At 42.3% G+C, this 144,179-nt stretch overlaps 1 protein-coding gene across 1 annotated transcript; it reads left to right on the top strand.

Annotated features, from left to right (window-relative positions):
* The first annotated feature begins 78,418 nt into the window (after positions 1–78,418).
* Positions 78,419–143,621, top strand: LOC126335912 (esterase FE4-like). Its single transcript, XM_049999386.1, has 7 exons — positions 78,419–78,580; positions 92,997–93,197; positions 99,492–99,633; positions 107,329–107,514; positions 126,218–126,369; positions 139,086–139,260; positions 143,485–143,621. Exons 1-7 carry the CDS (start codon positions 78,419–78,421, stop codon positions 143,619–143,621), a joined length of 1,155 nt encoding a protein of 384 aa, XP_049855343.1.
* Positions 143,622–144,179: the final 558 nt, after the last annotated feature.

Below are 144,179 nucleotides of genomic sequence, written 5' to 3'. Positions count from 1 at the left end.
GCTTTGGCTAAATATTTTTGAACACTGATTCTGCCCTTTTGAACTTCGGGTGTTTCCGAGGGAACGTGTACGCCAACACGTCAAGCAGCAGTAGCAGCCAATCCTCACGTGTCCAGAAGGAGCGGGAGGGGCGGGCCCAGAAACCGGCGGCGACATTGCATCCAGCTCCCCCCCCCCCCCCTCCCCCCTCTCCTCCGAGCTGTCGCCACCTTGTCAGCTGCCCACAGAGTTCGATGACCTGCCGACATGGACCGCCAAGCATAGTCAGCTGTTGGTTCAGCGTAATTACCTGAGGGAACTAGTTTCGCAGAATTTACATGAGGCCACGCCAAGCGTGCTTTGGCTGTATTTCATGCATCTCATGTATGAGATGCACAGTCACCGACAACGCACGTGTCCGTAGTGTTTTCATCTTTGAAGAACAATAAAAGAACAAACATTTGGACTTTTCCACAACTTGTTTTTGTACGGTTATTTAATACCCATTCTCTAAACAAGAATGAGAATTTTATATAAGACAGTTGTATCCTGTGTGAAACTTTTGAACCTATTCATTCAGTGACAACTTAATAATGGTGAACTGTAAATTTTTTTTGTACACAGCTGCAAAAGGACAGGGACTAAACGTGAGTGTCATTAGTTTCATTATATAAAAAGTGTTGTTTCATCAGAGAACTTTAAAAAAATACTTTGCTAGATACCCTCTAGTTGAATACTTGGCATGTGTTTATGTGGACAAAATACAGCCAATTACTCAAGAGGGCGGTGAAGTATTAGTCATGTAAGGACAAGGAACGAAAATAGCCCCAAACTTAGTGGATAATCATTCAGCATGCATTTTCTGTGTAAGTAAATGTGTCAAAGGTGTGAAACTACATCCAAGCGAAAGATATAATTATATGTTAGCGATTCATCTGTGAAAAGCAGTGATATGTAATTATTTTTGCTCTCTATGGAACAAGAGAGCCCCCTTCCTTCTCTTGTCTGGAGTGAAAAGTTAATGGTACACTCTCTCTCTTATTTGCCGTCGTAGCAGATGCATCTCGTTAATATCGCTCGTGTTTTTTGTATTTTAATTGCATGATTACGGTGGATTCATGTTAAGTAACTGTGTAATTATTTCCATGCCTCTTCGTACTCCACCCGTGTCATATCGTATTTTTATTATGTGTTTTTTAAAGTAATGTCTCAGGTCTCATTGCAGAGAAGTTGCGGGAACGTTGTCGGGTGGCCACCAAAGAACATTGATAGTGTTCACTCGTCGCTTTTTCCATCGTTTCAGACCCATATGTCCCTGAGATCAGTGTACCGATCTTTTCTGTTCGCGATCCGGGCTATGTTTACATGCGTGAGGTACACTGTTTCAGGTCGGTCATTAGCCGCCTAGCAATGTCGCCATGCAGCAGTCTCATTGGTCTGCAGTCATACACTGGAGTGCAGAAATCATCACAGTTATACAAGGGAATAAAACAATTACGGAAAGTTATCTGTTTCAAGTTCTATTCTGAAAAAGTACAGCCTCCAGCTACGTATTACATTAAATATAGGCGTTTCACGTTCAATCTGTTCAAATCCATACAAATATTTTCAAAAGATATAAATTATATTAAATCCGTAAAAGAAACGTTATAAGCTGTCATCGAGGTGAACGGCGGCTCGAAACGTGTAGCGCGTGACTGATGCAGGCGGGCGGGAACAAATGTTCAAATGTGTGTGAATTCCTAAGGGACCAAACTGCTGAGGTCATCGGTCACTAGACTTACACACTACTTAAACGAACTTGAACTTATGCGAAGAACAACACACACACCGATGCTCGGGGGAGGACTCGAACCTCCGGCGGGAGGGAGCGCGCAATCCGTGACATGGCGGCTCAAACGGCGCGGCCACTCAGCTTTCGTGGGACCTATGGTAGTATTCGAAGATATCATTTCTGCTCCAGACCACCCAATCCCTTCATGTTTGACGTCTTTCCCGACGACGAGGTCAACTTTCAGCAGTATAACTGTCCGTGTCTCGGAGCCAGAACCGGGCTACCGTGTCTTGAGGAGCATTATAGTGAACTCACGTAGACGTCACCTTCTGTAAATCGTATGGGACCTATATGGGACGCTATCGGGCTCAATCACCGCTTACGCAAATCAGCGGCCCGTTATGTACGGGAATTACATGACGAGTGTGTAGACATCTTATGCCACATACCTTCACAAACCTGCCAGCAAGTTGTTGGGTCCCTGATACGCAGAATCAGTGATGTATTTCATTCCAATGGCGTACAAAGAACATATTAAGCAGGTGGTCATAATGTGTTGGCTCATCTGTGTATAGAAGAAAAACACTAGGTTAAAGACGTGGGCTGTCATAATTTTGAAAAGTATATGCGCAAACGCGGTCGGTGGTGAATCGCGTTATGCTGCATGGCTGATTAAATGTTGAACTTCGTTTCCGAGAGACTGCAGGTTCAGTGGTTCACAGATAAAAGAAAAAATCTGATAAATTAGCCTTTCATATTACGCCAAAGGCGGACAAGTCCTATGTGTGGAATTCGGCGTCTCATTTTACGTAATAGTTGTATATGAAAATCTGATAATTACGTCGCATTAATATATAACGATGTGGTCTGGCTTTGAAATAAACAGACCAGATAAATTTTAAACGAGTTCAGTACATTCATGGTTAACGAGAGACTTATCTATTGATGCTTACACGATGGTAGCTGGAACAAGAAAGACAGCATGAAACAGAAATGCTTCTTCTCGCTGCTTGCAGGAAAAAGCGAAGGCTGAACCCTCCTTTACGTATAAGCTATTTTATTACAGTAAATTAAACATCACTAACGGACTCTTTGGCCCTCTTTCTCACGATATACATATTAAATTTTAGATACAGAGGAGAGAATAAGAAAACTAGATGTTGGAATGTTATAGCATCTGTAAAGGATCGAGTGTACCGTTCCACGGTTACAGACCAACAGGAACTGAAGACACGTGTCCACTTGAACATGTCGCCCTAAAGCTTCTGGAGACTGAGGGGAACAGAATACCGACTGGACGTTGCCTGTAGCACTAGTATGCGTATTATCAAAGGAACGAAACTTTTTAAGTTTGTTGTCACTTGCTGAAAACCAGCTGCTATTATCTAGTATAGTTTTAAAAATATTAAACTTAAAACTGTAAAGATAACTTATTGACATCCCACATATGCTCTGACACGGGTTCTAATGCGCTTCTTCTGTGTCAAGCATCACGATCTCGTTTAAGGAGTCGCATCATGCAGATAACTGTAATATTAAATTCATTAGAGTTGATGCTACAAATGTACTCCAAAAAGGGATTTAGTATTACTTGCATGACATCAAGAGTTAACTTTCGTATCACAAACAAAATTTTGTGACTTGCTATTTTCCATAAAGGCATGTGTAGATTTTCTGAACATAGAATATCTGAATGGCAGTCGTATTGGACTCCATAATCAGATGCCCATAGTAGGAATTTACACAACTTTCGCACGGATCTTCCAAACGACTGGTAGGACGAAGAAGAGTAACTTCGATACCGGTGAAAGCGTATTCCAGGTTAGGAGCTTTGCGACATGGCAAGTTTGCGCAAACTGCCTGCTCTTTCAGAAGAGCTGCTCTGCGTTATCGGCCGGTCTTGCGCCAGATCAACTTTTCCTTTAGAATTGGATCTCCCGTTTTCAATGGCGGCTCTGTCAAGCGGAAACGTGAAGTACTGGGGTGTGGGGAGAGACTACAAAATGAAGCGAGAGAGTCTGTGCGGCACGGCAGGCGGCAAGCAGCTGTAAAGTCAGGATTCTGCGTATCGATTGTGCGAAGCAAAGTTCGGTTTCATAGTCCACTTGACGAAAAACTCATTGTCAGTGAAGCAGAAACTCGCGTATGAGAAGAATGGGGAGCAAAACTCGCTGTCTCCTTTTTAAAGAAAAGTTATTTCAGAAAATATTTCTGTTTTTTTTTCTGAGGTAATTGCACAGGCAGTTAACGTCGACAGAGGTCATTTACACTATTGTATATCGTCAATCCGCTGTGAGAACGTTTTCTTTATTTCAGGTTTATTTACCAGGACTGTAACGGAAATTATGCAGAAGTAACTTTTGTTTTAAGAAGTTCCTCGTCCTGTTTGAAAATTGTCTTGATACATCTCCCCATACTAGTATGTCGTGTGTAAACATCTTCAGCTCAAACCTTGGTCTCCATCTATAACTTTAACCGCCACTCTCTAACACACTTCCCTCAATTACCAAACTGACGAACACCTGATGCCTCCGGATGCGTCGTGTCAACCGATCCCTTTTAAGTCAATTTGATTCAATACCTCTCCAACAGTTACCAAATCTACCTATCTAACCATCGGCATTTCCCTCCAGCAACACATTTAAAAAGCATCTATTCAATTTTCTGCGTCAATTGTTTATCGTTCACGTTTCAATTCCTTGCAAGGCTACACTTCAAACAAAATGCCTTCAGAAAAGACTAACATTTAAATTTCTGTTTTTCAGAAACGCTTTCCTTGTCACTGGCAGCCTCAATTTTATATATCCCCATAGTTCAGCCATTCCCACTTATTTTGCTGTCCATATAGTCTGCCTCACGTACTATATTGAAGAATCATTTCCAAAGTTAATTCACTGATATTAACTTGATTTAAATCGTTTACATGCCATTACTTTTGTTTCAGTTTCATTGACGTAGTTCGTAAACTCTTTTTTAAGCCACTATTACTTCCGTTCAAAAGTTTTGTCAAGTCCTTCACCTTCTCAGACAGAATAACGATATCATTGGCAAACCACAAAATTATTATTACTTCTCTGTGAACTACACTGAGGTGACAAAAGGCATGAAATGCATCCTAATATCGTGCCGGACCTCCTTTTGAACTGCGTAGTCCAGAAACTCGACGTGGCATGAACTCAACAAGTCGTTGAAAGTCCCCTGCATAATATTAGCTATGTTGCCTCTATAGCCGTTCACAGTTGCGAAAATGTTGCCGGTGCAGGATTTTGTGCACGAACTGAACTCTCGATTATGTCTTGTAAATGTTGCTGGGATTCATGTCGGGCGATTTGGATAGTCAGACCACTGGCTTGAATTGTCCAAAATGTTCTTCAAACCAGTAGCAAACAAGTTTTTTCCGGTAACACTGGCGCATTGTCAACCAAAAAATTCCATCATTGAAACTTCCTGTCAGATTAAAACTGTGTGCTGATCCGAGACTCGAACTCGGGACCTTTGCCTTTCGCGGGCAAGTGCTCTACCAAGTGAGCAATCCAAACACGACTCACAACCCATCACCACCATGTCTCCGCAAAATCCTTTCTTCCAGGAGTGCTCGTTCTGCAAGTTTCTCAGAAGAGCTTCTGTGAAGTTTAGAATGTAGGAGACGAGGTACTGGTAGAGTGGAAGCTGTGATTATGGGTCGTGAGCCATGCTTGGATAGCTCAGTTGGTAGAGCAAAGGGCCCGAGTTCGAGTCTCGGTCCAGGACACAGTTTCAACCTGCCAGGAAGTTTCGTATCAGCGCACACTCCGCTGCAGAGTGAAAATTTTATTCTGGAATTCCATCGTTGTTTTTGAAGTTCAAGTCCAAGAATGGCTGCATTTGTTCTCCAGGTAGGCCAATATTCAGATGATCAAATCCATTGAATGTAAACACATCCCAAACCACTATGGAACCACCACCAGCTTGCACAGTGCCTTGTTGACAACTGTGGTCCATGGCTTTGTGGGGTCTGCGCAACACTTGATCCCTGTCTTCAGCTCCTACCAACTGAAATCGGGACTCATCTTACAAGGCCAAGACTTTCCTGTCGTCTAGGGTCGAATGGATATGGTCACGAGCGCATGAGAGGCGCCACAAGCGATGTCGTGTCGTTTAGCAAACACGTGGGTCGTCCGCTGTCACAGTCCACAGTCCATTAAATCAAATTTCGCCACACTGTCCTAACGAATACGTTCGTCGTGCGTCCCACACTGATTTCTGCGATTATTTCACGCAGTGTTTCTTCTCAGTTAGCTGACAATTCTACGCAAACGCCGCTTCTCTCAGTCGTTAAGTAAGGGCCGTAGGCCACTGCGTTGTCTGTAGTAAGAGGTAATGCCCGAAATTTGCTATTCTCGGTACACTCTTGACATTGTGCATGTCGGAATATTTAATTCCCTAACGGATTCCGAAAAGGAATGTCCTAAACGTCTAGCACTACCTAGTATGTTCAACGTCTGTCAATTCGCGTCGTCCAGCCGTAATCATGTCAGACACCTCTGATGTGTCAGTTCAGCATGCAATTCAACCTTTTACACAACGACACAAGCTCAGCCAAATGGGATGTGGGCTGGTAGGACTGGACCAAGTGACACATCAGGCAATCACCATCGTCAGTTGCACTGAACATTTATTTTCCACATTTAAACAACACAAATAACAAATAAAAACATCAACATATTTTTAAAATTACCATGTAGGTGAGAGCAAGTACCTTCAAAATTTAAATATCCATAAACAACTTGACTTATGGCCTATTACACATTTAGTGAAAAGAATTACAAATTATTTACTCAAAAAGTATGACCAATCTGAAGAACAAATTTACTAAAATTTAACGAGGAAATGTAGTCTTTCGTTATTACAGTGACTGGTATTGCCAAAATAATTCACAGTACTGGCAACAACAAATCAGAGACCATGGTAGACAACTACGTTACGTAAATGATAGGCACCCTACAATGTAGGATATAAAACATAAAATTTCATGCGACCAAGTAACCTCGTGGGATTCAACAAACCACGACCAGAAGCGGACGCCCGCCCGCTCAGCTGTTTCCAATACAGGCTCGGCATGGACTCCCAAACGGCAGCAGCACCGGTAGGAATAGGTACGAAAAATCCCAGGACTAGTGGCTATCTACAACAGACGGACATCTGCCTTAAGTAATTAGAGACACAATAATTCATTATAGCACATCATCTGTAGAATCTCTGCCCCCGGTAGCTGAGTGCTCAGCGCGACAGAGCGTCAATCCTCAGGGGCCGGGTTCGATTCCCGGCTGGGTCTGGAGTTACCTCCGCTCAGGGACTGGGTGTTGTGTTGTCCTAATCATCATCATCTCATCCCCATCGACGCGCAGATGGCCGAAGTGGCGTCAAATCGAAAGACTTGCACCCGGCGAACGTTCGAACTAGATACATGGAGAGCCGGCACGCGCGGGCAAAGGGGGCGGACAATACACAACAGCACAAGCAGGACGCAACCCAAAACCCCGCACCCGCTACCGAGAGAAACAGCAAAAGTCCGGACAAAACAAATCAAATGCAAGTAACTAGCGTGCAGGCTAACGGTAAATCAAGACTGCCTCCCGTCCAACGCAAAACGCAAGACGACTTACAGAAAATACCCAAACTTAAATTTGTGATTAAATCAGAATTAATTACCATATCCACATACTGTCACTGAAGGAATTATTGTACTTTCATTGATAGAATCAGTTTCAAACTATTTAAACACACGATAACAACTGGCCTCTCATTAAATTGTAAGAATTTATGAAACTACTCATTTAGAATTAGACACAAGTCTCACAGACACACTATCACTTCAGATAGAAACGTAATAGTAATGTTAAAAATGGTTCAAATGGCTCTGAGCACTACGGGACTTCACATCTGAGGTCATCAGTCTCCTAGAACTTAAAACTACTTAAACCTGACTAACCTAAGGACATCACACGCATCCATGCCCGAGGCAGGATTCGAACTTGCGACCGTAGCTATCGTGCGGTTCCAGACTGAAGCACCTAGAACCGCTACGTCACAACGGCCGGCAAGAGTAATGTTATTGCAACTCGCAGCAAAATATATCCAGGGAAAATTTTATCCATGTATGTCTATAGTAATTGGTAAGCTTAACTCCGTCGTGCGATATAAATACAATAACCAGGCGGCACTTAGACAAGGACCAATGAAGCTGTTTTCAATGGCGGTTAACAATGACAGTAGCAATCTACAGACAGAATGTATCAGCACTCCAGGCACTATTAAATGTTAATCGTCACAATACATACAGCTCTCACTAGAACATTGCCTATTAAGCAAGTTGAAATTAAACACATTCGAGGAGAGGCTCAGTAGGAGTAGCAACGGCCGGCCGAGAAAATTAAGTCAACAGCACTGAAACCAGTAGTCGATTCCCCTCTTGCTTGTTCGACGAAGCCAGCCGCCGCAGATCCCGGTGCCAGGAGATACGTAGGAAGCGAAATACATCAACGGCTTCCCAGTAACGTGACTGCTTCCACACCGGCGATATTTGCTACGGCGCCGTCGCCCGGGTAAACAGCCCCTTTTAGATGTGCTCTTCCTGCTGCCTCGCACGGCGCCTGTACTGTCCCCCAGACTTCCCAAACGACTGTAACACGCCCGGGGGTACAATGGGTGGGATGGTATCTGAAACAGACTTCTCGTTTCGTGACCGTGCGCCCTATCCACACCACGTACCTGATAATCCCGCGGCGGTCGTACTGTTCCGCTCCACACCGCTGTTGGCTTGCCTGAAATTATCTATCGAATTATGCTAGCGGGTTTAGGGGAGCCACTCAACGTTAAAACACAACACTGTTCGACGTCTGGTGTGAACATCTATATTCTCAGACTATATGGAAACTACAGGTTGCACTGTTTACACTATAAGTCGTGAATGTTTATCCCAACTGACAGTCTTGACAATTATCTGTCCACTTGGACGAGCGTATGCGTACCGAACACGGCGCGGCTGATTGTTGACGATGCGGAAGCCGAATGATCGAACGAAAGTTCTTACGCTCGTCACACATACAGATATCTCGTAATAGCCCTCCTTGACGCTAGAAATGATATCTTAACACTGTTCACAAAGTTAAATTCACAGTTCACCGTTCTCAGTTGTACGAGCGTGCGCGCAACCGTCGCGGCGCGGCTGATTGTTGATAATGCGGAAACGCGATGATCGAACGCACGTCCTCACACTCGCTACAAGACACTGGCATTTATTTGTACTCTTTTGTGGTAACTAATGTTTACTGATTCACATTAGTTCATTCTGAGAGACCGAACACGGCGCGGATGATTAATACAGTACGGTACGACACGGAACAAGGGACGTTATCAGCAGCACCGCACATTTTTTAAATTACTTCTTGACGCACTTTCCTCTGAACCATTTCCATATTTCATCACTTTATTATAATAGCATTTGCAGCAACACTTCAATTTCCGTAATAACAATGCTTCTCACATGCAGAGCTACACGCTACACAACGTATCAGTTCCGTGTCCCGCGCTCGACTCTCTAGACACGGCTGCCCACAGAGACACTCCACAACTAAACCAGCGATTTGACAGTACAGTTACACGTTAGTGCTAGGCGTGCCAAAGCAAAATCCCCGCTACTTCCTAGAGCTTACAGCTCGCTCCTCGATCGGACCGGTAGGTGGCGCCACCGCGCGCTCTGCGCACACCACCGGAAAGATGACCCCGTACCAGGGCGGGAATATCGCTGATCGAGCCACAGGGCTCAACCTTGTCACATGAATCACCTGAGGACAGGTGACAGCTCCGCCAATGAACTTTCTTTTTATATCTTGTGTACGCGATACTACCGACATCTGTATATACAGGGTGGAGAAAAATTGTGTCACGATATTTTGACCCTGGATGGCTGATGCCAGTGTAATATTTCTGGATTAGTCAGCCATCATATCAGGCTCCAAGAGGCTGTTCACAGTGCAGTGGAGATGCAAGAAGTATATAGGTGACGAAATGTGGTGTGAGGTACCTGTGACAGATGTTAGATTCGGTACAATTACCGCGAGAAAGGCCATCTGCATAATGCTACTGCTCTGTGATTGGCTGTTGTATTCGGAGCAAGGGCGCCAAAACGTTAAAGTATAGTTACTGTTATTAGTTAAACTACTCATTGGAATGACTTCACGTTTAATATAAATATCTCTCAATAGCTATCAATCAGTCATTCTAGAATTATTAAAAACAATTTAAATCAAAAACAAAAGACTGACGGAATTGCAGACGAAGCACTTAGGAAGTGTTCGGGTCACGCCTTTTCTGGTATGGCGCGCGAAGTGTTTCGGGCTGTTCGTCACTCTGGGTTAGGCAGTCGAGAAGAACGGACATGTTGTCTGTCGTAGGATGTGTTTCCAATATTTATTTAAGTTCCTGTTCGCCACTCTGGATTAGGCAGTCGAGATGTACAGTCATGTTTCCTGTGGCAGGATGTGTTTCCCAGTATTCAGTATTAAAAGATTCACTCCGGTAGTCATGAGGCACAGACACGTGCCACAAATAGTGTAAAGATACATTTTCGTAAACATTGTGTTTGGTCATGTACTTTGCTGTATCAGGAGGTGTTGTATTAAGATCGTGTAGTCTTCTCGTGTGGGTATATATACGCGAGTGGCATCCCAAAGAAGTGATACATTATTTCAGAACAGAACCTCGCTAAAAGTCAGTTTCAGCCTCAAGATACAGAACCTACGACCTACGTGCTGTTTTCTGCGATGAGGACATCGACTTGAAGACAGCAGGTTGGTGAACTATAACAGAACCTTCGTAATCCACACAGTGCAGTGGAAACAACTAGGCGCCTCATGTGTACTACATGCACAGAACAAATGTGCTCAGGGACACGTCATCTGTAGTAATGCAAAGGAGGTAAAGGAGGATGATCGTTATTAACACCAACAATCAATTCATTCTTTCTTTCTTGCCGTACCAGTAGGAACTAAAATTACCATTGTTGTGTAGGTCGACAACGCACTGATTTCAAATTACGGAAACTTGGCGCCACGTGCTCCGATTGGCCGCGGGATTGTCCTCTTGCCGGATGCTCTGCACAACGCATGGCTGCGAATGCCTTGGCTGCCGGAGATCGCGATGTACCAAAGGCGGCCCGCGCGCAGGTGACATGTGTGTGTGCGCTCCGAAGCGAAGCTTATGAATGACTGCCTCTGAGATGAGGTGGAGACAAACAGCAAGACCTATTCGACACGTGCGCGTAGGGGCAGTGAAGGGGCGAGGGACGTTTGTGTGTATAAACCGACAACCAAAGCGCTGCCCATCAACCGACGAACGGAAAGAGGGTAATCCAACGGCCAATCGGAGAGAACGGCGCCAAGTTTCCGTAGTTTTAAATTGGTGCGTTGTCGACTAGCACAATCTTGCTGAGTTTGGCTTCTATTGGCGTCAACCATCCAGGGTTAAAATTTCGTTACAAAATTTTTCTCCAACCTGTATGCATATACATCTCAGGGTATAACCCTCTTTTCAAACTGCTTTGCTATCGAGTACTGATGTTTTCTCCACCACGTTACTATTACATGCGCATCTACAGTTTCACCTGTACTCTTAAAACCATTGCAATGTGCGTGACAGACGGTGTGCCCCATTGTGCACATTGTCAGGCCTCTTTTCCCCGTTCCATCCGGGCATAGAACGCGGCATGAAGGATTGCTTCAACGCCCCTGTGCGCAGTGTAATCAGTAATCTTGTATTCACGATTCCTATCTGAGCAATTCGTAGGAAGTTATAACATATTCCTTCAGTCATCACTTAAAATTGATTCTAGAAATGTAGGATTTTACAGGACAGTTTGCATCTACCTTCAAACGTCTGCCAATTAAGTTCTTTCAGCATCTTCGTGGCAGTCTCTCATGGATCATCTTCGTTTCCTCCCCCCAGTTTAATCCAATTAGGTACGAATAACGCAAACTTGTGCAGTATTCTATGAAGGGTCACGCGATTATTTTCTATGCTACCTACTTTGTAGACTGATTGCGTTTACCTCACCCTCTACCAATGAACTGCTGTCTGACTGTGCTTTGCTTTACCTACGACTGAGGAGGAATGCTGACTCAGTTTTTCAGGATAGCATATGGGAAGTTGCGGTACAGAAAATGGCCCAGAGATCACCAGTGTGTGTGTGTGTGTGTGTGTGTGTGTGTGTGTGTGTGTACTGAGTGAAGTGACATGAAACAATGTGTGTATAGTGTGTGCAGTGACTGATAGTGAGATATGAGTGATTAATGTGGCACTAGATTACTTAATAAGTTATTTGTAAAAAAAGTATTGTATACCAGGATTAAATCTAATGATTGTCTCTAACTAGAAGCCTATAAATATATGTGTGTGTGTACGAATTAACTTATTTTAAATTTATCTAAATTTGCAAATACTTTCGCATGTCCTACATCCTTATAAAAAGAGATCTACGGATGAATAAAGCCACTGCTACTGCTACTTCTACTCAGCCTGTGTGGTCGTTCCATTTCATATTCCTACAAATTGTTACACAAAGATTTTGTATGAGTTGACCGATTTCAACTGAGACTCAGTGAATTATAGTCATAGGGCACTATAATCTTTTATTATGTCAAGTGCATTATTTTAAATACCTAGTTCAGAAAATATTTCTGCAGCTGTTTTCAGACAGTACATCATTACAGATAACTGCATTATATGTAGAAAATCTGAGGTACGTATTAATATTGTCAGGAACGTCATTAACATGTAACATAAATAGCTGAGCTCCCAACACCCTTCCTGGGGCATAACCGAAGGTACTTCTACCTCTGTCGTTCCAAGATAACATGCAGTGTTCTCCATACCAATAAACCTTCAGTCCAGTCACAAGTCTCGCCTGATACGCCATATTAACGTACAGTCTATAATAATCATGGTACTGAGTCAAATGCGTTTTGGAAGTCAAAAAACACTGCACCTACGTGTCTGCCTTAGTCCATGAGTTTCAGGTGTCATGTGAGATAAGTGCGAGTTAGTGTCACACGATCGATGTTTCCGCAATCCGTACTGATTCGCATGAAGGTTGTCATTCTATTCGAGATACCTCATTACATTTGAACACACAATATGTTCTAATATCAGATACCAATATATGTCAGCTATACTGGACAGTAGAGTTGAACATCACTTCTGCTGTCCTACTTGTAGACCTGTGCTTCCCTACTATCACTGGGCACAGAATTTTCTGCGAGAGATCTTCGGTATATTACGGATAAAACTCGCCGTAATATCAGTATAGAATCTGTCAGGAATTCCCTAAGTTCCTGGAGCTTTGTTCATTTTTAATTAATCTAGCTGTTTCTCAAGGGTACTGACGTTAGATATTTATTTCACTCAGTCCGCGGTGGAACGAGAATTAAATTTGTTGCATTGCCTTGTATTTTTATATATAAAGGAAAATTTGAACAAACAATTAAGCATTTCTGATTTTACATTGCTACCCTTCATTTCAGTTCCTTTAAGTTAACAAGTGTCACTAAGAGCCTTTGTTTACGATCAGAATTTCTCCTGGTTTTATGAGAAATCTTTCGATAATATTCTTCTACGGTAGTTACTGATTCACAATTTGCTGCCTTGAAAGTCAAAAGGCTTTCACTCAGCATCTCTCTATCTATAGCTGTATGTTTTGCTTTGCACTTGTCACACAGTAGTCTTTATTTCTTTAGAAGTTTCTTTCCAGTAGCTGTACACCATGGAGCGTCTTTCCCATGGTCAAATATTCTTTAAACTTGAGTCACAGTTTTTCTACATTCTTCTATCCTGAGCTAAAGTTTCAAGTTCCCATTAAGACGTGACACCACTGCTTCTTTATCTAGTTTAATGATCATTTAAATCTTGCTACTTGTTTTGGTTGATACTTCTGGGATCCTTTCTTGGTAATTTCATTTTTAATACACATACTACGTATTAAAGCTTCCATACTTTCGCAATAACGGCTCCCTCTTATAGACGTCCCTTAAAAACTGTTTTGTACATACTCTGAGGTGCAAAACGTCGTGCGATAGCAATATGCACACATAAATGTGGCAGTAATATCGCGCACACAAGGTATAAAAGGGCAGTGCATTGAAGAGGGCTTCAGATGTACAAAGGTGATTCATGTGGAAAGGCTGCAGACGTGATTATGGGCGCACGACGAGAAAAACACAGGATGTCTAATTAAACACCTTCCAGAGGTCTAGTTTCCCACCTTATTTTATTTGGCTACCAGTTTTAGCGTTTTACTACGCCATCTTCAGGCCCCTGACCGACGTGTAGGAATATTCTACCTCGGTTGTGATGAAAACAGGGACCAGCAATACTGGTATAGGTAGATTTTTGCTATAGCGATCACTTCATGCATCATCTGCCGACTGCTAGATAGTAGGGTTCGAGTGTGGCGTAGACCCAGTTCGTCAACAAGGCACTGCGCAAGCTGGTGGTGGCTGCATAATGGTGTGGACTGGGTTTACACGGAATGGACTGGGATCTGTTGTCCAACAGAACCTCTTACACACCATTTCTAGCCATTCATGGACTACACGTTTACAAACAACGATCGAATTTTTATGGTTGACAATGTGCCATTCTACTGAGCCACAACTGTTCACGAGTGGTTTGAAGAATATTCTGGACGATACGAGTGAATGATTTGACAACCCAGATAATGCAACATGAATCTCATCGAACATTTATGAGACGTAATTCATAGGTCCGTTCGTACATTAAATTCTGCACCAGGTACACTTTCACAATTATGGACGGTTGTAGAGGCAGCACGGCTCATTGTTTCTGCAGGGGACTTTCAGCGATTTGTTGAGTCCACGCCACGTCGATATGCCGAATTATGCCGGGTGAAAAGTGGTCCGACAAGGTCCAGGAGGTATCCGACGACTTTTTGTCACATCAGTGTGTCTAAGAAGGGGACCGCTCCTACTTGTCGTCACCGATTTCGTCTTAATGTATGCTATATGCAGGGCTTGGCCAAAAATGAAAGTGAGTGAAGTGGGAACTCTTGACGACCAAGAGTTTCGTGTACTGGCGCGGGTCGGGTGAGATGTGAAACACTTAGCTTAGCTTCGTTTCCACGTCACGATCTGGGTAACTGTAAGCCAACAGAACAATGATCGGAGGGACGTGGCATTGAGTCCCTCTGCGGAAATTTTTTAATTTCCAATTTTTACTTTACTTGCAGTGCAAATAAATCTAAATGCTTAATATACTGTATTTATTAAATTTTCATAGAAGACATGAAAAAGAAAGGCAAAGAAAAATTTGGAACTGAAAATAAATTTCGACGAAGAAATTGTAAGCATACAGGAAAACTTTGTGTACAAAAAAAGATATTTTACCAGTTTTCAGTTCACGATTTACACGTACAGGGGAAGCAATAACTTTTTCAGCATCTCGCACACGTTATAAGCGCCACATGTTTCGCAATTTTATAATTGTTTTGAATATTCCATAAAAAATGCAGCCGATCAAATAAAATTTCCTCCACTGATAATTTGGCCGCGTATCGTCCGGCCATCCTCAGAGTGAGTCACAAGACTGGCGACAAGATACCAAGCGCGGCCTTATATGCTGCACCGCGGCGGTACTGTGCATGCGGGTCACAGATGCTGGTCAGTGGCAGATAAATACGCTTACACATGCGCCACCTGCGGCGAAAGGCGTACAGACAATCGATTCGCTTATCGATGTTTAATCGGTGGCAGTGACACCATGACGACTTCTCTGCAGTTTAATTACCCCAAGAGCCGGATTCCATGGTTTGTCCAATTAATGCTTGGGATAATTAAACTGCAGAGAAGTCGTCATGGTGCCACTGCCTCTGATCATACATCGATAAGCGAATCGAATGTCTGTATGCCGTCGCCACATGCGGCGCATGTGTAAGCGTATGTCTCTGCGGCCGACCAGCATCTGTGACTCGCATGCGCAGTACCGCCGCGGTGGAGCATATAAGGCCGCGCTTGGCATCTTGACCTCAGTCGGATAGGGATCCTGCAATCTTGATCACCCTCGCCCACTTGTCTCTCCCATCCTCTCCCATCCCTTTCCGCTGCCAGGCCTGTACTCCCACATCCAACCCGCTCTCCATCTCTCCACACTTCATACCCTTGCTCAAGGTGGCTTCCGCCAACTCCCCCTCCCCGATGATGCCCACATCCCCTCCACCTACCCCTCCTACCAACTTTGATCCTCCCCTTCCTCCCCCTGTGTTTTTCCCCCAGGGCACCCTCTTTCCCTTCTCTCCCTCCTCTCTTCCCCATCCCTTCCCTCCCCCTGGACTTCCACATCACCCTCTATCCTCCCGCTCCCTTCTCTTCTCCCTATGGCATCAACACCCTCCTCCTCCCTCCTAACCGCACCTCTTCCCTTTGACGGGTCCCTAGCTTTGTGTGTGAACAGTGCATCTTCGTGCGTCAGAGGTTGTCGCCTGTGCTCGTGTGTGTCTTCGCGTCAGTGCTTCAGTGTCTCTACGTTTTTGCTCCCCCTTTCACGTGTGTAAACTCTTTCTTCCCCGTTGTGTACAGTGATGAATATTTTTTTATCCAATCAGTGCACCCGCGAGCGGATTCATTTATTTTTTACTATGTCTGTCTCCCTTTTTGGTCTACACCTACATCTACATTGATACTCTGCAAATCAGATTTAAGTGCCTGGCAGAGGGTTCATCAAACCACCTTCACAATTCTCTATCATTGCAATCTCGTATAGTGTGCGGAAAGAACGAACACCTATGTCTTTCCGCACGAGCTCTGATTTCCCTTATTTTATCGTGGTAATCGTTCCGCCCTATGTAGGGCAGTATCAACAAAATATTTTCGCATTCGGAGGAGGACGTTGGTGATAGGAATTTCGTGAGAAGATTCTGTTGCAACGAAAAACGCCTTTCTTTTAATTATTTCCAGCCCAAATCCTGTATAATTTCTTTGACACTCTCTCCCATGTTTCGAGAGAATAAAAAACATGCTGTCTTTCTTTGAACTTTTTCGTTGTACTCCGTCAGTTCTACCTGGTAAGGATCCCAAACCGATCAGCAGTATTCTAAAAGAGGACGGGCAAGCGTAGTGTAGGCAGTCTCCTTAGTAGGTCTGTTACATTTTCTATGTGTCCTTTGGTTAGCCTTTCCCAAAACATTTTCTATGTGTACTTTCCAATTTAAGTTGTTCATAATTGTAATGCCTAGGTATTTAGTTGAATTTACAGCTGTTAGATTAGACTGATTTATCGTATAACCGAAGTTTAACGAGTTCCTTTTAGTACTCGTCTGGATGACCTCCCACTTTTCGTTATTTAGGATCAACTGCAACTTTTCGCACCATTCAGATATTTTTTTCTAAATCGTTTTGCAGTTTGTTTTGATCTTCTGATGACTTTATTAGTCGATAAACGATAGATTCATCTGCAAACAACCGAAGACGGCTTTTCGGATTGTCTCCCAAATCGTTTATATAGGTAAGGAACAGCAAAGAACTTATAACACATGTTTGTTTGTTTTTCTGTCCTTCTGTTTCCTGTATGTGTTCTGTATGTGTTCACTGTGGCCGAAGAGCGGCGTAGATAGGCCGCTGCCGGCCTACCTTTATTGTAAAGCAATTAAAATAACACTAAAGGGAAAAAAACTTATCGTCAGTGTTGTGACTCACTCTGAGAACGGCCGGATGATACGCGGCCGAAATATCAGTGGAGGAAATTTTATTTGTGCAGCTGCATGCCCAAAATTTAATGGAATATACATTACCCCGCGAGAAGTTGAAAATGCGCAATTGTTTTGAAGTTTACGTTCATAAAAGCTTCCCTCTCATCGCACACTTTGACAACAAAACACGCATGACGTATCACTTGGTCAAATATTGCCGAGTTGATGTAGACTTCTCAGGACGTGATTTCTTTTTCTCTCCCGATGAGATAAGAACAGTCTTAAAGGTTTTTCATAAAATTCTTTACCTGATGATGAAGACAGACATCGCAGAATTGCACTAGCGGACTTCATTTGGACGGAATCACTTTATATGGCAACCTTCTCTATCTTGAAAAGCCTCATAGTATACCTGTTGTTCGGTTTGTCCTCGCCACGAAGCAATTAACGGAAGAAATTTGTTATACTGCAGGTAGGATTTCATAACACCAGTCACGAAGTTTTTTCATAAGGCTGTTGGAAGTTTTTAGCACCCTCTATCCAAAGACGCCAGTACTCTTATAGGAATACGTAGAATGCTGGCAGTAATTTTCCAGAAAGAAATGTAGCATACTTATAAATTCATAGGTGCTTGCATAATGTGTCCAGAGACCTGGCTGTAAACAAAACTAACAAGGTAGCGCAGGCCTCTCGGATCTCCCACATGCTGGCTGCACACACCCATGCCTTCTGCAGTGTTGGAATGTGGGACACTCTGATTCGGGGTGATCGAGGGGTCACAATAAAACACCTCGCTGCATAACTGGACCTCTCTGTTGATATTGCTGACATAATCGTCCACCAGGTTTGGTAGCCAAAGGTGTGTGGCAACTAGCTTCCTCGCCGCCTAACAGAAGACTATAGAGAGTAACGAAGACCGTCTGCGCGGAATTGCTTGCGCGTTACGAAGATGATCGTCACAGGCGACGAAACGCGGATTCATCACTTCGAACCATGTCTTCCCTCTTGGTGCAACGATTAACTCTCAAGTGTACTGTGCTACCCTCCGGAAACTGAAGAAACGACGTAGCGTATCCGTCGCCAGAAAAATGCAATCGAACTTCTCCTTCTCGATGCCAATACAGGGCGTCACACAAGTCCGTACACCCGGGAGGAGCTCACAAAACTTCATTGAGCTGTTTTTCCTCATCCACCCTACACCTCTCTGAGTGAAGTAGTACGTGGATGATGGGGAGGAGACTTTGGTTCCCAGTGGAGTCTTACCATGCGGTATTACAGGCCTTTCCAATAAGGTAGCGTAAGGCCGTCGCAATGAAGGAAATTAGGTTGGAAAATAGGGCTTTATAGAAAAAATAGTGGGGAATAACAAGATATATTGGAATACTGAATAACCACCTGCTTTCAGAAAAAAGGGGTTGCATTACTTACTGAACGTCCCTTGTGCATTTGCCCCTCGATGGTTCAGGGTTCGTTTGTAGGTCGATTGGTACTGACAAAATGGAAAGAGAACATACGATTGTAAATATTTTACTATACATGACCCTAAGAGGAGTATTCCGATTTAGCCTGCCAGAGTGGCCGAGCGGTCCTAGGCGCTACAGTCTGGAACCGCGCGACCGCTACGGTCGCAGGTTCGAATCCTGCCTCGGGCATGGATGTGTGTGATGTCCTTACGTTAGTTAGGTTTAACTAGTTCTAAGTTCTAGGGGACTGATGACCTCAGAAGTTAAGTCCCATAGTGCTCAGGGCCATTTGAACCGTTTTTTATTTCGATTTATGTTGGCGAATGAGAAATCTCGACTTACTGTTTTAGATGTGTTGATGACTAAATCCTTGCTACGATTGGGGTAAATGTCCCGGTCTGGACTCTAAACTCTGTCGCAGCAAGACTTTCCTCAATAGTGATAGTCTGTCTTTCAGACAAAAATTTCGTAATTTTCCTCCGACGAATGTTTCGGTTATATTTGAACTCTCTGACTCAAGTTTCCGACGCTTTCAACTGCAAACCTGGAAACCCACTCGTAGCAGCAACTGCTCATTGCTGCAAGTTTATCGTAGTAGAATTTTGATTACAGCTCTACGTTTCTATGTCCAGGTATCACCTTTGTCATATTTATCGTTCCGGGTTCCACCGTTTTAAATACGTTCTTCCCGAATTTTGAAATCTTGCATATACTTGAAGCCATATGCTCTTTTCGTTTGTAGGCTGTTCAATTTCCACTTTGGATGTGTTTCTAGAAAATTAACAACAATTAACTTGTAATCGAGTGGAACAAAACCTGAATCCTCTTTCATGAATTCTTCGTCTACTTCAAAGTCATCGCTTTGCGCAAAGTCACCCTGCAATTCTTCATATTCGCCTTGTCCTTCGACTTATTTACACTAAGTCAACTTATCGTCAGATACAAACATACACTGCTCTAAAACTTCCATTATTTTCTCCTGTATTTTATGTTGAATTTGAATGTATTCTTCGGTTATCACGGTGGAGCTTGTTGAAGTGATTAGGTCGTTTTCGGCCAAAAGATGTCAACAATATTCCAGCGCCATATCCAATTGTTGTTCGACGATTCGCTGTGGATGCCATCGACATGTGGGTCCTGCTCTTCTTCTGCTGATGCTCGAGGCACGTCAGTATTGTCACTTTTCCTATCAGACACTTTCAGACACTCGACATTTTTTTATAGTTTTCTTTCTGTTCTCACGTTTCTCGGTTGACAGCTAGCAAGCGAATGGGCTGCGTAGCCGTAGATAACGTTGTCTCCAACGGCCGATGAGCCGAATTTACCTGCACCGGGAACGTGCTACTCGCAAGTAGCTATAGTGAGCACTACTTCGAATTATTTATAGAGTAAATAACGTAAAAACTGAAAGTATTAAGAAAAAAATCTCCATCTACAAACTCGCCCCATGACCCCCAGATTACAATGCTGTCCTTTATCCCCCACGCCAGCGCCAGCTTCTATCTGCCCTCCGTCTGGGTTTCTAGTCACCAGCCAATCACTCTGCACCATACTTCCTCTCAACATGAGCACAGAGGCGCTCGGCAGCAATGCGTGTGCTTGGAGCGAGCTGTCTGGTGGAGCGCACCGTCAAAAATTCGTCAGACTCTCGACTCCGGCAGTAGAAAGTCCGAAAGTGCCATTTTCACGGCACGCTAATATTCCAGGGAAGCTTCATGTAGTTGTTAGGCAGTGGCAATTACTCAAACAACTAATTAAAGGGTTAGATAAGAGACTAGTTTCAGAAACTTTATGATACGATTTTGAATTTCTGTAACCCATTCATACCCGACTCTATCAAACCATCATAGCAGCGACTGAGATACTTGGTTTTCCAAGAAACATGTACTCCCTTTATGACAGGCAACATTTTTGGATAAATTAACTGGAGTTACCATTCTTGCTTAATTCTCGTGTCGTTACTGCTATTTAGACAAGTATGACTGAAGGAACGGTACACGACGCTTCAGTGTCTTCTTGTAACTCCCGCGTTCCCACAGGTAGAAATCGAGAAGTGTAGTTTATGGAAACCGTGTTGGGTATCCGGCAGCTCAAGTGAATTCTACCCATCGCCCAAGTGATTTCAGCGTCACTTCTAACTATTCCTTCTAAGCATTCGCAGTGCTATTAGCTTCGATCAGGATCGTTATCGCTCGTAGCGTGCAAGCGTTTTGGAACCTATACGTTCCACTTGACAGCCTCCAGGATTCACATGATACATGATCGGACTCTTAGACGTAGCCTAGTGTTACAAACAAGCGGCACAGATAGTCGGACTTGCTATTGTTTTCAGAATGAATTTTCGCTCTGCAGGCAATTACTGCTGTTCAGACAAGACTGACTGCCCGCCGTCACATATTTACTTCCGCCAGTACCTTATCCCAGCTTCTTACTGTTTGCCTGTGCACATTACGTACACTACTATTGGCTTCAAATTTATGTTGAATTCTGAGATTTCAATACTCATTATGTCACAGTCCTTGTGTCTCTACATTTTTTTTGTATCCAGTACGAACTCAAAAGTCTTGCGTTATTTCAGGCATTTTTGCTGCACTATCTGCTACTCGCCGTACTAATGTAGCTCATGTGTCGTTCACCATTATCGAGGTGTCGCCCTACGCCACCGCAAGAATAATAATTACCATTCAGTATTTTTATATACATTATTTGCTTCTACATTCTATTACTTTTTAAGTAATAGAATCCAGTACGTTTTCCTTAGTGCATCTGGGAAGTGTGGTACATAAATAATCGGACGGAGAGGGTGAGCAACAATCTGACGCTGTTAGCTGATGATGCTGCTGTGTAAAGAGAGATTCCACTCTTAAATGACTGTAGGCGCATACAAAATGGCTTAGACCAAATTTCTAGTTGGTGTGATGAACAGCATTGATGAAATTTAGATAGTCGGCATTCGAGGCTGACTGCAGTGCGATTCTACGACACCCAACGTACAATATGCGTAAGAACCACGAAGGTAAAATGACTGGTAGTGGTACAAGGTACCTCGAATAGTATGTATGAAGGTGTAGATGTAGATGTACTACTGGCCTATCCTCGCTTTGCTAAGTATCTACAGCCCGACGTGCAAACTTTCCTCGTGAATCAGTCTGTTAGTGGAAATCAAATCAAAATCCCTACAGTAGTTCCCGAGACAAGCCTTAACACACAGACAGGAAAACGTGGTAGGGAAGTTAATAATATGCACAGACATATGCGAGTTTATATGTGCTTCGACACAAAGGGAATGGCGAAAGAAAAAATAAATGTCATGAAACTAAATAAAATTAGTTTACTGTGAAAGAAAAACAAAAAATAATCAAAATACGGGCAATATGTTCGAAAGTACACAATCAGCGTAATCAGAATCTGTTTCTGGGGTACATTTAATAGAGATTTTCTGCTTACAACGCACTGTAACATGCTTCCGTCCTTGACCACGCTGACCACAAGGTGTTCGAGACGTTGCTGGCCAATTCCGTTCCACTATTCGTCGTTGACTTTCTTGAAGTCATATGATATGTGAGAAGGGATTATGCACTACGCACATGAAGTTTCAGCAGGTCCCATGTATGCTCAGTCGGGTTCATGTCAACAGATACCGCATGCCATCTCCAGTCGGCTGCTTCTTTTCTCCTGAACGAAGGTTTCTCTCAATGTCGAACAGTGTACTTCAGTATTACCAGCATGAAAAACGAACCATTCACTGAAATGTTTATTCTAGGATCAGACAATGGATTGGAGCATCCTGACCTGACACTGAACAGCACTCAAACTACTCTGAAGCGCCAAAGGAACCGTTACAGGCATGCGTATTCAAATACAGAGATATGTAAACAGGCACAATACGGCGCTGCAGTCGGCAGCACCTACAAAAGACAAGTGCCTGGTGCAGTTGTCCGATCGGTTACTGCAGCTACAATGGTAGGTTATCAAGATTTATGTGAGATTGAACGTGGTGTTATAGTCGGAATACGAGCGATGGGACACAGCATCTCCGAGGTCAAGTGAGGATTTTCTAGTATGACCATTTCACGAGTGACCGTGAATATCAGGAATCCGCTGCGGCCGGAAAAAGACCTTGCAAAAACGGGACCAACGACGAGTTAAGAGAATCGTTCAACATAACAGAGGTGCAACCGTTCCACAAACTACTGCAGATTTCAATGCTTAGCTATCAACAAGTGTCGGCGTGCAAACCATTCAACGAAACATCTTCGATATGGGCTTTCGGAGCCGACGCCTCATCCAGTACCCTTGATGACTGCATGACACAACGTTTTACGCCTTGTCTGGGCCCGTCAACACTGACAATGGACTGTTGATGACTGGAAACATGTTGCCTCTTGGACGAGTCTCGTTTCAAATTGCATCGAGAGGATGGACGTGTTCGGTATGGAGACACCCTCATGAATCCATGGACCCTCCATGTCAGCAGGGGACTCTTCAAACTGGTGGAGGCTCTGTAATGGTGTGGGGTGTGTGCAGTTGGAGTGATAGGGGACCCCTGATACGTCTAGATACGACTCAGACATGTGACACCCACATAAACATCCTACCTGATCACCTGCATCCACTCATGTCCGTTGTGCATTCCTACGGACTTGGCAATTCCAGCAGGACAATGCGACACCACACATATCCAGAATTGCTACAAAATGACTCCATGAATATTATTTTGCGTTTAAACACTTCCACTGGCCATCAAACTCACCAGACATGAACATTATTGAGCATATTTAGGATGCCTGGCAATGTGCTATTCAGAAGAGATCTCCACTTCCTCGTACTCTCACGGATTTATGGACAGTCCTGCACGATTCACGATGTCAGTCCCTCCAGCATTACTTCAGGAATTAATAGAGTCCATGCCACGACGTGCTGCGGCACATCTGCGTGCTCGCGGGAGCGCTACAAGTTAATAGGCAGGTATACCAGTTTCTTTGGATCTTCAGTCTTACCTTCGATACCTGTGAGAGGCATCCGACTCAAGTAAATGATGCCAGCCCAAGAATATGTTAGATACAAAAAAATGGTTCAAATGGCTCTAAGCACTATGGGACTTAATATCGGAGGTCATCAGTCACCTAGACTTAGAACTACTTAAACCTAACGAACCTAAGGACATAACACACTTGCATGCCCGAGGCGGGATTCGAACCTGCGACCGTAGCAGCAGCGCGGTTCCGAACTGAAGCGCCTAGAACCGCTTGGCCACAGCGGCAGGCCATGTTCGATCCGTCTCCCTGCTGAAACAGTAGGAGACGTCCATTGGTAGCTGGCCGCAACTGGACAGTTCTACAGCGATCATGCGGCATTAAACAAATCCTGCCCGTGTCGTTGATGAGAACCCAAGGCCACTGCTCCAGGCCCAATGTCGGGTGCTCAGTTACTCACCAACTCCACGCACCACTGTGGGCTTGCACTGTTGTTCGTAATGGATCCATGGAGATCGTGTTGATCGTGTGGAGACGGTTTGGCACGGACTAGGTCGTCACAGCCAGCCCTGTTGCCAGCAAAAGGGCATCACAACACAAAGTTCCGTTGTAGTCTGCTCTGGGACCCTATGAACCATAATTTCTAGGTAGTGTTCATCAGCTGGCGTTTCTGACCCCATATTACGCTGATTTCAGTGTTTTATACCCTATAATGCAGTATGATGTGTTCGAATAGCGTCACTGTGTGGTCTACCAACTCGGTGGGCAACTTCCTCTGCTGATAATACATCTGGCTACAAAATAGCGTAGAGGACTGCATCTAATGGTGCCCTGAAGTCAAATGAGTATTGAGGAAGATAAAAAAAAGAAGTAGGGAAATTCGAGGCAGAAAGATGCACCCAACGTTTAGCAAGTTTTGTAAAATAAAGGAACGCAAGGAAACTCTTATAGGTATAAAAAATCACCTTGTAGTATAAGCTAACGTATCGTACTTGAAAATCACTTAAAAATACGTATTATGATTTTCTTTACATTTTTCGAGGAAAGTCTTGTATGTTTCCCGTTTTGCCCCACTCACGGGACGGAAGGCGATAAGGCATTTTTTAAAAAAATGATTGTCTAAATGTTGTAATTACTAAGTAAATCATGTTAAAACGATTTAGATCAAGGAATATGAAATCATTAAAAAAAGGAATAATAAAATATTTTAGTGTCAGATTCAAAAATGTACAATTATTTTTAATGGTTAATACCAAGTTACTGACTATTTCTCGTAAACCAGAATTATTTTCTGGCACCAGAGTAGACAACATAGGACGCCTCATTACCCAGTCCTGCTCAGTTAAACAAGTTTCTTCATCAGATCTGTTCGGTAAACCGTTGCTCCTTTCTGCCAGCTGATAGGGTAATAATCTGACAGTAGGATGCTTTATCTTAGGACTAAACCATCTACACTACGTTGGCCTCAGGTATGCTATCAGCTCGTGTTTTTGTTGTGAAGTGAACATATTTTTAAGTTTCCGATCTGATTTTGCGTTTCCATTGATTTAATCCAATTTCTGTCTATCAGTCTTTGTATCACTATGTGGTAAAGCAAGGAAAGAAAACTGTGTGATTTCACCACTACTCACATCAAAAAATTAAGTTTCAGAACCACTCAGTTCTGTTCCGTCCCTTTCTGCCCCAAGAGTACATTTCAGTTTAACCTTTTATGGAACATAATGAGTGGTGGATTTAAATGTATTATGTAGCAACGTATAGCGAATGGTATGCACTTTAGGATTAGCTGTTATTTAATGGCGTACAATTAAGAATTAACGGCATATTTCGAGTTTAAATTTATTAAATTAACAAAAGCACAACTGAAAATGTGAATGATAACAGTTCATTTGTAAGTCTCACTCCAAACCAAGTCAAAATGGCTGTCGCATCTTTCCTTCCGCTGAGAGACATAATTAAATGTCACTCGAAAATGTTTCAGCGTTGTCCACACTAGAAAAAAGCAGAACCCCCTTTTGTGCCGCTATCCCAATCTACCCCAAGTTCCACTATAGAAGTGTGCAAAACGTTTGCGAGAAACTTATGATGTGCCTTCTATATCATATTCACTGTCTGCTCAAAAGTATCTGGCCACCTCTATGTAACGCGGACCTGACCTGTAGATGGCACAGAGGCGGGCCCGCCAGTATGAAAGGAGACGGAGATTATTGTGCTGTCAGCAGAGCAACAGTAACAGTAGAATGTGTCGATCAGGAGAGAACAGGTGATTTTGAATGTGGACTTGTCATTGGATGCTACGTGAGTAACAAATCAATGAGGGGTATTGCAATGTCTCCAAAGCTGGCCAAGCTTGGTGATACGATTGCAAATTGAAAACGCGACGGAGCAACCACAGCTAAATCAATACCAGGCGACCTCAAGTACTCACGGACAGGAACCGTCAAGTTTTGAAGAGGATGGTTGTAAGAAAACGTGTGAAAACAGTCACTCAGTGCTGCGATTAGTCCAGCTAGCACAGGAGTTGTACGTCAGGAGTTGACAAATGGTTCAAATGGCTCTGAGCACTATGGGACTTAACTTCTAAGGTCATTAGTCCCCTAGAACTTAGAACTACTTAAACCTAACTAATCTAAGGACATCACACACACCCATGCCCGAGGCAGGATTCAAACCTGCGACCGTAGCGGTTGCGCAGTTCCAGACTGTAGCGCCTAGAACCGCTTGCCACCCCGGCCGGTAGGACTTGAAAAGAATTGGGTTCAATGGTCGAATAATTCCTCGCAAACCACACATTTCGGCAGTCAATAATGAGCGATGCTGTCACCAGAGGAGAGTGGACGATGGAAATACCTTATTTGGAATGAAGAATGACGCTACACTTGGTGGCAATCCGATGAAAGGGATTCGGTTTGGCGTGTGCCTGGAAAACGTTACTTGCCTCAATGTGTAGTGCCAACAGTGAATTACGGAAGAAGTGGTGTTACGGTATCGGGATGTTTCGTGTGGTTAGGGTGTGGTCCTCTCGTAGCCGTTAAGAAAACTCTGGATGCGAAAGTATATAAACACGTTTCCCAATATTGTGCACTACGTATAGTAGGTGAACAATTCATAGTGACGATTGTTTAAGGGTGATAATGCGCCCTGTGACAAAACAGCATCTATGAGGGAAAGGGTTTGGACGTCCCCAAAATGGATCTGCGTACGTAGAGCGCAGACCTGAACCCAATGGAAGAGCGTAGGCACGAGTCAGCACGTCAACTACACTCCAGACTCTAGCGTCGAATGTCACTGCCTTCTCTGGTTTCGGTTCATGAGCAATACTGGGCTGCCATTCCCCACAGACACTCAGACACCTAACTGAAGGTGTCCCCAACAGAATTCAAGCCGTCACGAAGATGAAGGGTAGACACAGCCATATTAGTGTCCAGATACATTTGATTTGATAATGTATATCTGAGTCTATTATTTGGATGCTCCTGTGTTACATACATGTCTTCTGGGGGATGGTGCACGATAAGTCTGTCCGTCTTTTCACAGGAGCGAGTAGGGGTATCAATATGACATTTATGTCACATGCTAAGGTCTACGATTCCTTGGCAGTGTAAAACATTTAAGCTTCTAATTTAATGTATTTTTTTCTTTTTTTAACTATACAATAATTTTTGTGATACAACCACAAAGAAGTTTGGAAGAAATTAATGTGTGTTTGAATATGTGCCTCATCTTATTCCTAGAGTGAATCTTATGAGAAAAGTTCATTACGTTCTCATTTAACAGAGTGTACCCCTGCCCCAAGTTTTCTTTGACAAAATAACAATTACAGTGCTCCCCCTTTTTACCTGCACGACAAAGAGTGTGGTGTGGAGCCAGAGTAACAAGAGCCCCGGTACCCGATGGGTATGGGACGATGGCTACCGGACTGTAGGCTAGCACTAGCGCCGGCTGTTCGCCCACAGCGGAGCGCCGCCACGGTCTCTGTTCACGCGGGGCCTGAGGTGCGCTGCAACCGGTCGCTGCCTAACGAGAAACTTAAGCTGCCCGTATATCACGGCAGTACAATTGCAGCCGCTTTCACGCCCAGCGCGCTTTGTCTCCGGCCAATGAAAATTAATTCCAGGCACTGCTTTAATATTCGCTTAGCAGTAAATTTCAGGTGTCGGTAGGTGACCCCAGCACGCTGGAAATCGACCTGTGCCTCTCGCCAAAGGATAAAGCACAAAGCCAGCTGTTCCCGGCCCGGGCTATTGTTCTCTGCGACAAGCGGCCTCGCTGCAAAGACGGAGTAACACGGAAATGTGACATCGCGGAGGACATGAAAAGCTGGCCCTACGTGTTCGCCTGTTTCGTGCGACTCGAACGAACGCTATTTTCCGCCATCCACGACGGCGCAGGCACGAAACGCGTCCGCAGGCACGAAAGAACAAGCTGTATTATCTGCTTTGACAGACAGTTGCGCGGCCAACTTTCGCACCTGCTTTAGTGAGCTGCAGGGCAGGAATTCCATTCGACTTTCACTTTGATTCCCACAGTTCTCCCGTTTTTAGTATGAAGCTCGTTCTCATTCAAAGTTTTCAGTGTGACAGCATATTTGTGAAGCTACGAAACTTCACTGGAAATTTAAAATTTGATATCTCTGCAACTACCGACAGACAACTGAAAATAACTGTCTCAGAAAATGCGAGTTTTCGTGTTTCATTGCAATTCAACAATAAAGGAACCCGAATTAATTTCTAAAATTCTAGTAATCCCACTCGTGCATAGTGGGCTATCAGCTGTACGTGTAATGTAAGGTTCTATTTACTACTGGTATGTCTGTTGAGGAAACCTTCAGTGCACTTTATCGCTAATGAGAGTAAATTACGCAACATATTCCGAATGACGTAATGAATTAGCTCTATATGGAATACACCATACTTTGTTATTAAAATGTGCAGCACAAAATATGAGTCAATCTACTGAGCTTTCCGTCAATTTTCTTTGCTAGAAAAAGGCGAAATTAATCGACTGTCGCCGGCCGTAGTGGACGTGCGGTTCTAGGCGCTGCAGCCTGGAACCGAGCGACCGCGACGGTCGCAGGTTCGAATCCTGCCTCGGGCATGGATGTGTGTGATGTCCTTAGGTTAGTTAGGTTTAATTAGCTCTAAGTTCTAGGCGACTGATGACTCAGAAGTTAAGTCGCATAGTGCTCAGAGTCATTTTTAATCGACTGTCACGAAATGTAAGTTGATGGTGGCGCCATCAGGGAGTGTTAAATGGAACGTACGGGCACAAGGAAAATAGAGTAGTACATATCGTTGCCACTGCTACTAGTGTCCCACGCCCGGGTTCCCGGGTTCGATTCCAGGCAGCTCAGGGATTTTCTCTGCCTCATGATGAGCGGGTGTTGTGTGCTGCCCTTAGGTTAGGTTTAAGTAGTTCTAAGTTCTAGGGAACTGATGACCTAAAGGACTAAAATATGATTTCACAGTTAAATTTCAATGAAAGACCGTGGCTGATTTTAATAATCGACATCTGTGTACAGATTAACACTGGTATCCTCACGGTTGATAGCACCGTCGATATGCCTTGGAGAAAGTCACTCATTATTGTGATTCGTATTATTCAGCATATTGTTCTTGTTCTATTTCTTTCACTAAGGACTTGATCATTAATGTCCCCATAAGATCTAATTACACTGTTAATTATTTTAATGTTTAGATTGATAACATGATAACAACAGCTTAGTTCGTTTGTTAATACGCTAAGACTGTTACCCTTTAAAACCCACTTGTAGTTTTTTATTCCAGTTACGGAGCACATATTTTTGTAGTTTTTTATTCCAGTTACGGAGCACATATTTTTATTTATCAGGTTATTAAATGGTTCAAATGGCTCTGAGCACTATGGGACTTAACTTCTGAGGTCATCAGTCCCCTAGAACTTAGAACTACTTAAATCTAACCAACCTAAGGACAAAACACACATCCATGCCCCAGGCAGGATTCGAACCTGCGACCATAGCGGTCACGTGGTTCCAGACTGAAGCGCCTAGAACTGCTCGGTCACACCGGCCGGTGCTTTTCTTGTTTATTTACTTATTTTTTCTTCGAATACAGCAAAAACTTCCTTAATCTGCCCATCATATGCTCGCCGTCAGAATTAAGCCTTTCACATTACTCTGTCACCTAATCCATTCATATGTTTCCATGCCTGTAATAATATTTTCAGCTTACGTTTCTTCAATGCTTGCTGAGCAAGCCGCCTGTTTTAAATAATTTTCGCACTGAAAACGCATGTTTCACAGCTTTTATAAAAACTATTAACACACACCGATTGTAAACTTTCCTTTTCTGATATATCGGAAGTTTAGTTTTGGAAACTAATTAGTTTATCAAAAGCAGCCAGTGTACTTTCATTTTGTTTCTTTGTTCTCTTGCCCGGGACCAATGTTTTCAGGTGCCCTAAATAGAAGAAAAAAGGTCTAATTGATAGATTATTTCACTCCATTGTTAATCGATACACTGCTGTATTGAATTGATCATAATTATTTCAGTCTTATTAAAATTAAGTTTCAGGCCAACTTGCAAACTTGCTCTATTAAATTAGATTAACCCATATACTTTTTAGAATTTCTTAGGTTAAGGATGTGAAAACTTCCTCTAGAAATTTAGAGAATAGTTTGTTTTCCCTTCCGGTGTAAATTTGCCACTACCTTATGAAGCGTAGTAGAAACTGTAACATTAACGCATCTGTTCTGGTGGTTGTAGCATTAACGTATATGTTCTTCAGTATAGGCAGTAGTTTCAATTAATTTCACGGTCACAGGTTTTGTTGAAGACTCACGGACTACGTGGTATTCTTTGCTCTTTGCTCCATTTCATAATTTCGCTCAAATGGTGCTTTCTGCTAAACTAACTACAAAAGCTCGCTTCATAAAATCTAGTATTTCCTCTATACGGTTTCTAAAGATAGTAGTGAATATCTTCTACTTTATGTAGGTGCGTCTCATAGCTTCATAGTATTTTTATATTTTCGTTATTTATTTTCTTGTAAAAGAAAACAGTTGTAGCAGTATTCTGGTTTTGAAGAATTGCCTTCCTTCCCAGAAAATATTTACACTATATCTCTACACCTTGAATATACTTATTATCTGGCATTACCTACGGAATATCACTGTTTTATTTTTAATCACCCCTTTTTCCTGATTCAGTTCTAGAGCTATACAAATTTTTAAAGAAATTTTCGAAATACTGTACAGTTTTCGCTCTGTTGCTTGTTCCTGTGCCGTCTGTCATCTAAATTATACGAACTTGACGTCTGTCCAATATATGTTACCATTTTATTTTATGCATACTTTTTTTTTCTTTCTAGCATTTCTCTTAGAAAATTGTCATTTTATGTTTTCATACCTTTTCGAAGATATTTTCGGTTTTAAAGTCATTAATTATATACGAGGAGAACCAGCAAATTTTCTATCTTGAGTAACACCAGGAAATAATTTATTTCTTCTCTAGTACCATATGTATGATATTTTTGCCAAAATATTATATAAAGACAGAACAGTGAGTGAGCATCATATCATTTGACAGTCATGCGTCTGCTAAGTTATCTCTGTGTCTGCGGCAGGCTCTCCTATGTGGAATTGTTTAGTTGCTTTTTCATGAAGTGAAAACAATTCCAAATTTTTCAAGAAGTGTACTTAACAAGAGGTTGAACTAGCATCCTGAACTTTTTGTGAAAGGTTAGCCTATGCTTACTTTACCATCGAAGAAGGCGTGTTACAGATACACGACCCACTGTAGGCACAGCAGAGGCACTAGCAGGAAACCCGTAACATACATGAGACACATAATTTGAACCAAGCGCCGAACAAAGTATCCGTGCGACTCATTTACTGCTCTTCTCAAATGTGCGTTCAACGGCTGCGAACCAGATACGTACGATATAACGTGAAGTGTGCCGCACTAAGCAAGGCAGGCGTAACAGGGGGATCCAGTTTCTTCGATCTATCTTGTAGCAAAGGGTGCACGCTCACAATGTGTGTGTGTGTGTGTGTGTGTGTGTGTGTGTGTGTGTGTGTGTGTGTGTGGTGTGTTTGGAGCTTAATGACGTTCAACGTAATCAACGCCCTTACACATTTTAAAGGAAACGTATGTGGGTAAAACGAGTAAAACTGTTGTCACACAGTCCGGAAGAAACCTATAAAATGACACTCATTCACTCACTCTCAACACCAACACAAGTTGAGTGCAATGTGGATGCCTCTTCACAACACAACACAACACATGTCACAAATTAGAATGTTATTTACAAATACATTTTCAAAACAAACTATCATTATTTTACAGATTTCATGAAAATTAATTGTAGTTTCGACTGGATCGGATGTTCAGTAACTTACATATTTCACGAAAACACCAGACGCTTTTGGGTTTGGGGCCTACATGTTGAGAATACCTTACTCAACTAAGAGTGGCACCTCAGTGTACTCATTCGTTCTGCCAATGAACTTGTATTATCGTAAAGCTTTAATTGTGTATTTTCATTGTCCTTAACATTCTCTGGCACTTATTTTATGCATCTCTTGTCATTATTCCACAGAGCTGCTTTTACTAACAATATTTGTTTCATAAAAATTATTAAAGCCAAACTTAGAATTTTTTGAAGTCCCTTTTATCTCACATTGTCGCTTTTGTCGCATGGATGCAAAGGTAATCACAAGCGGTAGTATACTAGTTTCATTTGATCACAACCAAGAGAATTTTGGCGTTATTTTTATCGGTACTGTTCTAGGGACCAGCAATACACCACAATTAAATACTCCACAAAGGAACAATCCTGGAATATTTATTGAAGTACCGTCCTTTGTAAATCAATCACAAACCAAGTGCTTGCGGAAAAATTGTCTTCGATTTCCATTACTTACAAATAAATGTTTCTTAGCAGTGCAGTTACTGCTAGTTTATACATAGGGAGACCTACTGACGATTGCGGTATCTAGTTACATAAAATAAATGCATATATCTTCTGCCGTCGTTTATACACAATTACTGAAAAAAATGTCTCTCGACTGAAGACAGTTTAACTGTCGTAGAACAAAAGCGTGGGAATATTGGGTAATAAGTAATGAAACAATGAATCCGTAGAAACTGATTAAACCTACCCAGCTCTAGACATACCAGATGCGAGACTAGAGAGTATCTCACATACAGTGGGGGAGGGAGATCCAGTTACTACGATGAACTCTGAAGCCACCTCTTTTGACTCTTCAGCCTTCCAAGGGAGACATTTCACCAAATGTTCTCCCTCCAACACTCCTTCATGTTTCCTGTGGTGATTCCAGTGCACATAAGGAGAGGCACTACAAGCTTACCATTTGTAGGCATATTCTCCCCTAGATTAAAGACGGAAGAAGTGATGTCCTGTGAATAGTGTGAGTTTGGTACCGTTATTAGTCTGAATTTCGAAGGCGTGCTTATGTTAAGAGGCAACGTAAATACGTGTAGTTCCTTTATTTTGTAATTTCTCAGAATTGACAAGCATTAAGGGGAGTTAGAACAGAAATTTTCTTTCACATTTCCGGATTAACTCATTATAAAATTTGCAATTATCTGAATAAATGATATATATTCCACTTATAAACTTACATGGGAAGTGTTTTATTTTATTTTTTAAATATAATCTACACTGGTATTTTTTATATAGAAGCCTATGGATTGCTGTGTTATAAAGATTAAATAACGTGTTTCTATTGGTCATGTCCAGAAGAGGATCGGCTCCAGGTTAAGGAAGTTGAAACAAAGTTTGAGAGACAAGAAATTTTCTGAAGGTAAAACTACAAGAGGCAGGATGACAGACAAAATGATTGGTGAACTACATCAGTTACATCAGTGTTATGAGATGGCCATTAGAAATAATACTGAGGATTTGTTGAAAATAAAGCAGGCAGTATGGGCTACCTTCTTCCGCAGACTGTCAACTGATGAAAAACCAGTACACCACCTTTGCCCTCCTGGACCTGATTCATGGTGCAATTACCGCAATGCCCAGTACTCAAGCGGTTCATACAGCCAGAAACATTCCATGCCAGCAGCAGTCATAGATATCATAAAACCTATTTACAGAGACCTGGCAAATCCTGAATTACTGAAGAAGTGTCTGCTTGGTCAGACTCAAAATCCCCATGAGTCTTTCAATAATCTTATGTGGATTCGCTTTCCAAAAAATGTTTTTGTTGGAATGAAGACACTAAAGTGGGGAGTTAGTGATGTTGTTATTGCTTTTAATGATGGCAACATTGGTTGGGTGAAAGTGCTACAGCATCTGGGAATTAATACTGGAGCGAAATGCATCAGAGAACTTGAACGGATGGACAAGGTTCGCATAGATAAAGCAGAGTATGCAGCACAGTTGGCCACTAAGGAGTCCAGAAAGAAGAAAAGAAGAAAATAACTTGGAGAAAGATCAAGAGGATGATATACAGTCCCTAAATCTCAGAAACCACTTCGAGTAGAGTATCCAAATATTCAGGTAGTAATAAAATGCATGTCCTGAATCTATTAAACTAAAAGGAAGGTAAAATGTTATGTTCAATTAAAATTATTTAGGAGATCATACAAAAAAATAAAAAATTTAACCGTGTAATTAAAAAATTGTATTTCCGAAAGCAGTGGCTGAAATGCAATTATTGTAGCTCAGTAGACTCAGAACATACAGTTTAATGTCCTGAAAAATTTCATGTCAATGGGTACAGTGGTTCCTGAAATGCAGTGAAGCCAAGTCACTAAATTTAACACTGTCGAGATAGGGCGTTCCAACTCCTCTTAACAGCGGTACTTCTTTGTCGAGTGAATGGTGACGTTGGGATCCCTTTGGCTTACTCACAGTGTCGATCAGCAGATAAACTCTGATGGCTGTCGTTTCTTGGTTTAAGAGCCTTGTATGCTAGAGGAGAGGTAAATTTTTGTAGTTGTCTCATAAGCTAGATTCCAAAGATTTAAAAATATTGGCTTCTGTTGCAGACTTATTACTTTAACTGTCTTTAAAACTAACCATAAATGATGCTGTTCTCGTATATAGATGAATCGATAGCACGTCCTTGCTGAAAATCGTAGTGTCGAAAAGAAAGTCCCTGTTTATAATATTTGTGTAACTTGATTCTGTCATTAGCTATTCATCTATAATATGGTGCATTCAAGACGTTCGCTAAATGAACCAATACCGAAATTACAATTTGGGTTGAGACTGACTGTATTCGCGTCAGCATGGAAAGAGGTGTAGCGTCGTGCACACTAATACGAGGCATAAAACTGTAAAGAGGTCAGCGATTTTCTCAGAACTTACACAGAGAATTTTTGTTTTGATCGAAATTATTTTATTTTGCAATTTTCCTTGTGACGTGTTTCTGCACTACCTTCGCCAAATATGTTTACAAGAAAAACACGTGTCAGGTACATAGTCCTCATGTAGTTTCTCCCTAACAGTTCGTGGTAAACTTTGTAAATGTTTTGCCAAATTCCTATTCTCAATGGCTATCAGGTGCTTTTAAAAGAACCCAGTTCCTGTTTAAATACCCACGTTGCTCTACAGAAATATTTACCAGATTTGAACATAGAGCAAAATATTGCTGCGTTTGTACGTTACTACTCTGCAAAAATGGCAAAAAGCTTGTGTTTTATTTCGGACTATTTATGACACACAGTGGATGTCGTAGGCCATGATGGGTCTCTGTATTAGGTGTTTTATGAACAATTGATGAATAAGTACGTAGTAAAACTAAAAATTCGGACTTTATTTCACATCATTTCTTACTGCTAATTATTACTAATATAAATAAAATAAATTCCTTTGTACAGTTTAAAAAAAAAACCTAAATGTATGATAGGTAAGAAAGTTCCCGCTATGACTGTTACATCACTTACTGAGTAATCTCAGAATTTAATAAATAAGATTTTCCATTGTACCGAACCATTTAGCAATAATGGTGTGGTCGTTCACGCACAAGCTCGAGGAAGCCCTTTTTATGGACAGTTGTTAATACTTCAACACTTCTCAATTTGACGGTAAAGTAAGAGCGTCGTTTCACGTAAAATGAGAATCGCACGTGGCATTCCGTTGCCGCCCTGTATCTGCTGCCAATGGCGGCGACGTGGTTGCGGTGGCAGGCTGCTTCACAGGTAGGAGGTGCGCGAGCGGCGGTGCCTGGCGGGCGGCGCGTCACCCGCGCGGCCGGGCGTCGAACCCAGGACCTCTGTGGTGGCCTGCACCTGCGCGTCCGCCCGCCGCAGCAGCTCTTCCTGCAGGTCCCGCAGCTGCAGCGTGTAGTACCGCAGCCGCCAGCACAGAAACTGCCAACACCACACCACTCTCTCCAGAAACTTTTCACCTGCCTCGAGATGACTGGGTGTTTGTGTTGTCCCCATCATTTCACCATCATTTATGCAAGTTGCAAGATTGGACTGAGAAAAGGTTGGGAATTTGTAGGGGCGCTGATAACCGTGCAGTTGAGCGCCCCGCAATCCAAACATCACTATCATCTTTCCAGAGATTCTCCAATGCTGGAGCTCACGGTACAGAAAAGCATAAAATGCACGCAATGAAGAATGGCCTTCTAGTAATAAGATTTGGTTTACACCAAGCTAATAGCAGAGGAGCAAACGGTACGTCGTATGGATGCACCCTGTCTAGAAGCGAGAATTCATTACGCCTGGAAGGAACTACATCTACAACGGATAGTTGTTTCCAAAAAGAGAAATGTCGTTTTCCTTCACATCCTCCCACTAACGCTTTATTGTGCTCCTTGTTAGAACGATTGCAACAAGTGGGCATACTTTACAGTTTGATACTGAATGTATCATATAGGTTTTGAGAGGCTGCGAGATTTCTCGCTATTTTATTGGTAAGAACTTGAAAACAGAAAAAAATTGATTAATAGGAAATCCCGTGCTAACCTGATACATAAATGAACAAGTGTACATAGTTGTGCGTTTTGGTAAATCTGATTAGAAAAGTCATTTCTGGAGTTACAACTATCTTTATTATGTAGGAAGATTTGTTACGGAGAACGTTCTGTCGTGGTTGTTCCATTTCTTTGCTTGGGGTATTCCTAATGGAGTTCATGAGGAGACGCCATTGCAAGAGCAACAGAGAGTCTGGTATGCCGCTCGCGGCTCCAAGGAGTATCAACGACTCTGATGTAATATATAGAAATAATATCAACATATATTGAATCATTTTGTAATATCACTTCGTTTAATTGGTTCAATGCTATAACCAGAACTGGATGTCAAACATAAAGACGTATGCTAGTCTGGTGGCTGATGTTTAGTCAACGTGTAATAAAGTCCGATTGTAGCTCCCAAGTTGTCACTGATTTATTAGAAGTTGGCGCCGAATCATGGCCGTCCTCCTGATTACGCGTGTAGTAACTTAGGACGGCTGCCACATCGCTCGATAACTGGAGCTTTTAGTACAACAGTTCGCTGTGTTCAACAGAACAGGTATCTTGCCTAGTATCTTGAGTTTACAAGTTTTTTAACGTGATGTCATGAGTTTTACTTGGGCAAACTCGATTAGGGGGAGTAGTCGCTGGAACATGTGTTCAGTGTAGTAACAGTAAACAGCCTTTCCCTCACTCCTATTTATGGATGATATTAACGGCCCTCAATTGTCTGAAATAGCATTTTTTGTGTGTTTTGAAGAACTGAGACAGTATTATGACAACGTTTTGCAGAGGCTTGTGCCTTCTTTTTTATTTACATGTAACTCCTGTGACATGAGTTTGGTACGTTTCTGTGCGATTTTTTAGGAAATGCACAGTAACAGGATGCCCACAAAGAGAGGATACGCCCACATTTTACACACTCAGCATGAGTGACGTTAATTGCGAGAGATTTAAGATGTTTCTTCTGTGTCTGACCAAAATAATCTCCGTTTCGACTAATATGTAAACATAGATTTTCTTTTGCATTTATTGAAAATATTCTGTCAAAAAGCGGAAGTGAGCCTCAGCGAACATGACAGAAATAAAATAGAGCAACTCTTCTGAAGTAATTGAAATTATCGTCGCTGGAATACATACACGCACAGCTCGCACGGATGGACTTGGAGAGACACCAGTGTCAGTCTCCAAGTAGCGAAATGACACTAGTGGTAAATTGAATTCTAAAGAGGTACAAAAATTCTGTAAACTGACTTCAGAGAATGAAACTGTAATCTCTTTAGGAGAAATACATGTGGGAGGCTGCGAAGTGTAAAAATATCATTGTTTAGACTAAAAACTACAATATTTTGCTCTCTGGGGGTGAAGGCCCATATTGAAACACCATGTCGCTAGGTAGAAGTAATGAGGCATTTGTAGAATTCATGTACATCTAAAAAATTCGTAAAATCTGAGAATAACGAAATTTTCAAAAATTGTGACGACTGGGCCCCAAATCCGAGGCGTGAAACTTTGCAAAACGTTCCGAAAAGGTGGAAAATGCTGGAAACACCGAAATTTTCTAAGGATGCCCCTCAAATCATCAACCTAAGTCCTACCAGGCGTAAAGCCCCATATGAGGGCTCTGTTTACCATCTCTGCTTAGAACAACTCACCTAGTTTCTAACTTCACTTGAATCAAAATTTGAATTTTCCATCAAGGGAGGAAAGCAGGAGTATTTATGTACACAGTACAGTTGTGTTATTCGAATTTGAATATTCTACATGAGGGTGGACACAGGCTGACGTCACTAATTAGGCTACCAATTAGTGACAGCATGTGTCGATACTGTTAGGCAATTTATGCTATGAAATATGTGGAAAAGTGTTATATTTGCCGTTTTATTGACAGAGAGCATACAATATAGTTTATTTTAGTCAAAGCCCTCGTAATTTCTGTAATAGCTACAACGGTTCCAGCAGAGTACTCATTTATCAATAACCTGTACCATATACATAGAACAACTACTTTCTCGTAGGCAAACATTAATCTTGACTGGCAGTAATTACATGAAAAAAAAAACGGAGCGAGTGGACAGTTCACAGTAAATTTTCGTCCTGTACCATACGCTTTATCCGTTTCCACAGCACATGTAGATACAAAGAATTTCTTTGCAGTATTACAGCACAATGTTTTCTGGAGGTTCACCAGAGTTCTCTCTTACGGTGTTATCTCATCCACGTTGATACATAAAGCTGTGTTCTAGAGAGGAGATTATTACAGTTTATCTTTTTCCAGTTAGCTGGATTTAAATTGTTTGATGTTACCATAAGTTATTAAGGAAAGAAAATGATATATCTTTGAACTCTATCAAACAGTCAGTTTTGTCCTGCAACAAAACGATACCCAAATAAGGATATATCAGGGTACGCTACGCTCAGAAAAATGAAACGCAGTAAGAGTTTGGTAGGAAACAGGTGACAGGCGAATGAACTTCTACAGAAAATTGTTCCGGAACGATTATAATTACGAAATATAATCCACAAACAAATCGAGACATTCAACGCAGAGAAAAAGATGGGACTACTAAACGCTACAAAAAGTATATAAAGCAAAGTGAACAAGAGGAAAAAGCGTTTCAACGACAAATATCTACCAGATTCTGCACGAACAAAATTATCACTGTCCGAAGATAATGGAATGCTAGCCATCTATGAAATCGAAATTTACATTAAACTAATTGTATTACATGCATATCCGTCACATAAGATCAAAACGGGCTACGTAACGCTTCGGTTGATTGAACTGGAATGTGATATTTTGGTTCTGAGTTCGTGAAGCCAAATATTGTGGAAACATAATAAATTTTGTGTAACTCACTAATTTGTGGAAGATCCTGTGGTCTGTGTTCATCACCCACAGCATTTCTTACATAATTAATACATGTTATTATGGCGAGATGTGAAGCATGCTTCGTAATTTGAGAATGAACCAGTCTTGTTAACATGCGCTCCATATTTAAAATAGTTTTCTTAATAATCAATTTAAAAAAACAAGATAACTCTGAAACGTTGAAGCATTGTTTAAGAAACCTTCAGTGAGTATTTTCGTGAATATTACGCAGATACGCTGTACATCTGATATGGAAAATACATGGGGTGAGATGGGGGGAAAGGTGCCACATCATAAATCTTACAGCTTAATTGACGTTCATTGAGATTTAATAATGCAGTACTGTACAGAACTTCTACACAAATTTTACTTTTAGTCATTTTCATAAATTAAAATTTGCTGTACTTTATCGAAGAGCACGAGCAGCAATAACTCCAAACGCTTGTCGAGAACGCCGAAATACAAAGGCTAAACATAAATATGGAGCACTAAAAACACGACACATTAGCATGCCTAACACGATGCAGGGAAACCGTTGGCATTCAAAACAGTTTCCAGCTGTCTCGGATTGGATAAATACAGGTCCCGTGTGGTTTTCAGGGAATCTTATACCAACCTTTCTGCAAAATAAAGTAAGTTAAGATAACTGTGTTGAAGTTGGAGAGCCATCACGCACCCTTCCCTCTCAAGTTAATCTCAAGTTAACCACCCTGTCATCTCGGAACACAGCATCACCACAGGAGAACAACATTCTACCGTCTCATGTGCCTGATCAGCCAAAATGGTCACAAAGTCCTTGGCAGTAATGCGACTTTGCGGAGTAGCTCAGAGCCCAATGGAATACCATGTTGTGGCTGCCCAAATCATCGCCGCAGCCCCGCCATGTTTTAATCTTCGGATGTAAACTCGACCAAAAGTTAGAAACATTGTTAATGAAAATGCATATGATCGAATAACATCCTTCCATTGCCACATAGCCCATGTTTTATGACTTCAGCATCATGTTTCCTTGTTGCAGCATTTGCATAACTGATGAGTGGTTTTGGTATTTCAGCTCACCTTGCAATTCGCAACTTATGGAGCTCCCTTCGTGTTGTTTTGAAGCTGACAGGGTTTGCGATTGTGACATTCATTTCTATAGTGTCTTTTGCAGCTGCCTCGTCACGATTCTCTTCAAGTGCCGTCTGTCACAATCATTCAACACACATTTTCGTTCACATTGTTACATAGTGGATAATGTTTTTACGCTTTCCCTGTATGCTGTTAAGTCATCGATACGGAGCTTTTTGAAACATCAGACACTTCGGCTATCTCAGTTACGGAAGCACCCAGCACACGACCACTGACAATTTACCACGTTCGTATGCACTGAACTCCTACATAATGCACTCATAATTGTACGGAACACGGTACTGACCACGAATGACATTTGCAACGTATTGAAGACATTGCACAGGATTCGTTCGTAGTCAAATACGCGGTCTGTAGGCTTGGCAAGCATCTGCATTTATGTTCGCAATTCTCGTTGTGTTTCCGTACTTGGGTCCACCCTGATAAGCTTATAGGACAATTACGGTCTACATATGCCGGCTGATGTGTCATACAAACGAAGAAACATTAAAAACTGTAATGTGACTGCACAGTTCATGCAAATTTGCAAGTTTGGAGCACGGATAAGTGGGTCATCGAAAGCGTACTTCCCATGTAAGATAATAAACGAAGGTAATAACATTCATAAAAAATAATAAAACCAAACCAATACTTCATCTTACTTTTGTTAATATTTAGTGAACGAAAAAATTTTAATCTCTTATCAGAACCATCTATAGGACATGATTTTGCTTCTTTCTTTTTCGTTTGATATGTCTGTTACGTTTCGCAATCTCTTAAAATCATCTGTTGTGGCACTATTAAATTATTACATATCGTACAACGTTATGGACATTTTGAACAAATATAAATTGAAAAGATAGTATCAATAAAGCAACTAGTGCATACAACAATTGGGTCTAGTGAAGGAGGGGATACATACAACCTGTTGGCTTTGACCAGTGACATCATACATTACTCATAGGTAATAATGTCTTCACTTTCAGCCATAGATAATAAAACAGTTCTGTGTTCCGGACAAGCGCTATCATTGTACATTAAAATAATTGAATGTGATTTTTAAAGAGATCGCTACATATTGCTCAAAATATTCTTCATGTGCGTTTATTTAAATAATTTGTTATATGCAATTCATTCGGTACTTCATTTCATTTTTAGTGATAGTGAGTGATTTGGACTATGAGTTTCTTATTTTAGGAAAATTTTTAGTATCTCATTTTCGTTTGTAGGTATGGCTTTATCTGTTCCGATGAGCCTGATTTGAGAGATGCTATGGGTGTAGACATGTTGAGCACAATTTGTTTTTTACAAATGTGTGATCTCGCTGCCTCACAACTGTACATGCGCCATACTCAGGACTTATTCGTTTGGCGCTGCATCAAAGATCGGTGGTCGTAATCCATTAGACGAGGGGCGTGGTTGGAAAAATCTAAGCTCGCCTTGAGAGACATAATGAAAATTACGTACTGTTGGTGTCTGAGGTATCCTGTGAGCCTGTGTGTCCATGAATGTCGTGAGAGTAAGCGTACAGTTTTGGATTGGTACACTTTTTGTAGGGAAGTTTGTGGGAAATACATGAAATATAGGGGGTCGTTCGGGGGGGGGGGGTTGACGTTATGGTAGAAATTGACGAGTCGCATTTTGGCAAAAGGAAGTAGAACAAGGGGGGAAACTCCGGTGGGATTATGGGTTTGGGAGGCTGTAGTTTCAGATGAAGAATGTGACGATGTAGTGTTTAAAGTAGTACTCAATCGAAGGAAGGAAGTTTCGGTCAGCTTAATTGAAGATCACGTTGCAGAGGGTTCCATTGTAATTTCAGATGGTTTTTCTTCGTATAGGGATTTAGGCGAAAGTGGTTATCAGCATCTCGTAGTTAATCACAATATTGAGTTACGATTATTAACCACAGGGGCTTGCACAAATAGCACAGAGGGTTATTGGTCATCTGTGTAACCTCTTGTAGGGAAGGTGAAACGCAAAATTTCCACACTTCAAAGTCACTTGAACGAATATTCATGAAGGCGTAGTATTCCCCAAACATATTGCCCATTTAAATGTTTTGTTAAACATGTTGAGCAACTGTACCATCCGAAACATGTCAGCTAATTTCACATTAGGATGGAGGGTCGGGGGATGAATGTGTGTGTCTGTACGTGTATGTGTGCCTGTGTGTGTGTGTGTGTGTGTGTGTGTGTGTGTCTTCGTAATGTTTTTTTTTTTTTTTTTTTTTTTTTGAGTATGTGATTTTTGTTGATGTCTTTCTAGGCGAGCTTCGGTTCTTTTGAGACGTTACCGTGTTGTAAGTTCAGTTCTACATTTTTTTCTTTTACACCATTTGACTATTTTGACGTATTTCAATGTTATATTACACCATTACTTATGTTTTTGTGTACTCCACTACGTAATAGAAATTTGGCTGCACTAGTATCAGTACGATTTTTTCGAATCTGCACTAGCAATATTAAAGGCGAAAAGCCCACCACAACTAAAATTTGTATCCCGTACTTCAGCTGACCTTTACACTGACACTAACTATTCGAAATGAACGACATATGTAACATTGATGAGATTTACTTATATGTGTCAACTGGAGAGCAGGATACAAACGCAGTGTATAGCTATATAGCCCAACTAAGGAATGGGACACTATTGTCACTGCTGTAATGAAAAATATAACTTCCAGTCGATACTATTAGCATCGAAGGCGAAAAAAAACTGTACCTCACAGTGAAGTACGGGAAACAAATTGTATATGTGTCGTCTTACTGCCTCTTCGCGTAGTTCAACTGAGGCACAGATTGCAAATGTAATATACGTCAATTTCCCAGTTTTCGTTAACAGTGTACAAGAACAGATTATTAGTCGTAGCGGAAACGAAAGAAACAACAAATGTAAAATTTGTATCCCGTGCTTCAGTTGACCTACATAGTTCAGCTGAACAACAGGATATTAATGCGTACGAAAACGAAGAAATCGACATCAGCTGAACTTGTATCCCGTACTCAGTTAACCAATACAGTTCGAATGAGGTTCGAGATACAACCCATATATATGTGACGTGAGGTATTCTATGCTACCAATATCTCCATCCATTTTACCCCCTTCATTTTCCACAGAAATAATACGATACAAACACGTGATATCCTTAACGTGAAAATACTACCTGCATTGATATATGACAACTATATTTTTCGTCTCTCGTATTCCTTTGTTTTCGAACAGTCTTGTCAGCTTTTTGGCCTGTGGAATAAATGCTGTCTGGCCAATTCTGCCGTCAGTGGTCAAAGCCGAAGGGTTGTATCCCCTGCTTCACTAGACGACAACAATTTTACCCAACAGGTGACGTCTAACTGTGTTTATCTAAGTGCATCCTTTAGAACCAGTTGGTTATTTAGCCGTGGAAGTACGATCCAAAATACTCGAAGAAGGTAAGCGTATTACAGTGTATCATTTGCCACTGAACAATCTCTAAAGCAGATTGACTCTATGAAAACACGCATAACGTACCTTGAGGAAGAGGATGGGTGCAATGAGAACAAAAGCTTCGATGAGCAACAGAAGTACCCAGTTGTCGAATGACAGCACCAGCCACTGCTGCATAGAACAACCTGCCGCCGTTCCATTCTCGTCTGTCGACATGGACCTATCTGCCTGCCACTGCACTGTAGTTCGTTTTTAGGCTAGCTTCCATCCCGGCGCTTGTTTGTTTTTTACTCTCTGCTTTTCGCGGTCCCCTTGTGGCCGCCGACTAACGACACTCAGTGGTGTGATATCTTTCTCTGCCTTTGTGTTCTCTTGTCATCATTTACTTCACACAATTATCATTTTATAATAGAGTTTTCGATTAATTTACGTATAACGTTTCTTACGGAAAATGTTTTCAGAAAAATTCTTCAGCAGAGATTACTCTAATTGTGCGTTGAGTTGTGGTTCTTCCACGATGAAACAAACTGCTTCAATACGGCGGTTAACGTTTTATTCCCTACTCGCTGTTAGTAATTTTGAATAATGTTAGATTCGCAGTAACTGAACAGCATGAAATGAAAGAATGGCTTGGGCGTTGGAGCGTTGGTAAAGCAATGTTCGTATGATGGGAAAGAAATGATTACTTAACGGCAAAGGAGGCAGTTGACTTTTGGTTCTCTATGTTATTTATTGTTGTGGAATAAACACATCCCTTCAGTGACGATCAACCTAGAAACTAGTAGAAACCAGTCTGTTTTTCATGTTTAGTGCAAAATTGATGTCTGTTGTTTCGTACAAAGCGTTTCAGATATTGAAATAATTATTATGGGTCATCACAACGGCTGTTATTTATGCCTCTCATTAGTTTCTTCAGCACAAGATACATTTTACTGGTTTTTTGTCCATTAACATAGCGTTTACTTGACAGAGCTATTTATTATCTGTAGTTCTCTTGACGTAGGACAATGATTTCGATGTTAATATTAATACATGTATTCTCGTCGTTTGCCCTTTATTACTCAGCGTACTACTCTCAGAAGCACCGAAAATTCTTTCATTGGTGGACGACGTGTAGGGAAGTCAACTGAGCTTTATCTTGTATGAAAACAAATGACGTGCTTGCAAACTAATTGTAGAGAAGAAATATTTGAGGTGTGAGCCATTTGGTAGGAATATCCATGAAGTGTACATAACGTTGGTAACACTCATTTCACAAGGCTTGACACAAACGTGAAGTCATTTTTACGTCACACGCAGTACTGACAACCGCAGGAACTACTATCGACTTTCATTAGCCCTTGGTTTGGCGGAATTGTTGTGAGATGAGCGTCACATGCGAAATACACTCCTGGAAATGGAAAAAAGAACACATTGACACCGGTGTGTCAGACCCACCATACTTGCTACGGACACTGCGAGAGGGCTGTACAAGCAATGATCACACGCACGGCACAGCGGACACACCAGGAACCGCGGTGTTGGCCGTCGAATGGCGCTACCTGCGCAGCATTTGTGCACCGCCGCCGTCAGTGTCAGCCAGTTTTCCATGGCATACGGAGCTCCATCGCAGTCTTTAACACTGGTAGCATGCCGCGACAGCGTGGACGTGAACCGTATGTGCAGTTGACGGACTTTGAGCGAGGGCGTATAGTGGGCTTGCGGGAGGCCGGGTGGACGTACCGCCGAATTGCTCAACACGTGGGGCGTGAGGTCTCCACAGTACATCGATGTTGTCGCCAATGGTCGGCGGAAGGTGCACGTGCCCGTCGACCTGGGACCGGACCGCAGCGACGCACGGATGCACGCCAAGACCGTAGGATCCTACGCAGTACCGTAGGGGACCGCACTGCCACTTCCCAGCAAATTAGGGACACTGTTGCTCCTGGGGTATCGGAGAGGACAATTCGCAACCGTCTCCATGAAGCTGGGCTACGGTCCCGCAAACCGTTAGGCCGTCTTCCGCTCACGCCCCAACATCGTGCAGCCCGCCACCAGTGGTGTCGCGACAGGCGTGAATGGAGGGACGAATGCAGACGTGTCGTCTTCAGCGATGAGAGTCGCTTCTGCCTTGGTGCCAATGATGGTCGTATGCGTGTTTGGCGCCGTGCAGGTCAGCGCCACAATCAGGACTGCATACGACCGAGGCACACAGGGCCAACACCCGGCATCATGGTGTGGGGAGCGATCTCCTACACTGGCCGTACACCTCTGGTGATCGTCGAGGGGACACTGAATAGTGCACGGTACATCCAAACCGTCATCGAACCCATCGTTCTACCATTCCTAGACCGGCAAGGGAACTTGCTGTTCCAACAGGACAATGCACGTCCGCATGTATCCCGTGCCACCCAACGTGCTCTAGAAGGTGTAAGTCAACTACCCTGGCCAGCAAGATCTCCGGATCTGTCCCCCATTGAGCATGTTTGGGACTGGATGAAGTGTCATCTCACGCGGTCTGCACGTCCAGCACGAACGCTGGTCCAACTGAGGCGCCAGGTGGAAATGGCATGGCAAGCCGTTCCACAGGACTACATCCAGCATCTCTACGATCGTCTCCTTGGTAGAATAGCAGCCTGCATTGCTGCGAGAGGTGGATATACACTGTACTAGTGCCGACATTGTGCATGCTCTGTTGCCTGTGTCTATGTGCCTGTGGTTCTGTCAGTGTGATCATGTGATGTATCTGACCCCAGAAATGTATCAATAAAGTTTCCCCTTCCTGGGACAATGAATTCACGGTGTTCTTATTTCAATTTCCAGGAGTGTGTTTGTGAGATGGAATTTTATTGCTGTTCGTTTGATTCGCAGTAATTAAGGAACGCCCTTAGGTTTCTGAATAACCAAATACTCGGAGATCACCACATATTACAAAATAAATAGTCAAATATTAATTTCATCATTCGACTGCGAAAGCCATGACATTATCTGTCTATGGCCTGTGAGCATTGTCTCCTGTCTCCGTTATCTTTGTTTTTCTTTAACGATTATATCGTTGAAGCGTCATAACTGACATTTAGTGATAAAGGTGACGTGTTTGTATTACATTTTTAATGAACCGTTGTCTTGAAAAGTTAAAATACAAAATATCTAAATATATCAAAATTAATATGGTGCCTGCCGCATCAATTCTTGATACTCCGTTTGATGTCAAAATGACGTCAGGTTTGCCGGAAGGCTTGTGAAAAGAGTGTTGGCTACCCTCATAATGTCACCAACATCAAACGAAGTAGCCACGTGACATTAGTATGTAGGTGTTGTTTACATTCTGAATTAAGATCTAAACTTTGATATTGTATTTACTATTCCTGTTTTCGCATATTTATTTAGTATTAAAAGCACTCGCTCTGAATTTTTTCTGCTACTGTGGCGAAGAGAAATTAGCTGCAATAGGAAGAGTTTCCTTTCACAAGTAAGTACAACAAAGGTCTATTTATAGTTATCATACCAATATGAGGCACTTAATGTGTTGATTAAAGAAGTTATAAAATCGTCGGGCTAATTTGTGTGACTGTATGACCACATATTTTTGAGAGACGTGTTAGGCATATTCGTTAGTTTGGATGTGTGCTCCCAGTCAGTCCGTTCAACGTATACAAATTTGAGCAATGTTCACTTGCTAATAAACTCCATATATGACAGCCTGACTCCGTTCTTTCGTGTTTCTGATTTTTCCTAATTACTGTTGCTATTTTACATTGTGTGATTAACCGCTAATTTGCTTCATGTGATAGTTGTAAATTGGAAATTTGCATTTTGAAGTACCAGGGAGGCATTTCACATTCCACTGCAGTCCACAGTATGAAATCCCAAAACCAGCAGTGGCTCTCCATTAGTTTCCTATAACATGCAAATAGAGACATCTGAGGTTTGACGCTTGTACCAAATTAGCGGAATGCCCTTATCTCTTCAAAACTTTAAGCAATGCTCGTCTCAGATAGGAAAGCAATCTGTTAAGATGCCCATGAATCGCGTGAACAAAACCCATGATACTTTAGAATGGTTTCAGCCCGTATCAGTCATGCAATTACATTTAAAATTGGCAGGGTGTTGTTCGAGTCGATGTATGTTCGCGACTAAAATTATGCTCTGTGCATCCAAATGCTCGCTCCACAGATACACGTATTCTAAGCAATGAGAATAACACATGTTGCCAACAGTAAACGTTAAATTTCACGTAAATGAAGCGACCCGTAGACGGGCAATAATATTGTACAATTATATTGTGCACTGTTAGAGAAGTTCTCCCTACATTGCGCAATAATATTGCACATTGTTATTGACTCAGTGCGGCTATCGATTTGCAGAGCCCTAAGCACTGTAGTAAAATGCTGTCTCTTCTTGAATCGCGGTCATTTTAAACTTCCCACGCTCAACGTCGGTGACAACACCAAACTGCGAATACAAATGTTCCCACGGACTGTAGCACGCGAAACGCTGTCAAGGTTAATGTCAATTCTGCCCACAGTTGACACAGTATATCCGGCAATCTTTCAAAAGTTTTTGATGTCCTCAATGTTACTGCGCAACCTCTGTCTCGCCCTTAGACGTTCGACGTTTTTACGCTTCAGCAAAAATTGTGCAATATTATTGATCATCTAGGAGACGATTAATTGTAATACGCTCTTATTTATATTTTTAGCAGAAGACCGAAATTTTAATACACCCATACGTATATTGCTTTTGTACATTTATTTATTAGTAACAACAACTGTCAAAAATTGTTTCTACTACGGAATTAAATCGAAACAAGTGAAAAGGTGATTAAGTAGTATAAAATTTTCTTTGGGGGTGGGTGGTGGGAGAGGGAACACGTTGCTAAATTCTGTTGATACTCTACCGCTGTGTTGCTAACCAGAGATCACGGTACAATGGAATTCATGTGGAATCCCTAAGGATTCCCTTGTTGTTGTTGTTGTTGTTGTTGTTGTTGTGGTCTTCAGTCCTGAGACTGGTTTGATGCAGCTCTCCATGCTACGCTATCCTGTGCAAGCTTCTTCATCTCACAGTACCTACTGCAACCTACATCCTTCTGAATCTGCTTAGTGTAGTCATCTCTTGGTCTCCCTCTACGATTTTTTCCCTGCCCTCCAATACTAAATTGGTGATCCCTTGATGCCTCAGAACATGTCCTACTAACCGATCCCTTCTTCTGGTCAAGTTGTGCCACAAACGTCTCTTCTCCCCAATACTATTCAATACTTCCTCATTAGTTATGTGATCTACCCATCTAATCTTCAGCATTCTTCTGTAGCACCACATTTCGAAAGCTTCTATTCCCTTCTTGTACAAACTATTTATCGTCCATATTTCACTTCCATACATGGCTACACTCCATACAAATACTTTCAGAAATGACTTCCTGACACTTAAATCAATACTCGATGTTAACAAATTTCTCTTCTGCAGAAACGCTTTGCTTGCCATTGCCAGTCTACATTTTATATCATCTCTACCTCGACCATCATCAGCTATTTTGCTCCCTAAATAGCAAAACTCCTTTACTACTTTAAGTGGCTCATTTCCTAATCTAATTCCCTCAGCATCACCCGACTTAATTCGACAACATTCCATAATCCTCGTTTTGCTTTTGTTGATGTTCATCTTATATCCTCCTTTCAAGACACTGTCCATTCCATTCAACTGCTCTTCCAAGTCCTTTGCTGTCTCTGACAGAATTACAATGTCATCGGCGAACCTCAAAGTTTTTATCTCTTCTCCATGGACTTTAATACCTACTCCGAAATTTTGTTTTGTTTCCTTTACTGCTTACTCGATATACAGATTGAATAACATAGGGGACATGCTACAAACCTGTCTCACTCCCTTCCCAACCACTGCCTCCCTTTCGTGCCCCTCGACTCTTATAACTGCCATCTGGTTTCTGTACAAATTGTAAATAGCCTTTCGCTCCCTGTATTTTACCCCTGCCACCTTTAGAATTCGAAAGAGAGTATTCCAGTCAACATTGTCAAAAGCTTTCTCTAAGTCTACAATTGCTAGAAACGTAGCTTTGCCTTTTCTTAATCTTTCTTCTAAGATACGTCGTAAGGTCAGTATTGCCTCACGTGTTCCAACATTTATACGAAATCCAAACTGATCTTCCCCGAGGTCGGCTTCTAATAGTTTTTCCATTCGTCTGTAAAGAATTCGTGTTAGTATTTTGCTGCTGTGGCTCCCTTACGGACCGAACTCACGGAAGTAGCACAGCCTAACATTATAGTCGCGCCACGCCATCTCGTTTTTGTTACCCCCAACTTCAGAAGCGCCCTAAGCGGCCAGCAAGCAAGACTTCTGAAGACGATATCCCATGAGTGCGAATACTAAAGTTTATATTTATTTGTAACGTAGCTTTTACGATAGGTTGTGTATGTAGAGCCATAAAAATCGACAATAACTAAAATATTACACCACTTTTGTGATCACCGAGTTTCCTAAGGAGCCTGAGAAATGCTAAACGGTGCATTACAGGACAGTTTCTTTACGATTCTCTTGTAACGTGCAGACGTTTACTGAATAATTTCGTTTTCCTTTAATAACTAAAAATTGCCAGCAAACAGCAGAAGAACTGATGTTCTACAGAAAGACGTCTTATATCTATCCAACAAAGCAGAGTTTTGTTCGCTACAATTTTAGTCAAATCAGTGAACGTTGAAAGCAGGAAACCTATCTGAAATGTTATACCTACATTATGTAATGTATCAAAGAAGCCATCACAACTGTAGCTTAAGGAAAATCTCAGAGACGTGATAATAAAACGTCAAAACCAACAACCTTGTTTCCTACCACAGGAGGAACCAATTCCACCACTCTTACTAAATCTGAGCCACAAACTGCAAGACTCTTCAATATTTTCGCTTTTTAAGCAAGAGTAATTAATTGGACGAAAATATTCGTGTGTTAGAAAGACGAATGAAGTGTAAAGTGAGGGTGAATCATTGGACTCCATAAGAAAATAAGTGTCGAGGAAAGTGCCTATAATGATAACAACAGACAACCACACAAATATATGCTTCTCGTGCCTGAAATTTGTTTGAATTGTCTTGCTTTCGGTGAAATGAGCAACAAATATAGACATATTCGAAAGCACTTCGTCATGAATGAGTTGTAGCTTGTGTCATTGGTTCAGTGTGATTCTGCTGTTTTTACATGTATTCTCTTTAATTCTTGTTTCTTGGTAACTTACTAAAGCGTGTAGCGATATAACCACTATACCATTAATTAAGTAGAAAATAATTAAAAACAAACAGCCTTACGACGCTTGGAGCACTAGTGTCTATCCATCTGTCAGAGTCTGCAACAACTTTCGTACCAGAGTGCCGTGACTATACTTAGTAGACTGTCTTGGTAGTGAAACTGATAAAATTGTAGGAAACAATATTGGGACCTTAGCTTAGCAAGTTATTATAATATTTTTACGTACCTCAAGCCTGAAAAGTCTCAACATTTTTATACATTTTTATACATTATTATAACATATCGCATTAAAAGTCGTTCCACAGTTCAGTGGAAATGTTTCTTTCAGCAATCAAACGAAAGATTTACAAGTAGAGTAAAAAAATAATAATTCCCAAAATTCGTTCAACAAAGAACACCAGAAATAATCTCGCTGTTAAGATAAAGAAAACTTTCTCGTTCTGAACGTCAGAGTTGATTCATTCAAACAAAAAAATCCTCCCATACTCTGGATGTAAAAAAAATCTACAGTGAAACCGTATGTAAGGTAATTATCTTCTTTTTTCGGAAAATGCTTAATGAAGATCCGTTCACATCTCTAGTAAATTCAGACCCACGTCGGTCTGCACCTTATCAACAATGGACATTAGATGATTTGATGCTTTCCAGACATTTTTATGAAGCACTTGCATTCGAGTAGCTCATGATGGTTGCTAATTATCTCCGGATTTCAGCGTTATATCTTGTAGCAATTAGCAGTGCATCTTAGAACTTTGTTCATGAATGCTCGACACAGACAAACCCGAGATATCTGTAAAGTGCTCGGTCGTGCTGAAAAATAATAACTCCGAATTTCTTAAGTGAAAACTCTTAAGGCTTTTGAAATAACACAAACGTCATTAACTTTCTGCTTCTTTATTCTTCATATCTACATATTGGCAGCCCTATTACGCAATACGGCTTTGAATTACAGAGTCTAACAATGCGGAGTGTAAAGTAAAGCGCATGAGAAACAGCGTGCTTTAATCGAGTTTTCAATTCGAAGATTTCGTCCACACATGCAGTATTTTGTCATACAGTATTACAAAGGAGTGCTGCGCCATCTGAAACAATCCGACGCCTTGAGTTCACTGTCATCGATCACCCACCATGCTGTCCCAATAAGGCTCCACCCGATGTTCATCTTTCTCCAAAACATAATGAACACCTTCGAGGATTTCACTTTTATAGTGATGAAGCGGTGCAACAGAGGTGAAGTTATGGCCCTGTCAACAAAGTCAAACGTTCGAGGACGACGGGATCAACAAACTGGTCACTCGTCCCGAGGAATGTGTTCGTCATCAGGTTGATTACGCAAATAAATAAATATGTAGACATGTATAATAAAAAGGTAGTATGTTAGAAATTTTTTTATTTAAAAAGTCTTGAGAATTTTCACATTAAAAAATTATATAAAAAATCTCAGCACGCCCTCGTAAATTCCATTCCAAATCATCGTAACGTTTATTTTCATTACATTTATGGATAGAGCGGGTTTCTGCTTGATGTTCATAGTTCTTAGATATTTCGCAAACAATATGTAGGAACGTTCGTGGTGTTCTAACAGTTCTCCACTGCACAAAGCACTCTACATTGCCTAAATTATTTCCCGTTCAGTGTTCGACATTTTTCTTGTGTTGTGGTCTTCAGTCCGAATACAGACATGTTGCAGATGTCCACCCTGGTGTCCCATATATAAGCCTCTCCATCTCTGCACGCTATTGCAACCTACATCAGTTTGAACGTGCTTTCTGTAGTCGAGCATTGGTCTTCCAACACAAATTTTACTCCCACATTTTCCTCCAATACCAGATTGACTATTCCTTTGCTACTCTGGAGGTATCATGTGAGCCGGCCCTATCTTTTCAGTCCAGTGGTGAGATAATTTCTTTTTCCTCAATTCGAATCAGTCCCTCCTCATTCGATCTACCACTCTAGTCTTTAACGCTATTCTGCAGCATTACATTTCAAAGATTCTATTCTCTTCTGGTCTGAATAGCTTATTACCAACGTTTCACTTCAGTACAAATTCCTCAGAAAAAAACTTTGTAAGACTCAAATTTGTATTATTTGTTAGCGAGTTTCTTCTTTTCACAAATGTTTTTCTTGTTATTGCCAGTCTGCGTTTGATAGCGTCTCTCCTTTGGCCACCAGAACTTACTTTCTTCCTCAAATAGCAAAACTAATCTAGTTTTAGTGTCTTATTTCCTAATCTAATTTCCTCAGCACCGCCTGATTTAATTCGACTACATTCCATTCCAATTGTTTTACTTTTGTTGGTCTTCATCTTATAAACTCTTTGCATGACATTAACCCATTTCGTTCAACCGTTCTTCCAAATCCATTACATCCCTGACAGAACTACAATGTCATCAGTAAATCTTAAAGTCTTCTGCTTCCTGAACTTTAGCTCTCTTCCCAAATTTCTGCTTGGTTTCATTTACTGCTTGCTAGATATACAGATCGAATAACGTCGTGAATAGTTTACAACCGAGTCTCAGTCATATCTCAACCACTGCTTCTCTTTCATATCCTTCGATTCTTATAACTGCGGTCTGGATTCTGTATAAGTTGCAAATCACCACCTGCCGGTGTGGCCGAGCGGTTCTAGGCGCTTCAGTCTGGAACCGCGCGACCGCTACGGTGGCAGGTTCGAATCCTGTCTCGGGATTAGATGTGAGTGATGTCCTTAGGTTAGTTAGGTTTAAGTAGTTCTAAGTTCTAGGGGACTGATGACCTCAGATGTTAAGTCCCATAGTGCTCAGAGCCATTTGAACCATTTTAAGTTCTAGGGGACTGATCACCTCAGATGTTAAGTCACATAGTTCAAATGGTTCAAATGGCTCTGAGCACTATGGGACTTAACTTCTGAGGTCATCAGTCCCCTATAACTTAAAACTACTTAAACCAAACTAACCTAAGGACATCAAACACATCAATGCCCTAAGCAGTATTGGAACCTGTGACCGCAGCGGTCGCGCGGTTCCAGACTGTAGCGCCTAGAACCGCTCGGCCACTCCGGCCGGCAAAGTCCCATAGTGCTCAGAGCCATTTGAACCATTTGTAAATCACCCTTCGTTCCCTATATTTTTCTTGTAGTGGATGTCGATTCAGATTTTTCATCAGGCTTTGGAACGCTCTCAGGAGAACCAAAGATTTTTCAACTAAATCTCTTCCTGTCTGTTGAATTACAAGTTCACGTACTTCAATTTGATAGTGATCGCACACATTTGCTCTGTATACCAGTTTAAGTTGTGGTATAAATATTTTTGGTAGAAAAACTGTAGATCACCAAAGAACTGACTCCCATATGTTTAAGTCATAATTATATCTTAATTATGGCTATTTGCTAGTCTTATTTCATACCATAAATGTCACAAACAGCAGTTAATGCAACAGCCATTTGTCATCCACTACCTTCTCATGCCTTATAGTACTCATTTGTGTATATCAGTGATATTGCTCCATGTTTTCTAGTGTTATCTGTCCACATTCCTTATAGCAGTCGCTTCTTTTTACAGGCAAGCTGTCGTCAGGAATGCCCCAGTAAAGCTTAACAGGATCGCTCTTGTTCTCTGTGTACTGTACGTAAACGGCCTGACGGGCAGGGTGTGCTGCAATGCTGCAATATGCGAATGTTCTTTGATGGCGCAATAGTGTGCGGGACAGAGTCGTCTGTAAGTGACTATAGGAAAATACAGTACGACTTGAACGGATTTTCTGTTTTGTGTGATGACTGGCAGCTTCCTCTAAACGTGGTGAAATGTTAATTAAGACAGATGAGTAGGAAAAATTAGACAATAATTTTCGATGACAGTATTCGTGGTGTGCTGCTTGACACAGATACGTCGTCTAAATATCTAGGAGTAATACGTTTCTAAGCGTTATAAAATGAAAAGAGCACCTAAGGATGAAGTAGGAAAAGCGAATGGCTGACTTGGAGGCTTGGGTGACTTCTATTTAAGCCTAGTTCATCTTTAAAGGAGACTAGGTGCACAAAACTTGTGCGATCCATTGTTGAGTACTGCTCTAGTGTTTGGAATCCCTGCTGGTCGGATTAAAGGAAGACATCGAAACAATTCAAAGGCCTACTGCAATATATATTACCGGTATCTTCGACCAACAACCGAGTGTTACGAAAATGCTATGTAAAATCAAAACTAGAAACCCTGGAAGGAAGAAGCCGTTTGATAAAATTCAGTTAACCGGCATTTGCGACAGACTGCAGAACGATCCTATCACCACCAATTTACGTCTCGCGTAGGGATTGCGAACAAAAGAGAAGAGAAATCAGGGCTCGTACAGAAGCATTTAGACAGTCGTTTTTCCCTTGTCCGCTTTGCGAATGGAACAGAAAAGAGAATGACATGCAATAGTACAAGGTGCCCTCCGCCATGCACTGAATGGTAGCTTGGAGAGTACGTATGTAGATGAAAATATAAATGTGAAAAACTAATTGAATACACTTGACCTTGTCACAGTAGAAGTGCACGACTTGATTTGTAAGCATAAGGCATCTTGTTAATAGGACATCAAATTAGAGACTTGTTTCACTTGCCAAACGAAGATTAAATAATCCAATTATATGACAAAAATAAGCTGCTGTCAAGTATGTGTTGCTACAGAGTATCCGCGCATAAAGGAATTATTTTTTTAATGGAATGTCTCGATACTTTGCCCCATCACGATTTGCAGGCAGCCGTCAAAAGAGCGTTATACAATAACTGACTACGGCTACTTGGGCTATACCAAATGCTCTGACACTTTACTTTACAGACGGTTACTTCACTTCCAAATGAACTACGGCTTGGCGTATAGGCGTCGACATCGACGGGTCGTTTATCTGTTCTCTTATTCTCCTCCTCCTAATGATAGGCCTACACCATTGTCCTTTGTGGAAAGTAATCTTGGGTTAAATTACGTACTGAATTTACTGAAGCACCCTTACATCCTGTAAAATAAACTGTAAAATGAAACAGTTATGAGGCAAGGAAGATAGCGAAACGGTATGTATCAACATTTGCAGCAAAAAATAATTTTAACTGCTAAATCCCTAAATTAATCTGTATCTAACGATTTTGTAGTCTCACAGAAGTCTGAGTTACGTTCAAATGTGATACGTCAGTACTGAACATCACACTGGCAGAGATCAATCATCTTCACAGAGTAACTGAGAGAAAGAACAGGAAAATGAGTACTTGACAGATATATTTCGTTTAAAGGCTAATTTTTTTTATTAGAGAAATGTTTGGCGAAATAACGTCGTTCCAAACTGAAACTTTGCAGTGTGTGTCATCTCTTTCTTCGCACAAAATCTTTTTGAACTTGTATAACACTTTTAACAATGCTCTATTCATAGTTCATTCATATAGGATCCAGATTTGTGTTCTTCAGTGAGTGTTTCACAAATATTACGCCATTTGCCTCTGGTGGATAATAGTTTCCAGAGAGGCTACTGTGCCGTGGAACACGACCTTATTACATAATCTTTGGAGGATAGTTTCCTGTACTGATTTACAAATCTTACGAAGAGAAGTTTAGGCTGTGTTTATGTCTACCACCACACCAGATATTGTTACAATGGAGTCTAAAATTTCACACAACTTCTTAACAGTTCACTTTCAGTGCTAAATCTTACGTTCCACAACATATTATACACAATGCAATAAACCGCACCATGTCTCATGTTTTTTAGTCAACGACGCGCTTTCAAAGAAGTGTCTTCTCTTCAAAAAGCAATATGATAACATGATTGTGCAATACTTTATAATTTTCTTCACAGTGGCTGTATTACCAAACAACGCATTTAATCCAAAGGTAAGCACTATTATCTTTTTCACTTTTCATTTGCTTCCCTTTTTATAAGTCTTACACTTACTTAGTAACCAGTATCCTAGCTAAAAACAATTCCTTTCATTTCTTTCGTAGTAACGGCTCTGTATTAATTCATATTGCTACGTAAACATATTTCCAGTTACTTTTCTATCCTCTCCTCCATGGAAATGTAACCGTAGGATCGAGACAGGAAAGCAATTGTGTCAACATTACGCTGCCTAAATTTTGAAAATACTAACGTCGCTTGCAGCCTGCATTTGGAAGAAGTAGGTGCTGAAGTGTATTAGCAGGAACTATGTGGGTATTTCGTCCCAAGAAATCGTTGTAAAACTCCCATAAAGCATGAGAGGAAGAAAGGAATATCTGCATTACAAACAGTATATCAAGAACCTAGTATTACGAGGAAATAATATATCGAACAGTTCCTCTCACTTCATTATTCTATTACTTCGACCACATATAGGCCTATGCGTATATTAATGATCTTCGTCAATCGGTTACTTCCTTGGTAATCAGTTTTTCTGTTGTGTCGTTAATATTTTAACCACTATGGATGTCATTAGGTAATTATATAACCGGGTCACGGCATCCTTCACCACACACTATAGCACTCTTACATGAGGCGTTTCTAGTTATCGTGGTTTTCTTTACCAATACAAGACAATGTAGGAATCAGTCCTTTATGAACTGCAGACCAATTCATTTGCAGAATCTTTGTCATTTTGGTAACAGACTAACACGTTGATCTGGTGTCGTTATGGAAGTCGTTACAGATGGAATTGAGCAAGAGCAGAAAAGAAAGTAAGCTATGTCTTTTTAAATGGCCACACTGGCAAGTACCGAAAAACTTTAACCAGTATGGCAACACACGGAACAAACTGAATCCTCCCGAATACTACTTCAGTGTATCTGCTCCGTAGCCACAGTGTAAATGTATCGCGATATCAGAAAGCAGATTTTTACACGAAAGTTGCCCAAAGATGCGATTTATTTGATTTAAAAAAATATGTTTTGCGCCGGCCGCGCCGCCGGCCGCGGTGGTCTAGCGGTTCTAGGCGCTCAGTCCGGAACCGCGCGACTGCTACGGTCGCAGGTTCAAATCCTGTCTCGGGCATGGATGTGTGTGATGTCCTTAGGTTAGTTAGGTTTATTTAGTTCTAAGTTCTAGGGGGCTGATGACCACAGATGTTATGTCCCATAGTGCTCAGAGCCATTTGAACCATTTTAAAAACATTACGCTATTAGACACAGTCAAAAATATGCAAGTTTCAAATCTCTGAATATCCTCCTAATCCTTAGAAGTGTTGAGGGAAGAATGTTAAGTGTACTCCACTTAACGAGTTGGATATTCTCTTGTCGAAAATTGTATTTTCAAATTAAATATATCGCATATTCGGACATCTCCGTAGCAACTACTTCATTGTGTCTCCTGCAACCAGATGAAGCGGCAGTCAGTTTGAGGTAGCGGAGTCGGCACTTATCGAATTTAGGGGGACAACATTTTCGAAAATATTTTTTCTCACTTTTTGATCGGTCAGACTATGTTGATATCGAAGATGTTATTTATTTCCATTCCCGATAAAAACTTTTTAGTATATCGAAAAAAATTTTTTTTACAAAACGTTTTTTCTCATTTTTTTGACCGGGCCATAAATATGTTACTTGCAAACATCATTGAAGCTAAATCGTAGCACATCAAAGCACTCGGCGCATTTATCCGAATGCTGCGATTCAGCTCGCTGCAATTTAACTTGAATGATCTTTAAGTATTGTTATATTTCGATTACATGAGAATATGTTGTTTTATTGTTACAGTCACATTGTTATGTTATTTTATTGCTACGTTTTGATTAAATGACAATATGTTGTTTTACTGTTTCAAAACTTATGCAAAATGTGTCATACTCGTAATCGTAATCAGTAGAGTCAAATTGACGATAATCGGTAAAAAATCAAAGATTTCATGGTTATCCCCCTAAACTCGATAAGTGTCGCGGAGTCATATTCGGAACGACCAACTTCTAGGCCACGATCAATCATCCATACATATGTATGCGAATTCAATACAGCTGTCAGTCCGTTTCTCGCTTCCAGTTTTCCTTTGATTCTTGTCCATCTAGTTTGCATACCGCAGATCTCTACTTTACATTACTCACCTACATCATGTTTCCATTTTCTTGCTGATCTATCTCTTTTCTTCTCCCATGAGGTATCCACCGCCATCCTTGTTTCGGAGACCTTGTACTCTTCATCCCTTCAAAAATTCTCATGCCACAGTATCTTTTTTGTTTCAGAGATGTCTGTAATAGTCTTTTGAACTTCCATTTTCCTCCGTATTTCCTTATTTCTTACTGATCTACTCTTAATATTGCACTGGTCCTCCTCCAGTCGTCAACTCTTATTTCCAGGGTTTCTGACTCATGCGCATTTGTACAGCATATTACTTTTTGGTATTGACTCTTACTTTTTCGTACCATAAGATAGAATTTAACAGTCGGGTTGCATTGTCCTATTTTATTTTTTGTTTCTTCTGTGCTCTGTCCAGTAATAGATAATGTTACCCACAGATACTTAAAAGCTTTACTTTCTTTAATCTCGCCAACATCAGTTTCTAAAACAATTGTCATATCTTCTCTCACTAAAAGGTATTCAGTTTTGCGAAGATTTATTGAAAGGCCATGTTGCTCATATTCTTCTAAGAATTTGTGTAACGTATATTCCACGTCTTCAGCGTTTGTTGCAGTGGTCACTGCCACGCTGGTTAGCCGCAAGATGTGAGGCACATTGACACGATTCGAGCATCTCTCCCAGTCGGGGGTTCGAGTCCTTACTCGGGCATGGGTGTATGTGTTGTCCTTAGCGTAAGGTAGTTTAAGTTAGATTAAGTAGTGTGTAAGCCTAGGGACCGATGAGCTCAGTAGTTTGGTCCATAGGAACTTACCACAAATTTCCAAAAAATGATCACTTGCACTTTCATAAAAAGCAACTCTTCTGCGTCCCTTTCTAATTTGACAAATCCTTTTTTCCAACTCTTCCACTCTTCTAAACAGCAAAGTACATCAACGGCATTTTTTAGTTTTTGGTCATATGGTTAAAAAATGCCATCCATTCGTATTACTTCTTATCACTTTCTCCAACACTACGTTAAAAAGTAGCTTGGATGACGCACTCCCTTGCAGTAAGCATTGGTTAACATCAAATTCCTTACAGCGTTTTCCTGCTACGTAACATTTCGTGCTGGTGAGGAACATTTGTGCCAATCTAATCAGTTTATATAATGGACATTCTGATTTCGAGCCATTATCTTGTCTATTAAATCTTGTAAAGTGAATATTCCATTACGACACAAGCGTCCATTTCGAACTCCATTTCGCTCTTCTGTCTCTGCTAGCTCTCCTTCTTTTCGCTTCTTTAGATCTGTACTTCACTATCCAACTATTGAAGGTATCACAATAATCTTTCTGTAATGTTCACATTGTCTCCGGTCACCCATTTTATGTATGGAACCACTCTATACTTTTTTCCATTCATAAGGAATTTGTTCAACTTAAAGATAATATAAATGACCTTTGCCAGAATCTCACAAACAAATGTAGGTGCGGCTTTTATAAGTTCAGTACTTACATTACCTGGTCCCGGACCTTTATCAGTCTTCATTTGTTTGACCGCATGCACACTTCGTCACGAGTTGGCACCTCGTTAGGCCCCCCTCTTCCTTGCATATTTCGAATTCAACTCTGTCTTCTCTCAACAATTTCTGATAACCCGACGCTCCATACTGATTGTGCTGATCTCAGCCTGATTTCTATTTGATCTCTATTCTGCGTTCTCATCGCTTTGGTGAGTATTTCCCTAGGCGTTAATCGGTCTTATATTTTCTCTGCAACTTTGTTTTTTAATTTGTCACATATTTTTTGACAATCTTCTTTATTTTGCTTATCTTCGCACTGCGCTCTCGCGATATGTTCTAAGGTCCTCGTCCAATTTCATGGACAGCCATTTCCGATATCCTTCTCTTTTTTCATCCACGATTTTCTGGATCGTGTCGCCCATCCAGGATTCAACTTAGGCCTCGTACATTGTGACAGCTTTTCACCTAATGCCTCCTTAGAGACATGGTGAATTACTTTTTTACTTACGAGTCTGAGCTGAAAAGTGGGCCTGATAGAACCATCTCGTAGAATGTTTTAGTGTGACTTAACTGATTTTCTGTACCGCTCTTTAAAGTCATGCTTTTCCTAAGTGGGAAAATAACTCTTGAGATCAGAAGACAGGCATTAGCTCCACATTCTCCACCTCTCGTAGCTCTTACAACATCTGCTTTTAGATAAGTAGCTTGTCGTCCACACTTTGCGTAAAATCACTCCTGCCAACTGCTACTGTATTTTGTGTGTGTGTGTGTGTGTGTGTGTGTGTGTGTGTGTGTGTGTGTGTTCGCATAATCTATATCACTTGGACTGAGGGATTTTCGTAGTGTCGCGTGTTCCGGAATTTAGCATAGGTTATAATTAAAGACTAAGAAAATAAGAAACAAGTTTTTTTTCTTTTGTCCAAAAATAGTCTTGGCCGGAGATACAAGCCGCCAAATATGGCGCCTCGAGATTTTAAAACACTGTATCTCTGGAACAGTCTTAGATATTTTGTTATTTTTTTATTTAAAAGATAATTGCTTTATGCTTATAATGATATCCACGGTTTAGACACATGTGTGAAAGTGCTTTTGCTGTAGCCTTGTGATACTTTTTAATTTTTTTTTCAAAAATATCAGTCCTAAAAATTCAGTAGTTTCTGTATTGCAGTTGTTCATAGCCAGTTTCGTTAGTGCAGAGTCTTGTACGAAATGTGTGACCATTCAGGGTATTCTATGTCTGTAAACTTTCGCGAGGATTCTGCTGACTAACAGAGTTGTAGGGGTCTGGAAGGAAGGACTGTCTGAAATGTCCTCGGATTGGGACCGCAGGAGAGTGAAGTGTGCCGACAATTTGTATATCCATAAAAGACTGACCTACAAGACTAGCAAAAAAAAAAGAAAAAAAAACAAAACAGATTTACTTCATGTTCGGAAGAGGTGTGCTCATTTCAAGACTCTGTTTAAAATTCAAGGTGTATTCAGTGATGACTCTCTGCGTTCTAATGTTTTGACAGAATTTCAATGAGGATAGTGACTGAACAATTTGAAGTTTCCCACGGTGCAGATGATGTAGTTTTTTATCTGTAGAGAAAGAATTACATTCCCTGAATCGGTCAGTAAACTCTGAAGAGTTCATCCATTACGTCTTCCAAACCAAGTGTCTGTACAGAGAATCCTCCAATTCCAGGGCACTCACCACATTTCTGAAACAAAAAGGTCTCTTGTTTTACATGTTTCTTAACAGGGCTAACACCTACAATGGTGTTAATCATGTTAAGAAATCGTGGTCGGTGAAGTCAGGTCATAAGCTCTATGCGTCAAGGAAACGCAGATAAATTACTGAAGCTGTGAGAGAGTACATCAAAGCCAAACTGAATTCAGGAATATGATGAGTTCCCTTTAATTGGAGGATTCTCTGTACAGACACTTGGTTTGGAAGACGAAACAGAGGAAGACTCTTCAGAGGTTACATATGCAACGTGATAGAAAAATATACCAATTATGATAACTGCTGTGTGTTGACTGACTCATTGATGAACTTGGGACATTGAGAGTGAAGAAATTACAACACCAACACACTGCAGAAGTGAAGGGACCTATGCAAGCTAATGAACTATATTTAGTGCTTCACTGTGATTTTGCTGAAAACTGGCCTGTGATTCTCCAAAGAATATCAATGGAGTAATGACCAAGTTTCAATTTTTACAGGAATGACATATTTTCAAAACAAAAGCACGAGGTTGTAGTTATAAGTGATGACACAAGACAGGATTTCCTTTGCTGGCAGTGTGTAAAATTCTTCAATAACTGCTGTCACTGGCGGAAAATATCATTATGGCTTCCGATGGTGCTCCTAGTCACTTCAAAAATCATTACCAGTTGTTTGAATTGGCTGAGTCGCATGTGTCAATGGAGCAGGTACATAGTGTTACTGGTCACAAGAAGGGCCACGTGATGGTAGAGGACGCCTGTTGAAATAGCGTGCTACAATACATAATTTTTCCACCCATGTACAACTAAAATTCACAATACTGAAGATTTTACAAGAGTGGTGAAATCGTGCACATCCACAGCCCTCATTCTGTTGCCTAAACTGAAGAAGGTCACCAGTAGAAAAGAGAAGAACCATCTTAAAAACCTACATCTGTGAAACAAATTCAGAAGACCCATTTTAGGGTACAAAGTGATGGACGAAATTGCATGCACTATGAAGGGCAAGAAAGGAGAAAGTTCATATGTCTGGCCAATACCTCAGAAGTAGCAGGAGAATATTCCGATTCACAACATAAGAGGAGGAATATTTGTGGCGCGTGTGTGCGACTGTGACTGGTGGATTGCAGAGGTTATAGACATAAGTTATGAGTTGAATGAAATCGTTGTGGACTTTATGCTACCATTCAGACCGACTGCAGGATATGGGTTTCTAGCTGCAAGACAACAACACCACCATCGGTGCTCACTTCCGGTGCACATTGTTTCACAGATTCTGAGTGCCCCAGTTCCTACTGTACAAAGAGAGGGCATCGCTCAATACCAAAGCAAATTAAAGATGCAGTGAAACACACTTTTAGTTCATTGAGTACCTAATTTCTGTTCTAAACAGAGGGCACAGAAGTTGAGTACTTTGGAACCTGCAAGTTTTTGTTACTTTCGCACTTATTTTGGAATTGTTTAGGATGTTTTAAAAAATTTTCTCACTCATATTTCACAAGAAATAACATTCTATATCAAATGAGAGCAACGTTTGGACTCATGAGCCCGATATGTGGTAATGGAAATTGGCTTAATGTATAGCAAAATTTTCAATCCATGTCAATAAAAATGTAAATGTCCGTTGTTTAAAATCGCGCATTTCCGAAAGTTTTTGACCGATTGCTTTGAAATTTTCGTACAACGTTGGATTTCAAACGGACGTGGTTTAGGTACTGTTTTTAAAAAGGAAAACATTGTTACTATAGATCTCAAAACGTGCCTTTCCGATTTACTTCAGATTTTTACACATTACTGCAATAAACATTTAGACCCACATCGACTATGATCTAAGACTTGCACAGCAAATATTGCGGAAATGGAAAGTGCTATTGATCTATTGATGTGCGGTTTTCACAGGATGGACAGGTAGTCAGAGGCTCGTTTTAATACCCAATAAACAGATTGTAATATTACTAGAAAGTGTATTTTTGAGCAAACATACAGTTTTTTAATAAAACTATCCCTATTGGCATTAAAAAACTAAAAGAGGAGTAAATAAGAATGTCAGTGGGGTTTGTTGCAGGGTTTTCGTGTGAGTCGTATTTTGAAAAGTATCCACACTGACACTTGTTCGTGCCATCTAACCTGCGTAGTTGTTAGGTAAGATGTTGTTATTTTTGCTTACAGAGTGTGTGTGTGTTTCTTGAGTGCTAATCATTTCGTATGTAGGCGATGGGATTAATCAATGCAGAAAAATCCGACATCATCATGGTGTATGGAGAGTGTAGGAAGAATGTCATTCGTTCTTGTACGGTGTATGCGACAAGATATCCCAATAGACGTCCTTTACAAAGAAAAACCCAGGAGAATTGCCCCAATTTAATCTTCGTCCCGCTGAAAGGTGAATCAAATAAGTATTAGTGTCAGTTGTGTTGCACGCTCCGATGGAATCACTAACAGATTCTATACTGAATTTGCGTCTGAGTTAGCCCCTTTTCTCACTATAATCTATCGTGTATCCCTTGAACGAAAACCCATGCCCAGTTCTCGAAGAAAGGTACAGGTCAGAAGGGTAGTAGAAGTGATCTACAAAACTATCATCCAATGTCTTTGACATCGATTTGTTGTAGAATCTTAGAAATTCTGGGCTCAGACATAATGAAGTATCTTGTAAAGAATGACCTCCTCAATGACAACCAACATGGTTTTCGAAAACATCGATCATGTGAAATCCAACTTGCACCTTTCTCACATGACATACTGAAAGATTTGGATCAAAGTAACTAGGTAAGCGTAGCGTTTCTTGATTTCCGGAAAAGCATGTGACTCAGTACCACACCTACGCTTCTTGTCAAAAGTACGATCATATGGGGTATCAAGAGAAATTTGTGACTGGACTGAGGACTTTTCGCTAGGGAGGACACAGCGTGTTATCTTGGATGGAGAGTCATCGTCAGATGTAGAAGTAACTTCAGGTGTTCCCCAAGCAAGTGTTTTGGGAGTCTTGCTCTTCATGTCGTATCTTAATGACCTTGCAGATAATATTAATAATAAAATCAAGCTTTTTGCAGATGATGCAGTTATCCATAATGAAGTACTATGTGAGAGAAGCTGCATAAATATTTAGTCGGATCTTGATAAGATTTCAACAAGGGGCAGAGACTGGCAACTTGCTCTAAATATTCAGAATTGTAAAACTCTGCCCTTCACAAAACGAAAAAACGTAGTATCCTACAACTATAATATCAATGAGTCGCTGTTGGAATCGGACAACTCATACGACTAACTGGGTGTACCACTTTGTAGGGGTATGAAACGGAATGATCGCATAGGTTCAGTCGTGGGTAAAGTAGACTTTGGCTTATTCGTAGAATACTGGGGAAGTACAATCAGTCTACAAAAGAGATTTCTTTCAAACCACTCATGCGGCCCATCCTAAAATATTACTCAAATGTGTGGGACCCGTACCAGGTAGGACTAAGAGGGGATATTGAACGCATACAGAGAAGGGCAGCACGAATGGTCACAGACTTGTTTAATCCAGGGAGAGTGTCCCAGAGATTCTGAAGGAACTGAAATGGCAGACTCCAGAAGACAGGCGTAAACTATCCCTAGAGATTCTGTTAATGACGTCTCAAAAAGTGGCTTTAAATGATTGTTCTAGGAATATACTAAGGCTCCCTGCGTATTACTCACACGGGGATCGTGAGAATAAGAATGGAATAATTACCGCACGTCATTCAGACAATCATCCTTCCCGCGCTCCATACGTAAATGGAACAGGAAGAAACCCTAATAACTGGTACAATGGGATGTACCGTCTGCCATGTACCTTACGGTGATTTGCAGAGTATAGATGTAGATGTAGAACTATCTTGGCAGTTATTTATCACCTTATCCTACCAGTTAATTGAAAGTGGTCGTGTAATACCTCTCTAGGGCCTGTGTATCGGGGGAATGACTCATGTGTCCACAGCGGCAGATGGTCTGAAGCGGGTTCAGTCGAGTACGTATTTCTAGTTTTCATCTGTTAGAGGACTAAACAGAAAGAACTATTATGTAGTTAAGAAATTTGGCCACCAGAATCCAGTAGTGTAAAGAGACATTCAAGAAACAGCTAAAGAGAATGTTTCTGTGAATTGTTGTGTGTACTTCTTGAAGGATTTTTTTTGTTTATTATTGTTTGTACAGTTTTGTATATCCTTTTAGTAGCGTGAATGATGCGTGAGTGTCGTCTAAAGTAAATATGTAGATCATTGTTCTACTGATGAACGCTGTGCGAACTAGTGTGAGGAAGTTTTAAAACAGTGTGAATGCAGACGATGGGGAATTTTGTATCATAATATGTTAAAGAAGTTTATGGTAAAAGGGAAGCTAATTTGAGAGCAAATGAAAATAGTTAATAACGTAAAGCATAAACAAAATATCAGAATGTCAAATATTTATTTTGGGAAAATGTACAGTTCGAAAGTGTGTTATTTGTTGATTGGTTTCATGAAAAGCGCGGACTAACGCAGGAGAATAATGTTTTTTCTTTTGGCCTTAAAGAAAACTGACGAATCAGAATGGAGTATTCCTCGCGCGTCTTTACTTTTGAAGATACAGAATGCTTACATCAATCTAAAGGGGTCGAAGCCCAGCCTTTCAATGGTACGGTCGTGTGTAGTGTGAGCTCCGAAGGAAGTTATAATTTGCCGGTTTTAGTTGTGCGACATGTTTCTAAAGTGTTTTAAGGTAAAGGCATATTTATTACGTTGTTTTATTTGTAGAAAGTACGGATTGTTTAAGTAATTTTGTGTATGAGAAAAGACAGTAACTCCGCGTGGCATATTGACCAGATCGGTGATTAAAAACTTGAGTGCATCAGACACCGATAATCTTAATATTATGGCAAACATTTTCATTTAAGAACAATCCGTGCTTAGTAGCTGTTCATGTTACTGGAAATCGTTACCATGAACTTGTCATCGTGAATGAAAAGGTTTGTGCATGACTGCATTAAGATTAGCATGGGTTTGGCAGTGAAGGTGTACATGTCAAGGTTCAGAATTTATCGCAGTTTTGCAAGTATTTCCACCTTTCATCCAAAATTAAGACCTTTTCCCCATTCTTAGAATATGCAGCCTGGTGCGAGTTGCAGTACGGTAGGTTTCTGCTCGGCTTTCCTACCAGCGATCTACTGCAACGAGTTCGCAGGTACGTGCAGGTAATGGACGAACGTAACCGCGCCGCCGCAAACGTAACAGAAGGAACAATTGACGACAGAAGAGAGGGAAATTTGTGTTCTTGTTGCTGTTGCAGTTGATCCGTACATTAGCTCTTGCGCAGCCCCACGAGGAAGCGATTTGTGTCAGACAAGTGTCCTACACATTCTCCATCGACATAGGTTCCATCCCTATCACATTTCTCTTCATCATTAGGTGCATGGAAACGATTATGAGAATCGTGTTAACTTCTGTACATCGACATTAAGACAGGATATTCCAGATGTTTCATGTATTTTGCTTGTTGATGAAGCCACATTTACCAGGTAAACCACCGAAACGTGCACTATCAGTCTGTTGACAACCCCCATCGGCTTCGTCATCTGGTAAGTCAGCGTCGATATGGTGTAAAAGTGCGCGGTGGGATAGTGAATTAGCAGCTCAGGGTCCGTTTTTTAGATACGGAATACTAAACGTACAAAAATACCGTAGATTCCTGACAGACCATCTTCTACAGACGCTAGAAGATTTTCCTATATAGACTAGAAGTAACCTAAGGTACTAACATCATGGCTGTCTAGACCACAGTGCACGAAGTACTACTGCATGTTTTTATGAAATACACTCCTGGAAATTGAAATAAGAACACCGTGAATTCATTGTCCCAGGAAGGGGAAACTTTATTGACACACTCCTGGGGTCAGATACATCACTTGATCACACTGACAGAACCACAGGCACATAGACACAGGCAACAGAACATGCACAATGTCGGCACTAGTACAGTGTATATCCACCTTTCGCAGCAATGCAGGCTGCTATTCTCCCATGGAGACCATCGTAGAGATGCTGGATGTAGTCCTGTGGAACGGCTGGCCATGCCATTTCCACCTGGCGCCTCAGTTGGACCAGCGTTCGTGGTGGACGAGCAGACCGCGTGAGACGACGCTTCATCTAGTCCCAAACATGCTCAATGGGAGACAGATCTGGAGATCTTGCTGGCCAGGGTAGTTGAATTACACCTTCTACAGCACGTTGGGTGGCACGGGATACATGTGGACGTGCATTGTCCTGTTGGAACAGCAAGTTCATTGCCGGTCTAGGAATGGTAGAACGATGGGTTCGATGACGGTTTGGATGTACCGTGCACTATTCAGTGTCCCCTCGACGATCACCAGAGGTGTACGGCCAGTGTAGGAGATCGCTCCCCACACCATGATGCCGGGTGTTGGCCCTGTGTGCCTCGGTCGTATGCAGTCCTGATTGTGGCGCTGACCTGCACGGCGCCAAACACGCATACGACCATCATTGGCACCAAGGCAGAAGCGACTCTCATCGCTGAAGACGACACGTCTCCATTCGTCCCTCCATTCACACCTGTCGCGACACCACTGGAGGCGGGCTGCACGATGTTGGGGCGTGAGCGGAAGACGGCCTAACGGTGTGCGGGACCGTAGCCCAGCTTCATAGAGACGGTTGCGAATAGTCCTCGTCGATACCCCAAGAGCAACAGTGTCCCTAATTTGCTGGGAAGTGGCGGTGCGGTCCCCTACGGCACTGCGTAGGATCCTATGGTCTTGGCGTGCATCCGTGCGTCGCTGCGGTCCGGTCCCAGGTCGACGGGCACGTGCACCTTCCGCCGACCACTCGCGACAACATCGATTACTGTGGAGACCTCACGCCCCACGTGTTGAGCAATTCGGCTATACGTCCACCCGGCCTCCCGCATGCCCACTATACGCCCTCGCTCAAAGTCCGTCAACTGCACATACGGTTCACGTCCACGCTGTCGCGGCATGCTACCAGTGTTAAAGACTGTGATGGAGCTCCGTATGCCACGGCAAACTGGCTGACACTGACGGCGGCGGTGCACAAATGCTGCGCAGCTAGCGCCATTCGACGGCCAACACCGTGGTTCCTGGTGTGTCCGCTGTGCCGTGCGTGTGATCATTGCTTGTACAGCCCTCTCGCAGTGTCCGTAGCAAGTATGGTGGGTCTGACACACCGGTGTCAATGTGTTCTTTTTTCCATTTCCAGGAGTGTATTTCCAAATCGCTGGACACCTTTGTCCGGCCCGTGCCCTCGATTGGACGCCTGTAGACGTTTTTCTGTGGGAAAGCGGAAAGATGATGTCTACTAGTGGATACCGACTACACCCGATGATATGCAGCGACGTACTGCTGCAGTCTGCTCGGACATCTCCACTGAAATGCTAGCACGTGTGCAGCAGTCGCTCCAGACCAAACAGGAAGCATGTATTGCCGCTGCCTGTTGTCATTTTGAACACAACCTATGACGGTGGAGTGTCTCATTACTGGACAGAATCCGCATAACTAGTGTATGCACCTGTGTTGTTCTTCAGTGCTTGAAACCATAGATATTGTGCAATTGCCGGTGCGCGAACTTTTCAGAATACGACTCGCAGTAGAATCCGGAAAAAACACCACTGATATTCTACTTTACCCCACTTGTAGTTTGTTAATGTCAATAGGCATTGCTCAATGTCAAACAGTGTATGTTCGTACAGAAAATACACGTTTTAAGTATTATTACAATCTGTTGATTGACTAACAATACGAGCCCCTAACTATCAATCCAGTCTGTGAAAAGCGCACATCAATAGCAATTTCCATTTCCGCAATATTCGCGATCAAGTGTTAGGTGATTCACCCTGATTTCTTTTTAATACAAATGGTTCAAATGGCTCTGAGCGGATTTCTTTTTAATATAAATGGTTCAAATGGCTCTGAGCACTACGGGACTTAACTTCTGATGTCATGAGTCTCCTAGAACTTAGAACTACTTAAACCTAACAAACCTAAGGACATCACACACGTCCATGCCCGAGGAAGGATTCGAACCTGCGACCGTAGCGGTCACGCGGTTCCAAACTGTAGCGCCTAGAACCGCTCGGCCACCCCGGCCGGCTTTTAATATACATACATAAAATACACAGTAGTAAAACACCGTTAGTAAACTAGCAAGTTGTATTTATGGTTATCAGACTACAGCTACATACATACTCCGCAAGCCACTGTAAGGGCATGGCAGAGGGCGTCTTATACCGCTAATAGTCGTATCTATTCCTGTTCCACTTGCAAATGGAGCGATGGAAGAACTACTGTCTATACGCCTCCATATGAGCCCAAATTTTTCTATCTTGTCTTCATGGTCCTTAAACGAAATGTATGTTGGCAGTAGTAGATTTGTTCTGCAGTCAGTTGCAAATGCCGGTTCTCTAAATTTTCTCAGTACTGTTTCATGAAATGAATGTCATCTTCCCTCTAAGGACACCCATTTGACCTCACAAAGCATTTCTGTAATATTCTTGTGCTGATGGAACCTGCCGGTAATCACTCTAGCAGCACATCTCAGAACTGCTTCGTTGTATTCCTCTCATCTGTCCTAATGGGGATCCCAGATACTGTAGCATTATTCAAAAATTATTTGTACTATTGTTCTATACACAGTCTCCTGTACAGACAACTACACTTTCCTATAATTCTCCCAATAAACTGATGTCGACCATTCTATTTCACTACTACCAACCTTCCTTACTTGCTTGTTTCATTTAGTACTGCTTGGCAACGTCATGCCCAAGAACAAAAAATACAGGTTTCTTTCTTAATCATGAATTATAACATACGTTAAATTCAATAACATCGGAGTAACATCGGAGACTATGAAGGTAACATTTTCTCTTATGCTCCCCGAGCTGATGTGGACCCTCTGAAACTCTTACATCTACATTTAGATTAGTAGCTTGTCATCCATACTGAAGTAAAATCGGTTTTGGCAGGACGTGCAGTGTGTGTGTGTGTGTGTGCTCGGGTACGACTAGAAAAAAGGCTTTCCGTTATGGTATGCTGATGATTTGGGAGCAGCGAGGAATTTACTTGCCTAAGGCACTATGAGGATCTTCCGCCGGATAGTGAATAACGGTTCCCCATAATAAGCAGCAACTGTGCTACAGTACTTTAGATAAGGTACGGCAGTCATGATTTGCGAAACGAGACATGATCAGAATTTGACTCCAGATTACACAGGGTGTTACAAAAAGGTACGGCCAAACTTTCAGGAAACATTCCTCACACACAAAGAAAGAAAATGTGTTATGTGGGCATGTGTCCGGAAACGCTTACTTTCCATGTTAGAGCTCATTTTATTACTTGTCTTCAAATCACATTAGTCGTGGAATGGAAACACACAGCAACAGAACGTACTTCAAACACTTTGTTACAGGAAATGTTCAAAATGTCCTCCGTTAGCGAGGATACATGCATCCACCCTCAGTCGCATGTAATCCCTGATGCGCTAATGCAGCCTGTGAGAATGGCGTATTGTATCACAGCCGTCCACAATACGAGCACGAAGAGTCTCTACATTTGGTACCGGGGTTGCGTAGACAAAAGCTTTCAAATGCCCCCATAAATGAAAGTCAAGAGGGTTGAGGTCAGGAGAGCGTGGAGGCGATGGAATTGGTCCGCCTCTACCAATCCATCGGTCACCGAATCTGTTGTTGAGAAGCGTACGAACACTTCGACTGAAATGTGCAGGAGCTCCATCGTGTTGTGTCGTACTTGTAAAGGCACATGTTCTAGCAGTACAGGTAGAGTATCTCGTATGAAATCATGATAACGTGCTCCATTGAGCGTAGGTGGAAGAACATGGGACCCAATCAAGACATCACCAACAATGCCTGCCCACACGTTCACAGAAAATCTGTGTTGATGACGTGATCGCACAATTACGTGCAGATTCTCGACAGCCCACACATGTTGATTGTGAAAATGTACAATTTGATCAGGTTGGAATGAAGCCTCATCCGTAAAGAGAACATCCGCACTGAAATGAGAATCGATACATTGTTGGATGAACCATTCGCAGAAGTGTACCCGTGGAGGAGAATCAGCTGCTGATATTGCCTCCACACGCTGTACATGGTACGTAAACAACTGGTTCTCCCGTAGCACTCTTTATACAGTGACGTGGTCAACGTTACCTTGTACAGCAGCAACTTCTCTGACGGTCACATTAGGGTTCTCTTCAACTGCACGAAGAATTGCCTCGTCCATTGCAGATGTCCTCGTCGTTCTAGGTCTTCTCCAGTCGCGAGTCATAGGCTGGAATGTTCCAAGCTCCCTAAGACGCCGATCAATAGCTTCGAACGTCTTTCTGTCGGGATACCTTCGTTCTGGAAATCTGTCTCGATACAAACGTACCGCGCCACGGCTATTGCCCCTTGTTAATCCATACATCAAATGGGCATCTGCCAACTCCGCATTTGTAAACATTGCACTGACTGCAAAACCACGTTCGTGATGAACACTAACCTGTTGATGCAACGTACTGATGTGCTTGATGCTAGTACTGTAGAGCAATGAGTCGCATGTCAACACAAGTACCGAAGTCAACATTACCTTCCTTCAATTGGGCCAACTGGCGGTGAATCGAGGAAGTACAGTAGATACTGACGAAACTAAAATGAGCTCTAACATGGAAATTAAGCGTTTCCGGACACATGTCCACATAACATCTTTTCTTTATTTGTGTGTGAGGAATGTTTCCTGAAAGTTTGGCCGTACCTTTTTGTAACACCCTGTATGTGTGCCGTGTGAGAAATACGCGCACGAAGAACATTTATAAACACTGCATAAGAAATTTAAGAGTTTTTCTTTCACAAACTATCTCATTTGTAGCGTAGATATCGCAATTTATCTGTGTAGATTTTTAAATACTTCATGGACATTAAGCCTTGATGAAAGCTTCCACTGTCACAGGCATACGTTCCATCAGGTGCTGGAAGGTTTCTTGGAGAATGGCAGCCCATTCTTCGCGGAGTGCTACACTGAGGAGAGGTATCGATGTCGGTCGGTGAGGCCTGGCTTTTCAAAACATCCCAAAGGTATTCTAAAGGATTCAAGTCAGGGCTCTGTGTAGGCCAGTCCATTACAGAGATGTTATTGTCGTGTAACCACTCCGCTACAGGCCGTGCATTATGAACAGGTGCTCGAACGTGTTGAAAGATGCAAACGCCATCCTCGAATTGTTCTTCAACAGTGGGAAGCTAGAAGTTACTTAAAACATCAGTGTAGGCCTGTGCTGTGATAGTGCCGCGCAAAACAACAAGGGGTGCAAGCCCCCTCCATGAAAAGCACGACCGCATCATAACACCACCGCCTCCGAATTTTACTGTTAGCACTACACACGCTGGCAGATGACGTTCACCGGGCATTCGCCATACCCGCACCATGCCATCGGATTGCCACATCGTGTACCGTGATTCGTCACTCCACACAACGCTTTTGCACTGTTGAATCCTCCTTACACCAAGCGAAGTGTCGTTTGTCATTTACCGGCGTGATGTGTGGCTTATGAGCAGCCGCTCTATCATGAAATCCAAGTTTTCTCACCTCCCGCCTGACTGTCATAGTACTTGCAGTGGGTCCTGATGCAGTTTGGAATTCCTGTGCGATGGTCTGGATAGATGTCTGCCTGTTACACATTACGACCCGTTTCAACTGTCGGTGGTCTCTGTCAGCCAACAGACGAGGTCGACCTATACGCCTATGTGCTGTACATGTCCCTTCACGTTTCCTCTTCACTATCACATCGGAAACACTGGGCCTAGCGCACGTATGACGCAAGTGATACCCAATCATCTGACCACCTTCGAAGTCCGTGAGTTCAGCGAAGCGCCACCTTCTGCTCTCTCACAATGTCTAAGGAGTACTGAGGTCGCTCATATGGAATACCTTGCAGTAGGTGGCAGTACAATGCAACTAATATTGGCCTTTTCGATACATTTCGATTGATCTGTTCTTGTTGTCGTTCTTGTCGTTATTTTGCAATTGGTGGCGCTACAATGCACATATATAAGTAAACAGACACTACAACATTATAAGTAACGGTAGCTTTTTCATGTTTAATAATAAAGTTGTGTACATTACGTTAAGTCCACACATCCATACATTTTATGTATGTATGTACGTACGTACATCTACTAATCCATTCCATCAATGTCAACCGTACTTTCTAAATATATCACTTACTATCTGGAAACAGTCGATGTGAGGTAAGAACCATCTACCAAAGGACTGGAGGATGGAGTGTAAAGAAGTGTAGGTCACGACGAGCGAATACTCACTTTATTCCTCCAGTATTTGAGAACGAAAGCGGTTAGTGACTAGAAACAAACGGTAAACACAATTTCAAACTTTTGAGACTTTTTTTTGTGAAAGCCCCCCACAAAATGATAAAAGAAAAAAGAGTTTATTGACTACTAAATTTTCGATGTTCATGCTGTAAAACTGGCACATCAATTGTGACATTTTAATTTGTTACTTCTTTACTGTTAACTGTATTCGCGCAACGCTTTGCATACAGTATTCACATATACCAACGAATCTACTTGCAAAATCATATCACTGTATGACACATAGTTAAGGAGATACGACATCATAAACACTGAAACACGTGAAGAACTGCCGTATTGTGCTAAAGTGATTAGTTCTTTGCTACTAAACCTATTCGCTACACGTTTCGCAGACAGTATCCATATATGCCGCTGTTTGTATCTACAATATTAAATCAGTGTACAACACTCAGCTCAGGAGATATGACTCCATAAGCATCGAGCTGCGTGAAAACGAAACTGACACTGCGAAATTTGCTCGAGAGACAAGTATATGAGACGTGTGTATGTGTGTTAATGCATGGGTAAAAAGCTCAACCTAAATCACTGGATTGCTTTCAACAAAATTTTGTACATGTTGAATACTACTTACAATCGGGAAAGAAATGCTATGGGCGTAAGAACAAGCAACCTCCTGTTGGGTAGTGGTGATAACGTGGAAAACAATGTCGTGCAACTAGGGCCTCCCGTCCGTAAGGCCGTTCGCCAGGTGCAAGTCTTTCGAATGGACATCACTTCGAGAACTTGCGCGTCGATGGAGATGAAATTATGATGATTAGGACAACACAACACCCAAGCCCTGAGCGGAGAAAATATCCCACCCAGCTGGGAATCGAACCCAGGCCCTTAGGATTGACATCTTGTCGCGCTGACCACTCAGTCACCGGAGGCGGACGAAACATGGAAAGAGAAGTGGACAGGACGAGATGGGCAGAGAGAGTGGCGAGGAGGAAATGGGGTGAGGAAAAGATAGAGGGGAAGGAGGAGATAGACTTAAAGGGGTAAGAGAAGATGAACTGGGTGGGAAGGAGCAGAATGACAGATAAAGGGAGAGGGGGAAATGAAGAGGAAGGGAAGAGGGGTAGGTGGGCACAGACAAGGGAGGGGAGGAGATAGAGAAAGAGGGGAGAGGAGCAGATAGAGAGAGAAAGGAAAGTGGAGAAGCTGGGCAGAGAGAGGAGGATGACATGGACGGAGAGGGGAGGAGGTGTAGATGGACAGAGAAAGGGTGGGGGAGGAGATGGACAGAGAAAAGGGGAGGAGGAAATGGACAAAGAGAGGGGAAGGAACATGTCCACAGATGGGGCAGGAGAAGATAGACGAGTTGAGAGAAGGATATGGAAAGGCGAGGAGGGGATTGGCAGTGAGAGGGGGATTATCGAGATGGAGTAATAGAAGAATAGAATAAAAACATACCTGGGAATCACTAGATACTGAGGTAGGAAATTTGGAAATCTGTGGTAAGGACTATGGGATCAAACTACTGAGGTCATAAGTCCCTATGCCTACACACTACTTTATCTAACTTAAACTAACTTCTGCTAAGGACAACACACACACCCGTACACGAGGAAGGACTCGAATCTCCGACAGGGAAGCTGCACGAACCTTGACAAGACGCCTGAGACCGCACGGCTACCCCACGCGGCTATACTCAGCTAATTAATTAATAAAATACAACTAAGTTTATAGTCAGCATAATCATAGCTCAAATTCTCAATAATGGTCTTTGTTTAGCCTTTATGTATATACAATATACAATGTCGCCCTTGTACATAAATAATTGTCTATATCATCCATTCCTTTAGTGCTGAAGAACGTAAGCTCTAAAGCAGAGAAGTCGGCTTAAGATGTATCTGTTTTATTTCTTGGTGTTGAAGAATTTTGTGGTATTGGTTGCTGTTTTCCGCCTTTCTTCTCCTCCTCTCACTTTCTTTCTTAGTTTTATATTCTGTCACCTTTATGCTCACCCTTTTCACATTTTCTGCTGGATACAAATATATTTTTAACTTTTTATTGTATTGAGGTCTTGAACAATACCTCTTTTATCTTTTTCCATCTCTTGTGATCCAGTGAAGACCTTCTTGTTACATCTAACAACCAATATCGGCTGACTATATGTTACGTCCTCCTTCATTTCATGAATGTGGGCTATTCTGAAAGTGAGGAACAGTTCGTCGCGAAATTGAAATCACAGAGAAAATCCGATAAAGCTTTGCACGGTATGTTGGGCAGTGTCTCTAGTATACCCATAGGCAACATCACGTCCCTCTTCTCAGTTCTCAGCACACAGTGAGCGCGCAAAAATAACTAGAAAATAGTGCCTCCCACCAAGTATGAGTGCCTGAAGGGAGATTTCGCTTAATTTCATGCAGCCCCATGACAGTTCTGCAGGAAGAATGAGGACGCTCCTGTAGCGTTTCCGAAGGGGAAGCTCTTGATCATCCATCATACAGCGTGGACTTGGCTCTCCCTGACTTTCATCTCTGCTCATGTGAACCGCTGGCTATGAACACAATACTTTGGCACAGACAAGGAGCTGGCGTCCAGCCTAGAAAATTGTCGGAAAGCACAGCAGGCTGCCTTGTGTGTCTAGGGTATTGGAAAATTAGTACATCGAACGCTACGACAGGTGTCTAAGTCGGAGCGGCGACTGTGTAGAGAAGTAGCTGGAAGGTATATCTAAATGTTAAAAAAAAAGAATACTTTTTATTTTCACTGTGGTTTCAATTTCTGGGCCAATCGTTCCTCACTTTCCGAGTAGGCGTAGTATATCCAGATATCCAGTGATAACTATGTAATCTACTGCAGTCTGTTCCCCGATCCATTACTTTGTTTTCTTGTCTTGTGTGCTACCTTCAAATCGACAGTTAATCGAAACAGTTGTGCGGATGGTTAAGCATAGACTCTGCAGACTTTATAGATTAATGCGGAGCATAACGCAACAGAGGCAACAGGCTGATCTGGTTAAGTAAGCACAGGGCGCAACTCTTTGCTCATTGGACTGGGGGAGCGACTTGCTCGAGAGGTATTTCAACAGAACCAGAATGGATCGGTGGCCTGTACACAGTTCCATAAACCAGCGAGCTAACTGAGCTAGCGTGTGTAGCAGGTCAAGCCTCCAGACATGGGATGGAAGGGCTTGAAATCGGTACCGTGCCTGACTATATAAAGATATAGCTGCTTCATATTGGCGCGTTTCTTTCTGGCTGAGTTTGATCTTTTCCAAGTGATTGAGGAAGCGTTTGAGTCATGTTTAGAAGTGTGTGTGTCTGTGTGTGTGTGTGTGTGTGTGTGTGTGTGTGTGTGTGTGTGTGTGTGTGATCCAGTGAGACGGACGCTCTTTTTACCTGATGTGATGACCCAAGTGTGCACGCAGAATGCCGACGGTGGCCCGCTGGTGAAGACCGAGGGGGGACAGGTGCAGGGTCGCATCGCCACTTCGTTCACCGGACGTCGCTACGCCAGCTTCCAGGGCATCCCTTATGCGAGTCCCCCAGTGCGGAACCTCAGGTTCAAGGTGAGTCACTACACATGTAACAGCTCCTATTGTACATTGCCACAGGAAATTGTAGTTCCTCGCAGGCAGCATTGTTCGTTAGAATACGTCATCCAATTCTCGACAGGTTCGCCAAGCTTGCATTTCAGGAACTGCGCAGAAAACACAACCATCGGTCGTCAGATACTAGGCAGCAGCAGGTTCGTGCTATTGGAGAATAGTAACAACGATATTAATACTGAGAGAACAATACAATTTTCATTCGATCTGGTAAACTCTTAGTTGTCGTACACCAACTTAGCAAATTCGAGAAATACGAAGATGGACCCAAAAATTATTCGGTTTGGCATATAAGACTGTGTTTTTAAGGTCAAGGTGCGCTTTTTTCTGCGATATCCACATTTACGGCAGCGCACATCATCCAACGTCTTACCACCGACTAGATGTATTCTGTGGAGATCGATTCTGGAAGGTTTGTAAACAATTTAGTTTCATTAGTGGTGCATGTTTCATGTTTTAATCACTTACCCTCCTTGCTTAGCTGTTCTGCCAACGGAATATCCTTTTTACGATTAACCTGTTGGTGTAGAATAAAATCAACATTCAGTATGATCGACTCCAGCAAAATTCTATCGTGCTTGTGAGGCACTATCAGAACCATACTTTTCGTCACTCATATATTGCAATGATTGTGCAATTATGTGTATAGCCATCAAGATCTGCGAAACTAAAACTATTAGATTTCTGTTTATCGTTTTGGATTAATGTGGTTGTGTGCACAAGAATACGTGAAATAGCCAATTAGATAGCATCACACATATTGACGCCTGTGTGAAGCACAGTATTGTGACAAACTGAAGGAATAAGAATCGGTATGGTTCAGTCCTCAGCTTTAAAGAGATTCTACCGGCCAAAGTGTGGGTAGTGTTCGACGTTTTCTCACGTACAAAGTTAAACACATATATTGGCCATGGGCTACACTCTACCTAACCGGTCTGCACCAACCATCAGTCGAATGGATGCCTAATCTTCTACAGCGTCATTGATTAGTGTCTTCAACTTGGCATAGTGGCTGGTCTACTAATACTCAGCTAGACCTGATGATTCCGGGATTCGAACAGCCATGCACGCTACATATGGCTGGCTCCCATGCAGCAGCCGTCGACCCTCTATCCAAGCACCGAATAATCAAAAATGTAGTGGAGCAAGCATTCTTGACTTGCTGCACTCCATTTATTAGAAATTCCATTCCATAAATAACAGAAAGTAGAAAGTGCATTCTCAGAACAACACACTCACATAAATTTGTCATTGAAAAAAGTTTTGCTCAAATTTAGTTTTTCCGTAAATATTAATAACAGAAAGCACGAAACCAGTGAAATAAATCCATTAACACTATTAGAAATGAAGTTTTATAAGTACACAAAGCAGTGTTTGCAATCAGTCGACAGAGCTTTTGTTATAGTTTGTTCCCAGTTTTTCTCTTCGAGGAATATTAATGTAACATTTTTGTTAGTCTTTACCAATATACTCAACAGGATTTTCTCAGGCGTTCTCACTTGTTTTATTTATTTTATTTTTGTATTTCAGATTTGTAATTTTTATTTCAACCCACTTTTACGACAGTATGAATAATCTTTGTCCATAAGCTACCGCTTTATTTCAGAACTCTTGGAATACCCTAGATTTAATAATGTTGATTTTGGTGTTGTTGTTGTTTTTTTTTTTTGTGGCCGTCAGTCCGAAGACTGGTTTGATGCAGTTCTGGATGCTAGTTTATTATCTGCCAGTCTCCTCATCTCTCCACAACTATTGCAACCTACATTCATTTGAACCTGCTACACATTTCAGAACCTTACCTTCCATGTTATACTCTTGTCGAAGATATGGCTGCATCCGAGTTCTGTAAGTCTTGATAGACGCACTTGCCGAGCAGGTGATGTGACAGCACATACATGAACAAATATCTACCGCAAGGTCATTTCCACGTCTATAAACGAAGCCAAACAGCCCAATATACTTGGTCATTGAAGTTAAACTTCTCAACAGAATGTGTCTCATCTGTGCAATATACTATCCGCCTTAAGTTGGACAGCTCTCTAGCTTTGAATCTGCACTCTCAGGTGTTGAATCTTGGTAAAAAAGAGGTAATTATAACTGGAGATACCATCATAAATTTTCTAAACAACAGTCTTTCTCTATCAAAATTCACGTGCTTCCTTTTCTGCTTAAGATTTCCATTTTTCCATTTGGGCCTATTCAACACACAACAGACACTCATACATTTATCGATATATTCGAAACCAAAGCTCCAATAATTAGCACTGAACGGGTCTGAGCACCTCATTTATCTTGCAATTTGCAAAGAACAAACCGAAAGGGGTGAAATTTAGAGATTTTAAGGGGATGAATATGTCTGAGCTTACAGCTGACTTCTGTGTTATATCTTGGCAGAAAAAGACAGAAAATAACTTCTACATCAATAATGAAGTATCTAACTTCACTGAGAGACTCAATATTATACATGGTAAAGAAGCCCCTCTAAAATCAGTAAGAGGAAGACGAAAACCTCCACCATGGCTTATAGATCACCTCAAACATCTTTTGAATGTAAGAGATGTTGCACATATAAAATACAAACGGCACCCAACCCCTGACAACCGTGTCACCTCCAAGAAGCTATGCAACCGAATTAGTCAATGTATGAAGAATGCTGCAATCTGGTATGCTCAGTCGCTAAATGAGAAGTTTCATACTAAACGCAAAACATATCTACTTAAAACAGCAGATAAGATTTCGCTTGATCCTTTAGGAAGTGTCTACATTCCTTCATAGCTAATTATGTAAGCATAGACCAGATATGGCTCAAATTCAAAGATACAGTATCGACAGCAATAGATAGATTCGTACCACATAAGTTAAGAAGAGACGGGACTGATCCACCACGGTACACAAAACACGTCAGAACACTATTTGCAGAAGCAACGAAAAAAGCATGCCAAATTCAGAAGAACGCAAAATCCCCAAGACTGGCTAAGTTTCACAGAAGCTTGAAATTTAGTGCGCACGTCAATGCGAGATGCTTTTAATGGTTTCCACAATAAAACATTGTCTCAAAATATGGTAGAAAACCCAAAGAAATTCTAGCCTTTTGTAAAGTATACCAGTGGCAAAAAACAGTCAATACAGTCACTGTGCGGTAGCAATCGATATGTTACCGATGATGGTATCACTAAAGCGGAATTACTAAATACAGTTTTCCGTAATTCCTTCACGAAAGAAGACGAAGTAAATATTCCAGAATTCGAAACCAGAACAGCTGTTAGCGTGAGTGACATAAAAGTAGTTATCTTAGGTGTTGCGAAACAACGGAATCACTTAAGAAAGGCAAGTCTTCCGGTCGAGATGGTATACCAATCAGGTTCCTTCAGAGTATACAGACACTATAGTGCCTTTCTTAGCAATCATGCGGGTAAGCTACTACAAACAGCATAGTGAACGCATTATTGTGGCCAAGATAGATACGAAGCCCACACCTACTACAGTAGTACAAGTTTATATGCCAACTACCTCTGCAAATGAGGAAGAAATTGAAGAAATGTATGATCAAATAAAAGAAATTATTCAGATAGTGAAGGGAAATGAAAATTTAATAGTCATGGGTGAATGGAATTCGGTAGTAGGAAAAGGGAGAGAAGGAAACGTAGTAGGTGAATATGGACTGGGGCAAAGAAATGAAAGAGGAAGCCGCCTGGTAGAATTTTGCACAGAGCACAACTTAATCATAGGTAACACTTGGTTCAAGAATCATAAAAGAAGGCTGTATACATGGAAGAAGCCTGGAGATACGAAAAGGTATCAGATAGATTATATAATAGTAAGACAGAGATTTAGGAACCAGGTTTTAAATTGTAAGACATTTCCAGGGGCAAATGTGGACTCTGACCTGTAGATTAAAACTGAAGAAACTGCAAAAAGGTGGGAATTTAAGGAGATGGGACATGGATAAACTAAAAGAACCAGAGGTTCTACAGAGTTTCAGGGAGAGCATAAGGGAGCAATTGACAAGAATGGGCGAAAGAAATACAGTAGAAGAAGAATGGGTAGCTTTGAGGGATGAAGTAGTGAAGGCAGCAGAGGATAAAGTAGGTAAAAAGACGAGGGTTGCTAGAAATCCTTGGGTAACAGAAGAAATATTGAATTTAATTGATGAAAGGAGAAAATATAAAAATGCAGTAAATGAAGCAGGCAAAAAGGAATAGAAACGTCTCAAAAGTGAGATCGACAGGAAGTGCAAAATGGCTAAGCAGGGATGGCTAGAGGACAAACGTAAGGATGTAGAGGCTTATCTCACTAGGGGTAAGATAGATACTGCCTACAGGAAAATTAAAGAGACCTTTGGAGATAAGAGAACCACTTGTATGAACATCAAGAGCTCAGATGGAAACCCAGTTCTAAGCAAAGAAGGGAAAGCAGAAAGGTGGAAGGAGTATATAGAGGGTCTATACAAGTGTGATGTACTTGAGGACAATATTATGGAAAAGGAAGAGGATGTAGATGAAGACAAAATGGGAGATACGATACTGCGTATAGAGTTTGACAGAGCACTGAAAGACCTGAGTCGAAACAAGGCCCCCGGAGTAGACAGCATTCCATTGGAACTACTGACGGCCTTGGGAGAGCCAGTCCTGACAAAACTCTACCATCTGGTGAGCAAGATCTACGAGACAGGCGAAATACCCTCAGACTTCAAGAAGAATATAATAATTCCAATCCCAAAGAAAGCACGTGTTGACAGATGTGAAATTTACCGACCTATCAGTTTAATAATAAGTCACAGCTGTAAAATACTAACGCGAATTCTTTACAGACGAATGGAAAAACTAGTAGAAGCCGACCTCGGGGATGATCAGTTTGGATTCCGTAGAAATGTTGGAACACGTGAGGAAATACTGACCCTACGACTTATCTTAGAAGCTAGATTAAGGAAGGACAAACCTACGTTTCTAGCATTTGTAGACTTAGAGAAAGCTTTTGACAATGTTGACTGGAATACTCTCTTTCAAATTCTGAAGGTGGCAGGGGTAAAATATAGGGAGCGAAAGGCTACTTACAATTTGTACAGAAACTAGATGGCAGTTATAAGAGTCGAGGGACACGAAAGGGAAGCAGTGGTTGGGAAGGGAGTGAGGCAGGGTTGTAGTCTCTCCCCGATGTTATTCAATCTGCATATTGAGCATGCAGTAAAGGAAACAAAAGAAAAAATTGGAGTAGGTATTAAAATCCATGGAGAAGAAATAAAAACTTTGAGGTTCGCCGATGACATCGTAATTCTGTCAGAGACAGCAAAGGACTTGGAAGAGCAGTTGAACGGAATGGATAGTGTCTTGAAAGGAGGATATAAGATGAACATCAACAAAAGCAAAACGAGGATATTGGAATGTAGTCGAATTACGTCAGGTGATGCTGAGGGAATTAGATTAGGAAATGAGACACTTAAAGTAGTAAAGGAGTTTTGCTATTTGGGGAGGAAAATAACTGATGATGGTCGAAGTAGAGAGGATATAAAATGTAGACTGGCAATGGCAAGGAAAGCGTTTCTGAAGAAGAGAAATTTGTTAACATTGAGTATAGATTTAATTGTCAGGAAGTCATTTCTGAAAGTATTTGTATGGAGTGTAGCCATGTATGGAAGTGAAACATGGACGATAAATAGTTTAGACAAGAAGAGAATAGAAGCTGTCGAAATGTGATGCTACAGAAGAACGCTGAAGATTAGATGGGTAGATCACGTAACTAATGAGGAAGTATTGAATAGGATTGGGGAGAAGAGAAGTTTGTGGCACAACTTGACCAGAAGAAGGAATCGGTTGGTAGGACATGTTCTGAGGCATCAAGGAATCACCAATTTAGTATTGGAGGGCAGCGCAGAGGGTAAAAATCGTAGAGGGAGACCAAGAGATGACTACACTAAGCAGAAGGATGTGGGTTGCAGTGGGTTCTGGGAGATGAAGAAGATGGCACAGGATAGAGTAGCATGGAGAGCTGCATCAAACCAGTCTCAGGACTGAAGACCACAACAACAACAACAGATTTCCAGAAGGCTTTTGATACCGTTCCTCAAAAGCTATTATTAATCGAATGCGTGCATATGGAATATCGTATCAGTTATGTGACTGAATTCACGGTTTCCTGTCAGAGAGGTCACAGTTCATAGTGATAGACGGTGAATCATCGAGTAGAACAGAAGTGGTATCTGGCGTTCCGCAAGGTTGTGTCATAGGCCCTCTGCTGTTCTTAATTTACATAAATAATCTAGGCGATAATCTGAGCAGCCCCTTATATTGTTTGCAGATCATGCTGTCATTTACCGTCTAGTAAAATCATCAGACGATCAATTCCAATTACAAAATGATCTAGAGATAATTTCTGTATGGTGTGAAAAGTGGCAATTGGCACTTATCAAAGAAAAGTGCGAAGCCATCCACATGCGTACTAAAATAAATCTGATACATTTTGGATATACGATAAATCGCACAAAACTAATGACTGTCAATTCGACTAAGTACCTAGGAACTACAATTTCTAGCAACTTAAATTGAAAAGACCACATGGAAAATATTGTGGGGAAGGCGAAACAAAGATTGCGCTTTGTTGGCAGAACACTTAGAAGATGCGACAAACCCAATAAAGAGACAGCCTACATTACAATTGTCCGTCCTCTGCTGGAATATTGCAGCGTGGTGTCTGATCCTTACCGGATGGGATTGATGGAGGACATCGAAAAAGTGCATAGAAGGGCAGCTCGTTGCGTGTTATGGTGCAATAGAGGTGAGAGTGTCACTGATATGATACGCGAGTTGGGGTGGCAGTCACTGAAACAAAGGCGGTTTTCTTTGCGCCGAGATCTATTTACGAAATTTCAATCACCAACTTAAATTTTTTTGACACGCGCCTCCGTAGGGAGAAGTGATCATCGTGATAAAATAAGATAAATCAGACATTAAACGGAAAGATTTAGGTGTTCCTATTTGCCAAGCACCATTCGAGAGTGGAATGATAGAGAAGTAGTATGAAAATGGTTCGATGAACCCTCTGCCAGGCACTTAAGTCAGAATTGCAGAGTAACCCTGTAGACGTAGATGTATATGTAGATCCGCCGTCCTGTAGCAAAATCTACGAGCTTTAGGAATGGGCAAACCCAACCTCTAGTTCCTATTGAGGATCTAATTGAGTATTTCGCCAAGTTGATATTTTCAATTGACAAATATACAAGGATGAAAACCGTTAATGCAGTGATTGATACAAACAGAAAATTGTATCTGCAGACGGTGAGCTGATCAGGAAGTCAATTGCTTGAATTTGTTCGGCAACTAGAGGACATTATAAAATAACAGCGCGAATGATCAGTTTTTTGTCTGTCTTCTACTGCCCAAATTAGCACACATCTTTCCAAAAGCCCGGAAGCGGGAATTCATAAAATCAAGAATGAATGAACAGACAGCTCACGAACAGCTTACTAAGTAACACCATACCATCTTCTAGATGAATACCAGTCCGATTTAAGGCAAAATCTTCTCACAATGACTGCTCTTACAAAAGTAACTGACGAACTGTAACAAGCTATGGACTTATAACAAACAACTAGCAGATGCTTTATGTAATTGAACAAAGCTTTCGGCACTGCTGACTCTGATATTCTACTTCCTAAACTCGCAAGCCAAACTTTTCCCTCAAGTGCTGTACAGTGGTTCTTCTGGTACCTTACACCTCGCCAACAGTGTGTAATAATTGGAACAAAAAGGTCACAGTGGAGGAATGTAGTATCCGGGGTCCCACAAGGATCAGTATTGAACCCATTATTCCTCTAATTATACACTCCTGGAAATTGAAATAAGAACACCGTGAATTCATTGTCCCAGGAAGGGGAAACTTTATTGACACATTCCTGGGGTCAGATATATCACATGATCACACTGACAGAACCACAGGCACATAGACACAGGCAACAGAGCATGCACAATGTCGGCACTAGTATATCCACTTTTCGCAGCAATACAGGCTGCTATTCTCCCATGGAGACCATCGTAGAGATGCTGGATGTAGTCCTGTGTAACGGCTTGCCATGCCATTTCCACCTGGCGCCTCAGTTGGACCAGCGTTCGTGCTGGACGTGCAGACCGCGTGAGACGACGCTTCATCCAGTCCCAAACATGCTCAATGGGGGACAGATCCGGAGATCTTGCTGGCCAGGGTAGTTGACTTACACCTTCTAGAGCACGTTGGGTGGCACGGGATACATGCGGACGTGCATTGTCCTGTTGGAACAGCAAGTTCCCTTGTCGGTCTAGGAATGGTAGAACGATGAGTTCGATGGCGGTTTGGATGTACCGTGCACTATTCAGTGTCCCCTCGACGATCACCAGAGGTGTACGGCCAGTGTAGGAGATCGCTCCCCACACCATGATGCCGGGTGTTGGCCCTGTGTGCCTCGGTCGTATGCAGTCCTGATTGTGGCGCTGACCTGCACGGCGCCAAACACGCATACGGCCATCATTGGCACCAAGGCAGAAGCGACTCTCATCGCTGAAGACGACACGTCTGCATTCGTCCCTCCATTCACGCCTGTCGCGACACCACTGGAGGCGGGCTGCACGATGTTGGGGCGTGCGCGGAAGACGGCCTAACGGTGTGCGGGACCGTAGCCCAGCTTCATGGAGACGGTTGCGAATGGTCCTCGCCGATACCCCAGAAGCAACAGTGTCCCTAATGTGCTGGGAAGTGGCGGTGCGGTCCCCTACGGCACTGCGTAGGATCCTACGGTCTTGGCGTGCATCCGTGCGTCGGTGCGGTCCGGTCCCAGGTCGATGGGCGCGTGCACCTTCCGCCGACCACTGGCGACAACATCGATGTGCTGTGGAGACCTCACGCCCCACGTGTTGAGCAATTCGGCGGTACGTCCACCCGGCCTCCCGCATGCCCACTATACGCCCTCGCTCAAAGTCCGTCAACTGCACATACGGTTCACGTCCACGCTGTCGCGGCATGCTACCACTGTTAAAGACTGCGATGGAGCTCCGTATGCCACGGCAAACTGGCTGACACTGACGGCGGCGGTGCACAACTGCTGCGCAGCTAGCGCCATTCGACGGCCAACACCGTGGTTCCTGGTGTGTCCGCTGTGCCGTGAGTGTGATCATTGCTTGTACAGCTCTCTCGCAGTGTCCGGACAAGTATGGTGGGTCTGACACACCGGTGTCAATGTGTTCTTTTTTCCATTTCCAAGAGAGTATGCTAAACACGTGTCAACTATTTTCTTCCATCGAAATATCACCTACTCGTAGACGACCTTCAGTTATATCTAAATGCAAGTCCAACAAACCTGTACACAGCCATCCAGCATATAAATACCGATTGGCTTCACCCATCTGAGTGGGCGCAGAATGTAGGTTTAAACTTAACCCATCTAAAACGCAAGTAACCTTAGTCGCTCGCAAGACTTACTACCCCTAAGTTCAGAGAATCTCTTCTACCATTAATCCTAAACGGCGCAGAACGGCCAACAGCTTGGGCACAATTCTTGGCCATCACTTAGAATGGACTGAACACACAACTGCAGTCTGTAAGAAGGTGTCGACATCACTTCACTCGTTACAGAAATATAAAAAAGTATTTCCTAACCAGTTAAAAAAAAGCTCTTAGTGACACTAATACTCCCCATATTTGACTACGGTGATGTGATTGTTGAAGGATTTTCGTACGAAATCTCACGCAGGCTGGAACTAGTGACGAATGCTTGTGTACCGGGTGATCAAAAAGTCAGTATAAATTTGGGAACATAATAAACCACGGAGTAATCTAGATAGAGAGGTAAAAATTGACACACATGTATGGAATGGCATGGGGTTTTATTAGAACCAAAAAATAAAAAATAAATAAATAAATAAAGTATCGCTAGACGCGTGAAAAATCTCTTTCGCGCGTCGTTTGGTGATGATCGTGTGCTCAGACGCCACCTTCGTCATACTTGGCCTCCCAGGTCCCCAGACCTCAGTCCGTGCGATTATTCGCTTTGGGGTTACCTCAAGTCGCAAGTGTATCGTGATCGACCGATATCTCTAGGGATGCTGAAAGACAACATCCGACGCCAATGCCTCACCATAACTGCTGACATGATTTACAGTGCTGTTCAAAACATTATTCCTCGACTATAGCTATTGTTGAGGAATGATGGTGGACATATTGAGAATTTCCTGTAAAGAACATCATCTTTGTTTTGTCTTACTTTGTTATTTTAATTATTGCTATTCTGATCAGATGAAGCGCCATCTGTCGGACGTTTTCTGAACTTCTGTATTTGTTTGGATCTAATAAAACCCCATGTCATTCCAAGCATGTGTATCAATTTGTACCTCTCTTTCTACATTATTCCGTGGTTTATTCAGTTTTCAAATTTATGCTGACTTTCTGATTACCCGGTTACTATACATTTGTGACGTAGGCTTTTTCGACCATATCGCTCGCACCAGCCTACGAATAATTACCGTGGCGACGTGCTGATAACTCCTAGAGACTGTCATATTCCATGGTTCTTCACTCCTCTTCTCAATCACTGCGCTCTGTCTTATTTGTCTTCGACTCTGTTATCTGAGCACCACAGCAGAAACTCATTCTCAACAATGTGAAACTATTTCTGTACTTCATATAAGACTGCCACGTGGTAAGTTAATGTATATCATTCTAAATGCCCTTAACTACAATTATTGTTAGGAGCGTCAATTATTATTATTATTTTTATTATGTGATCGGAGGCTTTCCCGGCGTATGTGTTGTTTCCAGGGCTTTCGAGTGTCCAGCCGGATGCGATCGTTGAAGTCTCACGATATTTCGGCGAATAACCTTTCCGCTATCATCATGTGGTTCTGCTGGAGTTCCATCCCGAAATATCGTGGGACTTCGACGATCGCATCCTGCTGGACATCTGAGAGCCCAGGAAACAAAACATTATTATTATTGTTTTACTCTTATTATTGTGAATATTTTGTACTGTTTTTGGCTTGTGTTGTTCCTGAGGGACTTACACCGTAATCTGGCCAGGCTAAATACGCGATAAATAAATAAATAAATAAATATTGTAATCAAGAATTAGAGTGTCACTGACAAAGAACAAATCTTGTATTTTTTTCTCTCTGAATTTTAACTTCGTTTCCCAATCTCTCTTTGATTTCCTTACTGCTTGCTCAATGTACAGATGAAACAGCATCTGACATAGGCTACAATGCTGTCTCACTCCATTCTCAACCACTGCTTCCCCTTCATATCTTTCGACTTTTATAACAGTCTGATTTCTGTAGAAGTCGTAGGTAACCTTTCTCTTTCTGTATTTTAACCCTGCTGCCTTCAGAATTGCAAAGAGTTTATTTCAGTCAACATCGTCAAAAGCTATTTGTTAATTTGCAAATGGTATAAAAACATAATTAATATTCATGCAGATACTTCTCTTTTCTCCAAAGTCCATTTTAGATTCGCGTTGCTACAGTTCAGCTTTTGGAGTTAAGTCGTATTGTAAGTACAGCCTCGCGTCTCCCTACATTTCTCCGGAAGCCAAAGAGAGCTTCTCCGAAGTCGGCTTCTACATTTTCTCCATTCTCCTGTAAATAATTTTTATCAGTATCTTTGCAACCATTACTTATTAAACGGATTATTCGGTAATATTCACACCTGTCAGCACCTGCATTCATTGGGCTAGGATTTATTATACTCCTCTTGAATACTGCGGGTGTTTCGCCTGCCTGATAGATCATGCATGCAAGACGGAGTGGTTTATTCAAGGCTGTCTCTCCCAATGATTTGAATTATTTTTAGGGAATGTCGTTTATTGCAAAGGATTTGTTTCGACTTAGGCCCTTCAGCACTCTGCAAAATTCTTGCCACACTATCGTATCTCCCTGCTCATCGTCATTTACTTCTTCTTCTCCTTCTATAGTATTGTCTTCAAACTTGTTTCCCTTATCTAGACGCTCCATTTATTGCTTCCACCTTACTGCCATTCATTCTGCCCTTAATGCTTGATTAGGATCAGAGCTCTCAATATTCAAACAGTTACATCTCTTTTTCCAAAGATTATTTTAATTATTCTGGATGCTGTATCAGTTTTTCCCATGGAAATACCTGCTTCTACAGCCTTTCATTTCTGGTCTAACCACTACTGGTGTATCAGTTTTAGCTTCTTGTTGGTTTAGTTTTTACGGCGTATTGATTCCCTTTCACTTGCTTCATTTGCTGTATTATGATAATTTCTCATTTCGTGTATTACAGAGGATTAAATCAGCAGTCCATTACTAACATAGTATGATCTGAATCGTTCTCTGCCACTAGAAATGTTTACTGGCTTAAAGTTTGGTTTCTAATCCTCTTTCTTACCATTAAGTAATCTAATTTAAATCTACCCGTGTCTCCACGTGTCTTCCACGTGTAAAACCTTCTTTCATGCTTTAATTGTGTAAGGACGCAGTGTCCGATGGTTGAGTGAAAAAGGTCAGCCCATATTCATAACATAAACACAAAAATACAGACTTTGAATATCCTACTTGAATATACTTACTGTTTAGGTATCAAAATAATCTACATTAAAGCTACTCATAGGATAAGTATAAATCATTTCAGTTTCAGTACGTTTTGTGTATTTCTTGTCACTTTAGCTCATGGCGGGTCTGTGACTGTGTAGGGTGCATATTCCTTAAGTTGCGCCATTGGGTGGTGGGTTTCCGCGTTCCGCTTAATATGTCAGGAGTCCAGTACATGCAGGATGCGGCTACAAGGGTAGCGGGGCTGTGTGGAAGGGAATGGGCGGTTTTTAGGTTACAGAGTCTCAGGAAACCACAGAAAGGGCGTCCGTCTAAATTGGGGCAGGAAATCACAGTAAGGTAGTTGTAGAAACGATCGTTATTGTAGTTGTAAATTGTCGTAGCTGTGTTGAGAAAGAACCAGAGCTTCAAGCCCTAATAGAAGGTACTGAAGATCAAATAGTTGTAGGTAAGCCGGAAATAAGTTCAGCTGAATTTTTTTCAAACGATCTAACTGTGTTCAGAGAGCATAGGTTAAATACAGTTGGTGGTGGAGTATTTATTCCTGTCAAGAGGTAGTTTGCCTTGTAGCGAAATTGTGAAATAGTATGGGTAGAGGACTAAACTATTAATTGGATCGTTATACTGAGCCCCCCCCCCCCCCTCCCCGATTCAGAAGATATAGTTGCTGAACAGCTCAAACAAAACTTGAGTCTCATTTCAAATAGGTACCCCAATCATACAATTATCGTCGGTGTGACTTCAATCTACCCTCGATATGCTAGAAAAATTATACGTTTAAAGCCGGCAGAAGGCATAAAACGTCATTCGAAATTGTACTGAAGACTTTCTCAGAAAATTATTTTGAACAATTATTTCATGAGCCCACTCGAAGCGTAAAAGGTTGCGAAAGCATACTTGACCTCTTAGCAACAATTAATCCCGGACAAACAGGGAGTATCGTGACGAATACCGGGATTAGCGACCACAAGCCAGTTGCTGCTAGGCTGAAAACCGTGACAATGTCAACCATCAAAAAGAAACGCAAAGTACGTCTATTTAAAAAAGTTGATAAAAATACTCTTAACGCCTTTTTAAGAGAGAGTCTCCACTTCTTCCGTACTCAACACGAAAGAGTAGAAAAGATGTGGAATGATTTCAAAAAGAGAGAGTATCGATGGGCATAGAGAGATATATAACATATAAATTAATAAGTGATGGTACTGATCCCCCATGGTACACAAAACGGGTCAGATCACTGTTGCAGAAGCAACCAAAAAAGCATGCCAAATTTAAAAGAACGCAAAATCCTCAAGATTCGAAAAGTTTTACAGAAGTTCGAAAGATAGAGAGTATTTCAATGCGAGATGCTTATAATAATCTCCACACCGAAACTCCGTCTCAGAATCTGGCAGAAAACGCAAAGAGATTCTGGTCATACAATAAAGCACACACGTGGCAAGACGCAATCAATATCTTCACTGCATGATAACAACGGTGAAATCACTGATGATGACACTGCCACTAAAGCAGAGTTATTAAACACGGTTTTCCGAAACTCCTTCGCCAAAGAAGACGAAGTAAATGTTCCGGAATTTAAATCAAGAACAACTGCTAAGATGAGATTTCCCGCACACCTTTATAGAGTGGAACGGCAGCGAGACAGCTTGAAGGTGGCTCATTTAACCCTCTGCCAGACCCTTTATTGCGAATAGCAGAGTAATCACGTAGATGTAGATGGTACACGCCACGTTTTATAATCTTGCCCCATCTTGGATACGTTTCTGTGCAGCGCTACCTACAGCCCATCCACGAAGCAAAGAAACGTTTAAATGTAAGTCACATTAGTCCGTATAAAATACTTTTGCTAGCTGCTGTGGCATGTGAGCTTCCTGCTGGCAGGACGTTGTTACCAGCGGCTGTGTGCTCCACAGGCGCCGCAGGCCGCAGAGCCGTGGCAGGGCGTGCTGAACGCGTCGGCGCCAGGAAACGACTGCCCCCAGCTGGACCAGAGCTCCGGATGCGTCGTCGGCCACGAGGATTGCCTCACCCTCAACGTCTACACCACGCAGGTGAGCTCGGGATTCCAGGTAAACACTTCTAGCCACAGCTGTCTGCAGAGTGCTGTGGCAAGAGGTAAAGCAAACGTGTACAGTGTCACTCCCCAGGGGACTCAGAAGAATAGATACCGCCAGCTGTTTGAAAAGGTTTTGTTTCTTCGTGTATTTTGGAAACTTTCCTGGTGAAGACTACGTATTCCCCATGCTTGTTTACATATATACTTCAGCAGCCACCGTACTGGGAGTGAGGATCTACATAACCGCGACATTCTGTGATTTTTAACTTCGTGAACATTATTGTACTCCACAACAGTATCGCATTACATTAGTGGTGAACATCTCTAGCATGTCGCATCGTATACGTATTTAATGGAACTGAGACGCTCAGGTATCATCGGTATTACGGAGAGCGAATGGAATACAAAGGTTTGTTAGGAAGGTTCTGGAAGGGTGCAGTGCATCTGCAGAGGGAATCACAGAAAAGATGCTTCTGCGTCTAATTCTAGGTATTAAAATCCATTCAGAAGAAATAAAAACTTTGAGGTTCGCCGATGACATTGTAATTCTGTCAGAGACAGCAAAGGACTTGGAAGAGCAGTTGAACGGAATGGATAGTGTCTTGAAAGGAGGATATAAGATGAACATCAACAAAAGCAAAACGAGGATTATGGAATGTTGTCTAATTAAGTCGGGTGATGCTGAGGGAATTAGATTAGGAAATGAGACACTTAAAGTAGTAAAGGAGTTTTGCTATTTAGGGAGCAAAATAACTGATGATGGTCGAAGTAGAGAGGATATAAAATGTAGACTGGCAATGGCAAGCAAAGCGTTTCTGCAGAAGAGAAATTTGTTAACATCGAGTATAGATTTAAGTGTCAGGAAGTCATTTCTGAAAGTATTTGTATGGAGTGTAGCCATGTATGGGAGTGAAACATTGACGATAACTAGTTTGGATAAGAAGAGAATAGAAGCTTTCAAATGTGGTGCTACAGAAGAATGCTGAAGATTAGATGGGTAGATCACGTAACTAATCAGGAGGTATTGAAGATTAGATGGGTAGATCACGTAACTAATCAGGAGGTATTGAATAGGATTGGGGAGAAGAGAAGTTTGTGGCACAACTTGGCTAGAAGAAGGGGTCGGTTGGTAGGACATGCTCTGAGGCATCAAGGGATCACCAATTTAGTAGTGGAAGGCAGTGTGGAGGGAGACCAAGACATGAATACACTAAGCAGATTCAGAAGAATGTAGGTTGCAGTAGGTACTGGGAGATGAAGAAGCTTGCACAGGGTAGAGTAGCATGGAGAGCTGCATCAAACCAGTCTCAGGACTGAAGACCACAACAACGAATGAAAATTTGTATCATAGCCGGTATTCGAACCTGGGTATGCCCCTCACAAGGCGTTAGGTCTTCTAAAGGTTTCATTTGCCGGTATGTTATTATTTGACATTTAACTATAAGAAATCCTACTAATACCGACACCTGTTGAATCTTCAGTGTGCAATTGCCTTAAAACGGCGTACTTTACATAACACGAGAGTTATAACAGGAAAATAGCTAAATACGAGAATTCGTTAACCTCCGTAATGAAGTTTCCGTCATTTTATTACAATAAATGGTAGCAATAACGATGCGTCCTTTAGAGACTGGTAGTGCTAGTGCTTAGAAAGAGCATATATTCATAAGATTTGAGATTCAGCTTAAAACCCACTAAATATGGGCTTCAGCTGAACACGAGAGACACAATATGGCATCTCGCAAGCTTTGCTTGTGACGCAGATAGAGTTCTTGCTTCTTACTACGTAGTACGTTGCGAAAATATCGCAGAAAGTATTTTGTCTTTCACATGACCAAATGACTCCTCAACGTAAAACAGCAGCAAATGACGTCACGAAACTCTATAACGCCACATCAACGTTACCTAACTCGTCCAAGCTGGTGAATGCTTAAGTTCTTTGAGTCCTACGAGTATGAAAAATAAATAATTTTAAAATTTTTCCCGTAATTTATTATGATAGCAAGCAATGAATAGAAGAAGAGATTGGCAAAAAGTAAACACTCAGTTGTTTTAAGGAGGTGGTTTCACTTTGAAACCCCTAGGAAATATAGTTTTCAACCACCCATCATTTCATGAGATACATTTGAAAGCAAATTAGCAGTTTTCTTAGACATTATACGACACTTAATAAACTTTATATCCGAAATATATAGGTCCTACTGCCCCAGTCGTTTCATTTAGAAACCTCTCATAAAAGCGATAGCCCAAACTCAAATTTACGTTACAATAACTTTAGATGTACTTAGTTGCACTCTCAATGATTTGCTCAAAATGGAAACTACAAAAAGAAACCGTGTACCTCAATCTCCTACGATCAGGTGGCAAAATCTCTGCGCCGACTGTTACTTTGAAAGCTATAAGTGACTGCTAAAATGCACTACATTTGTAGAAGTACCTCTGTGTACCACTAGATATATCTGCCTTGCAACGGCACTGGTATGTAAAAGTAGTAATAATAAAACGGTGGTTTCAGACAAAAACCACTGGTACTCAAAACATTAAGGTACGCGTCTTAGAGCCCGTGTTTACAGGACACTCGACTTGTTGTGCTCCATACTACCACCTCTTAATGTTTCTAAGAGTTTTGGTTTACCATGTATACCGCGTAATGATCATGAGAATAAGACAGAGAGTTTAGGCACATACAGAGGGATATAGATAGCTCAGTACCATAATGGAATATGTTAGAAATTCTATAATGTTCCTCAGAAGTACCCTCCACCATGCACCGTGCAGTGGCCTGCGTTCACACTGCGGAACCAATGCGTTTTTATTACTGCCCACCACGAGACTGAATGCCGTCTGGTGAAGACGCGTAAAGCGGTAAGGAAGGCGTATAAGCGAAGAAGAGAAGAAAGGGAAATCATTACAGCAACGATAAGTGCCACAAAACGAGAAACTCACCGACGTACCAGACTCTGGCAAAGAGCAGACTGTTGTGGCCCAGCGCATGAGAACGAGCCTTTCGGAAATGGCGAAGCGGTTCGGCTGTTCGTGTGCTCGTGTCGTAATCCGTCTATGTCAACTGGTTCAAGGGCGCTGCAACAACGAGTAGCCGGCCGCGGTGGTCTCGCGGTTCTAGGCGCGCAGTCCGGAAGCGTGCGACTGCTACGGTCGCAGGTTCGAATCCTGCCTCGGGCATGGATGTGTGTGATCTCCTTAGGTTAGTTAGGTTTAAGTAGTTCTAAGTTCTAGGGGACTAATGACCACAGCTGTTGAGTCCCATAGTGCTCAGAGCCATTTGAACCATTTTTTGAACAACGAGTAGTCAAGATGGTGTTGGACGTTCACACTTCATCACAGAATGTGGAGGGATTGGAGGCCTTCCCGCACTGTAAAGCAATATAGGTGGCGACCTGTGGCTGATCTGACAATAATGTACTACTACAACGGTGGTAGAGGCGCAAGAGTATCGGAGCCCACCGTTCAACGCACATTGTTGAACCTGGATCACCACAGCAGACAACACTTAAGTGTTCCCACGTTGGCTCAACGACATCGTCAATTACGATTGCTGTGAGCTTTGGATCATCGAGATGGGCTCTCAGATCAATTGAGAGGTGACGCCTGGTCGGATGAATCACATTTCTTTTTATACCAGGTCGACGGTCTTGACTGGATACGCCGCCGTGTAAGAGAATGGCTGCTCGAAACATAGACCGCGTTTCGGACGGAGGTTGGTGGAAGCCGTATACGCTATGGTGATTATTCACCGTACCTTCCTTGAGACCTGGGGTAGTAATGGAAGGTACCATGATAGCTGTTGGCTAAGTGAACACTACTGCAGACCACCTCACCTTCACGCTTCGTATCTTCTCCAGTGACAATGATATTTTCCAGCGTGACAAATGTCCGTGTCACAATAGTGGTACATTGGTTTTTGGGGCATGATACGAACTCAAGTTGATATCCTGGCTACCAAATTCACCTGGCATGAACCCGATGGAAAACGCTTGGGACGCTACCGGGCGCCATCTCCGAACCCACGAAACACCGCCGCGTATTTTACGGGGAATGCTTCATCTTTGCGTAGGGACCTAGTGACACAAAACTCCCAGACATCTACGAGGGACTTGTTTAACCCATGAAACACAGAATCGTCACTATATTGTTTTCCAAATGTGCATCAGCACGCTATTAAGCAATAAAGCATAATGTTTTGGCCCATCAGTCTACATGTGCATACAGCGAGCGAAGTATGTTGGAGGAGGTAATATGTTTCTCTTCACTTGTTTTGGAATGATGTTTTCGAGTTTTTGACTGGAACTTTCAAGAATTTCTCTGATGCTCTCATTTTGCCTATAGAATCCAATTAAGAACAGTGCAGTATGAATATTTTTCGTCTATTTCGTTTTATGCGTCTCGACGAGGGTCACACAGTGTTGTACAATTCACAAAAATTCGACGCAACCATTTGTTTCCATCGACTTCATCGTGTTTTAATAAAGCTGCATTAGAATTCGTCCAGTGAATCTCAATCTGGTAAGTGCCTTCCTAATCTAGATTACGTTATGTAGTTTTCAGTGAATACAACTCGTTACCTGATCTTGACCGTTTCCGGACAGTATCCATTATTTTCGTCTATTTAACCAAGAAATGATAAGATCAAACCTGGTCCTGATACAAAACCTACCAAACGTACTCAACAGTAACGGGTACCCGTTGAGGCTACTGTCTCCACACGACAAGCAGCCATGAACAATTTCATATTTTTTCGCCCCATGGGATACAGTCTAGTGATTTAGAGTTTTAACTTGGACGTTGGTACAAGATTGGTGTCAAGAAAATTAGAACCAGAACCTCTCCTCATCTTGACAGCGAAATGCCGATGAACATTTCTTCGATGCCTAGAATTTAAACCAGCTAAGGACTGTGCGAGACATGTGAAACATAGCACGTGCTATAATTCAAATACCTTTTTTGCCTTTCGCTGTGTGTCTAAAAGCAACATAGATCAAAAAGAATCTGCAGGCTGATGAAAACGTAAGAAAAAACGTACAAGTCGACAATAGTTATTGGATTTAGCCTTAATAAATGAAAAGCTTTACTATACTATTGTTCTACAGTATCACTTTTATTGTATTTACCGGTTTCCATTTACTGGGCCACTTTCAGATAGAAAATGTCTGAAGATGGCCTTGTGAGCCGAAAACCGGTAACGCAATAAAAGTAAAGTTTCCTTTTGTTCTACAGTACCACTATTATTGTATTTACCGGTTTCCGGTTTACTAGGCCACTTTCAGATAGAAAATGTCTGACGATGGCCTTGTAAGCCGAAAATCGGTAACACAATAAAAGTAATACTGTAGAACAAAAGGAAACTAGCGCTTTTTATTTATTATAATGTTGTTCTACCAAGAACCGACGGAAGATACGGTTAGCATGCTTTAGGCTTACTTTACGCATGCAATGATGTTGTTTACCGTCTAAATATTCAAACTATACAAAAACGTAAACTTAGTTTTACAGTTGTGATTCTTCAGTTTCTCCCGGCGTAGTTCCTTCTCGAACAGTCCACGGGTGTGCTGCCAGTCCAACGGTCACAAGATTTCGGTGCTCAGACATGTCGCCATCGTCAGGTGCGCTGACGAACTGGACAATTCAGCGCACCTGACGATGGCGACATGTCTTAGCACCGAAATATTGTGCCTGTTAGACACTATGCACCGGCAGCACACCCGTGCACTGTTCGAACCTAGTTTTACAGTTGTTGACATCAATAAAACTGTAGCTCTCAAGGCAGGATTCAGATTTATTTGCATTTTAATTCAATGTATATTTTCTTTACTCATCATCATACTATGGGATGGCGAATGAGGCGAAGGAGGAATGTTAAATCAATTACAAGAAAAATAAATGACAGGGACACGTAAACATTGTATTAATTTCGTTTTATAGAACATTTACAGAAGTCTGGGAATAATTTGTCCAGGCGAAATCTGTTTTGTGAAGTTTTCTTGTTTTCATCCTTATTTTATGATAAAGACGATGTGTCTCACAAACTATAAAATGTAGTGAGGTGAAAAAGCGTAATCTCGAGTGAATACTTCCATCCATATTTGTGGATGTGGTTTTTTATAATGCAAAACCCACTATACAAGTCTGGAATTTTAAGTTTTATCACATATCAAACAGAATATCAGTATCTTCTGTCAAGGTAGTTATATCACATGTCGCTAGTCCCTTTACAGTTGCTCGTACTACTGGAGGGTAGGACATGCTACATATTCTCGGCCTGTTCCCACAGCTGGAAGGCAAGCCGCAGCCGGTGCTGGTGTGGATCCACGGCGGCTCGTTCGTCAGCGGCAGCAGCCGCCTCTACCAGCCGGACGTGCTGCTCGACCAGCACCTCGTCGTCGTCACCATAAACTACCGACTCGGCGCCCTCGGTAAGCCAAGACGTGTCTGCAAGTAACAGCCGAATGTCTCTCAACTCATCAGTGGCATAGTCGTCCTGCTAGCGGGTCAACAGAGTTTGGTATTAAATATTTTTACATTAAAATTCTCTTGATGGCACTAAATACAATGGCCAAGCTGACGCGCTTGAGCAGTCATCGTAACCTACATCTACATGACTATCCTGCAGTTCACACTTAAGTGCCAGTCAGAGGATACATCGTATAAAAAAAAAAAAGTTCAAATGGCTCTGAGCACTATGGGACTCAACTGCTGTGGTCATCAGTCCCCTAGAACTTAGAACTACTTAAACCTAACTAACCTAAGGACATCACACACATCTATGCCCGAGGCAGGATTCGAACCTGCGACCGCAGCAGTCGCGCGGTTCCTGACTGAGCGCCTAGAACCGCTAGACCACCGCGGCCGGCTTCATCGTATCACCTTCTGACTATTCCTCTACCGTTGCACTCCCGAAGCGCGTGGGAAATATGAATAGTTAATTATTTCGGTACCACCTCTGATTCTCTTATTTTATTGTGATTATAATTTCTTCCTATGTAGACTGGTGTCAATAAAACGTTTTCATATTCGGAGGAGAGAGTTGATTACAGAAAGTCAGTGAAAATATCTCGCCGCAACGAAAAACTCCTTTTTTTTTTTTTAATGACTGCCAGCCCAATTTGCATCATATCCGTGACACTCTCTCATGTATTTCGAGATGATAAAAAACGAGTTGCTCTTCTTTGAACTTTCTGGATTTCCTCCGTCAACACTATTTAGTAACGATTCCATACTGCAAAGCAACACTAGCAAAGAACGGACAAGCGTACTATTAGCAGTCTCTTTAACAAACCTGTTACGCATGCCAATAGAAGGCAGTCTTTGGTTCAATTTCTCACATTGCATATGTGATAGTTCAAGTTTCTTGGCCGCGGTGGCCGTGCGGTTCTAGGCAGTGCAGTCCGGAACCGCGGGATTGCTACGGTCGCAGGTTCGAATCCTGCCTCGGGCATGGATGTGTGTGGTGTCCTTAGGTTAGTTAGGTTTAAGTAGTTCTAAGTTCTAGGGGACTTACGACCTAAGATGTTAAGTCCCATAGTGCTCAGAGCCATTTGAACAATTTTTTAGTTCCAGTTTAAGTTGTTGGTGATTGTAATTCCTAGGTATTTCCCTGAAATGGCAGCCTTTACATTTGTGTTATTTGTGGTGTAACAAAAAATGTTACAGATGCAATAAGATTTGTTAAGTATAAAATTGAAAAGTGCATAATTATGGAAAATAATATTCCCCTGCGGCTTGTTACAAGATAAAGTATCACAGCCACGATGTGTGCATGTTAGCCACATAATCTGAGCTGCCTTTCCTGCTTCCGAATCACGTTTATAGGAATGGGATTTAATATATCAACAGAGGGTGCAGGAGCATACTCGGTTTACTCATGTGAGCAACATCGGGTAAATATATACGAACTATAAATATCAAAACAAACCACAAAAATTTTAGTTTCCAACTCTGATAAAAATGAAGGAGCAAAATTCCTGGTCATAGAAATAACTTAACGGAAAAGTCGTACTGACGCTATTATTCGTAAACGTATGTAATTATTATAAGAATAAAAGATCGAATTCTAAATAAATACATGAAAAAATAATCATTAAGAGCGCAATGTATGCAGAAAAGATATTAAGAGCCATAGTATGAAACACAGAAAATGATGGTAACTTGACTTGTGGCCGATTGAGTCGCAATCTTCAAATGGGCCCTTGTTCTCCTAATTTTGCTTCCTGCAAAAAGCTTTTGCTTTGACAGTAAACAGATGGACCACAGTGTAGCCTGTGTCGTGTGAATCCTGAAGATCGTACAGGCATGCTCGGAGTCCAAGAAAGCAGATCCTTGGAATTTTCCGAAACACGTTCTCTTGGAATATACGTCATTCGTAGAGTTACAGCCACCTTTTATTATATCCTTACATATCTGTTGCTTTCTCTCATCAATTAAACAGTTTCTGAACATTCACACCGCCCTTCTTTGAATATGTTCGTTGCTCCATGTTAGTCTTATCTGATTTGAATTCCATTCCGTTGACTTTATCCAGATATGGGCATCACACATTGTTTATAGGTAATGTCTTAAGCATACAAACTTAAGTTTCTCCATACTCCATCAATGAATTTAAGCTGGCACTTGCTGAGTATATGTAGTTCATTTTCATATTTCTACATACTGTCAACCTCATATCATGGCTCATACTAATGGTGCCTCATTAAAACTCTGGTCAAAGGATAACACTTTTAAGGCTCTTGAAGTGTACAACTTTGCACTTCTCTACATCTGTTGTGTCCATAGTTTACAAGTTTGCTTAACCAGGCACACATCTACAAAAAGAATAAAATATTAACACATTTATTTAAAATATGTATTAGTTGAAATATGTGGTACACATAACTTTGAAAATGCTGTAAATCCTTCAGTAGTGCTGTGTTAGACCAACTGCTGAATTGTCCGTCGTAGAAACTGGTTAACTTCCTATCACTTATAAGATAAAAACCACTGGCTAGCTATCGTGCTATACTGATATATTTTCACTGTAAGTTTTTCGAGCCTGGGGACGGAGCTCTGTTTGCGGCTTCTTAAAAAAACTTGCCAACGGAACAACTGAATATAGTGAGTTAGTATATCAAATTCTTGTCGGGTTTACAGCCGGATCAAACTGTCATCTGAACACAGTATTTCAGCGGTCCACCTGGCCGCTTTCATCAGGTGAGAAAAGCTACGCTGCTCTCGCTAATACGCCGGGAAAGTCCACATAGTCACATCAAGCGCCTCTACGGTGAGGAGATGGTTCAACTGGTCAGTAAGTTTGATAAACTTCGCAAGAAGAAAGGGAAGCTACTGAGTGTCCTCGCCTTTCTACTGAGATGTCGTGACGAAGGTATTATACCAAAATTTGTCAGATTTGTCCATTTACGTAAATACAAAAGTTGCCAATAGTATTAAGAGGCGAGTTAGTTTGGCCTTAGAGAACGTATCCGTTTTACTCGTAGACGATTGGATATTACATCCAAAGATTTATTTTATCTTCACTTGGAGATTTCTTCACTGCTATCTACAATATCTTGGAAGCGAGTTGATCTCTCTTCCTAAGCTTCATCAGAGTGGGTGCACAGGAGTGCTTGTAGTAGTCAGTGCTCTAAATTTCAAAGTCTTTGTCGTCAACACTTGATATCACGAAACGATACTTTTCGACGGACTGTGATTAATCTTACAAGTAAGGAACTAGATAATGTCACAGTTTCAGTGTTGGAAAAAGTTTAAGGTTAGCACTCGCGCCTAGAAGCATTCCCACCGTGGAATTCATTTCTTCTGTTGAACAAGCTGTCTTTCGTCTTCCGGAAGAACAGGCGGAAGAGATTAGACAGGAGGTTTCTCACCTTTTGCGTCGAGCTCGGCCTCCACAAAGTAACAGCCGATCGAGCAGCCATTCGGTCTATTAGAGAGGACCCTGAATTGTTAATTTAACCAGCAATCAAACGTAATGGCTACCGTTTTAATCTCCAAGACAGATTGTGTATGTATGATTTACTTAAGGATCCGTCGTATCGTATAGTATAGAACGGACTACGATTTCACTTCTGAAGAAGAGTTTCTTACCCCAGGACACTATCAAAAAACTACTTCCTGGTGCTGCCGTTCCACCTAGATTATACGGTTCGTAAAAATCCATAAGGATTGGGTCCCATTGCGCCCTGTTGTTTCTAATGTGGATGCACCAACTTACAACTTGGCAAAATATATAGCGTCGGCTTTCAGCCCTCATGTGGGTAAATGTGAACACCATACTTCCTATTCCATGGATTTTCTTCAGCGTTTAAGGTTACTTCGTCTTGGTACCTCTGATTTACTTGTTAGTTTTGATGCAGTGTCACTTTTTACTCGGGTCACTCTTGAAGAATCATTGATTTTAATTAATGAAAAACGTGATATGGAAATAACGAAGCTCTGCTGTCATTTTCTGATGTCCACCTATTTTTATTTGATGAAAAATATTTTGAAGAAACTGACGGTGTGGCTATGGGGAGTCCTATATCCCCCGTAGTCGCTAATCTTTTTATGGAGGACTTTGAGGTTATGGCCCTGAAAACATCTTTTCTGAAGGCTTCGTGTTTTCGGAGATATGTTGACTATATGTTTCTTGTTTGGCCACATGGAATAGACTCTTTGCACCGATTACTGGACCATTTTAATTGCTTCATCCGAACATCAAATTCACTATGAAACTGAAAAGGAGGGAAAGTTACCTTTTTTGGATGTACTAGTGTGTAGAAAAGAAGATGGTACTATTGGACACAGTGTTTACAGGAAACCGACAGGCATTTACATGCTACCAGTTGCCATCCACCTTTTCAACGTACAGGAGTCCTTCGCACCTTGGTTAAACGAGCATATGCTGTCTCTGATGCTGAGGATTTACCACAGGAGCTGCAATATCTTAAGGACGTGTTCAATAATAACGGCTATATACACCGACAAATTCGACGTGCTTTTGAGTTTGGACCTCTACCTGAACCTTCTGAAGACACCTTTAGGTCTGTGGCTTTTCTTCCGTATGCTGGGAAAGTGTCGGCCAAGATAGGTAGACTTCTGAAGAAATATGAGATTAGATGTGTTTTCCGTCCGCCAGCCATGATTCCAGCACTTCTTGGCTTGGTTAAAGATGATTTAGATTTGAGGAAGTATGGCGTTTACAAAATACCGTGTGAGTGCGGGAAATTTATGTTGCCCCAACTATTCGTACCGTGAACATCAGGTGTATTGAACATCATCGCCATACGCGATTATTACAACCAGACTAATCTGCGGTGGCTGAACATTGCCTTTCAGAGGGACACAGGATGCTACGCAATGAGACGCAAGTATTTGTAAATGCTTCTCGGTATTGGGATTGTGTTTTAAAAGAATCTGTTGAACTCAGAGTAGCAGATAATATCATTAATCGTGATAATGGATGCCCGCTAGGTAAAACGTGGGATCCTGTTTTATTAGATATAAAGAAACAACGGCATCTGAATCGGCCGCCTATGAATAAGCATTTGTAACGATATATCGTTTTCAACAGCATTCACCACCGGAGGCCCTGCAACTCTTTTTGCGCCAGGGGACAGCAGGTATGATTGAGCGCGTGTGCACTATATATAGCGCACGCGCCGTTGTACCTCGATGCATATAAAGGTGCAGTCATTTGCGACTGTAATCATTTATCGGCGAGGACAGCATAGCTTTTGTCACCTGATGATGGTGGCCAGGTGGACCTCTGAAATATTGTGTTCAAACGACAGTTTGATCCGGCTGGAAACCCGACAAGAATCTGATATACTAATACGACGGGAAAGTCTATATAGTTACAACATTATAAGCGTCTTATATTGGAACTAACGCTACTCAGTCAGTCATCAACGTTTAGCATTAAATGTAATGTACATTTCCATGCAGTATTTCACTCTATTATGGAATCAACATATTAAGACCATTGAAGCGCAAATACAAAACAGCAGCTATAGTGCTTTACCATTACAAAAGAACAGTGTTCAGTAGAATTTTGTTTTGTTATTATGTTGCCCTGACAAACTGCAGCAGTGAACTTGCGTTGATCAACGGCTTGGCTTGGTAACATCCCTTTTTATGATCACCCTCCTTAACTGCTATAAATTCTGCAACTATATCCACAGAGTGTTCGGAAATTCCCGTTACAAACTTCTAGGAGTTGTGAGGAGAGTGCGTCCATAATGTTTTCAATAGGAACCCCTGTTCGGAAACATATCGTTTCCGTTCTAGGACAGTTTCAACTTAAATGTTTAACTCATTCACTTCTGATTGATGAATTGTGTTAGGCGTAACTCAATACGATTATTAGGGACCAATTGGACGGGAAACATAACTAAACAGCCATTTATCACTTAAGGTTTTTTTTGTATTAACGCTTACATACATGTGTTTACATTATTTAAATATAAGAATGAACCCAGCATACTGATCGTACAGAACAGTACTGAAGCATTACAACAGCGACTCGGTGAGGAGACCACCAACGTTGTTGAGGACATTGTACCTACGAGCACGTTCTGGCACATACTCCATCCCACCTGGTGTCGCTTCAGTTTCTGGTTCAGCGTCCAGAACTCGCGCCAGAAGATCTTCCTCTGTCTCTTCAGGAGTCTCGAAAATTAAACATTGCATACGACTTTAAGTGACATCAGATTACCATCTGACGTAGAACACGTCATCCTGTCTACCCTTTTGTATACCAGGACAAGCGATACAGAGTTTCCTCCTACCCTCAGCAGACGTCGTTACATATCTGAATTGAAATCATCGTAGAGGGAATACGGTGTGTTTCTGAATATGTGTTCGTATTCAAAATATCATGCACTCACTGCCATTTTTATCGGGAATTTGCGAACACCCTGTATATCTACAGCTACATACATACCCCGGAAGCTGCTGGAGAGTTCCTTCCTTCCTGTTCTACTAGCAGATGAAGCGAGGGAAGAACGACTGTCTTTATGCCTCTGTACAAGTCCGAATTTCACTTACTTCGCAGTCCTTACTCAAAATTTACGTTTCGGCAGTGGAACCGTTCTGCAGTCAGTTGCAAATATTGATTCTCTAAATTGTCTCAAAAGCGTTGCTCGGAAAGAACGTCTTCTTCCCTCCAGACAGTGCCATTTTACCTCACGAAGCATCTCCGTAATACTCGTGTGTTTATTGAACATACCGTTAACAGAACTAGCAGCACGCCTCTGAACTGTTTTGATGTCTTCCTTTAATGCGACCTGTTAGGGACCGCAAATATTCGAGCAGTCTGATACCCAAGAATATGTCCTACAGTTGTTCTGTAAGCGGCTCCTTGAGAGATGAACCAAACATTCCGACAAATCTACTGTTAATCTGATGTCGACCACTTCCCCTCCCTACCACCATCGTTTCCACTTTATATCGTTTTCCATCGTTATGCATAGATATTTAATATTGTATTAGAACAACAAAGCGTTGGTTTTCCTACTCATCTTTGTTAACTTTAAATTTTATACATGTGGAACAAGCTCACATTCATCACGCGACATAGATATTCTGCTTAAATCATTCTTATCCTTCAACGGTCACTCAACGACGTCACTTTCGCATATGCTTCAGTGTCATGTGCAAACAATCGCAGACTGCTGCTCATCCTACATGTCTGATCATTTATGTACAAAAAAAGAAACAACAGCAGTCTTATCACACTTGCTTGGAGCACCTTTGTCTCTTACGAACAAGAGGATGGAATAAATTTTCATCTTCATTTGGCTGGCATAAAGAGGAGTAGTTGTGATTTGAAGCCTCAGATCATCAAATCTTGTACCAATATCCCAGTAAAATCCTAAACCTCGCTCTGCGATCGAAATTGCTATTAGGGAAACTCGCTAGAGGGGCGAGTGCGGAGAGATGCTGATACCGTCCTGCGTGCTGTGTAACACCGCCATGCTTTCCCACGGGGTTCTTGTGCTGATGTGAGATGCAACATCACTTTGCTGTCCCATTGGTTTTCTCTGCTAATCTAAAACTCTGGTGTCTTGCAACATGGGCCTCAACGATCAGATGCTGCCATTGTTCTAGATGCCGTCCAATGTCAGTGTGATTTGCCACAGGTTTCCTGTGCTGGCCCAGGGCTGGGGTGCCCGGCAACATGGGCCTGCGCGACCAGTCGCTGGCTCTGTACTGGGTGCGACGCAACATCGCTGCGTTCGGTGGCGACGCCGGGTGTGTCACACTAGCGGGACAAAGCGCAGGGGCCGCCTCCGCCGTCTTCCACATGCTGTCGCCGCTCTCCAAAGGTCAGATCACAGTCTCTGAATGCCGTAGCATTTCATTTCAACAGCGGTAATCAACTAATCAGTGAAACCAACAGCTCGACCCGTCGTCAAATGCCTTCTTCAAAACAAAGTCTTCTTCGGCGAAACTCGTAACCTGAGTACAGACGTGATCGTCAGTTATAATCTTTTTACCACCCACCCACCCACACACACACATATATATATATATATATATATATATATATATATATATATATATATATATATATATATATATATATATATATATACAAACGTTCGGTCGGCTACACCGGTTATTAATGTGGCAGCATTTCACACTGGCGATGGCTAATCTCACACTTGCATTAACCTGCGATCTTGAGACGTTAATCAAATATGTTACCTACAGTATATTCCGGAGCGGTTCTCCTCTGCTACCTGCGACGGTCGTTCGCTCAGCACGGGAAGCCATTATCCGTTTACCTTAAGGCTTTCTTCTTTCTTGTTGAAGCTATACCCTTGTTTTCGCATTTCTATAGTTTCTCTGAACAAGCGGGGGTGATAGTGCTGCCACATGAGTGGCAGGATGTTTATAGTGCCGATAACAAAGATGGTAAATATAAAGCTTTCCCTAACACATTTCTCATGCTCTTTAGAAGTTTCTTTCCATTAGACCGTTCTAAACGGGGCACTAGCAGTAATAGACAGCCCAGGTGACTGACTAGTGGGATAAGTATATCATGTAGAACAAAGCAGGTATTATATCAAAATGTTAGACGTAGTCACAATCAAGCTATAGTAGCCCATTACAAACGGTATTATAAGGTGCTTAAAAATGTTATTAGGTAAGCGAAGATCATGTGGTACGCAAATAGAATAGCTAATTTACAGGATAAAATTAAAACCGTATGGTAAGTTCTGCAGGGAGTGTCTGGTCAGCAGCACAAAGTCGACGATATAAAGTCAGTTCGTAGTAAAAATATTTCTGTTGGTGATAAATCAGTTATATGTACAGTATTTAACAATCATTTTCTGAGCATTGCTGGTGAACTAAATAAAAATTTAGTTTCTACAGGGAATCACGTAACTTTCTTGGCAAATGCCTTTGTGCGATTGATGTCTGAAATACTCCTCTGTGATACTGACAAGGGGTAGATTGAGTCAATAATTAAATCACTGAAGACTAAAGAGTGTTATGGATATGACGGACTGCCTAGCAGAATTTTAAAGTATTGTGCTGTACATGTTAGTCCTGTGTTTAGAGATATTTGTAATTTTTCGTTTTGGAATGCTCAGTTTCCTGAGCGATTGAAGTAATAACGCCGCTTTATAAAAAGGGAGAGGAGGATAACGTAGACAATTTTTGACCAATTTCTATGCCATCAGGGTTTGCTAAAGCTATTGAAAAGGGCTGTGTATATAAGCATAATTGATCATTTTATATCACACGATTTGCTATCAGATGTACAGTTCGCCTTTAGAAGTCGTTTAACAACTGAAAATCCTATATTCTCTTTTCTCTGTGAGGTACTGGATGCGTTATACAAAAGTTTCGAACGCTAGACATATTTTTTGACTTAACTAAGGCATTTGATTGTGTTGATCACAAAATATTGCTCCAGAAGTTGGACCATTACCAAATACAGGGAGTAGCTCACAATTGGTTCACCTCTTACTTTAGCTACAGTCAACATAATGTCATTATTCACAATGTTGAGTTTCGCTGTGACGTTGGGCCTGAGTGGGGTACAGTCAAGAGGGGAGTGCCCCACGGATCAGTGTTGGGGCCACACCTGTTTCTTGTTTATATAAATGATATGCCCTCTAGTATTATACGTAACTATGAAATATTTCTGTTTTCTGATGACACTAGCTTAGTAATAAAGGATATTATGTATGACAATGGCCCAGTTTCAAATAGAGCAGTTCATGACATAAGTTCATGGCTTGTAGAAAATAAACTAACGCTAAATCACACTAACACTCAGTTTTTACAGTTTCTAACACAATTCAACAAAACCTGACGTTTTAATTTCACAACATGGGCATATGATCAGTGAAACTGAAGAGTTCAGATTTCTAGGTGGTCAGATAGGTAGTGAACTGTTGCGGAAAGTCCACATTCAGGATCTTGTTCAAAAACATAATAGTGCCATTTTTACTGTTCGAACGGTATCAGAGTTGAGTAATCGTTCGACACGAAAATTAGTGTACTTTGCTTAGTTTCATTCCCTTTTGTCGTATGGTATTATATTCTGGGGTAACGCTTCCCATTCTAAAAGGATATTTTTGGCTGAGAAACGGACTGCTCAGGCAAAAACTGGTGTACGTTCACTAACCTCTTGTCGATCTCTGTTCACGAGTCTGGGTATTTTGACAATGGCCTCTCAATATGTATATTCCTTAATGCCGTTTCTTGTTACCAGTATTAGCTTATTCCCAAGAATAATCAGGTTTCACTCGGTTAATGCCTGGCAGAAATCAAACCTGCATTTGGATCGGACTTTCTTAACTCTTGTGGAGAAAATTGTGCAGTATACTACTTCATCCATTTTCAATAAGCTATCACACGAATTCTAAAATCGTAGCAGTAATCCATGAGCTTTCAAATAGAAACTGAAGAGTTTCCTCATGAGTCACTCCTTCTATTCTGTCGAGGAGTGCCTTGAAAAATAAAGGTGATTCTTGTTGTATTGTTGATTACCTTCACTTAAACTTATGGACTGATATTTTTCAGGTTTATGAACATTTATTTTTGTCTGTTATTACTTTTGTGTTGTAGTTTCATGTACTGACAAGTTTTGTGACCTTGGAGATTTGCTCCTCAGTTTTGTTTTGTTGAATTGTATTAGAAACTGTAAAAACTGAGTCGTACCGTGATTTAGCGTTAGTTTATTTTCTATAAGCCACGAACGTATGTCATGTACTACACTGTTTGAATCTGAGCCAATGTTGCACACAACGTCCTTTACTGCCAAGCTAGCTAGTGTCATAAGCAAACAGAAATATTTTAGAGTTACCTGTAATACTAGAGGGCATATCATTTATATAAAAAAGGAATAGGTGTGGCCCCAACACTGATCCCTGGGGCACCCCCCACTTGACAGTACCCCACTCAGACCCTACATCACAGCCGTTATCAACATTGTGGATAATGACATTATGATGACTGTAGCTAAAGTAAGAGGTGAACCAATTGTGAGCTACTGCACATATTCCGTAATGGTCAAAATTCTGGAGCAATATTTTGCGATCAACACAGTCAAATGCCTTAGTTAAATAAAAAAAATATGCGAAGCGTTCGAAACCTTTTTTTAGCCCATTCATTACCTCACAGAGGAAAGATAATATGGTATTTTCACTTGTTAAACGACTTCTAAAGCCGAACTGTACAGTTGATAACAAATCGTGTGATGTTAGATGATCGATTGTTCTTACATACACAGTCTTTTCAGTAGCTTTTGCAAACACTGATGGCATAGAAATAGGTCTAAAATTATTTTCATTATTCCATTCTCTCTTTTTATAAAGCGGCTTTACTGCTGAGTACTTTAATCGCTCAGGAAAGTGCCCATTCCTAAAGGAAAAATTACAAATATCTCTAAATACAGGGCTAACATGTGCAGCACAGTACTTTAAATTCTGCTAGGCACTCCATAATAAACATGAGAGTCCGTAAGTCTTCAGTGATTTAATTATTGACTCAATCTCGGAAAGGCATTTGCCAAGAAAGCTATATGATTTCCTGTAGAAACTAATTTTTTATTTAATTCACCAGCAACGTTCAGAAAAATGATTGTTAAATACTGTACATATATCTGATTTATCAGTAACAGAAATATTTTTTACTGCGATCTGACTTTATATCGTCGACCTTCTGCTGCTGACCAGACACTCCCTTCAGAACTTACCATATGGTTTCAATTTTATGCTGTGAATTAGCTATTCTATTTGCACAGCAGATACTCTTTCTCTTCCTAATAAAATTTTTATGCACATTACAATACTGTTTGTAATGGGCTACTGTTGCTTGATTGTGACTACTAACGTGTTGATATAATCCCCGCTTTGTTCTACATGATATCCTTATCCCACTAGTCAGCCACCCGGGCTGCCCATTACTGCTAGTACCCCGTTTAGAATGTTCTAATGGAAAGCAACACTCAAAGAGCATGAGAAATGTGTTAAGGAAACCATTGTATTTATCATCTATGTTATCGGCACTATAAACATCCTGCCATTCTCGTTCTTTGACAAGGTTTAAAAAGCTCTCAATGTCGCTTACGTTCTTTGACTCTGGTGTTGATTGACCGTCTAGTCATTCCCTCATAAACATTTCCGGATGTGCATGGTTATTGATACATTCCCGACATTGCAAGTGGGTCCCTTTTTCCTTTGCCGATCTAAGATATTCTTTTATCTTCTTTGTCTGTCTGAAAACCGTCTTTATGCCGTCTTTTGAGCAACATACGGCCGATTCTGTCCGTCACTCTTGGAATGCATGGCAGAAGGCTGTACCCGACATTTCTTTTTCTGATTTGTCACTTTGCCGAGTTTTTGGCTCTGTTACACATCTTATATAACTTGTGAAGTACCCGTTGCTCCTCAGAACACTTTACAGGTGCTGCATTTCGTGCCTAAGGTGCTGCGGCTCACATATTCGTCCTGCTCTCGTTATGACCGTATTAATCATGCCTCTTTTCTAGATCGGGTGGTGGCTTGATAAATTGTGCAGGTATCGCTTCGTGTGAGTCGGTTTATGAAAAAAGGTTTTCGCCATTTCATGCGACCAGCCCTTCTAGAAATGGTAATTTTTTGTCCTTTTCTACTTCCATGGTAAATAGTATGTTGGCATGGAAGCTGTTCAGATGTCTTAGTAAGTGACCGAGGTGTTCTCCACCATGACTTCACACAACGAAAGTATCATCGATGTATCTGTACCACACCTTAGATTTACAAGTCGCCAAGTCCAGCGCCTGTGCTTCCATGTGCTTCCATGAAGAAGTTGGACAGGACTGCACTAAGAGGACTAACCATGACGACGCCTCCCAGTTGTTCGTATAAATTGTCATTCCAAGCGAAATAGCTCGTGGCGAGACATGCACGAAGAGTTTTGTGATGTCTTGCGAGAAAATGGAACCGATGTGCTCCAGGGAGTCACTGAGTGACACTTTCGTAAAAATAAAAAAAAATAAAAAATAAAAAAATCAAAGCTGACCAGGATATCGTTTGCTGCAAGTTTTAGTTTCTTCAGGTTCTCATTCAAATGGCCTGAGTCTTTTATGTATGTGTCAGTCCTCCTGTGTGCGGATGGAACAAAGGCCAAGTGTTTTGCCAGTTTATACGTCGGTGAGCCATGAGGGCTAACAGTCGGTCTTAGTGGAACGTTGTTTTTATGGATCTTAGGTCATCCATATTGCCGAGGTGATAGGGCTTCTGTGTTGAACCGGTTCCTCTGTATATCTGTTGGCAGAGAAGACGGTTTGATTAACGGATTCGTATTCCGTGCGATACGCTGCGTCTGGTCTGTGCTCAGTTTTTGGTACGCCGTCTGATCTGATAGGACCCGGATCTTTTGTTCTTAATCTTCGGTCTTCATTACGACGGTCGTATTTCCCTTATCGGCAGGCAGTACCAATATGCTCTTCTCGACGTTAAGATTCTAAATAGCTTGTAGCTCTTCTTTCTTCAAATTGCAAGCTGATGGTTGTGCTCGGCGCAGTATTCTGGCTGTTTCATTGCGTACTTCCTCCGCTCTTTCACAAAGAAGGGTTCGTATGCCTCTTCGATATTAGAAATAATGTCCTCCATAGGTATAGTTCTCGGTATGATGGCGAAATTCCCTCATTTTTGAAGAACAGACACTCCCTCTTCGGTCACATGGTTCACATGGCTCTGGGCACTATGGGAGTTAACATCTGTGGTCATCAGTCCCCTCCAACTTAGAACTACTTAAACCTAACTAACCTAAGGACATCACACACATTCATGCCCGAGGCAGGATTCGAACCTGCGACCGTAGCGGTCACGCGGTTCCAGACTGAAGCGCCTAGCGGCCGGCCCTCTTCGGTCAATTGTCACTCAGTGAAGCTGACCACTGTGCGTGACATTCAGGAATCGCCTTGTCAGTCTGCTCCCGACATCTTTCAAACTTTTTCTTCAGTCGCTCAGTGCAGCGCTCGAGTTAATTTTGCTTGCTCCTGTGAGTGACGCTGTCGATCTTGTCCCAGTCGTCTAGAAGCATTCTGCTACTTAGTGGGTAAAAAATGCCCAAAAGTTCCTTACCCGTTCTTGCCAAGTCTCTCCGTGTTGTATGTATTCGATCATGAAGAAAAGCTCTTTCTATTCTGTCGTACATACGATGTGCTTGGGCACTGGTGAATAAGAGTTTACGTTTCAAGAACTTCGGTGTAGCACCTTCATCCCGGCACCGCGACAGAAAGGCATGAGAAGACATCAGTCCCGCTTTCTTCTTCCGCCGTTGATCAAAGCGTCGGTACAATCTGCAGATCTCTTCCTCGTAGAGGCGTAATACAAAATTGTTATGTCTTTCATGGCCACTTGATGACAAACTGCCTATTGGCTTCTGTCGCAGGTTCTTCGGCCAACGTCCACCTGATGACTTTACAAGAAAAGCTTCACCAAGAAAGAAGAAATCCTTAAGGTAATCAAATTCTGACTTCCTATGCCACAGCGAACAACCGTCGCATGTAACAAGAGGAGAACCGCACCAGAAGCCCTTGGACGTTGACACGACAGGTAAACATGGTCTGCAGCTGCGACCTCGACTCCAGCTCACCACCAACAATGGAGGGTGAAGCTTTAATAATGCCAGCCACTCGTGCTGGCAAAATGTTAGTTAGAGAGTCCAAAAAACTCTCTATTGCTGTTGGATTAACTTTCCTACATGGTTTGTAATTATATGTGACATTTGTTTGAGTACAAAAGCTTTTCAGTGTTAAAATTTGTGCATCATGGTCTGAAAGGCCATTCACCCTTTTACTAACAGACTTCCCATTTAGCTATGAAGAATGAATAAAAATTTTGTCTATGGCTGTGCTATTGTTCCCCTGCACCCTTGTTGGAGAAAACACAGTGTGCTTCAGATCATATGAATTTAGGAGATCTACCAACATCCTTCTTCTCGCACCATCATATACAAAATGTATATTGAAGTCACCACAAACAACTAATTTCTGGTACTTTCTACAAAGTGAATCAAGAATCCTCTCTAGCTTGAGCAAGAATACTCTGAAGTCAGAGTTAGGGGACCTATAAATAACAACAATCAGAAGTTTAGTTTTACTAAATTCAACTGCCTCTGCGCAGCATTCAAATATCTGTTCAGTGCAGTGCCGTGATACGTCTATGGACTCAAATGGAAGACTATTTTTTTACGTATTTAGCCACTCCCCCACCCCACAAGGATCACCGTGAAAAACAACCAGCTAATCTGTATCCTGGTAAAGGAAGACACTGAATTGTTAAATTATTTAAATGGTGCTCCGATATACCAATAATTTCAGAGTAACTTTATCTCTAATACCTCATACGTTTTGATGAAACATGCTAATTCCTTCCCTGCTTGGAAACATGAAGTCCTCTGAGGTTGAGCCTTAGAGATGCCTAACAGATGATTTCAATCTAAAAAAGATGCAGCTCTAACACCAACTACTGCAGGAATTTTTCCATTAGTGATTCCACCACCACCCACTACACTGTCACCTATAAGCTTTGCCAGCCTCCCCTTCCCATTCATTCACGAGACCATCAGTGTCACGAGACCTACGAAACTGCGAACTTGTCTTTTCGTGGATAGAACAGGAATAGCTCTGATTGCTTCCAGCTTTTCACGATCCGGCTGAATGCCGTCAGAAGAAATAATGTGACCCGAAAACTTCACCTTTAGCTACCGAATTCAGGTTTTTCCAAGTTAGCTGTCATTGCAGATTCAGCAAAAATACGTAACAAACTGCTGAGGACACGATTATGATGTTCCCAAGAGACTGAAAAGCTTCGATATCATTTTTACAAGATCCAGCCAAAATGATATGTCTTAAGTGTTCAGGCAATTTAATTACGTAAATGCGAATAAGTTCCGAGGGTCTGTACGGGTTTGGCAAATACTGATTCTTGTGTAACGTATCTTCAAAATATTTTGCAGGTCGAGAAAATTTAGACTCTTTGAAATGCTTCATCTTTATAATACTGCTTTTACTCGATCTTCTGTAGCCTGACATCAATATACAGCAAGGAAGGCATGATAAAAATCTCCTTTATTTTGACAGTCGCCAGTAACCGAGCGCTTTCTTACAGCTAGTTCATTTTCTAAATAGCCACACATAAATTCTAATCTATGCTCTAATGACCAATTAGCAGGAAAATAATGAGAAAATTGACGAAGCCAAGCTTACGGATGTATGTCATTACTAGAATTCATGACTGTTTTAAATTTACGCATTGTGATGCAGAGCTTATAGTCGAAGTCATCGTGTTAGCTAGTCGCAAATTGGTTACTGTTACGTCGTGTCGACCGTTCCATCTCAAGGCTCGCTGCTCCCTGCCGACTCTGTTGAAGATCTCCGAAATACCATGTATTATTACGGGTCGTTTACCGTGTGACTTTTCCGTATTTCTAAATCCCTCTTCTCGTGTCGGAGCGCGAGTATCCTCTGAAATATGTAATTCTTGTATCACCTGTGAAATCTGATCTTGTGCTACCCGCATTTCTCTTTTGTGTTGCGTATTAATTTCTTTCTGACTCTATTGAAATTTCCAAATTTTCTCGTACTTCTACTTGTCAGTAAAAGCTACCTGTCTTGTTCATTCAAATCATCATCTACCTTCGTAAATAAATTTGTTAACTGATCCGAAAGTTCCGCTATTTTTTTCGATAGTGTGCTGATTTCTTCCGTGTGTTTTTCTGATCCAAGTTTTAGAGCTTCCAGTTGTGTCGTAATCGTATCTACTGTGTCCTTTAAGTTTTCCTGATTTTTCACAATTTGCTCGACCGTATCGGTAGATGCTACAGAGTCAAATTTGGCTTGCAAGGTGTCGTGATTTTCATGTACAATGATCTGCAGTTCTTTTATTGCTGCTTCTGTAAAGTGTCTTCAAGCAGCGAAAAAATAGGCTGTAAACAGTCAAAAATTTGTGTTTTTATGTCTTCAGAAATGTTTTGATACTTCAGTTCGATTTTGTGTATCTCAGCTGTTAAATCTTCTTATGTATATTTAAGTGCTTGTTTAATTTCGTCGATTGTGTCTAGCTTTTGAAGTTGTTGTTGTGTTTGTTTCTGATTTTGTTCCTTTGTGTCTAACTTTTGAAATTGTTGCTGTTTTGTTTGTTATTTTGTTACTTATGTCTAACTATGGACGCTTTCGGTTTGTTTGATCAAATTTTTGAATTAATTGCAATAAAAATGCATTAGTGACTGAAACATGTTCCTTTGTGCTTTTCGTCAGTGCGTTTGCACTGGCAATATTCGTATTTTGGAAAGCAGAGTGTGTGTCTTGATTTAACTGAAAAAAGTATATTGTTGCAAAACCTGAATCTACGATATTTGAAAGATTTTGTTCTATTATTTCGAATTCCTCAGGCGAACTGTTACCGAACGATCGATCGTCAATAGTTCCCTGTTGACTGATTGTTTCGATTTCTACCCCGTTATTTGCTGTCTGGTCCATGTCCCTATGCACTATTACCAAATTATTGTCTTGAACATTTGTCAGTTCGTTACTAGGCTGTGCTAACAAGCTATGCTCGCCATTACTGTCTTTTCTCAGTTTGCTTTGCTTCCTAGTGTTACGCCTTTAACTCGTCATGATTATCACACTACTTTACACAATAAAACAAAATCAATTTGAAAAGCAAAACTAAGAACATACTCCTAAATACCATTGAAAACAATAAAAATCTAATTATTTGCAAACGCCTGCGAGATACTGCATACCACAACTACTTTGCTCATGACAATACAGTACAAAAATAAGAAACTACAACTACAAAGGAAATTCCATACGTACCATTTCTCGCCAACAGTAAATAATAACTAATTTCTAATCATGCACTAATTATTCGAAATACAAGGAAATCAGAAGTAAAGTGAATTATTCTCGGCTAAGGGTCGACAGGTGAAACTAACTCTTAAAATATTTTTTTTATTAAACACTGACCAACAGAATTTTCCCTGACAAAGACAACTCAGACTTAACCTATTCATTTATTACCCTCAATATACAAGCCCAACGCATTCTGACTGCTATACATTGACAACATGACTTCCATAATTAACACAAAGAATAGCCCTGACTTGCAAAAAATTACAACAATAACACAAATCCAAAAAATATTAAATTACAGAAATATGAAACTACCTCCAACTCTATTAATTGCCTAAACTCATTTCAATTACGAATCGCGATAGTGGAAACCCTACACTTTTTCATAAGTCACTTACCTCACAGAAAATCTTTATAATAGGAACTACAGCAATTACAGCAAGTAGCAACAGTCAACTAAATAAAAAGATTGTAACTACTACAGACTCTAACTACCAGGAGGCATATGGTTAGCAAAAGAAATATTTTGTTCAAGAGCAAATAATGTATTTAGAAAATTATTACCTCATTCGTATGATGTCCAGTTCCAGAAATTATATAGTTGTCCATAATTCCACTACCTAAATATTATCAACAAATACATACATTATCATTTCTTTCCAAGCATAGTTTCTTATAAGGAATTTCATCTCACTTTACATTACGTGTCCTACCAAAATAGTCTCTACTAAGGAAAACATGTCCATACACTTCTCTATCCACTCGCTAACTGCTAGTCCGTCCAACCATAGAATCTCTTGCCGAGGACGCAGAGCGCTGTCAGTGATATTAACACAGTATATAGCGCTGCCATTATACAAACAGGCTACTTAGAGGGTGACAGGATACAAATTTCAGAATTATCTCAGCAGTCAGCGTCAAATATTCGGTAAAGAGGACGAAGATGTGGAGAACAAACGCAAAAAATTCAGGGGCATCGTTCAATACGCCATAGATAAGTATGTTCCGAGTAAGGTTTTAAGGGATGGGAAAGATTCACCGAGGTTTAATAGCTGTGGCAGAAAAGAGCTACGTAAGCAAAGAGCACTTCATCTCAGATTCAAGTGAAGTAAAAACCTACCAGACAAACAAAAGCTGAACGAAGCGAAAATGAGCGTAAGGAAAGCAATGAGAGAAACGTTCAATGATTTTGAAAGTAAGGCATTGTCAACCGAACTGAGTAAAAACCCTAAGAGATTTTAGTCGTATTTAAAATCAGTAAGTGGGTCAAAATCATCTGTTCGTCAGCTAACACACCGGCACCGAAACGTGAGATGACAGAGGAGAAGGCCAAAATACTGAATTCGGTCTTCCGAAATCATTTCACCGAGGAAGATAGTAACACTGTCACTCCTTTCAATCGCCGTAGGAACATCGAAATGACAGATATTGAGATAACCGATCGCGAAACTGAAAAGCAGCTGCAGTCGCTTGTCAGTGGAAAGGCTTCAGGACCAGATGAGATACGTATAAGATTCTATAAAGATTATGCGAAAGAACTTGCTTCCCTTCTAGCAGTAATTTATCGCTTGAACAACGAAAGGTACCTAACGACTGGAAAAAGTACTGGTCATTCCCGTTTTTAAGAAAGGCCATAAGACATATCCACACAATTATAGACCTATATCGTTGACGTCAATCTGTTGTATAACTATCGAACATGTTTTATGCTCAAGAATTATGACGTTTTTGGAAAATGAACATCTCTATAAAAATCAACATGGATTCCGCAAACAGAGATCCTGAAACTTCCTGGCAGATTAAAACTGTGTGACCGACCGAGACTCGAACTCGGGACCTTTGCTTTTGGCACACAGTTTTAATCTGCCTTGAAGTTTCATATCAGCGCACACTCCGCTGCAGAGTGAAAATCTCATTCTGGAAACAGAGATCCTGCTAAACTCAACTCGCTCTGTTCCCCCATGAGATCCACAGCGCAGTGGACAACGGCGCTCAGGTTGATGCCGAGTTGCTTGATTTCAGTAAGGCGTTTGACACAGTCCCGCATTGCCATTTCATGAAAAAAAATACGCGCTTACGGATCATCGGAGCAGACCAGCGATTAGATTCAAGACTTTCTTGCAGACAGAACTCAGATCTTCGCTCTTAACAGAACTAAATCGAGAGATGTAAAGATAATATCTGGAGTACCACAGGGAAGTGTGAGAGGACCGTTACTGTTTGCAGTGTATGTAAATGACCTCGTAGAAAGCGTCGGATGCTCTTTTAGGCTAATCGCAGATGATGCAGTTTTCTGTACCAAAGCAGCAACCCCAGAACAAAGTAAGAATTTGCAGAACGGCCTGCAAGGATCTGATGAATGGTGCAATCTCTGGCAGTTGACCGTGAACGTTAATAAATGTAACATAATGCGCTTACATAGGAAAAGAAATCCACTACTGTACAGCTACACTATTGATGACAAACAGCGGGAGACAGCGTTTACCGTAAAATATCTGGGCGTAACCATCCAGACCGACCTTAAGTGGACTGACCGTACAAAACAGGTAGTGGGAAAAGCACACACCAGACTCAGATTCATCGGAAGAATCTTAAGGAAATGTAACTCATCCACGAAAAAAGAGGCTTATAAGCAGATTTTTTCCCCGATTTTGAGTATCGTTCATCTATCTGGGATCCCTATCAGGTAGGACTGATAGAGAAGATCCAACAAAGAGCGGTGCGTTTCGTCACGGGATTGTTTAGCTGGTGAGAGAGCGTTGCGGAGATGCCAAATAAACTGCGCTGGCGGACGTTACAAGAGAGGCGTTGTGCATCACGGAGAGATTTACGATTGCAATTTCGGGACAGTACTTTTCAGGAGGAATCAGACAACATAGTACTTCCCCTCACATACATCTCGCGTATTGACCACTAGGAAAAAATTCGAGAAATTAGAGCCAATACAGAGGCTTACCGACAATCATTCTTCCCTCGCTCTATTCGTGAGTGGAGGGATCAGATAGTGGTACCGAAAGTACCCTCCGCTACACACTATTAATTGACTTGCGGAGTGTGATGTAGATGTAGATATAGCTTTTTTTTATTGTCTTTATAACCACGTTGCTTATATCGTGTCAACGAATAAGACTTTCACAAAACAAAAAGGCGACCCATCAATTACATGTATTTGTCTACCGTCTTACAAAATTTGAAGCGATTTGCAGTAATCTGAAACACAGACGTGGTGCGCTAAAAATCTCCCAAAAAAGGATTTTTTCACGTAAAATCGGAATGAAATCAAATTTTTGAGAGCGAGTAGTCAGTTTTATCCTAAGAACGCATTTTTTAATTTGATTCACTCTAAACCGTTTCCGCGCATTCAATTCACGCAACAATGAATTTTACATGCTAGGTTTAGCTCGACTTTAAACTATTGTATCTCGACAACAGATAAACATTATTGAATAAAACAATTTTTTTACTTTATTCGTTTATCTACCCTCATGCTACAGTTTGAACTGAGTTGTACAAGTTTAAAGTACAGCAGTGGCGAGCTACCGAAACGTCCCAAAGAAACAGGTTTTTTGAAAGTAAGCTCCAAATGATGCAAGATATTTTCAAACGATTAAAACTCATCTTCGACCAAGGTCCAATACACCGGTGAACCAAATTTAAACCATCAGTCTCGCTTCAGTTCGGAGTTACTTAAGAGTGAGTGTTTTCTACACCTACATATATACTGCGCTACCCACGAAACGGTGTGTGGCGGAGGGCACTATTCGCGTCAAAGTCATATATCCCCCCTCTGTTCCACTCGCGGGGCGCGCGGGAGAAAACGACTGTATGAACGCCTCAGTACGAGCTCTAATTTCCCTTATCTTCGATTGGTGATCATTGGACTATTTGAAAGTTGGTGCTAATAATATATGCTCTACATCCTCGGAGAAGATCGGATTTTGGAATTTAGTGAACAGCCCCTTCCGTTTAGCGCATCGTCCCTCTGCAAGTGTATCCCACTTCAAGCTTTCTGTGAGATTTGTAACGCTTTCGGTATGGCTAAATGTACGTGCCACGAATCTTGCCGCTCTTCTGTGGACCTTCTCAATCTCTTGAATCAGACCCAACTGGTAAGTGTCCCATACAGACGAACAATAGTGTAAGACTGGACGAACTAAAGTATTGCAAGCAATTTCCTTTGTTGAAGACTGCATCGCTTCAGGATTCTACCAATAAACCTCAATCTAGAGTTCACCTTACCCGTTACTTGGGTAATCTGATCGTTCCATTTGAGATCATTTCGAATAGTCACACCCAGATACTTGACGGATGTTACCGCTTGAAAAGACAGGGCATTTATTTTGCACTTTAATAGGGATTTTGGCTGTGTTACACGCAGCAGGTTACAATTACTAATATTGAGAGATAACTGCCAGTCATTACACCTCACATTTATTTTGTGCAATCCCTCATTGATTTGTCCACAACTTTCGTGTAATACTACTTTCCTATAGACTACAGCATCATCGGCAAACAGTCTAATGCCATTGTCACTACCATCAATCAGATCGTTTATGTAAATCGTAAAAGCAGCGGACCTAATACGCTGCCCTGGGGCACACCTCATGTTACGCTTGTTTTTTGTTGAAGTCTCCCCATTCAGGACGACATACTGCTCTCTGTCTGTTAGAAAACTTTCTATCCAACAGTCATCGGATAGACCGTAAGCGCGTACTTTTTGGAGCAAGCGACAGTACGGAACTGAGTCGAACGCCGTTCAAATGTAGAGGAATATGGCATCAACTTAGGAGCGGTATCTAGAGCCTGTTGTATATCATGCGCAAAGAAGGCCAGCTGTGTCTTGTATGACCGCTGTTTCCTAAAACCGTGCTGGTTTCTGCAGATGAGCTCCTCAGAGTCTAGGAAGGTCCTTATGTCTGAACACAAAAAATGGTTCAAATGGCTCTGAGCACTATGGGACTTATCTTCTGAGGTCATTAGTCCCCTAGAACTTAGAACTACTTAAACCTAACTAACCTAAGGACATCACACACATCCATGCCCGAGGCAGGATTCGAATCTGCGACCCTAGCGGTAGCGCGGTTCCAGATTGTAGCGCCTAGAACCGCTCAGTCACCCCGGCCGGCTTCTGAACACAAAATATGTGCCCTGATTCTACAACAAATCTATGTCCGTGAAATTGGCCGGTAATTTTGTGCATCCAATTTTCTACCCTTTTATAGATTGCTATGACCTCATAAAATGTGCAGGGTGCTCATACAAACTATGCCACTAGCTTAGCATCGATGTCAGCCCAGTTAAAATCTTCTGTAATAGGAATTAATCGCTTCGCAGAATGTGCCTGGACGCCAACTCCTGATCGTCATTAAAACATTGCTTAATATACAGTAGGATAGCTACAATAAGACAGATGTTCCAATGGCTGTACAAACGGCCTCTGGTTCAGATGAAACCAAAAGATTTTTACCTCAAATAGGAATCGAGCAACTAGGTCTCTTCCTCCCCCGCCCCGCCCCCCAAAAAAACTTGTTCCTTGTTCAGAGTTGTCAATTTTTCGCTAACATTGTACAATAATAATCGATAGCAAATCAAAATAAAATAAAATAATTTTGGGGGACCTACTGCACAATACAAATACATATTTCAGAAATAGAAGCCCTAAACTACCAAGATATGAAGCCTAAAAGTAGGGCCATTCTCTTCGTGGCAATTACTGTTGGATGTGCAGAAACGAATAGTACACGCACAACATAAAACATTAATAGACACTCCAAATACAAGAAGAGAGATCCGTGATCTGCATTAGTTCTACAGTATTTATTCAACAAATGGTCAATAAAATACAAAACGGGGATCAAAATCTACAAACGTTTGAGACAATATTCGCCACTTAACAGATCAGTGTAAAACAATGAAGGTCGACGGCAGTTTGTTGCATAGATGTTTCTGTAGTCCAGAGTGAAAACCAAACTGCGAAAACTTAAAAATTCGTTGGATGATGTGAAAATTTCTATCAGAAACAGGTGAGCCGTCATTTCTTTATGTCTTTTGCTTCGTGACAATAATCCCCGTAATGGATTCTTGTCGCTGCGAACCAGTCGCGTCCCGGCGTGATCCCACTTAGGAACATCGGACAAGTCGCTGGGTCGCCTGTTTCCTGCCAGTGGTTCCTGTTGGAGTTCGCCACTTCTTGGCATTTTTTTTTTCTCATTCCCCTCGCAGGTGATTTCTCGCAGAGCTCCGAGAATGTATTATGAGTAGCCTGAAATTACAGACAAATTGTTAGCCACCGTAACTGAGACGCTGTAGACGGTCTAGAATCAGTGCAAGGCGGACATGTTGACCTCTACTGATAGCGTAAGTCATGGCAGTGAAGTGATGTGTGCGCCAATCTACTGTGTGACATCACCACAGTGTGATGGGTGGACGTGAAGACGTGACACAATGGCAGTAAGGAACTACAGTCTTTGGAGAAAACCGTGATCATACCCAGATTTACTGATGTATCAACATGGCTTGCCGAACGCGTCTTAGAGGATTGATCTACCACTCGCAGAAAGATCCTAACCGACAACTACTGGAGACAAGTGTGGCGTCCTGCCAACGACAATCGGCTTCGAACCAGACAGGAAGTGCTGTTGTCGGTGGATTCGCGTCCAACGCAACGATCTTACGACCAAACATTACGAAGGGAACCGTGTGCAAACATTAAGAGTCTGGTCATTGGTCACACAGCACGTAAGGCCGCACGTCTTCAGTAGCCAAAACAACACAGAAACCGGACACTACGGGACTGGAGGCGCGTAGTGAGGTCAAATGAGTCGTGATTTCGTCTGTTTTCAAATGATGCAAGCCGTCAACTGACGTACCATGATTTGTGCTGCAACTTCAGGTAGCCATGAATGTGGACCGGCATGTTTGGTTCAGTGTTGTCAGTGTTCCTTTCTTCAACATCTTTATGAGTATGATGTGAACACTGTCACTTTCCACATTACAGCTGTGTTTGCAGGACTGCATGAATTCATTCCCAGCTAACTCACTGTATCGTAATCCCAAAGAAAATGTCTGAGACTAGTTTGAACAGAGGATGAAACATAGAAATCAACATCCATGTAGCTATGTAGCTCTACGGGATATAATGCTAATATCAATAAGTGGCTTCATCTGGGTATGGTATACCTGGAGAAAGTTATGGGCTCTCTGTCTCGGCGAAGTGAGGTCATTATCAGCGCTAGAGTTAGTGATATACGGTATTAGCGTAATGACTCGTGGAGGTGACCAATGTTTTGTTTGATTGTCCTTAGGTTTGCTTCCTTGGGTTGTAGACAATATGACCTATAAGATAGTGTCGGAAGTTCCATGCGGCTTTTCGCGGACGATGGTGTAGTATACAGAGACGTTGCAGCATTAGAAAATTGTAGCAAAATGCAGGAAGATCTGCAGCGGATAGGCACTTGGTGCAGGGAGTGGCAACTGACACTTAACATAGACAAGTGTAATGTATTGCGAATACATAGAAAGATGGATCCTTTATTGTATGATTATATGATAGCGGAACAAACACTGGTAGCAGTTACTTCTGTAAAGTATCTGAGAGTATGCGTGCGAAACGATTTGAAGTGGAATTATCATATAAAATTAATTGTTGGTAAGGCGGGTACCAGATTGAGATTCATTGGGAGAGTCCTTGGAAAATGTAGTCCATCAACAAAGGAGGTGGCTTACAAAACGCTCGTTCGACCTATACTTGAGTATTGCGCATCAGTGTGGGATTCGTAACAGATCGGGTTGACGGAGGAGACAGAGAAGATCCCAAGAAGAGCGGCGCGTTTCGTCACAATGTTATTTAGTAAGCGTGATAGCATTACGGAGATGTTTAGCAAACTCAAGTGGCAGACTGTAAGAGAGACGCTTTGCATCGCGGTGTAGCTTGCGGTCCAGATTTCTAGAGGGTGCGTTTCTGGATGAGGTATCGAATATATCGCTTCCGCCTACTTATACCTCCCGAGGAGATCACGGATGTAAAATTAGAGAGATTCGAGCGCGCACGGACGCTTTCCGGCAGTCGTTCTTCCCGCGACTGGAACAGGAATGGGAGGTAATGACAGTGGCACGTAAAGTGCCCTCCGCCCCACACCGTTGGGTGGCTTGGGGAGTATGAATGTAGATGTAGATGTAGTAGTAGATGTAGATAATGTAAAATGATTGTATGTACTTGATGTTGTCCAAATTGTAGGTGATCTGGATCAATACGAAAACAGAAGTAAAAAATTTTCAAACAGCCACGTCCGCTTTTGTAAAGCGTTTATTTAGATTACCAGTTTCGGCAAACTATGTTGCTGCCTTCGGATCTCATGCATTATACTTCAAGAACATGTAAGGCGTAGTATATCTGTATGTCATAAGTAAAACCACCATTATATAAAATATCAGGCGTAGAGCATAAAGTATACATGCTCATGTTCGTATAACAACTGAATGAAGAATCATCTGCCTCCAGACGCCTGACATGTGACAGACGTCCACTCTGATTACTCACATTTTCCATTACTACCTCACGTACTTGGTGAACTGTCCTTATATTCATCACAGACAGTACCTCTTCTCTTCGTTAACGTTCCTTTGAGGATGTGAGCTGGCTAGTGTTTATTGTGTGGGGACAGGCCTGTTCGACCGCGCGCTGTGCATGAGCGGCTCGGCGCTGTGCTCGTGGGCGACGCCGCCCCACCCCGAACAGCGTGCGCAGCGCCTGCTGAGGGCGGCGGGGCTTCCCGCACACCTCAACCCCGGAGCCGGCAGCGACGCCGCCGCCGTGGCCGCCTTCCTCGCGGGCCCCGGCGCCGCCCCGGACGTGCTGGTGCCGCGTTACCACGAAGCACTGGACCCACAGGTGTGGCACCTCTCTCCCTCTGCCGCTTTATTAAAGACGGTATCCGAGCTACTTCTATTGGCTTTTCCAGGCTGTCTCACAGACATCGGGCACTGCTTTAACCACATGTATCTGTGGAAGAAAGCTGAACAGCTGTTCGAAAACATTTCGGGATTGCCGCCGGTCGTCGTAAACTTCAATCCACGATATTTCAGCTTGACTCCTGCCAGTCATCTTCAGCTGAGCCATCGAAGACGGACGAAGACTTTTTTTTCTTTATTGTAATTTCATTCCACTGCCCCACATGGGAACTTGCATATAAAAAGTGCAGAAAAAGTGGGCTATAAAAATATAATAAATGGAGATAAGTGAAGTTAAAATAGACACTAATATAGGGACATTCATTGGAGGACAGTTAAAAAAAAAAGTCGGCATATAGTTAAACTAATACAGTTGGAGGTCTGTGGCACAATTAAAATACACTGGAGTCACACACACAAGTTAAAAGTCAACCACAGTATAAAAACACACACAGCGAGAGACACTTAAAGAAACCACCGTAAGTGACGAAGCACTCACGAAGAATAAAACTACTGGTACGGACGTGCCGAGGGATGGAGGGCCTGAGAGGTGGGAAAAAGAGGGGAGAGGAAGGTGCAGTGGGGAAGGGAAGGATGAAGGGGCTGGGAGGAGAAGAAGAAAAGGGGCGATCGGGGGCGCACCAAGAAGCAGGAGACAGGCGGGATGGGCCGGCCGGAGTGGTCGTGCTGTTCTAGGCGCTACAGTCTGGAGCCGAGCGGCCGCTACGGTCGCAGGTTCGAATCCTGCCTCGGGCATGGATGTGTGTGATGTCTTTAAGTTAGTTAGGTTTAATTAATTCTACGTTCTAGACGACTGGTGACCCCAGAAGTTAAGTCCCATTGTGCTAGGAGCGATTTGAAACATTTTAACAGGCGGGGTGGGAGATGGAAAGCAAGTTAGGAGGGAGCACAGAGACACAGAAGGCGGGTATGGGAAACGGAGGGGGGCGTAGAAGGGAGAAAACCGCTCAGTGGAATGGAAGAGGAAGGGAGGGGGAGCCATGAGGAGGAGGAGGGGGGAGGTGGGGCTAGAGTTGGTAGGAAGGGTAGAGATCAGGGTGAAGCTCATCATCTGGGAGGGATAGGTGCTGGAATTTGCGTTGGGAAAGGAGGTGGAGATGGAGAGATGGCAGGACACAACGGTGGAGACGCGGCAGCGGGCTGGAGGCAGACAGGAGTGAAGACACCAGGGGGTGGGTGAATCCAGTCGGCGGACGATGTACAGGGTGCAGTTGTGTTCGAGGAGACGAAGACATTCTGCACACCTCTTATATAGCTCGCTGATAGCACTACTGCACATGTGTCAGAGTCTTGGTAACAGAAGGACCGCACCACCTGGCGGCAGCTCCCTAGGAAGTGGACCTGCAACGATCAGCTGTCTTCGGCGTTGCCGCTCGCCACAGTTATCAGAGTACTCTGGAGTCTTCATCTGGAGCAAATCTCGGAGATGACGGGATTCCACGCATTATCCAGCTGGTAGCTACAGTCACAGTTCATTAGATTTTCCGCGTTTTTTTTTTTTTTTTTTTACTATATTGAATGTCCATTGGAGGTACAATGTTGCGCAATTGTAGGCTTGCTGGATTGCAGAAGGCGAGTGCAACGTTTATGTTCTGTGCGACGTTCTTCCACTGTGCGAGTTATTTGTCCTGTATAGCGCAAACCACAAGGCAAATTATTTTTAAATTTTTGCCTTCCACAACAACAAATTATCCTTTACTGATCCCAGGAGGCCCGTAATCTTAGATGGTGGGTGGAAAATAATTTTCACCTGAAAATTATTAAGGATTTTTGCTATTTTGAAGGAAATATTTGCAATGACGTTCTCATCTTTATCCATTTTCCGGTTCTTGGTTTTAGCTGAGAATACTCTGTTACTTTGCCGGGTCGAGTATCCATTGTCTCTCAACACTGTTCTTAAATGTGCAAGCTCCTTAGGTAAACTATCTGCATCTGACATTGTATGGGCCCTGTGTACCAGGGTTTTAAGCACGCTGTTGGTTTGGTATGGGTGATGGCAACTTGAGGAGAGCAAGTACAAATCAGTGTGAGTGGACTTGCAGCAAACAGGATGTCCCACAGACCCCTCACTATTCTGTCTAACCAAAATATCCAGAAATGGCAGACAACCATCTTTCTCTAATTCCACAGTAAATCGAATGTTCTCATGAATGGAGTTAAAAAGATGTACAAACTCCTTTAACGTTTCTTCTCCGTGGGGCCACATGACGAATGTATCATCTACTACCTCCAAAAAAACAGTTGGTTTAGAAACCGCCGATTCAAGTGCTCTTCCCTCAAAATCCTCCATAAAGAAGTTAGCCACTAGGGGAGACAAAGAGGGGGGGGGGGGGCATGACGACGCCGTCAGTCTTTTCAAAATATTCTTGGCTAAAAATAAAATAGTCGATCTAGAAAATCCGAACTACTTAGGTGGAGAGCCCCGATGCTGCTGATAAAATCGACAGAGTTTAGTGTATGATGCTGATATTTGCCAACCAATAGTCTCAGTAAGAAAACCAGTTTTTTGGCTAAATCGTATGTGGGTGCATCGATATTACTGACTATCTTCCGCGCAGTGGCCGTCTTAAAATGTGACACTCTGGAAAATTTTCGTATTATGCTATGGTCCCGACATCTCATTCAAAAACTTTTAGAACTTAAACGTTTTGCTCTGTTACCACGTAGCTTGTCGAAACAGCTCACCTGAAGATGACTCGCAGGTGTCCAGTTGCAATGTCGTGGAACGAAGTTTACTGTAATCTCGAAATCTCTGGGAGTGGTAGAAGTTGGGGGTGAGCTTAGTCGCGGGAGAATTATTGGATCAATTTAATTAATTTTCATATCAATTTGATATCAAAATTGCACCTGTGCCCCCATATCCCTACTATTAACTTTCTGTCAAGACACATAGCACGTCATAGAAATGTATTTTAATAATAGACTGATAATGGCAATCAGATTTGAAAATGCTTTAATACAGTAGCAGTAATACTTATTTGACTATGTAATTGGCACGATCATCGCCTTAGTATATCTACCAACAAACTTAAATTATGAGAAAATATCAGTAAAGCATTCGACTGAGAATTTGACAGGTACGTTTGTGAGGCAACAATTTTTACTACGTCAAACCTTATGCAATTTAAAATAGAAGCGTGCACTCACCATTAGCAGCATTTCATGCGGACTATGACAATGAGAAAAAAAAGAACAACGTACCTGGAAAAAAATATTCGAATGAGGCAGAAATCGGTGATGTGATTTACACGTACAGACAAACAAATTATTCCAGTTTCAGAAAAATTAGATGATTTATTCAAGAGAGAGAGCTTTACAACTTGTCAAAAGCAGTTACGCGTTGGTCCACCTCTCGCCCTTGTGCAAGCTGTTATTCAGGTTGTCGGCTTGGCACTGATTCATAGATTTGTTGGATGTCCTTCTGAGGCATATCGTGCCTAACTCTGTCCAATTTGCACGTTATTTCGCCAAAATACCGAGCTGGTTGGAGGGCCCTGCCCGCAATATTTACTTTCTCAAATGGGGAGAGATCCGGCAACCCTGAGGAGCCAACTCCAATGATTGTGTTCGTAGGCGAGCAACCGATGACATAATGTATCAGTTTCTTGGCAACGACTGCATCGTTCTGTGTCACTAAGGCCAATGCGAAAAAGTTGAACGTAGGTGGGAATAAGGTTATGAACAATTTAGTATCGTGAGAACGCCACTCTCTATAGAAAAACAGGTAGACTGGCATAGGACCAAACAACCTTCCGATCTGTCCCTAGCGACAGGGCCTCTGCTGCTGAGGAAGCACCATTTGGAAACGTCCAGCGGGATAATAGCATTTTTACAGATAGATGTGACTGGGAAAGAATGTCCCCCCCCAATAACTGACAACAATAAAAAATTTATTAATATACTTTTATTATTTACTCTACCAGCGTCTATAGGAGGCACTAAGCTCGTAGGTAAGAGACACGTAAAAAGGCCACCCGTATGTAAGTGGTTGGGGGACGCGAAGACACGTTAAAACAGTTCGTTGCAGAAATAAGGCAGAAACCTTGATCTGACCATCAGAGAGATCCGAACTTCCCATCAGCCGGGGTCTCACCATAACCTCATAGCGCATCCAAAAAATAGAGTTTCGCCAAATAATCTCTCCCGATAATCATTGTAATTTACGGGTCGTCACTGCAGGAAGGGGAAAAATTTGGGCAACAAAATATGCTTTCTCTCAGCACATAAGTTTCTAGGGTCAGAACCTCAAGATGTAACGAGAGGAGGCAACGCTCGTGTTCAAGGATTGCTCCTTGAATCCTGTCCGTAATGGACTTCCAGTTTAACGCAGTTACCTTCATCGGACAGCAGTTAATAATAACACCCAACGATCGATGAAAGGTGACTGCCACAGACCATGACACTTCCTGTCATTAATCTGTGCTCCTGTAAGACGACAATATGCATCCAAAACCTCCTTGAGCACTGATATGTCGTCATGAGTACGAAGAAATAACATATTGTCATCGTCATACGCGCGAACGCTGAACCTCTCTCCCAGTAACGACCAGCCAGCCAATCGAGCAGCTATGGACTTCAGTAAGTGATCCACAAATAGCACTGATAACTGCTTATATACAGGAGGCCCCAGCAGGATACCTCGACACACTTCTATGGGAGGGGGCAGGGGGGGGGGGAGGGTAAGACGACGATTCACATGAACAGACTTCCGAAAACCAGTCGTTAGAGAGGTTAAGATCCGTCGTGCAGGATTATTAAGACCAACAGCAGTTAATACAAGCAACAGAAAATCATGAGTGACTTGATCCACGCAATATTAAAATCAACAAAAGTAAAGATCCCGACAGAGAAACAATCTAAGCAGTCGAGATGAGATGACGACATTCAGCAACAGGAGTCGCAAAGAGTACGACAACTTTGATAATGTCAGCAAGTAAAACCAACAAACAGCTGTTTGTCACCCGCGCTACTATTTTTTAATCAAGATCGAGTAGCTTTATCGATCGACCTAATTCACGGACAGATGTCCCGCCTTTTTGAGAATTAAAACAGTTTTTCCGACCTTAAAAAGGCGGGACGTGTACCCCTTGCACCAGTTCATTCACCATAGATGTGATCGTATCTCGTATCAGAGGCCAAAACGAAACATAAAATTCTTTGGGTAGCCCATCCAAACCCGGCATTTGCGAGAAGGAGAGCGAACTACCTCAGATACCTCATCACGGTGAAAAGCTGCCAAAAGCTCCTCATGGAGAGCTGGCGTAACAGCACTATCAAGGAAGGAAGTAAAATCGGCACCATCTGGTGCTACTCCAGTCTAAACATCGACAAAATATTGTGGGAGTTCACGCATTATATCACGTTGGGATAATCACTCACGTCCATCTATAAAACGAATGATACTGATACACGTCCTTTGAAACAGCGTGCGAAGCCAAATTAGATTATACAGAGACGTGAAGTCATCCTGGAGAATCGAACATGGCTGGAAAAGCAAACGAAGACCATCTAATTGTAGTCTTTTGAGTTCCAGAAGTTTCGCCATCACGCGGTGAACTTCCTCAACTTTTAAAGAAACGCCTCGATCACTGTTATAAAGAGCACGAAGGACAGCATAATAAAATTCACGAGTCCTCCTCATTTCATCCGCTCTACCAGCGCTAAAATGTATGAGTGCAAGTGCGAAGCCGAGATTTGGGAAAAGGCACCCGTCACTCCATCACTGAGGAACAACGCACTTGGGAACGGCTTGTCCGCACCCGCACGGCGTCGTCCTTATAAAACCGCAAGCTGTCATACGTGGGACCAGATCCAGATGGAGCATTAAGAAAAATGAAGAAAGAAATATAAAAAATGACACTCGATACCCGAGAGTCATCCAGTGTTTCGAAGTCCGCCAACGGCATACCATTCCCATACAGCACGGCCATGTCAGTAGAATTTTGCGGTGCAACATTAAAAAACATATAATACTTAGGGAGACAAAAGACATCACTTCTTGCAAACACAGAACATTAACTTGGTGTAACACGCCCGGCAGTACAAACGGGGTTAGAGGTACCTTTAAACTGACTTCTCGTTTCGTGACCGTTTCTTTTCTTGACCGTCCGCCCTATCCACACCACGTACCTGGTAATCCCACGGCGGTCGTGCTGTTCTGAAAATATTTATCGAAATATGCAAGCGAATAAGGGGAGCCACTCAACGTTAAAACACAACACTGTTCGAAGTCTGGTATAAACAACTATATTCTGAGACGATTAAAGGAAAATCGCAGGATGCACTGTTTACATTCAGAAGTGTTATCCCAATTAATGGATGATTAACAGTCCACAAAATATCATTTAGACGAGCGTACGCGAAACCGACACGACGCGGATGATTGTTGATGATGCGGAAGCCGAATGATAGAAAGAAAGTTGTTACGCTCGTCACACATACAGATACTTGGTAATAGTCCTCCCTGTCACTAGTAATGATATAACACTGTTCGTAAAGCTATATTTTGAGTTCTCAGTTCTCACATGAACGAGCGTGCTCGTAACCGTCGCGGCGCGGCTGATTGTTGATAATGCGGAAACACGAAGGTTGAACGTACGTCTTCAAGCTCGCTACAAGACACTGGCACTACACACTACACAACATATCAGTTCCGTGTCCCGCGCTCAACTCTCTGACGCGGCTGCCCGCAAAGACACTCCACAACTAAGCCAGCGATATGACAATACGCTTACATCATAAATAAACTATCGTAACGGACCAAGCCGTAATAAGGTGCTTATCCTATTAACATTTAGGTACTTAACACATGTAAGCCATGAAAGTAGAATTAGGAAAGAATTTACGCATCACGTACTTCTCTCCACAACACCGGCAGACGGTGGAGACGAAGGCACAGGATCTGAATTCTCCCCATGCAGAGTCCATGCATTGTTTCTTTCGGCACGGCGCTGCACGCTCAGGTTGTAAACGTTGTTTCACATTATTCCGCGACAACATAACTTCTTGACGCGGAAGGGTAGGGGCTCATCAAGGTTCGCTGCCTTGTGAGTATTCAAAGCGTCAACCACTGGAAGAAGCATCCTCCACGGCCATCTTCTCGGAGAGGCAAGACTGCGGAAGGGTGACTTCAAAATCTTCAACATCCTGAGTCCTCCAGTGTTTAAATTGTGCCATCGGTGCCGGCGTCGTAACGGCAGCAGAACCGCATCTGAATGTTCCAGTAACGACGGGAAGTCACGTGGAGTGGGGCACAATGTCTCCCCAACGTCCTCTTAAGTTGGAGAAGTACTAGCAGCAGACGGCGAAGACACTAATTCAGATACTGTCAACGAACGACGTTTTTCATAGGGCGATTTTAAGACCGTAAAACGGCGCAGACAATTGTATCTGAGATGGCCAGTTTCATTACAAAAGAAACAGGTTCCTTCTTGCCTTGCATACGTAAAATGAATCTGGTAACCACAAAGAAGGCCGTTGTGCCCGAGCGGTTCTAGGCGCTACAGTCTGGAACCGCGCGACCGCTACGGCCGCAGGTTCGAATCCTGCCTCGGTCATGGATGTGTGTGATGTCCTTAGGTTAGTTGTTGAGCAGTCCAGCGTTCCCGCCTGTTACGCCGAATAGCTCCATGAGGAAGCAACGTCGCCTTAAGAAATTAATCGTTCACTTCGGGTGGAACTCTAACCGGAATATACTCGATCGCCGCATTTGCAAGAAGGACTGGACTAACGTAACCCTCACGAAGTGTAAACATCAACTCAGACCCAACCAAGAGAGAAACCTGTATACTTGCAAGGAATCTTGAAAATTCACAAAAATGTATAAAAATGAGACTCAAAAGAAGCAGTATCTACCTGACTGGATGTATTTCGAATCATATTAACCAGTTTCTAGAGAGCCCGGTTGAACTAGACGCGTACTCTAGTCAAAACTGAAACGAATGGTACTCCGACGATGAATACTCTTGGGAGACTCGACATACACCTTGGCACCGGCAAAGTACGCCGCCGACAGAGAACATACCAACAAAAATCTCCACTAAGCAAGAACGATGTGACACCGGCCGATACGTACACAAGACTCAGTACACACAAGTTCGACACACGCGGCGCTGCTGAATAAGAGGAAGTAGGAACAACCTGCTCGCTCGACGCCAAAGGCGGAACTAGCTAGGGAAGTGGACGTACTATGGATGGCACTGTGACACGAGTCGGTCGGAGGTTGGTAAGGCCAGAGTGGTGCACGTGACTCCGTCGATGAGCTTTCATGGCTATGCAGAGGGGATGCGACCTCCGTTAATCAAACACTTGTGGTGAGTGGTGTAACTAGGTATTAGGTTCACTGACGCACAAGGAAAATTTCAGTATCGCGACCCTCCCCCCGCCCTATCCTCTCCCCTCACTTCCATCTTCATCTGCTCATTTTTTTGTTTAATCTTAATCGCTGCTCGGCCTTTGATTCATTTATTGAGATCAACACAACTTTACAATTAAGTAAAAAAAATGGCTCTGAGAACTATGGGACTTAACATCTTAGATCATCTGTCCCCTAGAACTTAGAACTACTTAAACCTCACTAACCTAAGGACGTCACACACAACCATGCCCGAGGCAGGATTCGAACCTGCGACCGTAGCAGTCCCGCGGTTCCGGACTGCAGCGCCTAGAACCGCATGACCACCGCGGCCGGCTAATTAAGTAAAATGTGTAATTGCTACGTTTGTTTGTTTTTATGATACGATTAAAAAGATGAAAACACAGGGGCCAAATTCGTACATCTCCCAACAACATCACGGTTCCTATTTCATTGTTTCATTTCCGACTAATTGAAACCCGTAAAAAAAACGAAAAAAGCTACAAACGGAAGATGTACTCGTTAGAGTTTTTCTGCGTTTATCACTTGGCTAAACCAGGGGGGTTTCATTTACTAGCCGGAAACAAGATTCCATACCAGTGAGAGATAAGTCTTGTGGAACAGTTGCTCAGGACAGCCCAGCCAGAATCTCTTCCCTCCATCACTCCTCCCACAGAATCGGCGCTCAGGGCACAGGTCCTGCCTGACATACTCCAGCTACTACTTTGCTTGTGGTAGTTCTGTGCAGTGGCTTATGCATTTGGAAACATTGTGTATGCGAAACTGAAGATCCACCACAGGCACAGTTGGTCTATAGAACTCGATTTCTTGTGTTATCAGCCAAGCGTCTGCTGCCGATTTGCCACGCGGGATTAGCCGAGCGGTCTTGGGCGCTGCAGTGATGGACTGTGCGGCTGGTCCTGGAGGAGGTTCGAGTCCTCCCTCGGGCATGGGGGCGTGTGTTTGTCCATAGGATAATGTAGGTGAAGTACTGTGTAAGCTTAGGGACTGATGACCTTAGCAGTTAAGTCCCATATGCTTTCACACACATTTGAACATTTTTGTTTCCGATAACCGTCGCACATTCGAAGTTTGTTAACACACAACGTTCTACCTCGTCGAGTACTGTATAGTCCTGCCTGTAACAACTGGTTAGATATCGTACTTACACTTGTGGCACACACAGTGTCCAGCCACAATATTCGGGCTCCATAAACGGCATGTCTTGTAGTGAAACAGATCCCTTTTGCTTATTAAATAATGATAAAGTCAATCATTTATCGCCTTACGAGCGTGTGCAGTCCCACTGTCACCACAATTTCATTTGACAGTTGGTTAAATTCGTAAATATCTTCAGGAAAATTCTTTTCTATAGCCACTTTAGCAAATTACGTACATCCAGTCATCGATTTTGTTCGTCGCGCAGACAACCAGCAATACTATTTAAGTGGACATTCAACTATACCGGCGAATCGTTGGTTTGTGTGCTATCAGTTATACTTGAAATTCATATTTTCCAACATTAATAGACAATAGGAATATTTTCGAGGCAATAGAAGTATGATACACTCCTGGAAATGGAAAAAAGAACACATTGACACCGGTGTGTCAGACCCACCATACTTGCTCCGGACACTGCGAGAGGGCTGTACAAGCAATGATAACACGCACGGCACAGCGAACACAGCAGGAACCGCGGTGTTGGCCGTCGAATGGCGCTAGCTGCGCAGCATTTGTGCACCGCCGCCGTCAGTGTCAGCCAGTTTGCCGTGGCATACGGAGCTCCATCGCAGTCTTTAACACTGGTAGCATGCCGCGACAGCGTGGACGTGAACCGTATGTGCAGTTGACGGACTTTGAGCGAGGGCGTATAGTGGGCATGCGGGAGGCCGGGTGGACGTACCGCCGAATTGCTCAACACGTGGGGCGTGAGGTATCTACAGTACATCGATGTTGTCGCGAGTGGTCGGCGGAAGGTGCACGTGCCCGTCGACCTGGGACCGGACCGCACCGACGCACGGATGCACGCCAAGACCGTAGGATCCTACGCAGTGCCGTAGGGGACCGCACCGCCACTTCCCAGCAAATTAGGGACACTGTTGCTCCTGGGGTATCGGCGAGGACCATTCGCAACCGTCTCCATGAAGCTGGGCTACGGTCCCGAACACCGTTAGGCCGTCTTCCGCTCACGCCCCAACATCGTGCAGCCCGCCTCCAGTGGTGTCACGACAGGCGTGAATGGAGGGACGAATGGAGACGTGTCGTCTTCAGCGATGAGAGTCGCTTCTGCCTTGGTGCCAATGATGGTCGTATGCGTGTTTGGCGCCGGGCAGGTGAGCGCCACAATCAGGACTGCATACGACCGAGGCACACAGGGCCAACACCCGGCATCATGGTGTGGGGAGCGATCTCCTACACCGGCCGTACACCTCTGGTGATCGTCGAGGCGACACTGAATAGTGCATTGTACATCCAAACCGTCATCGAACCCATCGTTCTACCATTCCTAGACCGGCAAGGGAACTTGCTGTTCCATCAGGACAATGCAAGTCCGCATGTATCCCGTGCCACCCAACGTGCTCTAGAAGGTGTAAGTCAACTACCCTGGCCAGCAAGATCTCCGGATCTGTCCCCCATTGAGCATGTTTGGGACTGGATGAAGCGTCGTCTCACGCGGTCTGCACGTCCAGCACGAACGCTGGTCCAACTGAGGCGCCAGGTGGAAAAAGGCATGGCAAGCCGTTCCACAGGACTACATCCAGCATCTCTACGATCGTCTCCATGGGAGAATAGCAGCCTGCATTGCTGCGAAAGGTGGATATACACTGTACTAGTGCCGACATTGTGCATGCTCTGTTGCCTGTGTCTATGTGCCTGTGGTTCTGTCAGTGTGATCATGTGATGTATCTGACCCCAGGAATGTGTCAATAAAGTTTTCCCTTCCTGGGACAATGAATTCACGGTGTTATTATTTCAATTTCCAGGAGTGTATTATTAACGACAAATACTTTGTGTCTCTTTCCCATCCGTGAAACACAAAAATATCCTCGTCCTTAAAGCATAATAAAACCAAAGAGGAGCTTCTGTCTTCTGGCACATTTCGACGTTAAACAACTTTTCGTGTGCCTCTGCCATTTCGTTCAGTAGTAACGACGAAAATAATCTTCTTCTTGTGTATGTAAGGCAATATCATGAATCAGTTATTATTCATTATTTTTCACAACAGCGAAACTGAATTTTCACCAGCGATATTCAAACGCAGGTCACGTAATAAAAAGTGTTGACTCATTCCACACAAATGAACTTGTCTGTAGAATTCCCAAGAAGTGATTGGATACATAAAAAAAACTTATTTCTGAGTACTGATTCTCTCATTTCATTTCAAGATCATAATCTACGCAGGAAATGTGGTATAGCTTCAGGTTTCTTATGGTAATGGAGAGCTATCGACCAGCTGGATATTAAATTACGTGTGCCACACAAAGTTAAGTATTCAGCACTCGCCAGTTTTTCGCGACGTAAATTTAACAAGTGAAATGGCTGGAAACTTTGTAGGTAGTGATAAACTAGATTAATTATACAGTGTGACGCATCTGCCTTTACTTATGGGTCTTACGCAACCCGCAGCGCCTTCAAATACCACATCCAAATTTTCATACACTGTTGGTCACTACCAGCAAACTGTTAGTTCCACAGAAAAAATTAACACAACTTTTTCATAGGAAATTTAATGCAGTTAAATTCTGTACTGGGTTACGTATTCACTAGAGGCCATAGGAAAACGTACAAAAGTGACTTGAGACGCGTTTTTATTGAATAACTCCAGGATCATGGTCTCCAGTGAAAACATATCCCAGTAAAAGTTTTAATTACACTAAATTTCTTACAAACATGTCCTGTTAATTTTTCTTCTGTCGAACTAATATTTTGCATGTACCAAATGAGAGAATATAAAAATGTCGCGTTTGGTTTTAAAGGCGTTGCGGGCTGCAGAAAACCCACACGTAAGGGGCAGCTGAATCCTGAATCACCCTGTGTACAGTACTACACATCGTGTCGGCGGGAAAGTTAATTATGATAGTGCACCGTTTTTGTATCGCTGTAATATTCAAATGAGGAAAGCGTTGGGATAACTTTCGGTCACATACGCTCGTACTTTATATTCAAAGGTACATGTGAGCTGATAACGGCTCTCCTCTGGTTCACAGGAGCCGGTGCAGCCGATGCTGCCGGTGCTGGCCGCCTGCGTGGAGACGGAGGCGGAGGCGTGCGTGGGCGCCTTCCTGCCCGACGAACCGTCGCGGATGCTGGCCGCGGGCCGCGTGCACCGCGTGCCGCTGCTGGCAGGGCTCACGGACGGAGAGGCCAACTTCTTCCTGCTCAGTGAGTCGCGCTCGCGCTGGCCCACTAACCAATACGGCTGGAGTTCACAACATTAAAATTGCTACACCACGAAGATGTGCTACAGACGCGAAATTTAACCGACGGGAAGAAGATGCTGCGATATGCAAATGATTAGCTTTTCAGAGCATTCACACAAGGTTGGCGCCGGTGGCGACACCTACAACGTGCTGACATGAGGAAAGTTTTCAACCGGTTTCTCATACACAAATAGCAATTAACCCGCGTTGCCTGGTGAAACGTTGTTGTAATGCCTCGTGTAAGGAGGAGAAATGCGTACCATCACGTTTCCGACTTTGATGAAGGTCGGATTGTAGCCTATCGCGATTGCGGTTTATCGTATCGTGACATTGCTGTTCGCATTGGTCGAGATCCAATGACTCTTAGCAGAATATGGAATCGGTGGGTTCAGGAGGGTAATGCGGAACGCCGTGCAGGATCACAGCGGCCTCGTATTACTAGCAGTCGAGATGATAGGCATCTTATCCGCATGGCTGTAACGGATCGCGCAGCGACGTCTCGATCCCTGAGTCGACAGAAGGGGACGTTTGCAAGACAACAACCATCTGCACGAACAGCTCGGAGACCATGGCTGCGGTTACCCTTGACGCTGCATCACAGACAGGAGCGCCTGCGATGGTGTACTCAACGACGAACCTGGGTGCACGAATGGCAAAACGTCATATTTTCCGATGAGTCCAGGTTCTGTTTACAGCATCATGGTAGTCGCATCCGTGTTTGGCGACATCGCGCTGAACGCACATTGGAAGCATATGTTCGTCATCGCCATACTGGCGTATCTTCCGGCGTGATGGTATGGGGTGCCATTGTTTACACGTTTCGGTCACCTCTTGTTCTCAATGACAGCACTTTGAACAGTGGACGTTACATTTCAGATGTGTTACGACCCCTTGTCTCTACCCTGCGAAACCCTACATTTCAGCAGGATAATGCATGACCACATGTTGCAGGTCCTATACGGGCCTTTCTCGATACAGAAAATGTTCGACTGCTGCCCTGGCCATCACTTTCTCCAGATCTCTCACCAATTGAAAACGTCTGGTCAATGGTGGCCGAGCAACTGGCTCGTCACAATACGCCAGTCACTACTCTTGATGAACTGTGGTATCGTTTTGAAGCTCCATGGGAAACTGTACATGTACACGCAATTCAAGCTCCGTTTGACTTAATGTCCAGGCGTATCAAGGCCGTTATTACGAAGGGAGTTGGTTGTTCTGGGTACTGATTTCTCAGGATCTATGCACTCAAATTGCGTGAAAATGTAATCACATGTCAGTTCTAGTATAATATATTTGTTCAATGAATACCTGTTTATCATCTGCATTTCTTCTTTGTGTAGCTATTTTAATGACGAGTAGTGTAATTACTTTTCAGCCGCTGCGCAACGACTGATTTCTCTTCTGTCGGACACGTCTGATGGGAGAGAAATACCAAATATCAATAAACATTCACGGCTGTGGTAGTCAGCTCGGTATTCCAAACAAAACTCTTGAAGACGAAGAACATAAACAGTGTTTTTCACAAACCCCTACGAATGCATCACATGCCGGTAGACGACTCGACCTTGGAGACCATACTCTCTTGCGATCTATTCGTCGATGAGGCAGCTCATTGCTTAAAATGTTCTTGCACGCAAGTGCCAAATGGATGGTACTTGGATGATAGTCCGTCCTACTTAAAAATGAAATTTTCAGCCTGTTCCCTCAATTAGAGAAAAAAATCCCCTATATATACAACCACGTGTTTCCTATAATCCACTTTTCCGCAAAATGTATTGGGCCGTTAATCTTATCTCCGAAAACGATGCAAAACATATGAAGCTCTGTAGAGTTTCTGCCGGCCGCGGTGGTCTCGCGGTTCTAGGCGCGCAGTCCGGAACCGTGCGACTGCTACGGTCGCAGGTTCGAATCCTGCCTCGGGCATGGATGTGTGTGATGTCCTTAGGTTAGTTAGGTTTAAGTAGTTCTAAGTGCTAGGGGACTGATGACCACAGCAGTTGTGTCCCATAGTGCTCAGAGTAATTTGAACCATTTTTTGTAGAGTTTCTTGTGCTCGATTACATACGTTGCTGCTTGGTTCCTCTTACGTTGTCACGGTTCATCTTTCCATTTCAGTGGAAGTTACTCTCTTCACTGAACACTTAATAATGAAAGGAAATGATATCTTCAATCTCCATGACCAGGATGAACTGACAAAATCCTAAGAATTGTTGTTCATCATCGTCGTGAAGGGCTAGTAGCAATTTAATCCTGCACAGTTCGAAAAACAAACGCCGCCGCAAAACACGGCACACAGGCAAGATGAAAGGCTAACCTTTGGTGGCACAACGTGTAGACCTTTTGGGACTTCATGCAAAACTCTATGAAAGGCGCTTTACGCCTTAAATGAGCTCACGGGACTGACCTATGGTTCTCCCTTACCTAAACAACCAGTGTCTTGAAACTGCTAATGCCATCCTCGAATGCACTGAGCTGTAGGGGGTAAAATACGTATTCTTGACGAAAACTGGAAGTGAATTGCACCTGTTGAAACGGAGAACTCTAATCGTCTTTTGTCGCTGTTTCATCGAGATCTCGAGTGGACGCTCATTGGTTAACGAAAGAGCTAGCAATCGAGTTACCCGCGCCAGCAAGCCCACTACCGCTAGCTGCATGAAGCGATGACTTACAACCGGCTTCGAGGTAGCCTTTCAGTTTAGTAGCGCAAGTTAAAACTGACCGCATGTTTCTATCTTAGTTCACATAGATTACTCTTGCGAAATAGGATGAATCTTTTCGAAACATATACAACATTTCCTCATTCGCTACTGACGTGAGATCCTTAATCGAAAACTATACTGAGTTTCATTAATTAGCGCAAAATCCTAAAACCAGTTCTACCATGCAAAAATGTAAGCATTTAGTTGGATTTTTTAATATATTGTAATCGTGTCGAATGTGCGACTAATCCGTTTGTCAACACATCTGTTACAATGACCGACTGTTGCCGAAACAAACCGTCAGTCCCATATTGTTGGCCACACTATTCGTTGATAAGGGGAAACGTTGACTAACGAGTACGTCAATACAGTGTCGGAGACAACTATGCAAATAAATCGCCGAAGTACAACTGTATTTCTTAGGACAATCAAATGCAACGTAGACCTATGGCATAGCTGAACAAACTAGCACTTCCTGGAACTTGTAAATTCCACTAAGTCCAACCTAACATGCAGTACAAGTCTGATAGTTTCTCTAATAAGTATGCACCCATCAAGTTACATTCCGAGATGACTTTCTGTATGAACACTGTGCTGGCGAAAAAAACCGCTAAGTGATGACTGCCATAAAGTACATTCACTGGCTTCTTAGTCTGGCCTCCAATCACGGGCTGGTAGTGCCGCGAACTCAATGTGAACTTGCTGGCCTTAAATTTCTATCCCGCGGTGGCCGAGCGGTTCTAGGCGCTTCAGTGCGGAACCGCGCGACTGCTACGGTCGCAGGTTCGAATCCTGCCTCGGGCATGGATGTGTGTGATGTCCTTAGGCTAGTTAGGTTTAAGTAGTTCTAAGTTCTAGGGGACTGATGGCCTCAGATGTTAAGTCATATAGTACTCAGAGCCATTTGAACCATTTTTTGAACCGGAGGGAACCACTGGGGTGGGAGGGGAGCTGATACCCCTGTACCAGCGGCTCGGGTCAGGCACGGAAGGAGTTCGTGGGACACCTCCGTCCACCACATCGCGGATCATGTGGGAAATTTAATCGTGGACACAGAAACACAGACGTTGGAAAAAAGATTAAGGCCCAAAATATTAGTTGATGAGCGCGAGAGCGTGACAAGCAACTGTGCTGGTGTGCTGATTGTATTGCAGTGCACTTGCACCTGAGGACTCCCGCAAAGTGACACTTGATGTTGATTACAGTTTTTGTACACCAAAAGAGAACTGTTGCGGAGAATCAATTAAAGTATAAGTATCTACACTGTTAACAGACTTAGACCCAGAATCCATAAGAAATATAATAGTAAGTGCACCAATGTTCAAATACACGAAAATTGAATCACCAAAATGTTCAAGAACTGAGGGCATATTTTTCTAGAATACAACTGATGGGAGAAGTGCTACTTATATCACTACCCACATTATCTGCAAGAGAAGGCGGTTATGGTTCAAGTATTGAGCACAAGACTTGACGACCCGTCACAGAGTACCGGTTGGCGGCGAGGTCTGGTCCCGTGGGGTACCCCGAGGTTGCAGTGGTGAGCGACCGGTGGGGGCCAGGTGACGGCGACTCAGCAGACAACCAGCAGGAGAGGCCACGGGAGGAGGGCAGCAGGTCATGAGGTGTGGCCGCACGTCTGGGTGTCCGGCGCTGGCCACCCAACTGATGACCATCGGTGATAGCAGGATGGTGAAAAGTCATCCGAAACACTGAAATGTGCGTGCAGAGTTTTGGGCTTGTTCAAAAGCATGCACCAACGACAAAAATTCATTTAATGAGGAGTTTCTCAGGGAGTTTCTCAGGTGAAGGAAGTTGTTCAATAGCTTTGAGTCCAGAGCATGAACAAATAAAATATCTCTGTCAGCAAAATCTGCGCAAGACAGGGCTCAGTCATCTACATGTCTACTCTGCAGTTCACACGTAAGTGCCTGTCAGAGGTTTCATCGAACCATTTCCAAACTATTTCTATACCATTCTGTTCTCGAATAGCATGCAGAAAAAAAATCACACTTAAATGTTTCCGTGACAGCTCTAATTTCTCATATTTCATTAAGACGATCTTTTGTCCATATGTAGACAGTCATCATAAAAATATTTTTGTATTAAGAAGAGAAAGGTTGCGACTAAAATCTCGTGAAAATATCTCATCGCAACAAAAAACGTCTGTTTTAATGATTCC

Source organism: Schistocerca gregaria, chromosome 2 (genome assembly GCF_023897955.1).
Source record: "Schistocerca gregaria isolate iqSchGreg1 chromosome 2, iqSchGreg1.2, whole genome shotgun sequence".
NCBI lineage: Eukaryota > Metazoa > Arthropoda > Insecta > Orthoptera > Acrididae > Schistocerca > Schistocerca gregaria.
This window is presented reverse-complemented; position numbering and strand designations above follow the sequence as displayed.

Excerpts from the sequence above, each read along its gene's own strand:
- LOC126335912 (XM_049999386.1), top strand. The coding sequence starts at position 78,419 with ATGACCCAAGTGTGCACGCAGAATGCCGACGGTGGCCCGCTGGTGAAG. Across the intron at positions 107,515-126,217 it reads GCTGTCGCCGCTCTCCAAAG|GCCTGTTCGACCGCGCGCTG; the intron begins GTCAGATCACAG and ends GTGTGGGGACAG. Across the intron at positions 126,370-139,085 it reads GCAGCGACGCCGCCGCCGTG|GAGCCGGTGCAGCCGATGCT; the intron begins GCCGCCTTCCTC and ends TCTGGTTCACAG.